A 122651-nucleotide genomic window follows, 5' to 3' on the forward strand; every position below is an offset into this window, starting at 1 on the left:
GAGCTATTAGTATTTAGGCAGGATAAGCATAAAAGTAAACTTAAATGGCATCTAACTTATAGAGGAACACATTGTGCTTTCATTTTCAAATAGAGTTTCTTCCTGATGGATCATTATTTAAGAGTTTCTGAGATTAAAAAGAAAAGATAATCCATAGGAGAAATTAAAATGGAATAAGATGATTTTAACATGCAAAATGGCTATTATTATGGATGGTTATAAACACTCATTTTAGTTCCTTTTCTAGAGGCTTACTGTATATTCTTCTTCCCAGAGAGATCCATTTACTTTGTTCATTTTAATAACACTACTGTTTTCTGAACCGTTTTATGATACTGGGAAGTTGAAGTACAAAATCAATAGAGATATTTATGAAATCCAGACATGGCTACTACCAAAATGGGAGAATAAACAAGCAAACTTAAAACAGTACGATATACACTATTCCCGAAAGGTCCTGAACAGTCAGTGCATTGGGGAGTTAGAAATGGAACCAGACAATAAAAAAAGAAACAAAACAAAATAAAACTATGTGTATAGAATAACTTGGTTAGAAAAATTTTGAAATAGTCATCAGATGAACCATAACAATGCACTACCAATTTCTTAAGTTACTTAAAAATTAAGTTGATGTTCAAGTAAGCTATTACAACAGGGTGTGTGTGTGTGTGTGTGTGTGTGTGTGTGTGACAGAGACAGAGAGAGACAGAGAGAGAGGGAGAGAGAGAGAGAGAAGGGAGAGAGAGATGGTTCTGTTCCATCGTTAGTGAGGCATAAATTTTTGTTTTGTTTTTTCTCAGTCATAGTGTAATTTTGGTCTGGCTAATCCATGTTACCAGACAAATAACCAAAAAATAGGATTTTCAAAAACACGTGATTATTCAATAAGCAGTATTTGTTTCAGCCTACTTTGATATACACATGGCTATACCACTTTTCTTTGGTTAGTGATTCCATCCTTTTACAGTCAACTTTCTATATCTTTATGTTGTAAAAATATCTTTTGGAAACAGGATTTGGCTTTAAAAACACAAAAATCTAGTCTAGTAATATTTGTCTTAGACCTGGAACATTTAATCCATTTACATTTAATATAATTACTGATAAATTTGCAGTTTTTTTAACTTTACATTTTAAAATAATTATACATTCACAAGAAGCTGTGAGGATAGTACAGATAGAATCCCTGTACCCTTCATTCACTTTATATCTTATATAATTATAGTATAATATCCCAGCCAAGAATTTCACATGATTACAATGTGTGTGCACAGTATGTAATTTTATTATGTGTACAGGTTTGTGCAACCACAACTGCAATCACAACAGAACTATTCCATCACCACAAAGTTTTCTCTCACACTACCTCTTTATAGTCACAGCCACCCCTCACCCCACTAGCCCTAGCCCATGGTAACCACTAATCTGTTTTCTATCCTTATAATTTTGTCATGAGAATGTTATATAAATGGAATCATAGAGATGTAACCTGAGACTTTTTTTCCCCAGGAAGCATAATGCCCTTGATCCATGCAAGTTGCTGCATGTATCAATAGTTTCTTGTTTTTTTACTGATGAGCAGTATCTGTGGTATGGATATACCACAGTTTGTTCAACCTATTGAAAGATATTTTGGTTGCTTCCAGTTTGGCATTATTACAAACAAAACTGCTATGACAATCAAGTGTAGATTTTTCTTTCCTTTTTTTTAATGTTTATTTTGAGAGATACAGAGTGTACATGGCAGAGGGGCAGAGAGAAAGACACACACAGAATCTGAAGCAGGCTCCAGGCCCTGAGCCATAAGCACAGAGCCTGACGTGGGGCTCGAACCCATGAGATCATGACCTGAGCCAAAGTGGGATGCCTAACCGACTAGGCCACCCAGGCGCCTCAAATGTAGATTTCTCTGTGGAAATACATTTTCATTTCTCTAGGATAAATGCCCAGCAATGCAACTGGTAACAGGTATGTTATGCATATGTATAATTTTTAAATTGCCAAATGATTATCCAGAGTGACTGTACCATATTACACTCCATGTATGAGAGACTCCATTTCTCTACATACTTGCCAGCAATTCGTAGTGTTATTTTTTATTTTAGCAATTCTTTTTCTTTTAATGTTTATTTATTTTTGAGAGTGAGAGAGACAGAGTGTGGGCTGGGAAATGGGCAGAGAGAGACATAGAATCGAACTCACAAGCCATGAGATCATGACCTGAGCTGAAGTTGGATGCTTAACCACCCAGGTGCTCCTATTTTAGCAATTCTAAATAGGTATGTAGTGGGGCGCCTGGTGGGTGGCTCAGTCGGTTGAGCCTCCGGCTTCGGCTCAGGTCAGATCTCACGTTTGTGGGTTCGAGCCCCACATCGGGCTCTGTGCTGACAGCTAGCTCAGAGCCTGGAGCCTGCTTCCGGTTCTGTGTCTCCTCCTCTCTCTGCCCCTCCCCCTCTCATGCTCTGTCTCTCTCAGTATCAAAAATAAATAAAACAAAAAAAAATTTTTAAATAGGTATGTAGTAAATGCCTAATTTTGATCCCAATTTGAATTTCCCTATGGCTGGTCATGCTGAAATGTTTTCATGTGCTTATTTGCCACTCATATATCCTCTTTGATGAAATGTCTCTTCATATCTTTTACCTGTTTTCTAATTGGAGGGTTTTACTGTTGAGTTTTGAGAGTTCTTCTACATTCTAGATATGAATTCCTCTTCATATGGTTTTCTGCCTAGCAAAATCTTTCACTGCGATAAAGTGATATTTATTTTTTTTCCTTTTTGTTTTTGGTGTCAGCTCTATGAGCTCTTCACCAAGCCCTAGGTCCTCGAGATCTTATTTTGTTATCTTCTATCAGCTTTATAGTTTTATGCTTTACATTTAAATCTATGATCCACTTTTAGACAGCTTTTGCATAAGGTTTACATTGATTTTTTTATGGAGTAGGATATGAATATCCAATTGGCCAGCACCATTTGGCCAATCTTTTACCCATTGAAGTGCTTTTGACCTTTGGCAAAAATCAGCTAGTGGTACTTGTGTGGAGCTATTTTTGGGTTCACAATTCTATTCCATTGATCTAAATTGTGAATTCCTCTGTCAATACCACAGTTATTATTATAGCTATATAACGAGTCTTTAAATCAGATAAAATGATTCCCTCCCGTTATTAGTTTTCAAAATTGTGTTAGCTATTCAACTTTACATTTCCATCTAAAATTGAAATCTACTGTATTATTCTTTATTTTTACTATTTACCCCTCCTATTCTATGTATTTGTTTTGTTTATTTGCTTCTTTATTTTCCTTTGGGACTATTTTCTATTACTTTAACACCTACTCCCTTACCTTGGAAGGTATATGCTTCTTTTACTCATTTTTCAGTTCTCTCCTAAAGACTTATAAAAAATTATATTGATTGTTCTTTTTGTCTCTTCATAGACAATGTAATCATCTTACCTTATTTCATTTTCCCAACTTCTGAACCATTGCTATAATTTATTTTAATTCTCTTTATATATATCAATGATATAAAAGTTTATTATTTTATACAGACAATACCAATTTATGAAGGATATATTTAGCCTTCTTGTTTCTCTTGGAAGCACCTTGGTCTTCCTCATGGAGTCATTTTTCTTCTGCCTAAAGATTGCTAACTAATATTGATTTCATTGATCTGCTCATGAGGAAACAAACATATGGGGTGTTCTTGTGTTTTGTTTTGACTGCAAATGTTTTTATTTTATCTTCATTTTCTAAGCATTTTTCCACAAAGTAATGATTTATTGGTTGGTAGTTTTTTGGGTTTTTTTTTTCCAATCAGACATCATGATTTGTAATGTATCATTCCTCCTGGCTACCACTGTTTCTGTTACAAAGTCCACTCTGAGCCCTATTGCTGATTCTTTACATTTACTTTGTCTTCTCACCAACAGCAGTCCTATCCACAGGTGATTTTTAAAATTTTTCTTTGTCCTGGGGCGCCTGGGTAGCTCAGTTGGCTAAGCGTCCAAATTTGGCTAAGGCCATGATCTAGTGGTCTGTGAGTTTGAGCCCCGCCTTGGGCTCTGTGCTGACAGCTCAGAGCCTGGAGCCTGCTTCAAGTTGTGTGTGTGTGTGTGTGTGTGTGTGTGTGTGTGTGTGTGTGAGAGAGAAAGAGAGAGAGAGAGAGAGAGAGTGTGTGTGTGTGTGTGTGTGTGTGTCTGCTCCTCCCCTATTTTTACTCTGCCCTTCTCTCTCTCAAAAATAAACATTAAAAAGATGCTTTCATTTGCCTTTTTTATTTTAGAATTTTACTTTACATAGATATGCTTTTGAAAAAACTGTATGCTGTATAAGATTTTCAGGCTCTTTTATGTAACTTTCATCAGTTTTCAAAAGTTCTCATCTATTCTCACTTCAAATATTGTTTTTGCCCTGTATTTTCTCTCCTTTTGGGATTTCAATGTGTTCCACTTCCTCACTGTATCTTCTCTTATGCTCTTTTCTATATATTTCATTCCTTTAGTCTCTCCATACTTCATTCGATATATCATCTTCTGACCTGTATTTCATTTTGCTAATTCTTCCTTTAGGTATATCTAATATGCAACTAACCCATCTTATGACTTCTTAATTTGGGTTACTGTAGTATTAAATTTAGAAGTTCAGTATGGTTACATTTAAAGTTTACAGTTTTTTCTACCAGAACTCTCATTTTGTCTCTTTTGCTCTTAGAACAATGGAAAGAATAGTTATTTTAGAGGTTTCTGTCTGAAAACACCAATATCTGAAACCCTGATTATCTATTTCTATTGTCTGGTGTTTCTATTTATTTCTATTCATTTTTATCTTGTCTTTTCATGTGTGTGGATTTTGAAAAATTATGTACCAGGCATTTTATTTGTAATATTGTTTATAGAAATAAATTGAGGATTAGGGTAGGATACTCCATTAGGAAGTATTTTTGTTCATTTCTATCTGGTGCCTATGAGTACCTGCTATCTGGGATAAGCTTAACTCAATTATAGGGATTAAGAGGATCCTAAAATGAGCTGTGTTTTCTGTGAGAAGCTGTTTACTTTCGGTTTATCTTCCTCCTAGGGTGCAGCCCTTTGGGGTTCCAAATCTCAAGAAAGCAAGGTCCAACAGAATTTCCTCCTTGACAGAGATGGGGACTTTGTACTCTTAGTTCTTTAAACCTGTCAGGTATAACTGTTCAGTCTTTCACCTGTCCATCTGAATCAGCAAAAGTGGCCATAAACACTGGTCTCTATTTCTATTTGCTCATGTCCTCTGTTTTTAGCCTTCTTAACCCAGGAGGTTCATCGTCTTGTGTATCTCACTCCTAGAACTTCATTCATACTGACCTCCTTATTTACCAATTATAAGTCACACTCCCTTCTCTCTTTATGCTGTTTATGGATGTTAAAAGGGGGCTCAACTTCTCCTACCTTATATTTCTATGAGGGACTTCCTGCTCTTTCCTTAGCCTTTCTAATTCCTTTCCCGTAATTCCCTAGGGGAGAATAAGTCAATGTGGTGTGAATTTGGGGGAAGCCTCTGGAAGGCTGTGCTCCCTCACACGGAGCGATGGTTGCTTACACAGAAAGGGCACCATGTTCTGCAACAACCATGTGGCCAGTCCCCATTGCTGTAAATGGAATGCTTGCAGTTTTGAGTGCTAGATCAAGTCCATTTGGGAGAGTAAAGAAAGGTATCAGATGTCCATTTGTCCACATATTAAATGATATTATCTGATGAAGCTTTTACTCATAATAAAACTCTTACTTTGGTCTCTCTTTGTTTGGCCTTTGTCTTATCTTTCAATAGGTTATAAGCTCAGGGAAGAAAAAAAGGGTGTTATTTATTGACTCCCTGAAAGTCTCCAAACGGTCAAACACTCTCTCTTATGACTCATTCAAAGGCAACTAAACAACCTGCACATTCTTCCCACAGCTATAATATCAAAGTTTATCTTCTCCAAGCAAAGTAGCCAAATTATTAACTATATTTTACCTTTTCACAGTATGCAGTTTTTTAAAATAAAATATTACAAAGCCACCAACTGACACCTGATTTCATCCAAGCCAAGGGAAATATTTCCCTCACTCTTCTTGGACAAAAGGGCCAGAATAACACAAACAATAGTCAGACCGAGTCCATAAACCCACAAGTATCTTTATATAGACATAACCATAGATAAAGCTTTTTATCTTGTTTCCATAAGCCATGAGCTTTAATTTTCCTTTTCTTCCCCCCTGAGAACTTTTGCTTGTTTGCAATGATTTCTGGGCCACAACAGCACTCCAATAGAGCATTTTGGCAACAACCTCTGTGCGGTCAGCAACTTCTGCAGCTGGGATTTCTTGAAAGAAGTGAGTAGCATTTGCCTTGCAGTGTTCCAGCAAGGAAAGAAGCAAATCATTTGTGGGAATCAGACAGTCACAGAGCTTAGAGAAGTCTCTCTCCTTCCTTCCCGTTCTTCATGTGATCAAGGGGGGGTCAATGCCACTGGCGCCCATTTTAGCAAATATGTCACTCACAGTGGGGCTAATACATGGATCCAATCTTAACCACTAGGCTCTGAAACGGATCGTGGGAAACTTCCTGACTAAAGTGGCTGTGGGACTACTAACCCGGGTGTCACAAGTTGAAGGACTTGTCACAGCTTGAGACCGTGTTCCCCTGCAGTAGACAACATGCCTCAGGCGGGGTGTACTCACGTATGTATGTGTGTTCGGTGCAGAATGGTTCAGCCTCACTATTTTTCCTAAGACGACAAGGCCATGGTTTAAATAAACATAAATATCTGGCTTGGGCTGAACTACAGCCAATAACAGAGAAAAAACAAAAACAACAACAACAAAAAAAAACCTGACAATTTTTCCTGACTAAGAAGTAATTCAGAATAAGAAGCCAGAGGTGATAAGACTTAGAAAGTAAAAGTCACAAGAAATATTTAAAATGTGAGAGGTGTGCCCGGATAATCCAACTTGAACAACGCTGCTATAAGAAATCAACATACATATCTGGAAAATGCTGTGATATTTACCAAAAAATGGATTGTAAAAATGTAGATCATTGACTAAAATTTAACATATTACCCCAAAATGTTGCTATCTTCTACTATTCTTTGAACAAAAAAATAACCAAAGAAATTTGTCTGAGTCACCATAACTTTAAATAAATATCTTGTTGGAATCATAGAGATGGAAACAGCCTGTGAAAAATATCCTGTGGTCCTGCAGACAGCTCTCACTGAAGCCTGAGAAACAAGCCATACGTTTCTTCTTTCTTTTTTTAAAAAAAATACTCATCTTTTATTAATGATGTTTTTATGTGAACCTAAAAAACTTTCTCTCAGTATCAATCCCCTCCTATAAACATCTGCCTTCACTTTGAGGAACCAGCGACATTACCAATCCCAGTGCTCCCTAGGGAGGGTCAAACACTTCCACTTTTGATGACCAATAGTTTTTAAAACCCACATTAGGCAAAGGACATTTTCTCAGAAGGAAAACATGCTGTTAGCTCTGACAAAGGCCTGTTTGTGAGGTCGCCTCCTCTTTGAAATGCCCCATAGCAAGACAGATGCTGGAAAGGGAAGTTCAAGAATCATTCTAATCCTATTCCACTTTTGGTTACTTCCTCTCCTTGCTTCCAACACAGCTGCACAGAATAAAACAAAAAGAGGAAATGGGGACACCCAGACTGAACATTACTGCCTTCAGCAAAAACTTTTAGAAAAGCCTCTCAGGAACCCCTGACATCACAGAGATGTGTCATCTTCCTCACAGAACTTACTTCACCAGCAGGATCTATGCAACTTTGTAATGCAGTGAATGCCAACATAAAGCGAGGGCGCAAAGCAATAACTTAGGAAAAAGGCAATACTCAGGCAAAGTCTTTTTAGAAATTAAAATATTAATTAACTCAACCCACTTTCCTTTAAAGCAACCACATAAATAATGGGATGACATCATGACTTTGGTTCAGAGAAAGAGGCACAGGAAAACTCTGGACAGAATCTCAGGAACTTGGTGTTTTAATTCCACCTCTCTAAAACTTTAGATGATCTTCCTAAATTTACTTCATTACTCTGAATCTTAGCATACTCAAAAAGAAAAGGGAGTTGGACTTGATAATACTTATTGTTTCTAGACATCTGAATCTGATGTCCCCTGAACACGTAAAAGTAATATACCTAGATGTAACACTATTCTACTGACACCCAACTAATACTCCCTCTTTCTCCAGTAAAAACTTCTGTTTAAAATGCCACCAACCGTCCTGTTTCCCTAGCTAGAAATCTGTTGGTCATTCTCTCCTCTTCCATGTTTCATAATACAGTGCTCCCTTAAGTGATTCAACATCTTTTCACTACCTATTTTTTTTTTTTGAAAATGTAGTCCTATCAGACTTTAACAACCGAATCTTTTGCCAAACCATCCATTTTTTTTTATCAATCTTCTCAGACAAGTCCATAGCTCAGATGTGCCCTCTCTTATTCAAACTTTTGCAAGTCTTCCTAGCTGGTCGTTGGGCATTATGTTGCATTGTGTACATTCCCCTACAATCTAACGTTTTCAAAGCCACCTGAGTTTCTTTTTAAATGGTACATACCAAACATCTCTCTCCTACTTAAAATCCTTCAGTCACTGCCCACTTGACACAGAATGAAGTCAAGTTTCTTAGCACATTATGCAGGGTCCTTTAGTGCCATTTCCCACAAACACTCTACCCACCCTGAAAAACTCTCGATTTTCAATATTCTCCTGAATGCTTTGGTCTGTATATAAAGTGTCCCAAAGACCTTGTTGATGTAAATCTATACCTCAAGGCTCAGCCTTCCTTGTTGCTTCTACTGCTACTTTGCTTCTGTTCTGCAGAGTTTGTTCCTGGTATTGGCTTCTAAGGGGAGACAGTTTAGCAATGCAGAGACCTAATGTTAGACACTTCTTTTCTCTCTCCACATGAACAGAATTAAATTCCATTCAAGAAGAAGAGGAAGTAGAAAAAGAACACACGACCCAGAAACAATGTTGACCTGACAGCCACAAATCCTTTAACTTAGGCTTGTTCCAAGGCTTCAGCTCCATGAGCATATACAAAGGTATATTTAGTTTATCTCCTGTTATTAAGAAATATTATAACTTCATAACTAAACATTGCTCTAATATGACAGCACTCAGACAATCATGCATTAGAAACATTAGTATAATTTATAGGTTCTGGGTACTGAGGAAAAGAAAGCACACTGTTGAAACGATGTCCCCGGGGGTGTTACGGTTATGGTTGTTAACTAGTCTCTGGGAGGCAATAAGGAATATTCCCGAGGATCTGGGAACTGTAGGAAGGTTACTTCTAAGAGACAAAAAAAGAATGGAGCATAGATTACTACAAAATCATGAGCAAGCTGCTTATCTTTCCTGGGCCTCAGCTTTCTGACCTCACAATGTGGGGACACAATGAGAGATGGCTTCTCCTCTGGTCTGTAGAGAGATTTGCAGCAGTGGTTCCAAGACCAACTGTGCACGTCTAGAAGATGGAGGTACAGGAAGGGTGGCAAATACTACTAGTTGTCTAGTTTGGGTAGGACACTACTGGGTTATGTATGTTGTCTTAATTATTTTTTTTAAATGCCTCTTTAAAAATTTCAAAATGTCCCAGTTTGGATGATAAGTTTTATCAAAACTGTAGTTTGATTTTTAATTTTTCCCCCTGAAATTCTTTAGGAACTATGTACTCATCTAGCTTTGCTAAATTCGCTGATAATGGAGAAAAGTGAGGCTTTAAGGTCAAATTGCAAACTTTCCCTCTTTTTAAATCCCCTTAAAAACAGGCTTCTTTTATGATTTTCCATCTTATAGTGTAAGTCAAAGATTCATATAGTCTTGTAAAATAGTTTTCAGGTGTTATTTACTTTGGTTTAAGTTTACACATTCCAGCGGGACTCTTTGTTCAGAGTATCATTCTTACTGCACTCTTGACAGCTTCCTTGCTGAGGGAATTCAGCACAATATATACATCGTTTTACCATCTGCAGGGTTGATAGCACTTAACTAGGAAAGCCAGGACATTTTCAAAGCGGCACCTCAGGTAAGAGACCCCTTTCCCTCCTCTACTGTGACTAATAGCTCTGCAATGCGTTTTATGTTCAACTGCATCACAGAATTTCCCCTAGAGAATATGGAATTCAAATCAGATGAACAGATGCTCACAAATTAAGGTACTCTATATACCTACAGCAATCATGAAGTGGTAGGTGGAGACAGGATAAAGGCAAAAATCAAATTTTGAAACCACTTATTTTTTATCTCTTTTTTCCCTTGTCTCTTCTCATCCTCATGGACCTCCTCCCCTCCCCTCTGCTACCCACCACTGCATCATTTCTCCTACAGCCTCCTAGTTGCCATAAACAGAGACTCCGTGAGGGACATGTGTTTGCAAATGCCAAAAATCAATCTCTTTCACCCTTCCCCTCATTATAGTCATGCACTTATTCTGGTATTTTGAGAAAAAGACATTTTAAGGTTATAGTTCAGCTAGCAGAGAAGTTTGCTTTATCCTGAACAGAAGTGTTTCTGTAACAACCCAGTCCTTGGGTCAGGTTCCCAGTTCCTTACCCCTTGCATGTTTTCTCTCCACATCACAGGCTTTGACCCAAGCAAGTTGTGTGAGGATTACTCGGACTCATCTTCATCCAAATTCTAGGTTCCAACCATCTTCTCAGTCTAGAGCCCAGACAAAATGTGGCCCCTCTGCTTCTGTGTCCCGCCAAGCCGCTGATTTTCCCCAGGAAATTCATACTAATGTAACTGATAAGGACATTCTTCTTAGATCTTTTTTAAACCTTATATTAAAAAAAACCCTTCCTTTCATAGGAGCTAGCCCTTCTTAAGAGAGAAATATTGCAAAGATCTCAAGGAGCACTGCCTTGGGGGATTGTCTTTGTCTTTCTATATAATAAAGTAGGTATCAGTGGCTCATGAGAAACAGCCACAGTTCACCAATAAACACTTTAATGAATACTTTTTTGGGCACATTTTATTTCCTTCCATTCTCCTTTCCTGGCTGAATTTTAAAATGTATATTTGCTATTACAAAACAATGATGACTTGTAATCTTTATCGTGAAGCCTACAGAGTAAAAAGCCACGTTTGCCTGTCCCCTATCATCCTTCACATCACATTATTTTACTCGTTAAACACTGCTTTAAAATACCCTAGGTTTATTTTTTCTACTTCGGTTACAGCAGCTCCGTGTTGGTCTCATGAGAGCCATTCTTCATCTGCCTTATCTGTTTTTGAGAACCTCGATCGTACACTTGGCTGTGCGGCCGCATGAGGTAAGGTCAATCACACTCATCTTGTCAAACCTGTCATAATCCTGGGATTTCACATAACAGAGTGTCCCCTCGTGCCTTCTTAGCAATGCCACACAACAGGGGATTTTAGGATTCAATATGCAGTATCGTATTCTCGAACTTGAGGGTTGTTTCAACAAAATTTCCAGCACTGTAAAATTGTGGAACATAAAAATAAACAGAAGAAGAAAATAGTGTGTCACGTCACTTATTCTGTCCCAAGGTGGAAAATTCATAGCAAGAGGAAAGAAAATCTTTTCTTACCTATAGTAGGGAGTTGGGGTCAGGAGGGTGTGAGACAGCATACACTCCACACTTCCTCTAACCATCCAGAAAATATCTTTGTTTACCACTGTACTGTTGCCAAGGCAACACCAGTTACTTATGACATTATGTTGAGATGGCTATCACAAGCATGATAGCCCTGTTGTTGAATGTTCTAGCAAATCTTGTCCCTTCTCTCTTCTTCCTATTCCCTCAGGGAAAGACAAAAGCATCACTCAAAGTAGCCAAAGACTGGCATAAAAGAGGGAAACTAGACTGTAGCCCATAAACAGCTTCATTTGGATCAGTCTCCTTTTATTTTTCGGTCGAGAGTGGCAAATCAATTGTGCTTTTGGGTTAACAGTTGCAGTAATCACACATCTATGCTCTAATGTCCTCACCTGCCATTTATTTCCCAAAAATTTTAATAAGGAAATAATAGATTTTGTTGTCAGTGGAAGAAGAAAAGAAAGCATCCCAAACCTTTTCCTGGATCACCTCAGGTCTTTCGGGAATTCCCTTATACACACCTGTGTTAACATGGACTTGTTTATTTTTTTTACATTTCTATCTGGCCTTGATCCCTTGTGACCAAGAAAACACAAGTATAATAGAATGTCACCCTCCCTATACAACTGTCCTCTCCCACCATCCATACAAATGTTCCTGAGAGAAACTTTCTACCCATGACCCTAAAAATGTAGGACAGACTTAAGGCAGCTTGTCAGAAAGAAGTGCATGGATATAGTAATGCCCAGCAGTGTGTGCATGGGGATGTGAGCAGGAGAATGGGGAGAAAATGTGCAAGCCTCTCCAAAAGGAAGAAGCTAGAAGCTTCCTGCATATATCCTTTAACACTTTTAGATTGTTTTGAAATTTCAAGCAGATTTTTGAGAAGGTAAATGCTTGTGTCCCTTCTTGGCTGTCTGAGGAAATATTAATCTATGTGCTAGAGGGAACGAAGACAGCAGGCCTGAGAACAAGCTGGCACATTGATAAACCATAGTCTGCTCTGGGTGCCTAGAAAGGAGGGAGGAGCAGCACCATGGGCTCCCTGCACGTGCCTGGGACAAACCTCGCATGACGCGTGATGGCAGGGAGACCTTGCAGACTCACGTGGGGACTCAGTACAGGTCCAGGGAAGAGGACTCGGCAGCAAGTGAAGCGGAATGGTTTCTAGAGGGAGAGGAAGCTTTGGGAGGAAAACAAAGTCACCATGACAGGCATTTGAAAGAGAAAGTATTCCTTCTGTGAGACACATGGTGTTTTAGTAAAGAATCAGGCAAAATGGGCAATAAATTTACAATGACGAGGTGCCAATCCATCAGCAGTAGTAGCACTTGACCACATGATTCCTTACAGCACAAAGGGAGCTGGATGTGGGGCTTCTCTTTGCTGTATAAACCCTTCTACAAGTTGTACATACAGCACTTGCTCTTCCTTGGGGCTCCCCTTGCCGGCCTGGACAGACTGGAGGCACCTATCACCCTCCTGTTGCCCACACTATTCACACCATTGTCAGATCCACCCATCATGCCATTCCTGTTTTCAATCTTCACTACCTCTCCTCAAAGACCTACAAGGTCTCAACCCCATGGGACACAGTTCTCTACTCCATAGGGTGAAAAGGAGAACAGTGTAATTATAGACCCATATCTGGAGTAACTATAATAATTTTTACCAAACCTACTCAAAGCACTAAATTAGCATCAAACACACAGCTTTCGTGGCTTCAGAAGAATATACAGGGGATCTCTACTTGGAAGTTATTGACTGAAGGCAAAAGTCTATAAACAGAGCTCCTACCTCCCCACAGGTAGAATAAGACTTTTCAAGTAGTTGGCCATATGTGGTCATAAAAGTGATAACTGTAACTCATATAAATATTTTTTGTTTTATATATTGCAAGTTTCTTTTTTTGAGAGACAGAGCATGAGTGGGGGAGGGGCAGAGGAAGAGGGAGAGACAGAGACCCTTAAGCAGGTTCCATGTCCAGTGTGGAGCCTGACTGATATGGGGCTCACTGTGGGGCTTGATCTCACAAATCATGACCTGAGAGGAAATCAAGAGTCGGGACACTCAACTGAGCCACCCGGGGTGGAGGGGAGGGAGTCCCTATATATTGCAAGTTTTTAAGATGTGACACATTTCCCTTAAATGGAAAATAAGAATGGATAGATTCTTGCTATTTCAAGTTCATGGATTTTGGAAAGGCAGAGAAAGTCAACTTTATATGATAAAAAAGGAAGTCATAATTTTTAAAACAATGAATGTACATTCCTATTTTTGTAAACTATTGCTTTCTACTGAAAGAGAAAAAAATATTATCTTTGAATAAAAGTGCCTCATTAAGAATTATGTTTTTAATGAGGAATAGATTATAAGCTAATAATCATATAAAGTTAAAGATAAACAATTACCACGAGGAGAAATCAGTTACTTACTGACAGCTTTAAGAGAGAAGTTAAAATTTTTACTTTTTCTTTGGGGCACCTGGGTGGCTCAGTCGGTTGAGTGTCTGGCTTAGTCTCAGGTCATGATCTCACAGTTTGTGGGTTCGAGTCCAGCATCAGGCTCTGTGCTGACAGCTCAGAGCCTGGAGCCTGCTTCCAATTCTGTGTCTCCTCTCTCTCTGACCCTCCCCTGATTGTGCGGTCTCTGTCTCTCAAAAATAAATAAAAAACATAAAAAATTATTTTAAATTTTTACTTAATTTTAAGTTTATATTGTCCTTGCTTATTGATTCCAATTTTCATGTAAGCGACTGTGAAATTACTTTGGTATACAAGGAATTCCCAGAATACCCATTACTCAGGTTATACAATTATTTACATTTTGCCCCATTTTATTTATTCTGTAGGTCTATTTGTATATATACATGTAAATGTATATATATACATTTTTTCTGAAACCATTTGAGAATAACTTGACAATGTGTTCCTTTGCCCCTAAAAGTTTTAGGGTATATTGCCCAGGAGTAAGAACATTCTCTCACAGAACCTCTGCATAGCTATCACAGTCACGAACTTAACATTGATACCAGAATGTTATGAACTGAATGTTTGTGTCGACCTACCCCAAATTTGTATGTTGAAGCCCTGACTCCCCAAGGTGATGATATTTGGAGATGAAGCCCTTGGGAGATAATTGGGGTTGGATAAGGTCATGCAAGTAGGGGCCTCACCCAGTGAGTTTAGTGCCCTTTAAGAGACACCTTGTGCACAAGTAAGAGATTATATAAGCACATAGTGAGAAGGCAGCTATCTACAGACAGAAGGAGGGTACTTGCAAGAAACTGACCATGATGGCACCCTAATCTTGGACTTCCAGGCTCTAGAACTGTAGGAAAATAAACTTCTGTTGTTTAAGCTACCAGTCCATCTATGGTATTTGTTATGGCTGCCCAAACAGACTAAGACACCAATCCCCAGTCTATATTCACATTTTGTTAATTGTTCCAATAATGTCTTATATGGCTGTTTTGTTTTCCTCAGTTCAGGATCCAACGTAGGATTATACATTATATTTAGTTGTCATGTTGCTTTAATCTTTATCTGGAATCTTTCCTCTGACTTTCTCTGACTTTTGTGACATTGGCATTTTTGGAGAATACATGTCAATTACTCCGCAGAATGTCTGATGTTTCCTCATCAAGTTAAATTCAAGTTATTTCTCTGGCATAGATGCAATAGCTTGACTTTCTCTGCATTATATCTGCAGGTATTTGAGATTGTTGGTCCCAATACTGGTGTTTACTTTGGTATCCCCCAGGCTTCACCAGTGAAAAGTTGCTATTTGTCTCTCTGTAATTAATACAGAATTTATTTAGAGATAGTTATCTATGTGAATATCCTGTTCTTCAAAATTTTACCCACCACGTTAGCAGCCATTGATGATTTTCTAACTCTACCATTCCTTCTACATTTGTTGGTTATGATTCTATTGTAAAGAAGAGTGGCTTTGTCTTCTTTCTTTGTCTGTTTTTTTAATTTAAATAAGAATAGACTCATGAATTCTTCTTTTGCATAACATAGTTACAATTAGTACTATTGTTATTGTTGTTACTACAGTTTGATGCTCAAATTGTTTCCAAATCTGCCCAGCAGAATTCGGACTGCTCCCATGTCATTTTGACATGCCTCTGTCATTCTTTGGGCACTTTCTTACTTTCTGCTACAATATGATGCTCTAGAGTCAGTCATTTCTCCAAGAAGCCCTAATCCTGGCTCCTAGTGTGCTCTTAGCTTTAGTGTAGCTTTGCTTCAAGGCATCTCAGCAGACAGAGGTACGTACATGCGCGTGCACCCTCCCTCCACACACACACAATTAGCTTCCTTCCCATCATTCAAAAGTTGAGTGTTAATGAACTCTCTTTCTTGATTTTCTTTCCTATCTCCTTTTCTTTTTTTCCTTTTCTCTTCTGGCTACCTTTCTTTATCTTTCTCCCTTTCTTTTTCTTCCTTCTTTATATTTTCCCGGCTTCTCTCTTATAATCAAAGATTATCCAGACACAGAAATCATGTATATCTCTCATTTATTCAGGAAAAAAAAAAAGGAGAGATAGGAGAGGTGCTATAGAATGGAAGTGGCCCAGGATGAGGACAGACCTACTAACTTTCAGCAGCGGGCTGTGCCCTAAAGAATGAAAATGTTGCGGCCACAATTGCCCTTCGCAGCATCTCTTGGTCTGGACATAATTACTACGGAGAGTCAGAGAAAACAGCTCTTAATGTTAAAAGCATTCTGGACCTAAGTCTCCCGACAGTTAAACATAACCTTACTAACAACAACAACAACAACAACAACAACAACAACTTTGCAGTTTGAAGAATTATACATTGTTTTAAGATCCTTAAGTAAAAGCTTCATAGATGAAAAGTACTGCCAAAGAAATATTTACAGATTCATAATTTGACACAAAGTATTCTTCTACTTTTACTCTTTAGTTAAAGATCTAATTTAACAGGGTGACTTGTTTTCTTTTTCATATAATAGTAGACCCTGACTGGGGCGCCTGGGGGGGCTCAGTCGATTAAGTGTTCGACTTCATCTCAGGTCAGGATCTCACAGTTCGTGGGTTCATGCCCTGTGTCGGGCTCTGTGTTGACAGCTCAGAGATTGGAGTCTGCTTTGGATTCTGTGTCTCCCTCTGTCTCTGCCCCTCTCTTGCTCATGCTCTGTCTCTTTCTTTCAAAAATAAATAAACACTGAAAAAAATAGTAGATCCTGACTAACTGGATGTGATCTGGTACAAATGTAGGACTCGCAAATTAGCCTTTTTGGAATAAGCTCAGGGCTCACAAAACTAAACTTTCAAATCTGGTACATTTGTCGGGAATATTACAGACAGTTCACCTAGGTGGATTTGCCTGCCTTACACTTGGCCTTATGGGTTTTGCTAAGTTATAGACTCACAAATTTTAGTCTGATGGATATTTCAAAATTATGCAATCCTACCTTATCATCCTATACCCACTTCTAAATGAATAATTTATTCTGATAATTTTAAAAAGCAGACTAGCATTTTACATACTCTGAATGAAATCCTTTCAGTGCCTATCATAAGGTTATCAGTCAAGTAGCTTTAAAATATTCAGATCAAACATTCTTTTGATTTACTTACTGAATACTGACCATGTGCCAGGAACCATGTAGATGCTGTGGATACAGCACCACAGATGGTCCATGGAGAACAGATAGTAGGGAATCATGGGCAGAAGTAGAGAGACTAGATAGGAGGCTATTACAAGAATAGCTGAAGCAAAAGGTATTTGTGACATGGAGGATAACAGGTAAAGTGGTGAGTTAGTTGGACTCAGCTGTATTTTGCTAGAACTCACAGCCTATGCTAATGGATAGAATGTGGAATGGGAGGAAAGGAAAGAAGTCAAAAATTACTTCAGGATCATATTTGTTTTTTAGCCTGAAAAACTAGAAGAATAAAGTTCTTTCAATTTGGGGAGAATAGATTTGGGGTGGGAAAGAAGTCAAGTGTGTTTTTGGGCATGATCATTTTGAGATGAATATTCTGTTTTTCAAAGCAGAGATGCACAAGTACTTCAAGTGAAAAACATGTGGCGTTCAATGCAGGGATAGGGACCAGAGCAGTCATCAGCCTATAAATAAGATTTGATAGCATCAGACCAGGACCCAAACGTACATTTTTAGCTGGCATTTACTGACGCCTTCCTTTCAGCAATTGCTCTGAGAGCTTTACCTGCCTTGATTCATGTAGCTCACACAGGAATCCAGTTCAACCAGGCAAAAACTACTACTACTACTACTACTACTACTACTACTACTTATCATCATCATCATCATCATTTTTACAAACGAGTAAACCAAGAGCAAAGAGGGACTATATAATGTATCCCAAGTTTCATGGTAAGTAAATGTCAAAGCAGAATTTGAACCACAGCCATCTGAATTCACAGTTTTGCTCTTAACAAACTAAAGGTTGAGTATTCACGTGTCTTGGCATTGACTGTGAGGCAAAGGTGTTTAGAATATGTGCGAACTTCCAAGGTAATAGGTCACAGCAGTAATTAGCTGCTTCATTATGATTAAATTACACACTGGAGAGCTGGAAGAATTTAGCAGGTTCCATAGATATCCAATTTATAGCCATAGATTAGCTTAGTCATGGGTATTATCAAGCTCATAATGGCTAATCATTTAGGTATTGTTCACACCTTGCCCTACTGCCTAAGATTTTTGTAAAATCTCACTGTCATTTAAGTCTTTCATAATCACCCTTCATCAAGTAGCAGTAAAGAACGCTACTAAAAGGTTCATTTCATTAACCCCTTGTCTTCTAGACAGACAGTTATAGTGTATGTTCATTTCATTTTACATAAGAAAGAACTTAGGAACTTCATGAGAATTTCAATGAACTCAACAGATATTTACTGAGCACCAAATTGAGAGTGGTGATGTACCTGGCCTTGTGAAACTGCCTTTGGCCCAAGATTCTGTAAGCTATATACCAAATTGTGTTAATTTCCCTTCTTTGCTGAAGAAGTTCTTCTACTTTTCCTATGCAGAGATGACCACCTAACTTCTAGAAACCTGCTAGTGTTATTTTTGCTGTCAGAGCTGGAAATCTGCATTGTGAGAACAGACTAGAAATGCTTTTCCAACTCAAAGAATCATTTGAATGGAGTAGTATGTATAGTAGAAGTGAATGTCCTGTGTTTTAGGTGAGTTTTCAGTCAACATGGCCCCTGGATCAAATCACCTGCTTTTGTGTAGCTGATGAGCTAAGAATGGTTTTTCCATTTTTGAATGGCTGGAAAAAATAAAAAAAATAATTTCATAACATAAAAAATTATTTGAAACTCACATTTCAGTGTCCATAAATAAAGCTTTATTGGGACATGCTCATCCACTAACATACTACTTATGGTTATTTTTGTATTTTAAAATAGTATTCGTGACAAAAAACATATGCCTTGCAAATGTTGGTCCTTGGCAGAAAACGTTTTCCAAACCCTGCTCTGTATACTTAAAAAGAAAAGAAGTCAAGGGGCATCTGGGTGGCTCAATCGGTTAAGTCTAACTTTAGCTCAGGTCATAATATCAGGGTTCATGAGTTTGAGCCCTGCCTCAGCCTCTCCGCTCTCAGCATGGAGCCTGCTTCGGATCTTCTGTCTCCCCCACCCTCACTCAGTCCCTCCCTTGCTTGCACTCCCTCTCTCTTTCTCAAAAGTAGAGACACAGTAAAAAAAAAAAAAAAAAGAAAGAAAGAAAGAAAGAAAAGAAAAGAAAAAAATGAAATCAGTCATAACAAAATATAAAAGTTATTTATTTTTGTAATTTTGTCCTTGAAAATCATGGCTACATGTAGCAAAGCTTAGTCAAAAGTAAGAGAACCATCTTTATCAATGAGCTAGAAAATAAACAGAATAGCATTGGAGCAAATCAACAAGTTAACATAATTTTAAAACATTTGATAACTGTCCCTACAGAGAACCAAATCTGAGTTACTATTTGGCTGCTTTTTGATGACTTTCCACTCTTCTTTTAAGAGAGCTTATTCCTAAATGTTTTCAATGGTCAGGGCGCCTGGGTGGCTCAGTCAGGTAAGCATCTGACTTCAGCCCAGGTCATGATCCCACACTTCTGGGTTCGAGCCCAGGTCAGGCTCTGTGCTGACAGCTCAGAGCCTGGTGCCTGCTTTGGATTGTGTCTCCCTCTCTCTCTCTCCCTCCCCTGCTTGTGCTCTGTTTCTCAAAAATAAACATTAAAAAAAATTAAATGTTATCAATGGTAAGTTCCAGGGGTTTATATATCTATATCAGTGTTGAACATTTTTTGTAGAAGAATGTGGAGAAGAAGGTTTTATGGTCTAGGGAAAAGCCCTTGGACTTAACATAAGCAAGATGATAGATTTCTAACTAAGGCTTTGGATAATCATAACATCTAAAAATTCAACTATCTCTTGTCATCTTCACAATTTAAGTTAACAAACTAAGTGTATTTAACCTCAGTTTGAAATGAGGAAACTGAAGTCCAGAGCATCATTGCTGTATAAAGAAATAAAACAAACAAACAAAAAAACCGACATTGAGTTTAGGGTCAAAATCTCTGAACTCTTTCCCACTCAAATCTCCAAGTAACACTGTCCCTTATATAAAGATGCAAGTGAGACTTCCTGACCAGTTAATCTCACTGAGTTGCTGTAAGATTAAATAAGGTCTATGTAAGTCTGCTCAGAAAACTCCATAGAAGACTTTATTTAAAATTAAAAAAAAGAGGAGAAAAAAGCAAGTGATTTACTTAGATCAAGTAACTCTTGAATAACCAACCAGTGGGATTCACCTGCCTTCTAGCCTTGTGTTCATCCCATTAGCCAAAGCTAGTGCAGGTGAAAATAAAAATCATTTGCTATGGGAGTCCATGCTTTTGGCCATCAAATATTTTCAGCTTAGTTAGGATGAATTTCACACCAGAGGGCCTGTGATCCACAACTGCATTGCTCTCATCTATTTCCTCTAGCAAGTGGAGGGACAAAAGCTTTTACGCTGACTGTATCAAACGCCATCAAGTCAAGATTTTGTTTTATAGCATAGCTCTCTGTGAAAACCATGAGTGTCAACACAACGGTGCTCCAGATGCCACTCAATGAATGTATTTTTTAATATATTGCAAATTTACTCTAATATGGTTGATAAAATCACCATATCTCTGGACTTCAATGCATTGTTTGTGTGATAGTGTTGTTCTTCATTACATGCCCGAATGAACTCATTAAGCTCAGAGTGAACAATAAGCCTAAGAAAGCACAGACAGTGTGCCTGACTCAGCAGGAAGCCCACATTTCAACCAGCATAGGATCTGGCAGGTCTGCTCTTTGAGGACAATGTTTCAAGCATTGTATCTAAATTTCAGATTTAAGAGGTGGTTTAGCTTTTTGGTTTCCAGTGAGGAATGAGAGCTAAATATTCTCGATTATAAACATAAACCTGAGATAAGATTTTTAAATGGAGAATTTACCTGTTTTCCAAGTTATCAACACTATTTGCCTGCATTGTTTAAAAGCCTCAGTTCATTTTAAAACTCATTTTCACTCAGGTGTGTATACACTTACCTTCAACTAGCAATCACCATGTTCCTGGGAACTTCTGAGCCTCTTTCATTCTTTCCTTGCTGTCTAATAGCAAAGGATATGCCCGGCTAGTCTTACAAGCACTCTGCACAAGGTTTATGCAGCTTCATTCCTATTGGAAACATAGCTTCTGAGCCAGATTTGGCTGAGATAAAGGGATCAAACAAGGGTCCATTTTTTATGGGCACTCAAGGTTAAAACAAAATGTACTCATTAATTCATTTACCAAATATCTATCGAGTACTAAGTATTATGGATTTAGGAGATAAAAAGTCACTAGAATAGACAAAGTTCCTGTTCCCATGGTCCTCACTTTGGTGGGGGTCGGAGAGGAGAGACAAATAATAAACATAGTATTTACCATAATAGTTTTCTTTATAATACCTTATGTATGACATAATATAGTATTATAAAGTACTTGAATGAAGACACAATGTGGCAAGAGAGCAGAAGTGGTAAATGGAGTTAGAAATACTATCTTATATAGAATGCTCTGGTCACCATTAATAATGTTTCCCAGTACTCCTAATGCTCATCTTCTAGGAACACTGGAGGGTTATATTTACTCACATTTTAAAATCATTGACTAATTTTAGCCAATGAAATATAAATAGAAATGACATGTCACTGTCAAGCTGGAGAATTTAGGAGGCACCGTGCAATTCTCTACAGTGTTTCCTCCTGTTCTGGCAAAGCTTTACGTCTCATGTTGAAAAAGTGATCACTTCTGGTTTCTAGTCTGGCATGTCAAAATCTTGGAAGCCTTCACTTTTGTCCACATAATAAAAAAAAAACTGAACAAACTAAAAATCAACAACTCTTCTTAACTTCTACAGAGAATTGAGGCCACAGGACAAAGAACTGCACCCACAATGGAAGACACAGGTAGGTATAGAGAATTGCCACTTACTGGAGCAGAAACCTACAAGTAGAAACCTCCAGAAGAACTGATATCAAAGTAGGAAATCTAAATGGCAATTGACAGAATTACTGGACCATCAATATGGACAAATTAGAGAGTTAAAAAACAAAAGAAAACAAAACAACCCAGGGAGCTTAGTCTTTAGAGAACTCCAGCACTTTAGTGAGTTTTACCTATAGGAACTCTATCAAGTTCTCACAGTGAAGATCAGAGAAAATTTTCTTGGTGTTTTCCTAAAGGGATAAGGAAAAGGAACCAGTTTGAAATATACCCAGAGCAACTCGTTTTTATTCACAAGGCATGCCCTCAAGAGTAACTATTTTACCAGAGTCTAATTGATTTGAGTTTTACCAGGACCTAACTGATCTGGAAGAAGAATACTCAACTCGATCCCCCTCTAGCTTTTCCACATCAACTAACTAACAGGTTGAAGGACTGAGAAGCACTTGTAAAGATCACATCCCAGGGGCACAGCACAGACTCACTAAATGACTGAAACCAAAGTACAGAATTATAGAATGCTTTTCTTCCTCCCACATCTTATCATAGCATCAGGAGGGTTCCAGTATAATATAAGTGGATACTATAGAACAATTTGCATGCCTCAGAACACATTTAGGAAGTCTCTAGGTAAACCTGAAGACAAAGGGGGAGACAAAAACAAGGACACCAAGGAGGAAATCTTAGCCTCTGATACCTATAGCTACGGCAAACAATGATCACCACCTAACTTCTAACCAGATAAATATAAAACCTCACACTAAAGAAAGGTCTCTTACAGGGATACTAAAGGACAAAGAAACAAAGTTTGAAGGGACAAAGTAAGCATCAGAACAGATACAGACATTGTAGAGATGTGAATTTAAAGCAACTATGATTAATATGCTAAGAGTTATACTGGGAAAAATGTACAATATGCAAGAATAGATAGGTAATGTAAGCAGAGATAAAAACTCTAAGAAAGAAACAAAGGAAATGCTAGAAATCCTAACTAACAAAAAGGAAAAATACCTTTGATATGTTCCTCAATGGACTGGATATTTCCAAGGAAAGAATCAGTAAATATGAATAAATGTCAATTAAAAAAATTAAAAAATAATGTCAAAAGAAACTTCCAAAACTGAAATGAAAAGAGAAAAAGTAATAAAAAGATATAACAGAATATCCAAAAACCATGGGACAATTACAAAAGGCATAACATATTCATGATAGGAATACTGGAAAGAGAAGAAAGAAACATAAGAAATATTTCAAGCAATAATGACTGAGAATTTTATAGAATTAATAATAGTCACTAAACCAAAGATCAAGCTCAGAGAATACTAAGCAGAATAAATATATAAATAAAAAATAAATGTCTAACCATATCATATTCATATTGCAGAAAATCAAAGACAAAGAAAAAATATTGAAAGAAGTCAAAGAATAAAACACCTTACCCATAGAGAAGCAAGAATAAAAATTACACCAGACTTCTTCAGAAACCATGCACACAAGAAGACGTTGAAGTGAAATACTTAGCATGTTAAAAAACAAAAAACCCAACCATCAACCTAGATCCAACCTGTATCCAGCAAAAGTTGCCTTCAAAAGTGAAGACATAAGACTTCCTTAAGCAAACAAAAATTGAGGACACTTGTTACCAGTAAAATTGCTTTCCAACATGTGTAAAATAGAAATTCTATAGAAAGGAAGAAAATGAGATGACAGAAACTCAGATCTACATAAAGAAAGAAATAGTATTGGAGAAGGAATAAATGAAGGTAAAACAGTATCTTTTGTTTTTCTTATTCTTAATTGATATAACATATAATAGTTTCTTTCAAAATAACAATAGCAATAATGTATTTGGCAATATAGCTTATGGATAAGTGAAATGACTGACAGAAATATCATAGGATATGGAAGGAACTGAAAATACTCTATTATAAGGTACTTGTACTTGAAATGATATGCAGTTTTTGAAAGTGAATTTGTATTAGTTGTAAATGTATATTGCAAACTTGAGCACAAAAATATTAAAAATAATGCAATTGATATGCTAAAAGAAGAACACATATTAAAACCAGAGAAGGCAGAAAAATATGGAAGACCAAAACCAAAACAAAACAGAATAAAAGAATAAAATGAAGAACAAGGACAGTGAAGAGAAAATAGTAACAAATATGGGAGGTAATGATCCAACTATATCAATAATCACTTCAGCCATCAATGATCTAAATATACCAATTAAAAATTAGAGACTGACATATCAGACAAAAACACCCACAAGACCCAACTATATATTATCTACAAGAAAGTCACTTTAAATGTAAAGACACAAACGTATTAAAAGTAAAGGATTGGGGGGAGCAAAGAATTAGAGTAATACATATTATGCTAATACTAATCAGAAGAAAGCTGAAATAGTGTCGTTACAAAATGTTGGAATCTCCATCTTCCTGGGTCCCTCATGCCCATGATGAGCAAAACTCTTCCTGATCCAAGTTAGACATATAGGAAAATGAAAAGCAACTTTTTTTTTCATTTTAAGTCACTGAATTTGGGGATTGTTTGTTAGCACAGCAAAACCTACCCTATCCTGACTAACCTAGGTAACCAGGAAGGAACTCTCCGATAGGAACCTGAATGATGAGTGACAGGAGATCTGTGGATATGCTGGGGCAGGAACCTCCAAGAAGGAGGAATAAGAACAGAGGTCCTAAGGCAGAAGCATGCTGGAGTGTTCTGGAAACAGTTAAGAGAACAGTGTGGCAGCAGAAAGTGAAGAAGGGACAGAATAGAAGATGAGAATACAGAGTTAGGGCCAAACATCAGCATAAAATCCAAAATCTTTACTCATTCCTTACTCATTTTATATTCTTTTCAATGAGAGATGGAAAGTATATTCACTTCCTATATAACAAATTACTACAAACTTAAAACAACACAAATTCAATATCTTACAATTTCTGTGCGTCAGGAGTCTGGGCATGCCATAGCTGGGTTCTCTGCTCAGAGTCTCCTTAGGATGAAAGGAAGATATTGGCAGGGCTATGATCTAATCTAAGGATTGGGATCCTCTTCCATCTCTTCAGGATGTTGGCAGAATTCATCTCTCTGTGGTTATAGTAGTGAGATCCCTATTTTCTTCCTGCATGTCAGCCAGAAATCACTCAGAGCAATTAGAAACTACCCATAGATCTTGGCCAAATCCTCCCCATTGCTCACCCCAACTCACAACATGGCTGCTTTCTTTCAGCACAGCAGGAAGGCATTGCATTGACATCAAATCTCTTTGACCTCTCAGAAGACCTAGACTCCTCTAAGGGTCTCACACCATGAGGTCAAGCCTATCTAGGATAATCTCCCTTTTGATTAACTCAGGTCAACTGATTTGGTACCTTAATTGCATCTGAAAAAAATACATTTTGCCATATAACATTTTAAGAGTGAAATCCTATCTTTCATATTCAAGGGAATATTCTTCCAAATAATCACAAAGAGTATGTACTTGAAGGGGTGGGAAACTCTGGGGCCATCTTAGAATTCTGTCTACCACAGGGAGCCATCTGATGATTTAGAGCAGCAGAGGGATACAGTTTGTCTTATGTTTTCAAATGAATCACACTGGCTACTGGGTAAGGAATAGTCTGTGTTGGGACATGGTAGAAGCAGAAAGCAATTGCAACTGCCCAGGAAAGAGATGATGGTATCTTGAGTTGAGGGTTAGCATGTAAGATGATAACATGAATTAAAACCAAATGTTATATAGATTATCATTTCTAGTATACACCTACCAAATAATCAGACAGTTTAACAATATACACTCTCATCTTAGTACAATGTCAAATAAGCAACTATATTTTCAAGTACAATTTTTTAATGTTAAAATTTTATCAACAGTTCTTTGCCTATTGGGCTATGACATTTCTATCTAAACAGTAAAGGCTGAGAGGTCAAAACTTAGACATCGTGCACCCCCATGTACCTGGCTCATTTTCACAAGGGCTTAAATCCCAACATATGCTGTCATTCATACAAAATCAGGTCTTCTTTCTTCTTTACAATGGAAATCACAGAAACATTTTTAAACTTCTTACTAATGGACATAGAGGAATTATATTTTCATGTGCTAGCTTCAGAGAAAACAAAAGTATGGTATTACTAATTATACAAATGAATAGACTCTCTCCCCCATGCTCCCTCCTCCCTATCAGTAAACAATCTGACAATTCCTAAAGTAATCTATTCATTTAGCCTATAAGTGCCCAAATATTTGAACACTGATTTTTTTAACTTTACATCTACTAAAATTCCACATATTATGGGAAATACTTTTAAATTATTTGGTTCCATTATATCTCTGGATGAGCATTTTTATTACAAGTGTCATATTTTAGGTACTTATTTAGAGAGTAATAGTTTGGATAGAGCTAAAAACAGCTAGAAAGTTTTCTGGAATTGAGGAATTTAATTCTAAACAATTACAAGAGAACTCAGCTCTTGAAAAAGGAGAAAATTGAGCCCAATAAAGCCAGAAACAGAAACAAATATGCCTCCCCAGAATGAAAGGAAGATTTCCATTGGGAGAATGCTCTCATAACTGGAAATTAGCCTTCTCTTTTTGACAGCTAACTACTGTACTTTAAAATGTTCTCTTCAGAATAACTGGAATAATTATGGCTACTGCAGCCTTCTAATGGACAAATGGCTCATGGAGAGATAAAGATGGAGAGTAAGCAGGCTGAATGGTTCTATCTAATTAAAACCTGTCATGTAATTAAATATATTCTCAGCAATAGATGGGTCTCAGGCTAGTTTTCTGATAGAGAAATGGTAGTCCAAAGCATTAGTCACACAATCGAATGTTCCTGCTGTATTTGGTCACAATTCTCTTTTTATGAAAACAGGACCCAAATTTTTCTTTATGCAAATTAAATAAAACACTAATCTTCATATACAGGATATCTCCTAAAATTATGTTATTCCCTTTACTTGTTCAATATCTTGATGATCTTTTTAATACATAAATACCAAATTATAAATCTAGGCATCAAATATCCATTTTTACGTGCTTTCTCCCCTTTACTATTACAGGAATGACTTTGTCCCATCCTAGGACAATACCATGCAGCCTGAATTTTTAAATTTCTAAGTCCTGAAAATAACTGTGCTTCAATTTTAGCTTGTCTCACTGTGGCAGTCAAATCAAGTTAAAAATGCATGTACATATAAGAAGCTTTGACATCAAGATATCATTTGGCTATTAAACATTCATAGCACTGTGCTTTTTCCAAATATTGCCTGTTTATCCATATACATATCCATATACATATACAAGACACCAAGACTCAAACTCTGTTGAAAATAAACATTTTGAAATAACTAATTATCTTCCACTGGCTTCATTCCCATTATAACCTTCACTTCCCCCAAGGTCAATATGGGCTGCTCCCAAGTGCAGGGCCTGGTGATGATCCTCATGCTCTTATAGAACCATCCTGACAATTTCACTCAGTTATATGGTACCTAGGCCTGGCTCAGCTTGACCAAGTACTTGCTAAGTTTTCTTTGCTGCAGGTGGCACCAGCTACAAAGGTCTATCAGAAAGTACGTAGAGGAACTAAAGTTTTTTTCCAAATTCCAAAGCAATTACTCCCTTTTGGTGACTAAAAGAGAGGCTACTATGTTAGAACTATTTAAGAAAGTAAAACTGAGCCTTTAACCTCCACTCTCTTGGAGGCCTCACTTTGCAACCAGCCTGCTCCCATTGGTGCTCTGTTGCTGGGAGTTAGATTGGGTGATTATATTTGCATGTGTGCAAGAGGAAGAAGGTCCTCAGTGGTGTGGAACGCTGTCACTGTGACTTTCCAGGAAGATGGACCTGGTTCTCTGGCTCCATCACAATCACAGTCTGTAAAATTCTAAATGTCTACACTTGTTAGAGAAAATGCTTACTAGGTCTCTCTGTTTTCTTCTTCTCTAGCAATTAGAAAGGTTCAGAAGAAGCCTTTTGGTTATATCAAAATCCCAATTTTCCTAATTCATTTCTGCAACCATGACTTAAAATCTCCATCAGTACAAAGTGATAAAATTGAACTCTACTAGGTATATTGCATAAGCCCACATCTTCGTATGTGTCTCCATGCTCTTTTATGTTTTTTTTATCATGCAAGATCATGTCTTTCCTTCCTAGAAAGGAAAACCAAGCAAAACTTAGCCTAGAACCTTTAATATAAACAGGATGCTGCTATTCACCGTCTTCTCTTATATGAACAAAGATATTTATCTGAGTGACTCAGAGTTTACTTCAACTTCTTTATCTATTATTTGGCTACAGAGGCAATGATGCTCGCTTGTCTGCTTTTATAGATAAGAATATTGATCAGTTAAGGGATTTACCTAAAATCCCATGACAGAGAAAGAACAAAGCAGGAATGGAAAACAATTTCTCTTACTACAGTTTATTTAAAATTTATATCGCTGATCAATCCTGCTTCAAAGAGTTATTAAAGTACCTACCTTGGGAGCAAGAATCAAAAATGGAAAATTAGCACATTAATTTAGAAAATGGTCATAGTAATTTAGCTATTATTTTGGTGATGAATTCTACTTAATTGCTTTGCAATGTTATAATTTTCTGGCTCTTTGGAGATGAGGTCCCTCCCACAAAGAGATGGTGTGGCCTTCCTGAAAACTGAGGAACTGAGCACAAATTACCTTTCAGACCCAAGATGACTCTCTGGCAATACTAATTTGAACTTTTATGATAGACTGGTTGTTTTGCAACAGTTGACTAAATAGCACCATACATAATAAAGATGAAACCAGTGGGCAAATCATAAGTGACAAAAAGATGTTGAATCATTTTAAAATAAATTTGTGGTGGTTTTTAAGATTTTTCCAGTCACAGTTCTTGGGTTTAATTTCCTGAATTCAAACTCATCATGTTGACAATCTCTCAAACCTTGTTCAAGTAGCAAATAATCCTATTGAACAACAAATATTTTGTTTTTCTGCATTTGATGTTCTCGTTTAATGAACCATGACAGATTATCCAGGTGGTGTCAAATCTGTGAAATACAAGGTGATATTTCTCTATTTAATGGCAAATGATGTGGCATTAGTATGATCCTTTATCTGCAATTTTTTTAAATAAGATTTTACTTGTTTGCTTACTCAGGGGTGGTAGATTGCTTTAAAAAAGATCCTGACATTGATTATATACAACAAAAATTGACCTTCAGTAAGGCATTAGAATAGGCTCTGCTCAGAAGAGACATTAACAAGAGACCCGTTGTGGTGGTTTAGGAAAAATTTCATCAGTTCTTCCCAATTCACTCCATCTATAATTTTTGCCATGTAACTGCAGTACCCTCCTTCCATGAATGTGCTTTTAGCATGTGACTTGCTTTGGCCTGTGCATTGCAAATAGATGCTTTAAATGGGCTTCATATCTGGGCTTGCTCTCTTGTCCTCTTTCCCATGATAAATTTGCCTTGATTAGCCCCAATTCACAGATGCATAGGTCAGCTATTGAACTGCAGACAATAAAGTGGGCCCAGCCAGCAGTGAGCTAACCTCCCAAACACCCAAGCATGTGAGTAAGCCCGGGTAAGCTCAGCAGAGAACCTAGCCTTTTCCTGTTGATTCCAGAAATATAAACACTGTATGTCACTGAAGTTTTGTGGCTCTTCATTATACAGCATAACTGTGGCAGGAGTTGAATGATCCATCTGTGGATCTCTTTGTTCCTCCACATCCCTTGACAATTCATATCCCAGGTCCCACACTCAGACATCTTGCTGTCAAACAAGAAAGAAGAGTGCCATTCAGTAGTGGTCATGTTTCTAGCACTGCGGGGGGAGATACACAAGAAAAACAAAGCATGGCTTATGTCCTCAAGAAATTTATAGTTTCATTGAGAAAGGAAATGCACATACTCCAAGAGATCATTTTTCTGTATCATTGTATCTTAACTAGGAGCTTCTATCAGTTTTACTGAGAAGTTTTAATCAAAATGTGTATGTTTCTGGTGCCAGCCAGGACTTACTGAATCTAAAAACTCTGAAGATTTGAGCTGGGGAATATACATTTTAGAAAAGCTGTCCAGGGATTCCAGTGCTCTCTCCTGGATTAGAACCAAAGGTATGGGATAAATAAAAACATACTGGGGCGCCTGGGTGGCTCAGTCTACTAAGGGTCCAACTTGGGCTCAGATCCTGATCTCACAGTTGGTGGGTTTGAGCCCCATATTGGGCTCTATGCTGACAGCTCGGAGCCTGTAGCCTGCTTCAGATTCTGTATCTCCCTCTCTCTCTGACCCTCCCCAGCTTGTGCTCTGTCTCTCTTTCTCTCTGTCTGTCTGTCTCTCTCTCTCTCTCAGAAATAAACATTAAAAAAATAAATAAATAAAAACATACTGTATTTGCATGTAAGTGCAATAGAGTATAAGAGAAAGATGAAGTCAGTAGATGCAGCAGTTGTTACAAAAGTCTTCTTGGTAAAAGCTGAACAAGTTCTTAGAGAACCACAGGACTTAGATGAATACAAAGAGGGTGGGAATTCAAACAGAGAGAAGATCACAGCTCTAGAGATGGGCACTGATGTCATTCTCACCTCAAGCTGACCAGAGTGGAAGAATTCCTACACTCTCTAGTGAATGGCTATGGGATCAATATTTGACAGAGAACTGCTAAAAGTCTAGAAAAATTTTTCAATGCAAAGAAAGCTATAGAGAAATATTAAAGTTACTGTCCACTTCCTGGAAATTAGATAATAATAATAAAATATATATTAAATAAATTACATATTATATATATAAATATAATAATAGTGATGATTAAGTAAATCAAGTCTCCTGGAGTACATATAGGTTGCAAAAAAGGAAGATGATAAAAAGGTAAGGTGAGAGAATAAAACCATTTTATATATCAACTGTGGTTAGAATTTTGTTTTAAATATAATTCTAGTAAAATAACTTGATTCTAATAAAATAAGATGATTCTTCCTAGAAAATGCATTCATGCTTTATTCCATTTTTGAAGACATGAGAGCAAAATCTTTTCTCTGTAAATGAAAAAGATCTGGGAATTTTGTCTGAATATAACCAAATTCCTAAGCAAGATAATTATCTAAACAGAGAACAGTTGGAGTTGTATGGATCTCCAAAACACCACATTGAATTTGATGGTGATATTCACGCAAAGTTCAACTTAAATCATTTATATTTTGCCAAAACTCTGTAAATCACAAGGCTTTTTAAGACATGTCTTTTCTTGTTACAGTAATAAAAAGTATTTTTTCTCCTTATAAATAAGTATCATTCTAACCTGCTATGCATTCCGGAAATCTCTAGACACCTACTTATTGTTCTGTTACATCATATTAAGAAGGCTGGAAATCTAGACAAGTTTTGTATATATTTTTCTATCTTCCAGAGCACTTCTAAGTCCATAAGTCCAACTGATTGATTTCTATCTGGAAATAAGTATCTAATAATGACAGATTTATAAAGTTAATAGATATCACCTATATATTTATAGTGCTAGAAAAGTCATCTGTAAAGAACCATCATATTCCAAGAAGATTTGTATTTAGACTAACTTAACCTGATATCTTTAACTTTTCTCTAAACATTTTTAGGGAGAAAAGAAGTTAACACAAGTTCTCCCGGTAACCCCTTCTCTGGGTTTTACATTCAGCTAACAAAATGCTACGGTAAAGAGTAGGTGAATGAATATAGCTTGCAGTTTATTTCTTGATAACTGTATACTTTGAACATTTTTTTTGATACTTCAAGAGTTTTGAAAGCTAATCAAAGTATAGAGTGCTAATTTTTTAAATGCTTATTTTTGATATATATAGAGAGACTGGGGGAGGGGCAGAGAGAGAGGGAGACAGAGGATCTGAAACGGTCTCTGCACTGACACCAGCAAGCCCAATGTGGGGCTTGAACTCTTGAACCCGGAGATCACCTGACTGAGTCATCCAGGCACCCCTATCATGCTAATTTTTACATTAGCACTAACCACTCTATTTTCTCTGGAGGAAAATACAAATATAAATAAAAGATTATTGGGATTGATTGATTGACTCAAAACTTCTTTGGCTTGTTGGCTTAGAAATCCAGTCCTCACCCTTTTGCCGTCCTATGTCATGGGGATATTGACCCTGCAACTGTGTTTCCCAGGCCTGTGTCTGCTGGTTTCTGGTCTTGACAAAAGGAGATACTGTCAGGAGACTGGGGGTGAGGAGATGGTGGGAGAAATAAGAGAAAGAGGATATTTTGCGCTCTTTTTTCCAAAGTAGTCATTCTAGTGGCATGAATTGCTGCAGCTTCTACCAGATAGGTACACTAGATGACCTTGGCATCTAAGGTCTGGTAAGCTACCTCCCCTCCGTTCATCCTATTCTTATAAACCCAGGTACGGTAGCTGTTTCCTGCTGCTGCTAATTTTGGGGTTTCCTCCTTTCCCTGTTGGGTTTTTAGCTCTGTTGTTACCTATGTTATTAATTATCTGTAGTAAATGCCCTCTATTTGAAACACTGAGTGGCTTCTGTCTTGCTGACAAAACTCTGACTGTTCGAAACAACAAATAACCTTTTCCCAAAAAGGATTTGAGACAGACAGCTTACAATAGAGATAAAGGACAAACCAGACCAAAAAAAAAAAAATTAAAATCTATCTAAATCAAGAAGTAAATATGTGGTTAAATAGACAGAAGTTTTGAAATGTATTAATTAAAATGTTTTCTGTTTGCAGTGGGATTTTTCTTTCAGCCATTTGCATCATCACGAACAGACAAATTCATCAGCAAAACAAAAAAGGCAACCTACTGAAAGGGAGAAAATATTTGCAAATGATATATCTGATAAGGGGTGAAAAATACAAAAAATATAACTCAACACCAAAAAAAAAAATCTGATTTAAAAATGGACAGAGGACCCGAATAGACATTTTTACAAATGATAGATAGATAGATGGCCAACAGACACATGAAAAGATGCTCAATATCATTAATCATTGGCGGAAGTACAAATTGAAACCAAAATGAGATATCACCTTATACCTGTAAGAATGACTAGACTCATAAAGATAAGAAATAACAAGTGTTGGAAAGAACATGGAGAAAAAGGAACCCCTGCACTGCTGGTTGGAATGTAAATTGGTATGGCCACTGTAGAAAACAGTACAGAACTTGAGAGACTATTGAATGCTGAAAATGAACTGAGGGTTGAAGGGGAAGGGGAAGGGGGGAAAAGAGGTGGTGGTGATGGTGGAGGGCACTTATGGGGAAGAGCACTGGGTGTTGTATGGAAACCAGTTTGACAATAAAATATTATGAAAAAAAAAGAAATAAAAAAAAGAAAACAGTACAGAGGTTTCTCAAAAAATTAAAAATAGAATTACCATATAATCCAGTAATTCCACTACTGGATATTTACCCAAAATAAACAAAAATACTAATCTGAAAAGATATATGCACTTCTACATTTATTGCAGCTTTATTTATAATAGCCAAGGTATGGAAAAAACCCAAATGCCCCTCCATAGATGAATGGATAAAGATGTGAGGTATATATACACAATGGAATATCAGTAATAAACAAGAGTGCGAATTTGCTATTTGCAACAACATGGATGGATCTAGAAAGTATAATACTAAGTGAAATAGGTCAGAGAAATTCAAATAATATATGATTTCACTCATACGTGAGATTTAAGAAACAAAACAAATGAACAAATAAAGAAAAAAGAACAACAAAACACCAGACTCTTAACTACAGAGAATAAACTGATAAGGGGAGGTAGGCAGGGAAATGGGTGAAATAGTTGAAGGGGATTAAAAGTATACTTATCATGATGAACACCAAATAATGTATAGAATTGTTGAATTATTATATTGTATACCTAAAACTAATATAACATTGCGTAATCACTATACTTCAATTTAAAAAAAAAGGAAAAGGAAAAAAAATATTTTCTGTTTGCAATGGGAATTTTTCTATCAGCCACTTTATCTGCTGAGTCTGAATAGTGAATATTCTCTGAAAATTTTTCAAATAAATTTTTCAGAACAATGTGAAACGAGAGCGTATTGGTGGAGGTAGGAGCTATAAGGCAGGCAGAAAAGCAGATTTTCTAGTACTAGTATTCTAGTCCTGCCGGATCTAAAGTCTATCACACATGCTTCTACCAGAAACACAAAACAAATCCAAGTCACATATTCAAACCCCTCCCATGGGCACATCTGGGTTTATAAGCAATTCTATTTCTCTTCTTCTCAAGAAAGTATGTCATAATGTATAATGCATAATAATTAATGGCATTGCTATAAGGCTACTCTTGAATCTTTTCTAATTTATCATAAAAATTAAACCATTCACAACTTTTGATATTTTATTTTTGTAAAATAATTAGTTGTAGCAGAGTTAACAACTTATCAATGACTCATCACTCCATGGAGAATTTCTGGTTTGCACTAACTGCAGAAACAATATAACTGTCAGCGTTGTTACCTCACTTTGAACACATAGGCATGGTCTGTATGTTTGCTAAACATTATGTATGACTAATACATTCCAGGCTTATTAGTAAGATTTTCCACAATTAATGGGTTCAACATCACAGATGGTATGTCCTTTAAAGGAACAAAGTAAATTTTAAAACGGCAACAGATATACCTTTGTATAATCATGAATATCTAGTATATGCTAAATTCTACAAGGCCAGGAAAGAAATTGATTAATACTTGCAATTAATTAGCCTATGTATGAGAACAAATAAGGTCACTGTTATAAATTAACTCATTTTTATTATAATAATTTCCCATTATTTTGCATTAAGGTGAACATTCCATGAAAATGGGCACATGTTTATCTTGCTCAATTTGTATCACAGATATTTTGTGTCTGGCCCTTACAAGGTGCTCAATAAATATTTGTTGCATGAATGAATACCATCCTTACTCTAATTTGAATGTCTCAGGTGTTTGATGTTTACAATAAATTGCTGATTTCTTAAGAATGTCAGCTTAAATTATAGTATATGAATTAAAATCAAGTCCAGTCTCATCAGAGTCCATTAAGAAGGTTGAATACATAAAACCTCTCTCACTACTGGAATGATTTTTCCCACCATTCAGTAGATATAATAGGGACCATTAGACTTTCCAATTGTGGAAAAGAATGTTTTCCATTTGCTGGATCTCAGGATTTAGATCTTTTCAGCCTCCTTCTCAAGATTTTATTCCTTTTACTGTGAAGAACTTACAGATGCCAATATTATAAGAACAAGAGTGACAATTTCCACGGGGGGCATCCCTTTTGGCAAATTACAATAGAGACCAAGAATCCATGTGGTTTGACTAACCAAATTTCCTGGTAATTGACATAATATAAAACTGACCATGTTTCTGCCAGTTCCATTCTTTTCCAAGAAAAATGTCAAAAATAACCCTTAACCGAAGGTACCCCAATGACAACCCCTAACAGTTAATCTAATTCTCTTCCCATAAAAAGTGAAAAAATATGAGACCCATAACATTTAAGAGACTAAACACAGTACCAAAATTGTTTAAACTTAATAATTGTGGAAACATGGCCAAATTCTAAACTTTTGCACTTTTTCCTTCCATCCTAATAGTCACCTGATTCCTATTCAATTATTTGGTAGGAAAATACAACCAAACAAATCACTTGAGTTTTTCTTACTAATTGTTCTAAATAAGCACCAATGTAACAGCTGCAAAATATGTCTACAAACAGCGCTGTTAGACAACAGAGACCACTCGTCAGGGTTCCGAAGCGTTACAGCATGTTTAATCCAAGCATTTGCATGCTATCCACCTTCCATCTGCTGTAAGAATGAATCCTCGGGTTGCAAGCGAGTATAATAGAATAAATATCATTTGAGGCTCTGCCAATAGTGCAATTACCAATTCTATAACTGCTCTTCGTTCTCTTTTCTCTTCTAGGATAAAAGCAACTAAGGCAGCAAAGCTGGACTCGTCCAGCTGGGCTTCCCTGTAAGCACACCTCTCGTTCTATAATCAAACTCAACAGAAACAGGCTCATGCTATTGGGACATCAAACACGAAGAGGCTGCTGCTCTCAGAAAATAAATAAGCAGACATCAAAGGTTTGTAAGAAATTTGATTAAGAAACTTTCTCAATCTTTCCACACAGCAGACACCATACTACTGGCATGTGCTATAGCTAGAATTGGGCATGTGGACTTTTATTTTTGCCTTTGGATCCTATCTTATGTTGACACATAACCACTAAGTTGGACACTCTAATGAAAAATTATATAATGACCCTTGCATGAACCTAGTCTTTGAATCAAAAACCTCATTCATATGTGTCAAAATATTTTTGTCATTCACCACTCAATTCAAGAGTGAGGTTTAAATTTCTTATAGAACTGAGAAATTAATAACGCCAAATCAAAGATTATTTTACTCCTGTGAAATATCAAGGCAAATTGTTTCCTTGCCCAAGGACATCATACAACATATTACCAAAATGAAAAGAGTATCTGAGGGGAAAACCAACAACTTTGCCTTCTTTCTTCCACCATTCATATAAGTCTCAAGATTGTGTCGATGGAAAACCAAACTTGAAAACCGCAGAAGAATGCAAACGCACGACATTAGACCTGTTTGTGTAGATAAACTTCCAATCTAAACCACTTGGGTAAAAATATATTTAAAAAGTTAAAATCATACAGTGTAAAAGAAAAACCTATCTAGAAAATGAGAAACTTGAATAATTTATGTAACTTATTCAAACATCACATTGGTGCTCTAATTTCTCCTTTGCATTGCTGGGACTAACTTTGCCTGCCAGATTCTCTTCTCTCTTTCTGCACGACTGTTCTCTTCACTCGCAAGGCTCTTGACCTCATCTAACATAGCAAGCAGGTCTTTGAAAATAAAGTATACCATGTCTCTAAAAGCTATAAGTAGCCCACGGAATGGTACATTTCAGAGGAGAGACTGTTGAAAAAGGAAAGTCTCCATGCTAAAAACTCTAACTTGATTACCCAATTGTCCTGAAAAAACTATGCTGTGACTTCTCCCCCTAAATTCTTCATTTACAAGTTACAAGTCACCATCCACCTGGTCTTCAGGTCTAATGTAAACTAGAAGAGAAAGCAATTAAGAAAAGGAATCATAGCCCCCAGTCATAATTAACCTACAATGCCATGCTAAAGTCCAGACATTACCTCCAGGATTCTCAACATCCTCTGACTCACATGGGAAGAGGACCTGTGATCTTACCTCACGTGAATGTGGGTATGATTTGTAACAATGTCTGCAAAATTTCAAACTACTCAGTTCAGAGACAATTCATTTTAATAAATGAGAAATCACTTTAAAAGCAAACTAGCTGTTTGAGGGTGTGCAAAGAAAACAAGTTATTTGAATTCTGTGTTTTTCAATCAGTTGTGTCATTATGCAGCCAGCAGTACAGTTTGAGATTAAAAGCCAGGGTCTGAACTCAGAAACCCTTTAACACTTGCTAGCTGTAGAAATCTTGGATTATTTCCTTCCCCTCTAAGAAGTAGTTCTTTCATATGTAATGGAAATCACAATAGTGCCTACCTCATAAAGGTGTTGTGAATGTAAATGAGATATATATATATATAAACAGTTTGGCTGTGCCAAGAGCGTAGTATACTCTCAATAAATGTGAGCTATTATTATTTTTCAACAATATATTGAAAATATATTTAGTATATATTGAAAAATACATGTCTATAATGTACGATAAGTGAATGGAAGTGGGAATAATTTTTAGGCAGTCTATAAACTGTACCTTATACACAGAGGTTACATATTTTCTACAATAAATTCTTTGAGAGTTGATTATTATTTTCACTAAATTTTCTTTCTCTTAATTTAAAGGTGTTTTATTCTGCGATCTTGAGATCTGTCTTGTGGTCTTTATAGATTATGCTTGCATTGCTCAAAAACCAATAACTGACTTGGAATAACTGACTGAGATAAATGAAATTTCAAAGTTTCTTCTCCACATTTCCTGTTTTATCTTGTCTATTGATATTATTCAAGATAAACTGAAGTGACCATTTTGTTTCATTCATAAACTATTTTTTCTATGGTAGTATTTTGCAAACAAGCAATTCTTTCAAAATTTAAGTCAAGATTCTTAGTGAAGATAAAAGCTGTCACCGTCAAAATGCTTTCAATTTCAGTGTGGCAATTTGACAGTTATATAATTTAAAGACCACATTTGTAAGCTCTATTATTAAAAGGACCTGGTGATTACTCTATGATCACTGCATTTAGAAACCTCACTATCTTAGGTGTTAAACAAAAGCCACTACCTGAGTGTCTCATTTTGAGTCACACTATGAGAACTACTCAAGCTATGAAAACTCACTAAAAAATGCCCCTCCACATATTCATGTTAGAGGTGATACTCTTTGATTACACGATCTCTGATAAGGTCTGTGTCAAATGCCGTTGTAAAACAACTTTTTTGCTGAACTTATCTGAGGCTAACCAACACTGTAGATTCAATAACATATCTCTCAAACATAAGAATGTTCCATTCAACTCTCAGCAGGCATGATGGATAACCCTAGGATCGAAAGCATAATGACATTTCTCAGGCACTGACTCAGACATTAACAAAATGAAGAAGCCTGAGCCAGCTGAATCCATTAGGTCTATGTAAAGATCTTCCTATATAGCATGTGAATGCTGATTTTTTCCCCTTGGAAGACTCCTTAGAAACTTCAAAAGATTGAGAGGCTCAAGAGTCCTCCCCCTAGCCAGGGCCTGGTTTTATCTGGTCAGCCAACCTTTTAAGGACACAAGAGTGGTCACCAATAAATCTCAGATTGTAATTATTCACCAGTACTTCACAGGCCCTGGCTACTCCTTTCATACCATCAAACTCTTTGAAGTTTTGTGAGGCTCCATCTTTAATTTAGATGAAAGATTTCACTCTGTAGGTTTCTGAAATACACTCCAGAGAAGGATGAGTTCATTTATTCCTAGAGCCATTCCTCACTCACTTCTTTGTTTTCCACGTGGCATTTAAACAACAGTATTTTGAGCTCTAAAGTCAAGAGCAGGAATGCAATCCCACTTGCCTCTGTGGCATATAATACAGAGTCTGACTCATCTGAGTTCCTACAAACATAGAGTAGTAGGTCCTAGTGTCAGTCAGAGTCAACAACAACAAAATCTATCAAACTAAAAGTTCCCCAAGTATGAACACAAAGCAAAACAACTAGGCTCTGAGCAGAAGACTTTCCATAAAGCAGAACAGCAACCTTAGGACAATATCAATCACACACCAATAAACAAGGGAGATGCTAAGGGACATTTGCAATATTGGTTGAGTGCTAAGCTAGAATCTTTTTTTTTTTTTAACTTCAGACTGGTTAAATTTATTAACAGACCATCTGATTATGAGGAAATGGTGTTCCAACATGCGAACAAATAGTTAACATTGCAAATCAAGAATGCAAGTTAAAACTCTAATATTAATTAGAAAAATTATTTAAATTAAATCAAATTTAAGCAAGATTATTTAGTAAGCACGTGTATGAGTGGAGACCAATAGTATTTTGTTTTGTTTTATTTTATTTTATTTTTTTGAATATAACAGAATCTTTTGTTTCAGTATATATGGTTTCCTAACCCAAGACACTTTTCTGACCCTCAACCCTGAATCTAGAGTTATTTTCTAGAGTCTATCTTAACCTTTGAGTCTCCACTTAAACATCACTTCTTTAATGAAATCTTCCCTGTCCCTCTTAACTAGATTAGAATGTGTGTTATGTATTTCCATAATATTCTTTATTTCTTCATAAAACTCATTACAATTAAAAATAGTCATTTCTGCAATTATCTGCTTAATTATTTGCCCTTCTGCTAGATTTAACATTGCAGGAGGTAGGTAGACAAAATGTCTATTTTGTTTCCAGACATATAGGATATGGCCAATATTTATTTATTAAATCATCAGTATTTGGAGACTGAATATTAAAACCGACATATCTAAGAACCTAGAATGTTAGACCTAGATCATATTTTACATCACCATTGGTATCCTCTCTACCAATGTGGAAATCCTCTCTCAAAGTGTTTAACTAATGATCATCTGGTTGTTCCTTAAACATTTTCAACAAAGGGTCAGTAAGTAATTTGTGAGAATTTGTAATTTGTCTATCATTCACCATTTATTAGACATTACTCTATCAAGTTCTTCCTATAATTTCTGTGTGTCTATCTATCTAATCTTAGAAGCAATTCTCTTGCTCTTGCTCTTCCCCTCCCCCGTCTTCTTTTTCTTCTCCTTCCCCTTCTTTTTCTTCTAATTTAGAAACTGTTTATTTTTTGTGAATCTTATTTCCACTTTGTTTGCCTTTGTTGAAGAGCAGCTTAAGACCACGCAGTGGTTGTTCCTTACCCAGTCGGTGGCCTGAGCAGTGGGAGCTGCCGACAAGTCTGCAGTGGCAGGCTGAGGGCTCCACCCTTCAGTAGGGAACTGCTGAACAGGCACAGAGGACACCTGCCCACCTTCAGACCAGTCTGTAACTTCAGATTGAGTAGCAGTAAACTCAGGAGCTGAAGTAGTCCATTCATCCTGAAATTCCTCCTTGGTCATAGCTTTTGGTAGTGGCCTGCTCTTCCTTTTCAAAGAAGCAGAGATCAAGCATGACACCCCATGGTTGCTCATGAGAAATGGTGCCACACATATGCAGAACTTCCTGGCCCAGGGGGAAACCCTCAAACCTACTGAATGAGATCCCTTGTTGTTGCAAGGGATAGCAATGTACACATAGTGTGTGTTACACAGAACAATGGCAGGCCGGTTCAGATAAGATGCCTCTGTGAGAGGCTGGTGGTCAGCCCTGGGATCAGTAACCACCAGAAGTCTTGGCTCTCAGCAGGCTGCCTGGATTTGGTTAGTGAAGTTTCCAGGAGTCGATGTGGCCAGAAATAGAAGCGACTCCAGTAGCAAAAGGAAACTTTAGCACAGCTCACTGGCCAGTATTCCTGGATGATCTGATACTGACATCAGCCACGTTTTCAATGCAACAATGGCACACGCTGCCAGAAGAAGCTTTTCCTAAGTTCTTTTCAGATTTATGATGCAGATACCATCATTTTTTCCCCTGTTGATTATATATAATATTCCATTTTGAAGTCAAGGTTGATGCCACCTAAGTGGGCTCCTGCTGCAACGAATTTGAGAACATCCTTGTCCTTCATTTTCAGGACATCAGGGGCTCTGAACATTGTGAAAGTTTCCCTTTAAGTTATGATGGAAATGCAGAACAATGTCATATGAACCCCCTCCCCAGGTAGGGCAGAAAGGCTTTTTGTTTTTTAAGTTTGATTCTCTTTATCAACTTTGTTTCCTCCGAGTCCCCCTTTTCTACTTGTTCATTTTGGTCTTTGTCTTCTGCTTTAGAAGTTCCAATGTTTGATGTTCCCTGGCCAATAATTTATACTTAAAAGTGAGTTCCTATCACTCTGGGGGAGGAAAAACTCTGTGGATTGATAGTTCTTACCATGAGCAATAAAGAAGGGACCATGCTATTTCACCTGATATGTCTTACTGATAGTTTTATAAGCCTTTTGTTTTGAGCCAGTCTTTTGAGCACAGGATAGGAACTCTCTAAGCTACTTCTCAATGGTGCTGTCATCAGCGTTCTGAGTCAAAAAGGAAAAAGCGGCTGTTAAACTCCCACTACAGAACACAGATTTCCACTCAGTTTTCTTGTATCGAATTCAGGGCCACACCCTATGCTTAGTTTTGCTTCCTGTCCCTAAATTAAGTCTTTTTAGATCAACTGTGCCAGAAATGGAAACTTCATTTCCTCTGCTTGGGAATTCCTCTGACTTGGGATTTAGCCTGGCCATGATGGTTTAGGGAGGTGATCTGGGAGTCTAGCTACTCCTTAAATTAAACATACTTTCCACTAATCTTTCTGATTTTAGCTTCATCTCCTAAGCCCAATATAGATCTCCAAATGCCTGTCCTTGGGGGTTATGCAGGTAAATGGATTATCTTAGTTTTGAATCCCCCCAATATATTCATCTTTCTCAAATCTAATTAATTAAATATTACTTTATCTACTGACAAATGAATTTATACACAGTTGGAACATATTTACACTAAAAAATTAGTTGTTGTTTACCTAAAATTCAAATTTAAAATTCCAATTTCATCCACTATTTTGTCCAACAACACAAACATGGTGGAAAGCAGAGTAAGGAAGTGTTAAGAAGGCTGAAATTTTCACCTTACAATATCAAAAATGAAGAGAGTGTCTGGATTTGATACAAAAAGAAATATATTTTAATATAATATTTAGATTAGCAAAGGTTCCTAATAAAGTTACTAACCCAGAACATATATTACACAGAGAGGGAATAAAATATGGGGAGTAGTATGAATAAAATCTTTAGCTATCATAGCAAAAAATCATTAACTTTCTGCTAAGGTCTAAATTGAGAAATAAAAAAAAGCAGTATAATATTAAGGCATTCACCAGAAGACCTAAAGAAAGAAAGGATTAAATACTGTTGTCATGGGGTATCAGGAAGCTGCTGACATAATCTGAAGAGGATTATGAATTTTTACTATCAGCCCTATAATGCCTTTTGCTTTTTAATATATGTTTATTGCAAATTAATTTGTTTTCAATTTGTTTTAAGAAATACCTTAAGTAAGTATTTATGCTTCTAATATGGTGTCTATTACTATAAGGTGGCAAAAATATTCTGACTATAAATATCTATAACCTTGACTTTAGAACACTTTCACATACATCTTAAATTCAGAAAAATCATAGAATAGCTAAGTTTCTTCTACTGAAGAAATTAATTTTTGTCTTTTTCTAGTAAAAGAGACTTTTTTCCTAGGGAAAAATATCAAATATGAAAGAAAAATTCCAAGCAGGTGATAATAATCTTGCTTTCATGAAAGAGCAGTCAAGAAAAACACATTCATTTGTCTACTTCCAAAGCTTGCTGCAGTAACTGTGAGATATCTGAGCAATGTTCCCATTTTTAATAATGATTAAATAACTAATTGTTTCATTAGTCTTAATCTTGGGGTTTACTATAATCTAGGTTTCATGAATAAGAATACTAATTTGTCTGATTAATTTCCTTCTAGCAGTAATTTTAGTTAATAAGAGTGATAAAGGCAACATACAGAAAATGTAACATTCCCATAATTACTGACTCAAGTTATGAATATAAAAATATGCAATTTCCAAAATGAATAAGGGTGAAAAATAATAGAAGGGCACAGATATGACAAATCTGCATATTAATATCAAACAAACAATATATATCATGGTAGTCAATGAATCCACGTCAAGTCAAACTGGTTGACCTTACACGTAAAAAAAACTCACGAAATATTGTAGCCTTCATGTTCAGTATCATAGGGTCTCTGATGGAGTTTCTCTGATAAAATAAAATTACTCTATACTCATTATACCCCATGATCTTATAAATAATTAGTACTTTCTAGAGATAAAAATATGTTTTATGATCTAAATTTATGGTGAAAGTCAAGTAATATTGAAACCAATTTCCACAAAGTACACATAAAATCCAACCTAGTTACCTGTTGAAAACTTACTCTTCTCCATTGTACTTACAAAGGTACACCTCAAGGAAAAAAGGTAATGATAGCGGTACTGTAACTTCAACAAACATCAGAATTTACATGAATTACTTATGTTTAAAGGGTTTTTCTTTGTACTTAGGATTCATAATATACTGTGTCTTATTTTACAACAGAAAGAGAAATTATGGTCCAATTTACTAAAATAATTATAATCATAATCACATCTGCTCTTAAAGACTGTCAAATCTCCCCAGAGTGTACTGCATACATTTCCTTTACTAGATTCCCTCTTTTATGAGTTAATTAAACAATTTCACAGCATTATTGTACAACTATTTTGTGTGGCATATTGTTTGTGCAGAACATTCCCTTTAATAGCTCTATTCTTCACACAGATGTTCATTTAAATCTTTTCAGAGATTTTATTTGAGGAACAATTAGTGCAGTTATCCTACTATGTTGTCACCTTTCTATGAATTTCAAAGCAGCTCTATCTCTATCTTGTAGAAAGCCTAATATGGTCAACAATTCTAAAGGGAGGGGGAAAAAGCACTCTTTAGCAAATAGGTCAGTACACAAGGATATCAGAGCAAATTAGCCCCAAATGATGGCTACTCAAAGTTACCTGGGTATTAGAGTACAAAATCACTAAGAACTTTTTCCAAAGACATAAAAAAACTAAAAGTACATGATACCACATTTCCCCATTCTACTGGTTCTGTTTTTATGAACTTTTACTTACACATTCAAACAGACTGGGCTCATTATAAACCAGAGTAAAGTGACAGATTGAAGGAAAAGAAATTGATGCAAGACTGCTTAAAGTTTATTTATCAAAAAACAACTGAATCAGTCATTCTCCAAGACATATTTTCCTGGGAAGGTGACACTATATATTATTATGAACTGGTTTATCTTATCTAAACATTTTAAAGGAAGGAAATGCCATCTACCATGTGTTTTGAAAAGGAAACTTCCCTCCTCACTTGACTCAAGTCAAGTTTTACAGAATTTGAGTCTCTGCTTTGTGCAACTTGAGGTCTGCTTTGTGCAACTCTCTCAGTGAACTTATCTCCTCTTATTCTCTCTGTCCTCCAGAGCTATGGTAAGGAGTCAGTGTCTTCAGCAGTGGAGATGGTGTATCTCATGTGAAGAAGGGTAATTTTGCTTACCTTTTGTGAATAATCTCCCTGCAATGAGGTCAGAATCGCATTCTCTTACTCTTCTTTAAATATATGGTGACACAGAAATACATCTGTTCTTGCTTTTGAACTACAGATTAATGAATTATGAACATCTATTCACCACTTTGAAAGTATAATCTGCATTCATTTAGATGGAAATACAGTGTCAAGAAAAATGAGGAACCAGTATGTTTTCAGAGCCATTCTTATATTTTTCTTTTCTTCATTTTCTTTTAACCAGAATTTGGTTCTGTTGGAATTAGAAAACCTGAAAAGCTGAGGCATTAGTAGGAATTTAAAGTATGTTCACAAAATGTGCATTTCACTTTCAGGTTAGAAATGTGCAAAATGTAAATTATTGCAAAGTTTTGGAACAATCGCTCCCTAACCTCCTATCCTTCTCAATGAATACAGCAGAGTTTAAGGTAATAAGTTTTGAATTGTTCCTTTACCTAGACTACCTAAGATCTCTAAACAGGAGTGTCTCAAGGAACATTATTTTAAAATACGTTTCCCATTTGGGGAAAGAATAGTTCGGGATGATTAAGATTCTTGCATGTACTGAGACGGCCGTTCTCTCTGCCATGTGAATTGTGTGCACCTGGCGGTGAACAGTGGCGAGATGGAATGTATATGACGAATTGCCAGGAGCAGAGCCCTCCAGTCATTGTAGAGAGAGCCCATCTAGGCACTATTTAGATTGGCAGTAATTTGAAAACCATCTAAAATATTCAGATGAAGATGATTTTTAAGTGGACTTTAATATATCTATGTAGTAAAATGCTTTTTGGATATTAAAAATGATAATAAATATTTTTGTTTACTAGCAGTAAAGAATGATTACAGTGTAAAGCTTAAGAGAAAAAATAAGAAAAAAAAGCAATTTGCATATTGTGGACACATGTATTTATACATTTATAAGAGCACCTGCTGTCCAGATGAAGCAACTTAGTTCTTATTTCATTTACTTAATTTTCCCCCTTATATGAAATATGATTCGTTAGACACTATAATGGTCACAATGGAAATTTGCAGCTACATACCATGGACACAAATCCTAGGCTTTGCAGACCAAATAGTAGGCTACATTATTACATTTGTGTGTGCACATGTGTGCGTGCGTGTGTGTGTGTGCACTTCATCTGAACTTCTTTTGGAAGTACTATAAACATTCATTTAGGTGCACTAATCATAATTGAATATGTTAATGGTTTTTCACTATTGAACACATCCAAGTAACAGTCACCCACATCAAGAAAAAAACAATTTCCAACCTTATCCCTGCATCCACCCAGTCACTACTACCTCCATCCAAGCAAACCACTATCTGATTTATAATCCTTTGCCTGGCTTCTTTTGCTCAATACTACCTTTGGATATTCTTCTATGTTTTTGCATTTAGTTATAGTTCATTAATTCTCCTAGCTGTATAGTATTTCATTTTATAAACATACGACAATTTATATACCTATTCTGTTAAAGGACATTTGGGTTGTTTCCAGTATATGACTTTAAAAATAGTGCTGCTATAAACATAATTATGACTTTGATCTCATTATTAACTCACCCCATTAAAAATGAGGTTTCTATATATAAGTCATGGGGATTTATATATTATTATATAATATATTTCCTAATTTTTAAAGATTATTCACATCTATGTTTGGTTTTTAATCTTCCTTTATTTGTAGTGTCTTGGTCCAATTTTAGTATCAAGGTTACACTGACTTCATAAAATGTATTAAGAAGTGCTCCTCTTCTGAACTCTGGAACGGTTTTTGTAAGCTCACTCATTGTAAATATTAAGAAGCATTCATAAGGAAGCCATTTGGTCTTAGAGTTTTCTTGTGGGAAGTTTTTGTAATAATATTTTCAATTTCCTCAAAAAACAGATGATTAAACTATCACTTTTTGTCAACTATTTTTTAAAAAATTTTAAAATTTCACCTACTTGGTAGATGTCGAACAATTTCTCAATATTGCTTTTTAAACTGTTTTTAATATCCATATTAATAACCACTTTTTAACTTGATCACATTGGTAATGTTTTATTTTCTCTCTTCTCTCTTATTAAAGATTTATGAATTTTATTAGTAATGTCACGTTTGGTTTGTTGATTTTCTCAGTTTCATATTTGTTTTGTATTTCACTAATTCTTGATCTTATTTTTAGGATTTCCTTCTTTCTACTTTCTTTGGCTTTGATTTGCTTTTTACCTGTGTTCTTGGGTGGAAAGTCTAGATAATTCATTTTCAGACTTACTTTCAAATACAAATACAAACACTGCTTTTGTTTTTATGTTGGACTTTAGCTAGTAAATTTTAACTACAAAAAATAACAATCATATCAATATTAGGTGCCTTAAGAGCTGACACTTCAGTGAGTTATACGACAAGTGTTTACCGAATGTCTGCCACGTGCCAGGAGCTGGTGACACAGTGTTGAAAAGAGACATATATGTCATCCTCATGGAGTTTATATTAGTGGAGGACTACAGATGTAGTCACATAAACACCTTTTATTTGCTAACCATTGCTAAACGTCTGTGACTTTTGTTTTAAAATCAAGAAGGACCAGGATGAACACGAGGATGACAAAAGAAAAAGACATATTGAATATTGACAACTAGGCTAGGATGCAATTATCTGCATTTTACAAAGAAGACAAGACCCGTAAAGACCAAGTAAGCAAGTGTATAACCAACAGATGGATGGAGTCTCCAAATAGCATCTTCTTTCCACTCTATCAATACTTCAGTCAGAGAGCTGTGCAGGGAATCCGCCTCCCACCCTCTTTTACAGGCACATATTCTATGACTCAAAGGCAGGTATAAACAGCAGACAAGAGCAGATATTTCCAATGAAGGATTTGAAAATTTTGGTGGTGAGATTAACATTTGAGGTTTGATTTGCAGAATCAAAATGCTAGAATGTAATAACTGGAGGATGTTCAGCGATGATTTTATTTGTTCCTATTATTTATAGATTGGTAAGATTGGGGGGAGGGGGGACAAATGTGTAAAGGATTAGTATAGAGCTACAAAGGAAAACAAAGGAAATACAAAGCACATGCTTAGAGAACTTCAGAGAAAATTCACATTATCTAAATGAGCATTTCTCACAAAATTGAAAAGGCAGTTGTCAAACATCCCTTCTCCTTTCCTAAATGGTTACTTGTTCCCCGTTCCTTTTTATGCAGTCCCTGAGAAAAGCCTCACAAATAAACAAAAGCCCTTGAATGGGCTCCATCTACAAACAAGCTCCTAGCAGGAATCTCAACTGCTCTGTTGTCTGTTTCCTTTTGCTTCACTGCTCCGGGGACTGACCGCAGACAGTCAGCCCCGTTACGCCTTCAGCAGAAGAGACCGAACAAAGAAATCCCTGGGCCCAAACTGTTCAAAAGATCTTCTGCAAATACTTCAGGGCCAGTGAATTTTCAAAACCCGTGACTTTCACCTTAAAATGAAGAAGGGCCAGGATAAAGAGAAGACTGGTGGCTGGAGGGTTTGGGAGAGAATGACAGTGACTGAGGAGAGACAGCTTCCTGCGAGGTTTTGAAATGGAGGGAAAAGAGGCTGCAGCTCTGGGGAATATTTGTGCCAGGAAAGAACAGAGTTGGTGCTTCCTTGGCGTACACACACTCTCCTACGTCACAGTTCCATCCCAGAGGTAACTTACCTCCTCTGACAAATCACGCTGGTGGCCAAAACCCAAATTCTGCTTTGCCCATTTTAGTCTGTGCGGTGAATGTTGTTTAGAACCATCAACCTGACAGAAGAACTGTGCCTAATTAACGCTCTCCTAATATCCGAGCAAATAACAAACCTGCTGTGGGGGAAAAATGCATTCACACTTCCTTATCAAATTAAGGCCAAAAAAATGCTCCTAATTAGCTAAAATCAATTAATGTGACAGTAAAATGAATGTATTTATACTGTCAGATGAAGGTACAGTCAAAGAAGTGTCTAATATAAAACAAAGCTGCTGGAGTTTCTTAACGCAGTTACTAAGGGGTTAGGGCTGAGGGGAGTTCACCAGTGATCTGCAGAATCTGATGGCTTTGCCTCTGAAGCAGTGGCCATCCTAGGGTGTTACAGGACCTACGTGATGCCTGACTCTGATTAGTAATGAAAACTGAGGGGGAAATATGTGGTTAATCAATAATGGGCAATCAGATCTTGTTGCTTATTTGCAATCACATATATAAATGCATGTACACTTGAACATTAAAGAGGAGCTTTACACTGCTCTGGAGTAAGTTAGTTGTATTTTCTGTAAAGTTCTCATGGCTACTATTTCACAAACTTTGCCTTTAAAATTGTGTTCAGTTCACAACTTGAAACAGAAAACTAAAACTTGCCAAAATAACTCAGATTGGGGTCCACAAATTATCTTGCTTCCATCCTCTCCAATTACAGTGTTTTGAGTCTAAGAACACTGGGCAAGTTAGGTGGCTTGAGAGAATGGCCATATTGACATAATCAACTGTTAACAGAGAAACGCCCACATTGTAATAATTAGTTAAATGTGATCTAAAATAACAATAATTACATGTGCTATGACTTTCTATTCTAGACCAAGCATTTTTTTAACGGGCATTTGAGCAGGTTATACAACAAAATTTAGCACCTCTTCTAATCAGTGTTGACTCCCACGGAAACTACCTTCATCAAAGATTCCATTTGATTCCACTCCATGTCCGAGAACACAATAGGTATCATCCGTTTCCCTGTGTGTGGATGGCGTGTTTGTTTACTTAATGAAGTGTCTGGAGGCCTCTACTGGTGTTGAGGAAAATATCAACTGAGCTAGAACAATAATTGTAAAAGCGTTTTAAGCAGATAAAGCTCCTTTATATGTGATATATCCAAAACTTCATTTCTATATTTTTAGCACTCTTTCATTACTGTTAACACTGGTTCACTGATGATTTTCATTCCTCGATGCCATCTTTTCTAAGTGAACTGTGTGGCCCCAGAATACCCTGTGTTCCCTTCTCTAGTATGCAATCCTTTCCTGTCCATTCTAGCTGCACTAACTTATCCGCCTGAAGATTATTTTTTTACCCTCTGTCAGCTTATGTCACATCTGAACTCCTCATTCTCTAGGGATTAGGGCAGATTTTCCATCAAACCAGCTGTTTGCTTTTTTTTCTTTTCTCAGTAATAGCAAAACAGCTTTGTTATAAATGAATGCTGTCCACATCAGATGTGGGTAAAAATCAGCTTCTGTTTCATATCTGTTATATTTCCAATCATGTAAAACCGACAAATACATACAACACACAGAGAGAAGCTTCCAGCAGGAGAAATGGGTGGGACACAATAAAATCTGGAACAGACAGAAGAGCAATTATAAAATTATTTCTAAAAGCATACAGGAAGAAAGGAGGTGATTACCACTGACTGTGACATTGCTATGTGTCATACTCTTAGTAATTTCCTTAAAAGTACCAATAATATCAGCATTTTCTTTCCATATTCAACAGCTTATGAAATTCTTTCTAATGTTTATAATACATAACCTTAGTATTCTTCCAACAATGGAGTACATAGAGAAAAGGTAAAATAGAATCAAGTAACACAGCCAGCAATCTTCATGGCTCCATAGGCATCTATTTAGTTCAAAAGTAAACTCAGGCACTCTTGAAATATAGGCAAGAAAGATAATTTCTGATAAATTGGCACATGTCTTAAGTCTAGCTCTTTAATAGCAGATTCTGAGAATAGAATCTATTTTTTAAGAGAGTGCTCTCAGGAGAGAGGAGAAGTGTAAGAAGCAAGTTGAAAAGTCAAAGAAGGTAAGCAAGGAATTGATTTCTGGTATACCTAGCATAAGTCTGACTCTAGGATTTTACCAGGTTGCTATCTTCCATGTGGAGGCAAGACAGTGACTGTTTGGTACTTCTACCAGTCAAAAATGACCTTGGGACTCTCAGACCCCCCTGGATGAGGTAGCTCCAATTGCCCAATGGATTTCAAGTGTGAGTCAGTCACTATCAGTAGCAATTAGCCCTCCAAAGCGCTCTCTCAGATTCTAAGAGAGATGTCCACAGAATCTGCCACATTATATAATACTTTTATGGCATTTGTTGAGAATCAACCAATGTTCAATCAAATATCAAACAGAGTTTTGCAATTGCCTAGTACACTTAAAGGCTAATGAGATCCAGGGCGCCTGGGTGGCTCAGTCGGTTAAGCCTCCAGCTTCAACTCAGTCAGATCTCACGTTCGTGGGTTTGAGCCCCAGAGCCTGACGACCAGCTCAGAGCCTGGAGCCTGCTTCCGGTTCTGTGTCTCCTTCTCTCTCTGCCCCTCCCCCTCTCATGCTCTGTCTCTCTCTGTATCAAAAATAAATAAAACAGTAAAATAAATAAATAAATAAGGCTAATGAGATCCTTTAGGCAATGAAGACATGCATAGAGATAAAAAAATAAATTGTAATTTTCTTAACTATTCCCCCAATCGTATCTACAATCCCATTTTTCTACAAGACAATGGGTAACAAAATCAATCTTTTAATTGGTTAAAAACTAAAGGTTTTCTTTTAATAAAGAATATAAAATAAAATCTTCTTTAATAAAAGAAATATAAAATTCTATCCATCAGTATTAGCCATACGTGCATACTTTTGGCTAAGAAAAGGGTCTGTAAGTGGTAGGTGCTATCTGGGGGAGCTCCTAATCTCACCCAAAGACTTCCGGATTCTCATTCCATTCTACTTTTACTGTCTTTTACTTTACAATTTTTACAAATCAAAATATTGGCTCCCATGAAAGTTTGGGATTTATGGAATTGACGGGTGGAAGAAGAAAGATGGGATTTTACTTACATCTCTGAAATTTTGCTAAGCAGATCGGCTAACTCCTAGAAATAGCAAAATGATGCTCGTTCATTTTATAGTCACTTGTGTACCTGCAGCAGTTGAGCATTTAGGATTTTAGATAACATTGCAAAGAGTTTTAGAATAAGCCTTCATGGTGTCTTAAATACTGTATCATTCTCCACCTCTGCTGGGCATTCTTCTAAATGGATACTAAGCCATTCTGACTAGTTCAAGACAAAATCATGCATTGTAGGTTTATGTATGCCTAGGACTTAGTATGTGCTCTACTAAGTATGTGCTGTGTGATCTTGAATATGTCACTTTGTCGCTCTAAGCTGGAGCCTCATCCTCTGCTTATCATTAAAAAAAAGGTACATATAATACTACCTACCAACCAAAGTTATTGTAAATATTATATAAAGTATATATCTGATAAAGATAGCATATATAATACCTCATCTTCTGCTCAAATACCATAGAAAGGGAGAAAATACATATTTTAAAACTCCAAAAATAATTAGAAACAGAGTTTAATTGGTAAATTCAAAATTTTGAGCCACTCCTGAAAAACCAAAAGCTTTCAGGAATCAATTATCTTGAAAATCTCGACTGAGGGAATACCAAGGGTTCCCTCACTCCGAGTTAGTGGATAGAAGACATAAAGAAAGTCCTGACAAGCCCCTCTCCCCTGCTGCACTGTGAAATACTTGAGGGTGATAAAGTGCCAAGTTTCAGTAGCAGCTTACTTTTGATAATGCTCTCATTCAAGTTACACCGTACAGTCACATAACCTCGCACTAGAGCATTTTAGATCCCATTAAATCTGACACATTTCAAGCACAGAATGGAAATGGAAAACACAGTTATTGAGAGATGGAAACATTTAAAATAAGGTTATATCAGAAAAGAGTAGTTCTACAAGCATTAATGCTATTAAAACTACATGAAAATTTGGAGATTTGCATTAAGCTTTTTATGAGCAAAGAAAAACAATTTAAAACTTTAAAACATATGGAAGATTCATGTTCTATTTGTCAGATAATCTTTAATTATTTTTAATTAAATTTAATTTTAAATAAAAATTTTGAATTAAATTTAATTTTTAATAAAAATTGAGTGTTTAATGATCACCTGATTAAAATATCAAATTTAAGGAATTATCATAATTAAAGATGGAGGGAATTTCACCTTGTAGAACTAGTGCAAGGAAGAGGACCAGCAGACTCTACTAGTGGTCCCAGAACTAGGGTCCCAAAGTCCCTATTTGCAATCTTTTGTTCTGCAAGCCTCATATTTCTTCCAGTAATAGAGATTTATTTTTTTCTTCCATCCTCCTTAGAGATACAAAACATTTAATAACCATCCTTTGTAAAAAGCTTTCACTTGTCTAAAGATGCAAATTAATTATCACCAATTTGCATAATTGGTTCACAATAGTTTAGTAAAGTTCAACGGAAGGGGAAAAATAGGAACAAGTTTAAGTATGTTCTGTATTTGTATATTTTTATGGCCACCAAAGTATTTCATAAGGAAAAACAACTAAAAAATTTGATGCAAAAATGTAGAAGAATTCCAGGAAAAAGTTTAGGTTTTTTATTTCAGGCTTTTTATTTAAATGAACTACTTGAATATTCATCCTTAAAGATTTGATCATAGTTTAATGCTGTAACATTTAATTACCTTCATTTTTGGGCCACTATAAATCAAAAGATTGTAATTCAAATGTATACTAATTTATTCTTGACCTTGAAGTTAATTACTAACCATCAGAGGCTTTAATTATTGTGGCAAGGTGGGAATATATCATAAGAAGACCTGCTGTAACTAGAAATAGAAATGAGGTTTATGGGCACTGAGAAGGTCTAAAAAGTATGACCAAGAAATATCTAAGGAAAACCCAGATACCAAAACCTGACAAAGAAATAATAATAAAAAATAAACTATGAACCAAATCCCTAATGAAGATGAATGAAAAATTTGTAAACAAAATTTTAAATCCCACAAACCTAAAAAGTATAACACATCACAACTAAGTGGGGTTTGTGCCAGAAATACAAAGCTAGTTTAACATTCAAAAATGAATCAGACTACTTCAGCAGATTAACAAACTAAGAAAAAAACATAATCATCACAAGAGATGTAGAAAAACATGTGACAAAATTTAACATACATGACTAATAAAAAAAAAAAAACACCTCCCAACAGATTAGGAGTAGAAAGGTATTTCCTTAATCTGATACAGATTGAAAAAACAATATGAAAAAACAATATAAAAAAACAATAGCCAACATTTTATTTAATGGTGGCATCTGATCCATTAAAAAAATTATAACTTGGATCTCATAAAGTGTAAAAACTTAGGCTCTTTAAAAGATACTGTTGGTAAAATAAAAAAAGAAAAGATAAGAAAAAAGAAAAGGAAAAAGTATAGTGTTGGTGACTTCCAGTTCTGACCAAGATAAATTAGCCCTTTTCTCCCAGATCATCCCTCTAACCATTCATATAACAGAAAACAATCAGAGATGGTCTCTGAAAAGTAGAAAGAAGAGGTCCTACTGTGTAGGGACCCTGAGACTTGAGGTGAGTTCTATGTTTCTTTATTGCCTCCTAAAGATCTAGACAGGGACCTGCAGAAGCCTCCAACCCAGAACTTCAACAGGTGTAGATCTCCAAAAATGTCTCCAAGGAAAACCTATTCCTCCCAGCCAACATATCGGGGAAGGAGTTGCCTAACAGAAAATACTTTTGGCAACATCTACCCTACTCAAACCAAGCACCAATGGAAAATCCACCCCCTTACAAACACTCGCACAGTTTCAAATGGGCCAAGAAGAGAGCTGATCCTTAACCTCCATCTCCCCCACCACGTCTGCTCCCTCACCCCCTGCACTGGGACATCAAACAGTGGTGCTTTAATCTCCCCCACCCAATGGTGCTAACAGGGCCAAGCAGAGAGGGATTCTTCTACCTGTCTCTCCACTTCCTGGCTAGAGCAGACAAGATTCTGGTTTCCCTGCCACGTTAGTATCAGCATGGCTGAGTGGAATATTGATCTTCCATTTCCTGTCCAGAAAAGCAGGGGGTGCTTTGACTGCCCTGCCCAGCTGGTAGTAGTAGGTCCAGAAATATGTTAAGCCTCCACTTCCACCTGGCAGCAGAGATTTAATAAGCCAATGAGAAGTGGGGCTCATCACCACTCTGCTTCACACCCCCACTGCAGTGTCAATGGGGCCAAACAGAGAGCTGGCATCAAGAGATAAAAGGAGGGGATAAGAAGAAAGTGGCACTAGCTTTCCTCCTCCCCTCCCCTGGCATCAGCTGAGCTCACTCAGAGCAAAGAGTCAGTCTCAGCCAATGCCCCACTTGTACTGGCAAGGTGTCTGGGGGACCAAGAGAGGAAATGAACAGCAGCGCCACCCATATGCCACAAAGCAGTATAAATTAGTGGCCCACATTTGCATAGTGGGGAGTGCAATATACATATCCACCCAGCCTTCATGCTACACCTCAACAATGGGAATGTATGCTCAAAAGTATTAAACAGAATCCAGAGGTTCATTACATAATATCTAAAATGTCTTAGATAACCAAATATCACTCATTATACTCAAGAATCAGAAAAATCACAACTAGGATGAGAAAAGACAATGAACAAATGCCAAGATGAGATGAATCAGACAATGGAATCATGTGACAAGAATTTTAAAGCCCCATCATAAAAATACCTCAGAAAGCATTTACGGGTTCTTCAGAAACAAATGAAGAACTAGAAAATCTCAACAAGTTATTTAAAAATGAAAATTATAGAATGATAAAATATAATAACTAAAAAAACATTTTTTAACTTGTTAAATGGGCTCAGTAGTAGAGGGCAGATGACAAAGGATAGAATCAGTGAACTTGAGGACAGATCAACAGAATTTATCCAACGTGAACAACAGTGAGCAAATAAACTGAGAAAAATTAACAAAGTCTCAGTGATAATAACAAAGAAGCTAACATTCATATTATCAGAGTCACAGAAAGGGGAAAAAGAATGGAACTCAGAAAAAGTATTTAGGTAAAATAATGACTGAAAACTCCCCCAATTGAGAAAAGATATAAAATCACATACCCAAGAGGCTGAGAAAACCTCCAGTAAGAGATACCCAAAGAAATTAATTCCAGGGGCGCCTGGATGGCTCAGTCAATTAAGCATCCAACTCTGGCTCAGGTCATGATCTCAAGATCCATGAGTTCGAGCCCCACATCAAGCTTTGTGCTGACAGCTTGAAGCCTGGAGCCTGCTTTGGATTCAGTGTTTCCCCCTCTCTCTGCCCTTCCCCAGTTCACACACTATCTTTCTCTCTCTTCCTCAAAAATAAAAATAAACATTAAAAAAAATTTTTAAAGAAATTAATTCCAAGACAGATCACAACTAAACTTCTGAAAACTAAAGACAAAGAAAAAAAATCCTTACAAAATGACACAATACTTATAACAGAATTCCAATTTGAATGATTTCCCATCTGAAACCAACAGGCCGGAACAAAGCAGCACAGTATTTTTTTCAGGAACTGTCAATCATGAATTTTATATCTGGCAAATACATTCTTCCAGGATGAAAGAGAACTAAAGGCATTCTTATGTAAAGGAAAACTAAGATAATTTGACACTAGTAAATCTATCCTCGAAGAATGGCTAATGGAGTTTCTTTTTTTTTTAATTTCTTTTAATGTTTATTTATTTTTGATAGAGAGAGAGAGTGCAAGCAGGGGAGACAGAGTACAAGCAGAGGAGGGACAGAGAGAGAGGGAGACACAGAATCTGAAGCAGGGTCCAGGCTCTGAGCTGTCAGCACAGAGCCCAATGCGGGGCTTGAACTCACAAGCCATGAGATCATGACCTGAGCCAAAGTCAGACACTTAAACAATTGAGCCACCTAGGCACCCCAAATGGAGTTTCTATAAACACAAACCAAATGGTAAAAGAAGACTTGGAACTTCAAAAAAGGAAGAAAATCTTTGGAATATGTAAAAACAGGAGTATAAATATAATAGCAAATATAATAGATTATCCTTCTCATGAGTTTCTTAAATCACATTTGATGACTAAACCAAAAATTATAACCCCATTTGATAGATGTTCAATATACCCAGAGAAAATTCTTTAAAAAATTGTTTAAAAAGTGGGGAGGCAAAGGGAATTAAATGAAAGTAACATTTCCACACTTGACTGATGTCTATTGACTAAGATAAGTTAGACATGTATATTATATTATAGCAACTGCTAAGAAAACTACACAAGGTGATATATTTGAAAACACTATAAATGAAGCGAGAATCCAATAAATGTTCATGGAACTCCCAGAAAGGCAATAAGAGAGAAACAGAAAACAAAAGACAGAAGAAACAAACAGAAACCAAATGATAAAATTATGCATTTAAGTCCTGACATATCTATAATTATATATACATTAAAGTAAGTCAGTTTCACTATATATAAATTTTAAATAATTTGATTAAAAAGTGAATAGGCACCAGACTTAGAGAAGATATCCGCAGCATACTGTTGTGTGTTTATTTAAAAAGATTCATATTGATCATGTTTAGACTGCACAAGAGAGTCCTACAATCCGATTTTAAAAACAATAAAAGGCAATGGAAAGCAATATGAAATGCATTAGGGTGGGCAAAAGATTTTAACAGACACTTCATAAATAAAGATATACAATAGTTAAAAAGCACATAAACAAGCACTTAATTTCATTACTCATTAGAGAAAGGAAAACTAAAATCCCAATAACACAACTCCCAAATACTGGCTAAAATTCAAAAGACTGACAGCACCCCAGTAGTAACAAGCACACCTGCACCCACATCTTGGTTTCTAATACTGTTCTCCACTAAAAGGAACTTGGTCTCCTTAGAGCAATGGCTGATTTCAGGACTTGAATAGGAAATATACAAAATGAGACTGAAGCATCTTGCAGTGTCAGAAAATAAGGAACAGCTCAAAACAAAAATTAAACCAAAAACCAAAAACCCCACAATTATGGTAATGTCAAAGGGACACAGGTGCTGACTGAATGAGCTCCCAATGGCCAAAGCCAGAAAATTTTGAGCAATAAAATAAAGTAATATTGGATAATACCTCAAAGTATAAAATAAATATCTATGAGTCAATAGTGGTATAAACAAATGACTGAATAAACAAATAACTGGGCGGAAGAGACGAATCTTCCATGTGTAAAAATTTCCAAATAATTTATGTAGATACTTCATTCTTAAAGAGGTGAAGCACAACTCCCTCTCCCTTAAATACGGCTGCAAATAATGACTTCCTTCCAAAGAGTAAGTATGGAAAAGGGGCGGGATGGTTAATGAGTCACTTCACAGTAGAAGAATATGACAAACACCACCTCAGGAGATCGAGGTTAACATCAATAGTGGTAAGTCAGGCTGACAATATGTGCCCTAAATATAATGTAAAAAAAAAAAAAGACATTTTACCCCTGTTGTCTTCCACCCCAAAATCCATAACCTCACTCCTATATGAGAAAAACAGCCGTTGAACCCCAATAGAAGGGTATTCATATGTTTGCACTCATAGGTCTAACAGGACAAACCTAACAGAGGACCATAGGGAGGGGAAGGGGGAAAGAGAGCTGGGGAGAGTGAGGGACACAGATCATGAGAGACTATTGAATACTGAAAATGAACCGTGGACAGAAGGGCAAAAGGGAGGGAGGGTAGGGGGTGATGGTCATGGTGGGGGGCACTTGTGGGGAGAGCACTGGGTGTTATCTGGAAACCAATTTGACAATAAACTATTATTAAAAAAGAAATCACATGTCACTTTGCAGAGCAGTGGATGAATTCGAGATGTGCACATGCAAATAAAGTTAATCAAATATGTAAAAAAAATAGAAGGGTATTTAGCAAAATAAGCAGTATTCTTCAAAACCAACAAGGTTCTCAAAAATAAGGTAGATATAGAAACTGTTACTGCCAAGAAAAGCCTGACAGTTAAATGTAATATGAAATCCTGGATGAATTCCTGAAACAGAAAAAGGACACTGGGTAAAAACTAATGGAATCTGAATAAATGCAGACTTCAGTTAATAATAATGTATCAGTATTGGTTCATTAATTATAACAAATTTGTAATTTTTATGTAAATCTAAACTGTACTAAAAATACCTTTTATTTCCAAAAAATGAACTGACAGCACCAAATGTTAGCAAAAACATGAAGCAACTTGAACTGTCAAATACTAATAGAGTTCTGGTTCCAGTGTGGAAACTGACCCACTGTCCTAACAAAGCTGAACACGCTGATTACCAGTTCATATAGAATTGTAAGTGCGGTGAGCACATTGGGCAAACCACTGTTGCCATGATGGGAGAGACAGGCAAATATATAGGGGACAGTGTCTTACTAAAGCAGAGACTCAAGAGAAACCACCCTAGGAATCTGAACTGTGATTGACAAATTGCTGGAGGCTCAGTGTGGACAAATCTGATCATTAAAAACTTCGAGAGAATCCAGTCATCAAAGGCCACCACATTTTTGTGAGCTTCATTTCCAGGACTAAATATTGGGGCAGAGGAGGAAATCCCCATGTGCTTCCAGCAGAGGACAGGTAAAAGAATCATTTTGAAATACAGCAGGGCATGCTGCTCCTCTTAACAAGGTCTGCCTTCAAGGGCACTGGCCAAGCAGAGCCCAATCTCCTTGGGTATTATTAAAGCCTAACTGAACTTGGGGGAAATAAAATAGCCAATTCTGGCCCACTCCAGTCACCCTCTTCCACCTAAAAGGGGGAAGGAAAACAACAACTGAGGAACACTTGTGAAGTTACCAACCCAGAGGCAAAGCTCACCGAAGAATGGAGCCTCCTCATAAGGCTACAAAGTGCTTCATGTCACCTAACATCTCACGCCCGTACTATTAAAGGCCTATTTACAGCTAGCTATTCCTTGTACCAGTAGATCACGTCTGGCTATCATGAAAAAATACAAGGCATACCAACAGGCAAAAACACAATTTGAAGGGACAGAGCAAGCATCAGAACCAAACATGACAGGGATGTTGGAATTACCAAACATTAGTGACTAGAGTGTAAATTGGTTCAATCAGTTTGGAAAACTCTTTGGCAATATCTACTAGACCTAAACATAAGTCCATTTATGACCGAGAAATGTCATTTCTACCTACCTATATTCCCAAAAGAAAGGATTATATGTGTTAGCCAAGAACTATTACTGTACTGTTCAAAGTAGCTTTATTCATAGTAACCAAAAATGGGAAACAAACTAGTATCAATCAAAAGAAAAATGAATAAATAAATATTTACTTAGTCATATACTAGAATACCACAAGAGAACTAAAAGGAAAAAAAAACTACTGATATATACAAATGTGAACAAAACTTGAAGACATGTTGAGAGAAAGAAGCTAGCTATAAAAATATACATACTCTATGATTGAACTTATATGAAACTCAAGAATAAGGAAAACTAAACCATGATAAGAGAAATCATAATATTTCTTACCTTTGTGAGAAGAGCATTCTATGAATTAGAAAGGGCTAAGAGGAACCTTTCTCGGGTAAATAGAATATTCCATATATTGATCTGGGTACAGTCACACGTGTGTGTGTGTGTGTGTGTGTGTGGGTGTGTCTTTGTGTTGTTTAAATTCATTAGGTTAAACACTTGAGATACATATAACTCATGTAGGTTATAACAGAGTAAAAATATTAAGAAATTAAAACTTAAAATGAAATACTTGCCATAGTTTATATCTAATCAAGAGGTAGAAAACCCAAAGTAATCTAAACAAGGCAGTTTAATATGAAGAACTGTTACAATATGATCAGAGAGTAGCTATAGGAAATAAGAAAACTTTATATGATACACTAGGTTTGAGGGACATTACTCAAAGAAAGGCAACCTTGGAAGGGGTTGCCTCCAATGCTGGGGTTCTCTCCAAGGCTGGGTTTTGATGACATCATTGGAGAAAGTATAGTTGAGCCCATTGGATCCAAAGAAGTTGAAATGATTTGCCAGGTTAAGCTGGTCTACAGTCATGAGCAAGAAGGAAACAACCTTCTGGAACCCAGGAAGGTATGTGAGCTACAGCTAGCTGGTGGCCAGCATGTGGGCATGAGGCAAGAATGGACCACCAGTGGGGGTTGGCTTAAAGCATAAAGTATCCCTGCTGGGAAGACTGCAAGAAACACACCGAAGGGTGGTGAGTGTGGAGAGAGGATCAGGGCACCAGGGTAGGCAAGAGGACTGAGGAGCAGAATGATCATATTGAAAAGACCACAAGAAGGTGATTACCAGCAACAGTGGTGCTGTGAGACCACCAAGGGACTATACAAACTCTGATCATAAGAATGGGCAAAAGACCACCAGAACACCACACACCCACACCACCAACTCACCATTCCACAGCTGGAAACCTAGGAGATACCTTCCCCTTGTAATGCCCTCTAGTGACCCCTGCTAAGAATACTTAACTTTATGCTCTCTTAAAAAAGAATTGCTTAAAGAAGTTCCATCCATTATCACAGAGTAGGTAGTAAAGAATCCAATTGGGAGTAGAGAGGCAATAAATTAATTAACTGACACAGTATCATAAAAATTATAAAAATTAATGAATAAAAAATTAATGAATAAAAAAGTAAATGAGATAATGCATGTAAAGCACTTGGCACAAGACTAAGCATATTGTAAATACTGCATAAACTGTTATTGTTATTGCTGTCGTGATGATTATAATTATGACAATTTAATTTCAGATACATGTCCCTTTTGGGGAATAGAATAGAAAAAGTAGACCAGCAGCAAAAAGCTTCTTTCATCCTCTTTATTTTGTTTCATTAATTGTTAAAGTCACAATACCCATTGTCAAAATTTGAAATGAGGTATTCAGTGAAACACATGAAATCTTTTCTTTCCCACCATTAATCCCACTTCCCTTCCCAGAGGTAACCACAGCTATCAGGCTTTCATCTCTGTATTTAAGTTATATTAATTATTAATAATATGAAATATTTTATAATACCAATATGTTATTAGGCACTGCTCTAAGTTCCTTACAAATAGAATTTTATTTAATCCTCACAACATCTCTATATTGTTGGTTTCATTATTGTCCTCATTTAATAGATAAAGAAACTGAGTCATGGATATTTGAAGAAAGACCTATGGACAAGAGGCAAGAGAAGTGCAAGAACACTTCGAAACAGTAGGAAGAGCAGGTACAAAGGCCACGAGAAGGCGGGAACTGAAAAAAGAACTGAGAAGATGATGGGTTTAGCCAGGTGGGTGATTAGGAAAGAGTGCTGCAGGCAGAGGGAACAGTGACAACAAAGGCCCAAGCAGAGAGCACACATGTGATGTCTGGGGAGAGCAGCTAGAGCTGAAAGAGGAAGAGAGATCCTGGGGCAGGTGCCAGTCCATAAACTGGTTCGCAAAAACCTTAGAGCAGACGCTGGGAGCTAGCTAGAAACATCTACAATGGTTTGGAGGGAAATTTTAGGTCTGCTAAATCAAATAATACAAAGGTAGGGCTTGCAATTTTATATCTGTTTTTCATATTTTTAACTGTATGTTTGGTAATACAATTTTTAAGAGTTATTACATTTTACAAAGGGTTTGGTCCATGATGGATTCAAAGGTTTTTGTTTGTTGTTTGTTTTTGATTTGTTAGATGGATGGTTGGTTGGTTGGTTGGTTGGTTGGTTGGGTAGGTGTTTTCTCAGAAAAAATAGGCAGTAATTTCTCTGACACTGGCCATAGCAACATTTTTCTACATATGTCTCCTTAGGCAATTGGGAAACAGAACCAAAAATAAACTATTGAGACTACATCAAAATAAAAAGCTTTTTCACAGCAAAGGAAATTATCAACAAATCAAAAAGACAACCCACTGAATGGGAGAAGATATTAGCAAATGGTATATCCAGTAAGAGGTTAATACCCAAAATATATAAAGAACTTATACAACTCAACACCATAAAAACCAATGCCAGTTAAAAATAGGCAGAGGACCTGAATAAACATTTTTCCAAAGAAGACATACAGATGACCAACAGACAGCAGAAAAGATGCTTATTATCACTAATCTTGGGGAAGTAAAAATTGAAAGCAAAATGAAATACCACCTGTAAGAATGGTATATTGTCATAAAGACAAGAAATAGCAAGTGTCGGTGAGGATGTAGAAAGAAAGGAATTCTTGCGCATTGCTGATGGGAATGTGAATTGGTCCAGCTAGTGTGGAAAATAGGATGGAGTTTCCTCAAAAAAAATTAAAGATAGAATTACATATGATCCAGTAATTCCACCTCTGGGTATTTCATTCAAAGAAAATGAAAACACTAATTCAAAGACATAGTGCCCCTATATTTACTTCAGCATTATTTACAAAACCCAAAATATAGAAGCAACCCATGTGTTCATCTATAGATGAAGAGATAAAGAAGATGTGGTATACATACATACATACACACACACATATACATGCAATGGAATATTACTGTACCATAAAAAATTATGAGATCTTGCCATTTGCCATAATATGGATATACCTAGAGAGTATTATGATAAGTGAAATGAGTCATACAGAGAAAAAAAAATACCATTAAATTTCCCTTACATATGGGACCTGAAAACCAAAATAAACTAAACAAACAAAAATCAGAAACAGACCTATAAATACAGAGAACAGACTAATGACCTTTTACCACAGGCAGTCTTATAGTATCTGGGGATCCTGTTAAAATGCAGATTGGTTTAGAGTAGGGTCTTAATGAACTCTCAGGTTCTGCTGATGCTTTTAATGCAGGAAGTAGAAGGCTTAAGAATCACTCCAGAGGTGCCTGGGTGGCTCAGGGGGTTTAACATCTGACTCTTGATTTCGGATCAGGTCATGATCTCGAGATACATGAAAAGAAATCTTTTTCCAGGTAAACATTTTAAAGCTTCTTTTTGAAGTCACTCACCTATTTAAAAAAATCTGTGGCTTCCCATTAAATAAATTAATAATAAATTTATTCCCATTAAATAAATTTTTAAGGTCCACAATAACCCAGCTCCAGCCTGCTGTTGGCTTTTCCAGCACCATTTCCCCACATGAACTCTGAAGTTCAACGAATGTGGATCACTCATTATTCTTCTAACATGCCTAGTGCGTCCTTTATTTAGTAACTGGTTTTGTTTATCTTTGGTAATAAAATGCCTTCTGTCTAGGGGTGCCTGAGTGGTTCAGTGAGTTAAGTGTCCTACGCTCAGGTCATGATCTCACGGTTCATGAGATTGAACCCCGTGCCAGCCTCTGCATTGACAGCGTGGAACCTGATTGGGATTCTCTGTCTCCCTCTCTCTCTGCCCCTCCCCTGCTTGCATTCTCTATTACTCAAAATAAATAAACAAACGTTAAAAAAAAAGAATCACTCCAGATCTGGGTTAAGAATAGACAGTCTGAGGGTTAAGGGAGAAGCAGGGAGACTAGGTAGACAGCTAGCGTAGAAATTCAGCCAAGAGATGATGGTGCTCAGATTAAAATGGCAAGAATGGTAGTGGTGATAAGTGGTCAAATGGTAGGTTTATATATGAAAAGTAGAGATAAAGGGAGAGCCAGATGTACAGGGTGTGGAGTGAGAGAAGAGACAAGTCAAGGATGAGTCAAAGGTTTTGGGCATAAGCAAGGGAAAGAATTGGGTCCTGCAGCCAGAAGGCACTCTTTAGAAGTGGTCCATACTGTTGGAAAATATCCCAAACACAGATTTACCTTTTGGATCTATCTCTCCAGAAAAACAAACACAATGAGATATGATACATACAACTATCTACTCTAATTCCCCCAAATCAACAGCAATGGCAGCAGCAACAAGAAGGTTCAAAAATCACTAAAACCAAAGATAGAAGGACAAAACAAATGCCACAATTGAATAAGATACTGTGACCTGTTAACACATCTGTTGGGTCACAAAAACAGATAATCCCAGCCTGAACTATCTGACAATCTCTCAGGAGATGTTCTCATCAGAACTCACCAGTTTTCTCCATGAGACAGATGGTTAATTTGATTTTACAGTAAAACATGGAATGTATCAAAACTGTGCTGACGCCTTACTAATAAATAATGAGGCCAGAATGAATATGTTGTCCAGGTGTGTGTGTGTGTGTGTGTGTGTGTGTGTGTGTCTGTGTGTGTCTGTGTGTGTGGTTCATGAGTTGCTAGGAAAAATAATTCCTGAAATGTTACATTCCACACTGTTAAGGGTGGCCCCTGGGGAAGGGAGTAAGCTGACAGACAGAAAAGGAAGGAGAAGAAAGATAAGGTGACATCTTCTTTCCAAGATATACCTCTGATTTATTTGAATTATTTTATAACATATTTCTTTTGTAAATTTCTGGGAAGTAATAATGAAAAGGAAAACACTGTAAGTCTTTCTACCTTCGTATTTCAACTTAAGAAAAATATAACACGACCTTCTCAATAAATCTACAATTTTCCTAAAACATTTCACTTATATATATGCTACAGGAACTTCCTTGAGATGTACCCTTCTCTACAGATTAAACAACCAAAACCATAAAAATAAATACAATTCTTCCCTCTCACTTTATCTTCAGCAAACACCAACTCCTGAAGTAATGGATATAAAAAGACAGGTGGAACTCCAGCTGGTTAAAATAGCACCAAAATTTCTTCATACAGTAAAAAATAGTATATGCTCAATAAGGAAGCTGAATGTATTCATGAACAACCAGGAAGTAATCCTGTTGTGATGTTTTTACCTAAGTCAGACTATACTTTTAATGTAATAAAGCTTTGTGCGATATCACCAAATATTCTCTTTACAGATCTCGTTTTAAAATGTTCACTAATATCATCTCTCTCATTTCCCTCCAGGGAGCATGCCTCACAATCTGCTCCATGGATTCAGGAATGATCTTTCCCTTGCAAGATCAAAGCACTATGAACTAAGTAGTTTTATCTTTATATGTATCTGGCTGCAAACTGTGTATACAATCCTGTGCTTTATAAATATAATGGTCTTATAATAGACCTGCTGAGCATAAGTGGGCAGCTTAATGCACACAGCCTATGAATCTTGATATTAATTACTTTTGCTCCCAAACTGTGTGTAGTGGAAATAACTGGATGGAGGTTAGAGTCTAAGCTTTGCAGCTTACTGGGAGGACTTCAACAGTCACTTAACCTATCTGTCAGTTTTCTTATCTATAAAGTGAGGATTAAAATATTTACTTCTTAAGTTGTCTTTGAGGCTTGGTGGGGTAAAAAGAAATTGTGAAACTTCTTTCTCAGTGCCAAAACCATAAATCCACAATAAGTGCTGGTTAATTTTAAAATGTGATCTACAAAAAAAAAAAAAAATCCATAAGAGACAAACCATATTCTAGAGACTGCAAAGAAGACTAAGACAGATCTTCCATGTAGAAAGAGTAAAGTTAGCAGCTATTTCGGTAAAGTGGGATGCAAAAAAGATTTTATCTTGGCTCTTGGCTTCCTTAAGAAATGCCCCCTTTTGTTTGGTTCAGTCACTGTGTCCCCTGGTAAAGGTAATCTATTAATTAGGTAATATACAAACAGAAGCTGGGTTTTTCTCCATAATGAATCCACACTCATTTTTTTACAACGTAACTGAATGAACTAAAAACTGTGGTAGTCAAGTGGCAGGAGAATGCACTGGACACTGAAGGAGGGGGTAGAAAGCATGCTAAAGCTGGGGACAGAGAACCGAAGAACAAAATATGGGCTCACTTATTAGTCTCATTCAAAGACCCATAATGTAATCGTAATGTCTATCTTGTAATGCCCATAAGTTTGCATATAGGTAATTCTATAAGCAATGAGATCTGTTCTGGGTTTGATGGCATCCCAGTTCTGGCTCTCAGCACTGCGAAGTTTGAGAAAGTGCACTTGGCAAAGTAGTTCAGGGTGAAGGTACGGGCAGGTGCACTGTGCTTAGATGCTGTCCTGGAAACTGGACTAGGTTTGCCAAACTCATCAGTTTGTTAGTTGGAACTGCTTGGCCTTGTATGACCTTGATTTAAAATGATGATTAATTGGCCTGTTATCTGCAGTGAAAAGGAAAAGAATGTTGAGAATAGAATAAAGTATGTCTTAGAAGAAAGATTAACTCTTTCCTAGAACTAGCTTTCCTGCAAGACAGTAGCAGGGAATAGTTCATTGGGACCCGAATAGTGCAGCATGAATGCATGCCAAATTTCTACCATATGATTTGTCACCTCAGATTCTCCTTGAGATAAGGATGATGTCAGATATACATTCACTTTTACGATATTGAAAATCAAGGTACGGGAAGGCTTACTCATAGCTGTTTATCTAGCACTAGCTAGATATCAAGAATTGAAGTAATAACTACTGCATTTGAACATTTATGATCTGTTTGGAAATGCGGCATGAATATCAGTGAAAAAAAGTAAGGATAATGCTGTCCATCAATGGGGGTGCCATGAAATTTCCATAGATAATGAATGTAAAAGCTCCCGGTATAGGCCGGGACAGCAGGTGTTGAATAAACATTTGCTTTCTTTCTAAAACACGTTTTGTTACTTTTGTTTGCTTTATGATAGCATCTGGACTGATGTAATAGTTTAGATGGATCATGTGGTTCACTGAGGATCAAATGAAGCTCAAGTTTTGTGTATTCACCAAATAGTAACAGGTGAATATTTTGGAGGAGATTTGAGAAGAAAGGAATGGGAATATCTTCTCTTAATATAAAAAATGCTCAATTGTATGTAGACCTCAGTACCCACAAAGTACTATGAATTCATTTAGAATACTTGCCATTAATAGGTGGACAGATGATTCCCAATTACTGTAACATGACATATATTAGATAGATTTCATGTGTAGAAAACAAGAAAGTGTGCAATCAAGTTAAACACATTTGACATCTTTTTCCAGGCAAACTGGAATAACAGGGACTGGCTTTATGTGCCAGCCTGAAATAAACAGTTAAGATTTGCTTTTTAAAATAAAGCAAACAACAAAAGAAACAACAAAATATATAAAGAATGGTTTTTAGACACTGGACGTCAGGCTGCACAAAATCACTATCCTTGAGAGAGGGGAGACACGAGAAGTGAGTGCTACAATTACCCTAACTTACTGCCTGGAAAGACTTTTCCAGGCTGCAGTGGAGACAGGGGAGACCCACATAGTCTCCCTTAGTGAAGATGACAGAGCTGGGAGTCCACAGAGACCTAGCAACTATAATTTACAGTATGGAGAAGAATATTGGAAAAGGAAAAGCTACACAGAGTGAGTTTCAGTGCATGCACGTAAGACAACTATCACAGCCCGGGAAGGAGCCACCCAAAAGGAGAAGGGGGTGGGGGGAATCACTGAAGCTCTCCCGGTGTTGGGGCTTATTTGTATCATAGTTTGTATTCCCACCAGTCAGAGTAGGGAAACATCATTGTCCATGGAAGGGTCCTCAGAAGAGTTCGGCTTCAGTAGATGCAGGCTACTTTGGTCTCGTCTAACAAAGCTTCAAAGCAAGGCTTGAAAAGACCAAATGCCTTCCGGCAACTTATCTGTGTCCCAGAACAAAGCTTAAGATTATTTATAAGAGTATAAAAATATCTAGTTCCCCAAAAGGAAACATTTGCAATGTCTGATGGACAGTAAAAAAAATGACCAGGCATGCAAAGAAGCAGGCAAATAGCACCCGTAATGAGGAGAAAAATCAACCGATTGAAACGGGTGAAGCACTGACACAGATGATGGAACCAGTAGTTAAGGACATTAAAACATTTATTATAACTGTATCTCTTCAGCTTATAGACTTGTAAGATATTTTTAGAAACAGACCCAAATTGAGATTTGTCTATTTATAAAGATAAAAATACATACATATTTTTAAAATATTGTACATTTGGGGCACTTGAGGGCTCAGTCAGTTAAGCATCCAACTTTGGCTCAGGTCATGATCTCGCAGTTTGTGGGTTTGAGCCCCCCCTCGGGCTCTGTGGTGACAGCTCAGAGCCTGGAGCCTGTCTTTGGATTCTGTGTCTCCCTCTCTCTCTGCTCCTCCCCCACTTATGCTCAATCTCTCTCTGTCTCTCAAAAACAAATAAATGTTAAAAAATAAAAAAATAAATAAAAATATTGTACATTTAGGCAACAGGGCATAAATAGCGAACTGAAGGAAAAGTATTACCGTTGCTTTCTGACTCACGTTGAGTGTGGATTTGTCTCTTCCATTTCCCATAAACTTCTCAGATCCCACCTTGTGTTGCAGAATGCGCTGAGAAAATCACTTAACTTTTTCTGAGCCTCACTTTCTACACTTATGAAATGGTGATAACACTGACCCAAAGGCACCTTGTGAGAATTAGAAATATGTATGTAAGCTGTGGACCAGTAGTCCTAACGAAGATGTCTATGTCAACCTTTGCTTTACATTAAAATTACAAGCAACAAACAAAACAACTTTTTCAAAAGCACAAACAAAAAAACCCCCATGAAAACCATAAGGAAACAAAAATTTTCCTTTGCATGTTTTGAGATACACCTGAAACTCTTTTTCAGTACAATACTTTAAATACTTTATTGTGAATTATAATGCATATGCAGAAAATTACACAAAAACAAATGTACCACTCAGTAAATTTTCATAAGGTACACATTAATGTCAACATCAACCTGGCCATTGGAATGGGAAATTGTAAGCACCACATAAAAGTTATCTTCATGGCCTCACATCAATCTTTATTTGTCCTCCTTCCTCAAAAGTAATCAATATCCTGAATTCTAACATTATAATTCAATTTTGCTTGTATTTGAGTTTAACTGGAACCATCTAGTACATATTCCTTCATAACTGGTATTTTTCCATCAACACTGTGTTTAGGAAATTTATGCATGCTACTGTATGTAGCTATAGTTCACTTATTTTCATTGTTGCATAATATTCCCTTGTATTAAGATTTGATAGTTTATTGATCTATTCTACTGTTGATTGATATTTTAGTTATTTGGAGGTTTTAAGAGTAATGCTAACTATGAACCCTCTTGCACTCTTGTTATTATTGTGTACTGATCCAATAATCAAACTGATGGGTCATAGTGCATAGTAGATAATATCAAACAGTAGTTATCTAAGTGGCTGTACCAATTATACTCCCACTCCCAAAGAGTTCCAGTAGCTCCACATCCTTGCCAACATTTGGTAGCGTTGATAACCTGATTTTTATTCACTGTAACATATATGTAGTGGTATGTCATTTGGTGTTAATTCACAGTTTTAAGACTAATAAGGTTTAAAAAATATTTTTTTAATGTTTATTTACTTTTGAGAATGAGACAGACAGACAAGAATGTGAGCGGGCGAGGGGAAGAGAGAGGGAGACATAGAACCTGAAACAGGTTCCAGTCTCTGAGTTGACAGCACAGAGCCCGAGGTGGGGTTCGAACTTTTTTGTGAATTATGTGAATTATAAGATCATGACCTGAGCTGAAGTTGGATGCTTACCGACTGAACCACCCAGTGTTTGTTTTGTTTTGTTTTTATACTTAATGGACCTTTCTTAAGCTTACCGGCCATTTGTTCTCATGTTTTGTAAAAATACCTGTGCAAGTCTGTCCAGTGTTCTCATCATTATCCATATGTGGCTAGCCAATTTGTACTATTTCTTTATACGGTCAGGATACAAAAGTCCCTTATCAGTTACATGTGCAGCAAATGTGCAGCAAATGTCTTCTTTAGTTTGCCTTTACATTCTATATTTTGGTGAACACTTTTAATATTGTGAAATGCATAAATCTTTCCTTTGTGGTTATCTTTTTCTGTCAGAGAATTAATACTTTCTCCTCTCTTCTAGAAGCTTATTTATGTTGCTTTGTAAATTTAAATTTACAAACCCTGTGGAACTGATGTTTGTGTATGGTGTATGGTAGAGATCAAATTTATCTTTTCTATATCATATTCATTTTACTCAGCACCACTGATAGAAAAACTTCTCTGTAGTGCTATGCGCTGGAGAACTTATCGTGGATTAAGTAAGTATCCTTAGGTGTTGTGGTCAGTCCATTTCCAAGCTCTCTATTTTCTTCCATAAGTCAATTTGAATTGACAACACATTAACCTAATTTGTAAACCTGTTTATTAATTTTTGATATTCTATTGGGAGAATACTTCCATCCTGTTATTCTTTATAAGTGTGTAAGTTAATCTTAGGTCTATGTGTTTCCAGTTACATTTAGACTCAGCATGTCAGGGGCCATATACATACATGCATATACACATATACAATTTCTTATGGTATTTCATGATAATGCATAGAAACTATAGATAATTTTTAGAAGAAATGGCATTTTTACAATAGCAAGTCCTTAGAATGGTGTATTACTAGGTTTATTTAGGTCTTCTTTCATTTCAACAAATGATGTTTTATGGTTTTCTTTATAGTGACACTGCACATCTTTAATTAAATTTATCTCAGTAGACAGTATTTTTAATTTTATCATAAATGATATCCTTCTTAAAATGTATTTTCTAATTGTCCATTAATGATACTGAGAAATGCAATTAAATTTTTATATTTAACTTGCATTTGGCATGTAACTAAACTCATTAATTTTAATAACTTGTTTGTAGAATTTTTAATTTCTATGTAATCACGTCACCTGAAAATAATAATAGCTTTATTTCTAATTTTCTAATCTTTATGTATTTTACTCTTTGCTCATTTATTCATTGAATAGGATTTCAACATGATTGAATATCAAAGGCGATGGTAATCATCTTTATGTAACTCCTGATAACAATGGGAAAGCTTAACTACACCATTCAATATCATATTTGCAGTAGATTTTATGTGGACACCACTTGCCAAATTAAAGATGAGTTCTTCTGATCCCAACTTGCTAAACTTTTTATCAGGAATTTTATCAGAAACTTTTTTGTATGATTTATGTGCTCACATTATTTTTCTTTCTTATTAATGTGGTGATCTATATTGGTTAATTTTGAAACGTTAAAAACCTCAACTTGATGGGGCCCCTGGGTAGCTCAGTTGGTTAAGCTTCCAACTTCGGCTCAGATCATGATCTTGCAGTTTTTGAGTTTGAGCCCCACATCAGGCTCTCTGCTCTCCGCTCAGAGCCTGCTTCAGAGCCTCTGTCCCCACCCCTCTCACCTGTCTCTCTCTCTCAAAAATCAACATTAAGGAAAAACTCAACTTGGTGAATTCTCTCTTTTCATAGTTTGTTATATGTTATTTGCTAATGTTAGGATTTTTTTTTATCTGTGTTCAGAAGTGAGAATGATCTGTAATTTTTCTTCTTCATTGTACCATTTCCAGATGTTGCTGTCACAGTGAAGCTGACTTCATAATGTTTCTTTTTCATTATTCTTGAAGATGTTTGTATTAGCTACCTTAGTTTCTTATTTAAAATATTTGGTAGAAGTGGTGAGACTTCTTGGTCTAGGATTTTACGTGTGGAAAGATTTTTATTTAAAGAGCCAATGTATTTAATATTTATAGCATTTACACACATTTATGTATGTTTTCTCTATCTTTTGTATCAGTTGCAGTGAGTTATGATTTTCCAAGAATATGTATATTGCATCCTTATTTCTAAATAGGTTGGCATCTAATTGTTCTTAAGTTTCTTATTTAATTTTTATATATACAGAATATGTGGTAATGTCCATTTTTCATTCCTGGTATTGGCTATTTCTGCATATTATTTTTCTATAATTTGGGGGCCTTTTCTCTTTTTTCCTATGCTTTTTCCATACATATGATTTTAATCAGTGTTATTAATTTTATTAATCTTCTCAAGGAGCTAAATTTTCTCATTGTAAATTCTCTCTAATGTGTGTTTGTTTCTGTTAACAAATTTCTGCCCTTTGTTATTTTTCCTTCACATTTTTTTAGATTTAATTTGTTAGTCATTTACTAACTTTTAGAAATAGATGCTTAGCTCATTGATTTGCATGATTTTTTATATCCATTTGAGGCTACAGATTTCTCTTTAAATGTGCTATATCTGCATATCACAATATTTAGATTAGTTCTACTATTTTTACAATTCAAAAGATTCATAATTCCCATTTGGAATATTTTCTTGATCCATGAGTAATTTAAACAACATACTGATTTTTATCTACTTGATTTATTAATTGTTGAGAGAAGTATCTTAAAATATAGCCCTATGAGTGTACATTTGGACAAACCTCTCTTTAATTCTGTCAGCATTTATTTTATATATTTAAGGCTATATTTTTAAATGTACAGCTGACCTCTGAACAGCACAGGTTTGAACTTTGCAGGTCCACTTAAAAAATACAGTACTGTAAAGGTATTTTCTCTTCCTTATGATATTCTTAATAACATTTTCTCTTCCCTAGCTTACTTACTTGAAAAATATAGTATATAATACATACATATAACATAGAAAATATGAATTAATTGACTGTTCATGTTGTCAGTAAGGCTTTGGGTCACAGCAGACAATTAGTAGGTATATTTTGGGGAAGTCAAAAATGATACATGAATTTATTTTTAAATTTGAGAGAGAGAAAGATCACAAGTGTGAGTTGGGGAGAGGGGCAGAGGGAGAGAGAAAGACAGAGAACCTTAAGCAGGCTCTATCCTCAGTGTGGAGCCCGATGTGGGGCTCAATCACACAACCCTGGAATCATGACCTAAACTGAAATCAAGCATCAGATGTTCAAGCAACTGAGCCACCAAGGTGCCTCAACATACATGGATTTTTGATTGGTGGTTGAGTGGAGGTCAGTGTCCCAACCCCCTTCTGGTTCAAGGATTAACTGTATACTATAATCGTTCCATCTTTTGGTGAGGTCAATCTTTTATCACCATTTATCATGACATTCTTTCTCTCTGAAAATACTCTTAATGTGTATGGTCTGGTGATGATGTAATGATACTAGTTTTTGTTTGTTTAATGTTTTTTACAGTTATTTGTCAATAGTTTTAATTTATTTATATGCTTGTATTTGAGAGGCATTTCTTACAAACAGCTTACAGTTGAAGGTGCTTTTGTTTCATACAACTAACAATCTTTGTGTTTTAATTGTAACATTGAGCCCATTTATATACAGTATAACCACAAATAGTTTAATTCTACTGTAATTTACAGAGATTGCTTTCTACCAGGTTTTGTAATATTTTATTCTCATTTCTTTACTTCATTTAGATTGATTTTTTATTATTCCTTCCTTCTCCCCAACAAAAAAATGGCTTAATTTTAATATTTTTTAGTAGTAACTCAAGAGATTATAATATACATACATTACTTAATTTGGTATAATATTATTGCCCTATTCCTGGACAATGAAAAATCAGTAGAAAACTTTGCTATCATTTACACTCCTCTCAATAATCTGTTTTAATTTTATATAGCATTTTTGCCCACACCCCAAACTTCTATCTGGGATCATTTTTATCCTACCTGAAAAAAATAACTCTTAATATCTTTTAATGTGCATCTGCCACTGATGAATTCTCTTACTGTTGTTTTTATCATTTCACCTTCTCCATAAAAGACATATATATATGTTTTTTTTTACTACGCATAAAAGTCTAGGTTGTTCTATATTTCTTCTCTTCAATGTAAAGATACGCCACTGTATTTCTGGCTTCCATTGTTTTTTGTTGGGTAAAAATGTGGGTCATCTGAAGATAATCTATTTTCATTTCTTTATGATCTTTTCCTGGTTTCCATAAGTTATACTATGATGTATCTTTCTTTTAATTTATACTTCTTGTGATTTATAGAATTCCTCTGCCAGGTTCAACAAAGTAGACATAGATGCTATGACATGGATTAAAGTGCCATTACCTTACAAAGTGCAAATCCAGGGTGATATGGATATGCGAGAAGGAAAATAAGGCAAATACATCTACAAATCCTGTAATAAAATGTGACACTGGCTATCATATCAAGCTGCCAAGAGATTGACAGGCTGCTCAGTAGCTGAGTTTACTTTCTGGCATTATAACTTCATTATAAAAGTTGCAAGAATGAACCATACCAGAGTATTCAATGGAAGAAAAAAAATAAAGGGGTAATCTGTCTTCCCAGATATTTCTCATTTCTAACTGTTTTCAGTTCCATTCATGAGCATTGATTCTCTAGCACTAGCAAACTGTATTATTTGGCCCTTTGATGGGCATTCAGGAAAACAGGTAATGCCTAGGGTTACAATGTTACAGCTTAAAACTAAGGATTAGTGTCCTAATTAGTGTTGGAAAAATCTCAGGCATTACTTCAAATGTTGCTTCTGTACATTTATTTTCTAGGATTCCAATTACATGCACGTAAGACCTTTTTGCTTTATAGTTTAGATCTTTTCCCTCTCCTCTATTTTCCACACTCTCTTGCTTCTCTGAGTTTCATTCTAGATATTTTATGCTGGTCTATCCTCCTATTACTATTTTTTTCCTTTAGCTTTATCTAATCCACATGTTTTCTCAATATCAGATATTGTATTTTCCAATTCTATAATCTCTTTTGGAATTTTAAGAGTTTTAAGCCTCTACCAAAATCCCCAGTCGGGTCTTCTAACTCTATAAATACATTAAGAATAGTTATTTTAAATGTTATATCTGATTGCTCCATTTTTTCGGAGGCCAAATGGATCTCGTTCTGTTGTCTGATATTTTAAAAAGCTTTTCTTTCTTATTGGTTATTCTTTCATATGACTTGTAGTTTTAATTGAAGTCTGTGCATTACAGATTAAAAAAAATTTTAAACATAGTAGACCTGTCAGGAATTTACCTTTTCACAAAAATAAACAAAAACTTGCCTCTAACAGGTACCTAGGGGCACATTCAATCTGAAAGCAACAATTTTCAAAGAAAAGGCTAGAAAATAGTCCTCTAAAATATAAAATGTCAAAGTAAACTTTTTTGAGAATTTACTCCATACCTGGTTCTTTGCATACATTATTTCTTTTAATTATATGACATCCCTCTAAGTGAATTATTCTTGTCTTCTCTTTCAAAATAAGAAAGTAGAGAATCAAAATGCTAACAATTCTACGAAAAACACACCACCAGATACAGCAGAGATGGAATTAAAATCCTGTTCTGTGATGCCAAATACTCTATATGTTCTGCTTCCTATTAAGACCTCCTGTAACCCTCTCTTAACATAACTGGAAGGGATCTAGCTCCAGCGGCAAAAGTCATCAGGATTGCCTAATAGGTAAAAATCCTTCTAAATTGCCAATATGTAACAAAAAGCAACATATGAGTAAAATAAAACCTGGAGAGCAAATTAGAAGAAAGAACTTACCAAGCCAACACTTTCTGTCATAAGGGAAACAAAACCACATGCTGACTGAATGAACATTTATCATGGGACTGATTTGTTTAATGTATCAAGTCCCTCCATTCACTACACACCAGTAGGAACTCTTGGAAGCCCACCCTCTTCTATGCTTTGGGCAGCTTAGTGCCAGCTTGCACTCTTTAACTAGATATTCTCCTCCACATCTAGGTCCCATGGTTAAAATTACAGGGGAATTTATAGCACTACATTCCTCCTCTCATGTGGTGGGAGGAAAAGGGAAATAGTTTCACCATCTTTTTTTAAAAGATGATTTAAATTCTTTCAAGACTTCAAGCTTTTTATTGGACAACTTATGGAAAATTTTGAAGAGGTTCAATGAATTCCATTAAATGAAACTTAAATTCAAAGGAATTCCTTTACCCTAAAGGAGTTCCGTAATATTTATTTGATTCTCACATCAATTAGGCTATGAGTCACTATTTTTAAGAGGCAGTTTGGTTAGGTATCTTATTTGGCCTTAATTTAATATCCTAACAATAGGCTGTTGAGCTCAGTAATTACTACTTTGAGTAATATGCTTCTCCTTTCAAAGCTCTGAATCTTTCCCAAGCAGAGCTGAAGGTCACGATGCTGCTATATTTGCTGGTCTTTGATTCTCTGGGTTTATATTATTGAAGATTTGAGGATTTGCCTAGCTTCCAAGAATGCTGCTGCATTTGAGGCTTTGATTCCGAAGTATGAAGGCATTTCATGATATTCATGATATCATATTATTCATGATAATCAGAACCCAAATATATTAATTTGGGTGACTGTAAAAACATAAAGCAACCAAATGAAAGGAAGCTCCAAATTTGAGAAGAAGTTGGAATTTCCCTGTGATCTAGAGAACAAGTACATCATTGACCCTGATTCTTGGAATTAAGCCATTTCTCATGTGGACTACAGGCTTATCTCACATATTGCATGGGTTAAGGTAAAAGCAAGGAAGGTTTGAAACATGTGACTACTGTTAGAGCTGGTTCTTCTTGGCTCTTTTCCCGGTAGCTTCAGTGCTGAGGTTAATGGCTAGGGAAACACCTGGGGGTCGGTGAATAAGGGCTTGTAAAAAGAACTAAAGCTGAATACAGAACAGGGGAAGAAGAGAAAATCTCTCAGCAAGAAATACTACAGTCTGGTCTTCAGGGAAGTACTGAATACATTCCACACTCTTACCTCCTCTCGGGGGTGACATTACCAACCATGTCACAGAGCACGGAGAAGTGTAAAACTAAAGCAGAAACAAACACTAAAAATAGTCACTCCCATGTGTCCTGGGTGACTAACAACATAGTAACCACCAAACAAATCCCACACTGCCACATTCCTGATACCCAAAGGCCAACATCACCCATCTTTAGAAATGGAGAACAAAAATTTTTAATAACAAAAGCAAGGCAGGATATATATGTAACTATATACTGTGTATATCCTCTCATATTTCTATGGAGTACTTCATACATATATAAAATTTACATAAATATCAGTGCGGGGGGGAATGCAATAGCAAAAGGACTTATAAACAAATGTTCATTGTAGCTTTATTCATAATATCCCCAAACTGAAACTAACCCATATGTCTTTCATTGTTTTTGAATTTTTTTAAATGTCTTTTATTTATTTTTAAGAGACTGAGACAGACAGTGCCAGCAGGGGAGGGTCAGAAAGAGAGGGAGACACAGAATCTGAAGCAGGCTCCAGGCTCTGAGCTAGCTGTCAGCACAGACCCTGACACGGGGCTCGAACCCACGAAATGTGAGATCATGACCTGAGCCGAAGCCAGCGCTTAACCGACTGAGCCACCTAGGCTCCCCACCCATATGTCCTTCAACAGGCAAAATGGATAAACACATTACAGTCCATTCAAATAATGACTACATGGCAAGAAAGAGAGACATCCAACTACTGTTAACTGATATATGCAATGACAAGAATGAATCTTAAAATCGATATACTGAATGAAAAGAGCCAAACACAAAAGAGTGATATCACACAAATGAGATACGATTTACATGAAATTTTAAAAAAAGAAAAAAAACAAATTTATCATGAGAAAAAGATATCAGTGGCTTCCTGGGGCTAAGGTTTAGGGGGAAGGGGTGGTCATTAATTATAAAGGGACTTGAGGGAATATGGGGGGCTGATAGAAAGGTAATTTATATTGATTGTGGTGGTAGTTATAAAAATATATATTTGTCAAAACTCATTGAAGATTTCACATTTCAAAGATATATATTTATTTGTAGGAAAATTATACCACCATAAACTGTTTTGTTTTGTTTTAATGCAATATATTCAACTCAGAAAAAAAAACAAGCCTAAAACTTAGGTATTCTCTTTAGAGTCTATTCACATACTAGTAAAAATAAGTAAAAAATACAGATGCACTCAAATTATGGGTTGTGTAAAACTATTGGAATATTGTGTTAAGTGGATTGTTTTTATCCAAAAGTAAAGGAAAAAACCCTTTTTCCTTGCTAGGCTCTATAGAGATGAATAGCGCTTTTGTAAGGCAAGGAATGAAAGATCCAGTTATCACTTATTATCACTTTATTATCACAAAGATATTATTAAATGATAACCAGATATTATACACATTAGTCTCTCAGCCTTCCCCTGGGGAGTCTTCTTTCCTCAAACTATTGAAAATATTGGGCAGCACTGAATACCAGCCTCACTTCCCATCGTAGAAAGGTGAACCACTCCATTCATCCTTAGTCAACTCTGCACTCTCATCCTCACTCTCCCCATAAAGTCACTGCTTCTTTTGTTAACAAAAACAAAACAATTAACAATAATGACATTTAGTTGTAAAATTTTTCTTTATAAATTGGGACATTGGAGAAACAGGTTTCTCAAATTCACTAAAAAAAGATTACAAAGTAGTAGGCATACAAAAATGTATCTTCACATAGTACAAAATATAAAGACTAGAAAACCTCATTCTTTCATCTCTTTCCTAGTTAAAACTTAAAATAAATTATCTGATAGGAATGAAACAGACAAGGCCTTGCTATACTGTGCTAGTCCATGTGGATCAGAGTTAAATAGTAATTCATATTAATGAAATGCTTACTTCGTACCAGGCAATGTTCTATGCACTTCACAGCCACTAATATTTTTATATGCACAACAACCATAGAAAATAGATTATCTTACTATCACTATTTTACATATGATAAAGCGGGATACAGAGAGGTGAAGTAAAATAACTGAAGCTTATAGCTGGCTATTGGTAGAGGAATTCAAACTTAGGTAATCTGTCTCCAGTTTCCACATTTTTAACTGCCACGCTATATGGCATTGTCATTTGTCAAATGGGCAAGGCTTCGAGCTGACATTCAAGGCCTACATTCCTGCTATCTTTCTATTTTTTTTTTTTTTTTGTCTTTGCAGAGTCAGGTGCTAACCCAACTCAAAGTCCATAGTGCTCAGAGGCATAGTGCTAACATCCGAGTTTCCTAACATAGTGAGCTCAGTATCAGTAAAAATCTCCAGACACACTAGGAAGGGGTCATTTTTCTTTTATCTGACATTTAAGAAGTTCCAGAAAAAGTGATATAGTTGTTTCTCTTTCTTTCCTTATAATCATAAACCAAAAGATAAAGTGTATAGATCACATAGTATGTTAAGGGTAACACTTTCATACTCTAATTATTATATCCAATTAAGTTATTATTTGAACACCTATTGCCCATTTTAGCTGAAGAAACGGGTTTTGAAATGCTAAATAAGTTGTTGAAGTCAAGCATCTAGAAAGTGGCAGAACTCAGAATTAAAACAAGTTCTGTCTGATTCCAAAGCCCACACTTCTAATCACTAATCTGTAAATACTTAACAAGATATGGTCATTCACTTTACAGCCAACTATGCCCCTATACGTGGAGATCCCTAGGAGATTCTGGGGAGAGAGAAGGGAACTTGATGGCTGACTCTGGCATCCACATCTTTTCTTCCTACTTCAAAGAGCAACAATCCCTGAGGTAATTATGAACTGTCTCTTGTTTGAACGAATCCTGGATGGTGGTTATTTAGAAAATGTTAAGATTAGGTACTTTAATCCAGAAACTTTCCTACCTGAAAATCAAGTACAAACAAATACCTGAAAAATGGGCAATCCATACTTGAGAATATTTTGCCAAAAGGATATCCACTCAGCTGACGTGGGGTGAATGCCATTATCTTTCTACCCTCATATGCTCTCCACTTTCACCCACAGGATATTGGACTGCTTTGTAAATATTAAATGAAAGAAAGAATATATTTTATCCAGCTCTAAACACTGAATCCATGAAGATTTTTGTCTTCAGGTTGCTTTATTTCCCTTGTGATTTCTGATGCATATCAAGAAAATTATTATTATGCTTTATATAGTATTACATGCTAATGACAAAAAGTATTAAGCAAACAAATATTTGATTTGAATACATACTAATTATTCATGGATTTAAAAGAAAAGATATTTTATCCATTATGAACATAAGATAGAAACATCTGATCCTAGTAAAATTCTGTCTTTGAGGTAGCTAAGGGTTCACAATTTTGAAAATATTTGTCCTGGCCTTACATGATGACATGTGTATAAAGCTTTTTATTTTTGATTTCTGGCAATCTATGTTGCAAACATTTAAGATGTGAATGGCGGGAGGTGGGGGGTGGGGGGGGATCAAACAACCTAAGGAAGCATCACAGAACACCAGAGGGTACAAGCAACAAAGTCTCAAGGAAACTGCTTTCTAACCAAATGACCAGGAAAAGGACAGCGTAGCAATACAGAAAACTTCATACAAGAATCACCCTACTCAAAGCAAACACCACAGAAAACTGATCCCAACCCTATCTCTACCAATACAGGCCAATTGGGAGACTGCACTTTCACTTTCATAGCTGTAATTAGGTGCGCCATGGATTCCCACCATGGTGATGTCTGAGGAGACCAAACGGTAAACATGACTTTCATTTCCTCCAGTAACAAGCCTCCTTCCAGTTGTGGGGTTAGTAGAAATTATGGGGGAAGGGAAGATCCTGTAATTTCATCCCCTCGCCGCCGCCACCAATCAGTAATGAGGTATCCTCCCCACTGGAGAAGTGTCAGAGGAGACTTACTGGAGAATCGGAAGTACTACCACCTCCCAGATGTAATGAGGCCAATCCTTCCTGGTCTCAATTCCTCCCACCACAGTGTCAGTGTCAGTGGAAGCCAATGGGAAGCAGTACCAAAACACCTCTGCCCTTTCCAGCCAGCATGATACCACAGAAGCCTAGTGGAGAGCCAGAACTTCCAGAACTTCCACCCCTCCCTAGCAATAATGAGGACTCCCTCCCCTGCTGGAGTGTTAAAAGAGGTTGAATGCAGAACTGGACTTCTACCCCTACCTAGCAGTAATGAAGTGGCACCTTCCTTTCCCCACCAGCGTAGCTTTAAAAGAGGACACCTAAAACACAAGATTCGACTAAGATCCAGAGTCTCAGAACATAATATCCAAAATGGGCAGGTATACTTAAAAATCACTTGGCATGACAAGACTCAGAAACACCTCTGTTTGAATGAGAAATAGCAATCAATAGGCACTAACCTCAATATGGCACAGATACTGGAATTATCTGACCAGGATTTACTTTTACTTATTATTTATTTATTTTGAGAGAAGAGAGAGAGAGCACACACTTGCAAGCAAGGGAGGGCCATAGAGAGAATAGGAGAGAGAGAGAATCCCAAGCAGGCTCATTCTTCAGTGCAGAGCCCAACATGGGGCTTGATCTTCCAAACAGAGATCATAACCTGAGTGGAAATCAGGAGTGGGACACTTCACCAACTAAGGCACTCAGGCACCCCGACCAGGATTTTAAAGCAAGCATTATAAAAATGCTTTGGTATGTAATTACAAACATACTTAAAACAAATGAATAAATACACCTTCTTGGCAAAGAGATAGAAAGTCTCTGAAAAGAAACAGAAGACATAAAGAACCAATAACCAACCAACCAAACTAAAAAACTAATTGAATAAGCTCAAAAGCAGAATGGAAAGAACAGAGGGGAAAAAATCAGTGAACTTGCAAATAAAACAACAGAAATTACCTAATCTGAACAACAGAAAGAAACAGACTAACAGATCAAGAAGTGATCAGAGCCTCAGAAACCCATAGAAACAAAATATCCAATATATGTGTCATAGCCTAGGAGTAGAGGAGAAAAAGAGTATGACTAAAATATTTTTGAAGAAATAAAGGATATCTTTTGGCAAAATCATGAACTTTAAACCATGCCTTTACACAAAAATTAACTTAAATGGGTCATGGATTTAAATGGAAAATGTAAGATTATAAAAATTTTAGAACATAGTATAGGAGAAAATCTTTAGGACCTTTTGTGAGGATTTCTTAGATATGACATCAAAAACACTGTTTATAAAGAAAAAATTGGTAAATTATACTCTTGCAAAACTCAAAAATTTGCTCCAGAAAGACTCTGTTAAGAGTATGAAATGGCAGAGGTGCCAGGATAGCTCAGTTGGTTAAGCATCTGCCTTTGGCTCAAGTCATGATCTCATGGCTCGTGGGTTCGAGCCCTGTGTTGGGCTCTGTGCTGACAGCTCACAGCCTGGAACCTGTTTCAGATTCTGTGTCTCCTTTCCTCTCTGCACCCCCCTCTCAAAAATAAACATTAAAAAAAATTAGAAAGAGTATGAAATGGCAAACTAAAGACTAGGGAAAAATATGTGCAAACAACATCTCACAAAGAATTATACCTAGAACATTTAAAGAACTATTGAAAACTTTATGGCAAACAACAACAAAGAAGCAAAATCAAAATTAGAAAATGGGAAAAGATATAATGAAGTATTTCACCAAAGAGGATGTACAAATGGCAAATAAGCACATGAAAATATGTCCAATATCACTCGCCTTTAGGGGAATGCAAATAAGACCACAATGAGCCATCACTACACATCTCTAAGAATAGCTGAAATCTTTTTTAAGTGACAATACTAAATTATGTGGAGGTACTGGAACTCTCCGACATTGCTAATTGTAATGTAAGATGTACACTACCCTGAAAAACAGTCCAATCATCTCTTTAAAACTAACCATCATTTACCATCTGATGTGGCAATTGCACAGCTGGGCATTTATCCCAGAGAAATAAAAACTAATATCTACACAAAATCCTGTACACAAATATTTGCACCAGTTATATTTTTGATAGCCAAAACCTGGCAACATCCAAAATGGCCCTTGATGGGTGAATGCCTAAAGAAACTATGGTGTATCCATAGGCTCAGCAATAAAAAGAAAACTACTTGAAGACATAATGCTGAGAGAAGTCAGTCACATAAAGGCAAGCACTGCATGGTTCCACTTAAATGAGGTACTAAAGTAGTCAGATTCATAAAAACAGAAAGTAGAATGGTAGTTACCAGGGGCTGTGGGGAGGGAGAAAAGGGAATTGAGGCTTAATGGGTATAGAGTTTCAGATTTGCGAGATGAAAAAGTTTAATAAGTCTACTTCACAACAATGAGAATATATTTCACACTACTGAAATGGACACTTAAAAAACAGTTATGATGGTTATGTTTATGTTTTGTGTTTTATATCAGAAGAAAAGAAAAATACAGACACATGCAGCGACTTACATGGCTCTCAAGTCACCCTGTGATTCCATTTATATAACATTTTCAAATTTTCAAAAATTATAGAGCTGAAGAAGAGATTAGTAGTTTCCAGGGATTAGGAATGTAAGGCAGAAAGAAAGTGTGACTATAAAAGGGTAACATCAGGGAGATCTCTGTAATGATGATAGTTCTGTATCTTTATTGCATTGGTGGTTCTTCAAATTTCCATATGTTAAAATGACATAGAACTATAAACATATACTGTACCAATATCAATTTCCTAATTTGATATTATATGATGGATATTTTTTACAGTTTTTATTGTTTCAGGAACAAATTCTATAAATTTAGTGACCTAAAACAATACAAACTTATTATCTCACAGTTGTCCTGTAGGTCAGAGCACAGTATGACTTGGCTAATTCTCTGCTCTTGGTTTCACAGAGTTAATATGACACTGTTGGCAGGGCTGAACTCCTTTCTAGAGGTTCTGGCTTAAATCTATTGTCAAGCTCCTTGAGGTTATTGACAGAATTTGGTTCCGTGTGGTAGTAGGATGGGGATGTTTCCCTGCTGGCTATTGACTGCAGTCACTGTTAGCTTCCAGAAGCTGCCTGCACTTCCTGGCTAAAGGACTCCTTTCTTCATCTTCAAAGAAGCAGTGGCGGACCAAGTCCTTCTCATTCTCAATCTTTTGACCTCTGCATTTTCTTCATTTCTCCTGTGTTCTTCTTCCACCACATCTCTCTTGACTGCAAATGGAGAAACTTCTCTGCTTTTAAGGGCTCAAGTGGTTAGATTATATCCAGTTAGACAGTCCAGGATAATGTCTCTGTTCTAAGATCCATAAATTTTATGACACCTGCATAATTCTTTCACAGCACTATCTCAATTAGTGTTTTAATAATTAGAGGATGGGAATCTTGGGGAGATGGCTTTAAAATTCTATCACAATTATTCATAATGCAACCATTAGAAGAAACTACATAAAGGTTATGTGGGAACTCTCTATGCCAGTTTTGAAATGTCTTGAAAATTCATAATTATGGTAAAATTAAAAAGTTTAAAAATGCACAGAATAAAAAAATAAGGGCAAAATAAATATATTTTCTATCAAAAAATAATCTCCATTGCCAGAAGACCTACACTCAAAGAAATACTAAGAAAATTCCTTCAAATAGAAGAAAAATTATTTCAGTTGGAGATATGCAATTGTAGGAAATGAAGAACACTGAAAAGGGTATATATGTAAGGACAATCTAAGTTGCTATTGACTTTATAATATAATAAAAATGGTATGTTAGAATTAAAATATAGACAGAATTGAAATGCACATCAAGAATAGCATAAAAAGATGGAAGAACTTAAATGGAGTTCAAGTGTTTTAATATCCTTGCACTGTAAGTAAGTTTAAAAGTACTAAGTTACAGATGACACTAAAAGAATAAGACGCATAAAGAAAAGTGATAAAGGGAGACATTTTGTGATGAAAGTGCCAACCTTCCCAGAAGATATAAGAATTCTTAACACGTATGCACTAATAGCATAACATTAAAATATAGTAAGTAAAAACTGGCAGAATAAACAGGAGAGGTTGACAAATTTACAAGTAGAGTAGGATATTTTAGTAAGCATTTCTCAGCAATTGATAAAACAGACTAAAATAAATCAGGAAGGATTATTTGTGTTGAATAACGCAACAAATTTGATCTAGCTGACACATGTGTAAGACTATACACATTTAAGAATATGTGTTTTAATGCCCACAGAACATTTACAAAAGTTGTAAATTTTTGTGTTTAGATCATGCAGTTAGTCTTAACAAATTGCAAAGGACTGAAATCATACAGAGAATGTTCTCTTATTAGAGCTGAAATCAATAGTAAATTTTTTTAAAAGGTTAACTAGAAAGTAGCCACATTGCTTGAAAAGCAATACATTTGTAAAGAACACATAGTCAAAGAAAGAAATTCCAATGAAAGTTGGAAAATGTTCTGAAGTTAAAATAACTAAAATATGGCATATCAAAATTCACAGGGTACATCAAAAGCTTGTGCTTTAAGGAAAATATATAGTTTTATATGTATACATTAGGAAAAACTATAGCACTAAGGATCCAATTATATTTTGCAAGAAGTTAGTAATTGAGTAATGTTATCTTGGCCTTTTGTGTTTGTAAATGTTTCAAACCCTTTAGTTTTCAAACCAGAATTCCATAAATCCATGTATTCTCCAAACAGACATCGTTGTTGTTGGCTTTAGAATGACAGTGCCTCTTGGAGGAATTCAACATCAGTCAATTTCATGGGTTGAATCAAAAACACATTCTATATTTGAAATTGTTGCTGCTGTATTGGGAACCTGTTAACAGCCTAAAAGGAGCTTTAATGTGGATATATTTTTGTAGTTTGGAATGCTATTGTAAGCATTAATACATGTTTTTAAAGCTCTTAAATATCTGTCAATGAAAATAGCAATATAAATGCAAAGATTTGGTTTTTCAAACCATTTAGATGTTCAGAATAAGAGAGAAAGTGAAATGTGAACTGAACCACAAAATTGGAGTGTTTACTTTTCTCTGTTCATTTTTAAAACAAGCAAGACTCAGAGGAATGAAAGATAAGGGTGGGTGTAGAATTGGTTTCACAACTCATAAACAGCAGTTCTAGAAATAACTAACTGGCTGAAGACAGACATAGGAGGCTCTTAAATAAAAACAAGCAACTAATATTCCTCAAATAAATGTGATAATAAAGAGAAAGTAGACATCAAATTTGAACCAAACTCTCATGAGTCAATTAATTTTTCCCTCACCAATCCATTCATTCAACTATCCATCAATCCAGGAGATCCTTGTTAACTCTGCCAGGCACCGGGCTACATGCAGGAGAAACGATGGAGACCAAACTGACATTTTCTTTCCTCTTAGTATTTACAGTACAGCAGAAGAGGGTAGCATAAAAACAGGTAAATAAATAAACTGGTAAGCACAAATTGAGATTCTGTCTTATGAGACAGAGGCACAGGGTATTTTATGAACATACAACATGGTATGTATTCTAGGAAGTTAGGGAAAGCATCCCCTAGAAAATTTTATGTGAGTTGCACTGTGTAAGATAGAGACTGGCTAACTAAGTAAAAGAGATAAGTGGAGGGGGAAAGCCTTGTGGTTAGAAGAAGTAGCATAGGCAAAGGCTCCCGAAGGGGTGGAAGGGATCACAAAAGAGCTGAATCAAGGCCAGAATGTATGAACAAAGAGCCTGAGGGAAGAATGTGAAAGAGGGAGAGTTGAAGACGATGTGAAGGAGGTGGATGAAGCCAGGAGGTCAGCAAACATAAAAACATGTAGGTCGTGTTAAAGGTTTTACCTTTCTCCCAAAAGCAAAGGGAAGCTAGGAAAGGCTTTCAGCAGGGAGGTGATACAGTCTGGTGTTTTTTTAAAAATGTCACTTCACCAAACATAAGCAGTACAGATTGGATTCCAAGAGACAAGCTAGGATCCTGCCGCATCAATAGAAGTGAAAACACGGTAGCTTGAAATAATGCTTGGAGGGCACTGCCTCCCCTTGACAGCCAAAGCCCCACCCAGCAAGAGTCCACTTCCCTTTCCCAAATCTACCTTCAGTGATGCCCACCCGTCCCAGGCCACTATGCTGGCTGTCACATACACAAATCTTTCCTATTCTTTCTTCCACCTTTGCCCATGCTGTTTCTTTCTTCATGAATATCACCTTAAGCTTTCACCTGAATCACAACCATCTTACACACCCACACTCACATTCTATTTCCCTGTTCCTTAGAACATTCCCACTCTCAGCCATTTCCTTCTTCCTTCGCATTAAACACATGCTAGTTCCTTCTTTTCCTCCTCCTGGTGAAATTATAAGTTTCTTAGGAAGGAAATGTGGCTTGCATTTCTCTGGATTCTTCTTTAAGACCAAGCACAGTTTGGGATTAAGGGCAAAACACCCTTTACACTTAATTGAATTACCCTGCAATGAGAAATATTCCCAAGTATATGAATGACAATTTGCAGAAATATCATGTTCCAAATTTCACTTAAGGCCAAAAGGAGGTATTTTGTGAATATAAAGGGTATTATAGAAGAATGTTTTATAATAGGTCAAAATCCAAGCCATCTGGAGCAGCACCAAACTTGTTGATTACTCTTACCAGTTTGCCTTTTGTAGCTAAGCATGTCCTTTCTGACTTCTTTATATTTCTGCACCCACCAAAATGTAGCGGCAGCATCCATGAACCTGACTTTCAGAAGGACTCCCGCTAGAGCTTCTGCCAGGGCAGGAGGAAAGTGGGTCTTATCACGCACATGCCAAGGTACATTTCCAGCATGACCTACTGTCTCTGTGCTTGCCACCCGGCAGTCTTACAAGACCCTGACAGCAAAGTAATAAAGGATCAGAGAAACAGGTCTTATTAGGACAACTTGTCAAGAATTCAACTATTTATTAATTCTACATATTAGTTTCACAAATCTTCAATACAGCAATATTATGTTCTGTGTACTTGAATTTTGTGAAGAGTCTAACTTTTGTGAGATGTGAAAAGGGTCAGCCTACATGCATAAGACATATTTCCTGGCTTTAATAATGCTTTAATAACAGCTAACATACATTGAACATGCCAAGCCAAAGGCAAAGTTCTTTAAACACATTGGTTTGGGGCGCCTGGGAGACTCAGTCGGCTAGGCGTCCGACTTTGGCTCAGGTCATGATCTCATAGTCCATGGGTTCCAGCCCCCCATCAGGCTCTGTGCTGACAGCTCAGGGTTCTTCGGGTTCTGTATCTCTCTCTCTCTCTGCCCCTCCCCTGCTCATTCTCTGTCTCTCTCTCTCTCAAAATAAAATAAAGACATAAAAAAATAAACGCATTGGTTTTACTAATGCTCACAACAACCTCGTGAAATAATTTATATTGTTACAAATAAGCCTGAAATTCAAAGAATGGAGATAACTCACCTCACTCAAAATCTCAGAAACTGTAATGATGGGGCCAGGACTCTGACTGAGGTTTGTCTATGGAATCAGAATCTAAATTTCAATTTTTACTCCCCAAATAGTGGCCACACCTGGACTACATATACACTGGTGGCGTCTCAGTAGGGCCCTGAATGACTAGATATCCTCTGATTTTCCAGACCATGGCTTTGCTCACAGCATTTACACTCTTCTTTCTTGTTAGAGTCACCAACCAACTTGAGGCATCCCCTCTGTTCTTCAGTTGTCTCAGGAACTTCCACAGCTACTCAGTGCTCCTCCAGGTAGACAGAAACTCTGCAGACTGGCATTCAATAACCACATAATACCAGCGACAGGAGTACTGGCTTTCTAAATAGTTTCTGCATCTCTGAGTACTACAATTGAATTCTGCTTTCTCCAATAGACCAATGTGTGATCTTGAGCAACTTAATCTCTCTGTACTTCTGGGTTACAACAGTACCTACCTTATAGGGGTTTTCTGATTATTATAATAAAATGTGTGAAAGTGCTTTACATAATTCCTGGAACAGATTAAAAAGCCAAAAACTTGACTGCTTTCACTATTATTTACCTCTGTTCCCTTTAAACAAGCTGGATGGTTTCTGGTTTTTTCACTTGCCTTGTACTTGTCTGCTGTTTTAGGGTGAATGCCTCAGAAGCACAATCTGTTACAGGGCTTTGGGTGCAAGTAATTAATCTGGAAAGTGATCCCAGGAAGCACCCAACAGGAGAGTGGAAAAGTGAGGGAGGAAAGGGAGGAAAGTCAACGTAGGGCAAGTTAATGAGTATCAAACACTCTGGGTAACTGAGAGCAGTCCTCCTGCTGTCGCTAGGAGATGATATAGTAATACACCAGGAGTTGTCCCACCTAACAAGCAAGAAAGCCCCTATTTGTCACTGAAGAGGGCTGTTCCTAAGGGCATCAACTGCCTGGTTCTTCCAGCCTGCTCTGCACCCTCCCTAAGCATGCCTCATGCCCAAAGAAAGCTCTCAGGAGAGTTGAAGACTTGGCTGTGGGAAGCCACCAGTGGCCTCTGGAAAGGTATGTGCCCACAGGACACCCTTTTATCACAGGGCCCAACACAGTACTCTGCCCATAGTCAAGAGTTCAATAAACATTTTTTGGATTAAATTGTATTTTATATTGAAAACAGTTGAACACAAAATGTACTTATCTTCTCTACTGTGTAAGTAGAGAAGATACTTCGGCCTCCTGGGAAATGTTTGCTGGAATATCTCGCCTTCTTTAAGGAATTTTGATCTTACATTACATTTAAATGCCTTGGAGTTCCAAAAGACAAATATATCCTCATGTAATTTAAATGACAATCAGCAGGCTATTTTTTCCTTATTAATATACAGAAAGCTGGTGGTCACAGCAGGTAACTGATGAAGCTAATCTGTCAATGTCCTGATAATTCTCTGCCTGACTGCTCTCAGTCCAGAAGGCTACATAATCATAAAAACACCAAGCAATTTGATCAGGTCCAGAATAGATCATCGATTGTCCTCAAGTGAGCTAGGTGTTGTCATTGGATGAGGTTAGCATGATATCTCAAGGGAGCCCCTCTGAAAGAAAACAAGATTGAGACTTCAAAATATTGTAGAAGAGAGCTACAGGGAGCTTCTACGAGATGCAATCCTAGGGGTAATGTTGTGGCAGAAAGAGAATTGATGTGATTAGTCATCTACTCTCTTAATTGGAACTCAGCCAAAAATATTCAGAAAGGTTTGAGGATCCTAATAGATGACTCAGCCATTAGACTGCTTTGGTTTCCACATTTCTCTACAGTTTTCTAAATAGTCTGAACTCTTTATTAACCAAATGTTCATAAAAGTATTCTCCAAACCAAAGGAATTAATTATTTCCATTGTGGCATGAAGAAATGAATAAGTGGCAAGGGCTTACCAGAGATGAAAGAACACTTAACATTTTTTACAATGTCTTTTAACAAATAAAAATTTTACATACATGATGAAACTTTATCCTTTATTTTGATAGCACTTTTAGATAAATAATTTATAAGATTACGTCATTTTACTTTGTGGCTTGAGTATTTCCAAAGTTAGGCATACAAGCCTTTTTTGCTCCAAGCTATTGCCTTCCTTGTTTGGTTATTTGGAATCATTATTGCTTTTATTTGTTTTTACTTTTTATAATAAAACAGAGTGGGGAAGAGGGGCAGAGAGAGAGAGAGAGAGAATCTCAAGCAGACTCCACACTCAATGCAGAGCCTGATGCAGGGGTCCATCCAACAACACTGGAATCATGACCTGAGCTGAAATTAAGAGTTGGGTGCTCAAGCAACTGAGCCACCCAGGTGTTCCTCATTATTGCTTTTAATTTAAAACTTTTCAATAACCAGGTTTCAACAGCCAAGTTTTTCTTCCTTATACATTTTGTTAACCAATTCATGACATCTAGGGAAGGAGCAGGAGAATACAAGGAAAGCAAAGGGGCACAGGAAAGTTCATGTTTGATTGGTACTTTTGTGTGGACCTACCATCTGAGATTTTTGAGCCTGGTAAGAATTGAAACCGATGGGGCACCCAGGTGGCTCAGTTGGTTAAGCATTTGACTTTGGCTCAGGTTATGACCTCATAGTTTGTGGGTCTAAGCCCATCAGGCTCTATGCTGACAGCTCAGAGCCTGGAACCTGCTTTGAATTCTGTGTCTTCCTCTCTCTCTCTGGCCCTCCCCCACTCACACTCTGTCTCCTTCTCTCTCAAAAATAAATAAACATACAAAAAGATTTTCTTTGATTCTTAAAAAAAAGAATTAAAAACTAATTCATTCTCTTATGAAGTTCAGTTATGAGTTCTTTGTAGATCCCAAACTCTGAGGATCTCTTACCTGATATTCCTTTGCTAAAGAGATACATATTTTTGCCCTTCTGACTCAGCCTCTTAAGACTGAGCAGCAGTAGCAGCTTCTCTGCCAAAGTCCACTCATTCTTCCAGATGCTCCTCTTAGCTAAGATCTCTTTTACAAGAAGGCCAGAGGAAACTCCCACATTCTCTACCTCAACCAGCTTTGTAAGTACAGGTATTTTTTTTAAACAGTAGCTCATTCTTTCACTGACACAGGCCACTTCAAGCCAGCCTCTCACTTCACGTATTTCTCACACAGAAAGGAGACCCCTGTCTGCTGTGTCTCTTCAAAAAATGCACTAAGCTCTTCTAGAAATATCTTTGATGAAGGGCTTACAATTGCTCATTACAACTGCTCGTAACTGGTTTCACCAAACTTTAGTCAGACTTCTGTCCTCTCCACAAACTCCTAAACTCAGGCTTGCCCCTAAGTCTGAGCAAGCACTAAAGCACCAACATGCAAAACACCCCTTCATGCCTCATTCTATGAATCGGCTGATTCCCTAGAGAAACAGACCGTTAAACTTCCCTGATCCTCCTGCCCACTGCCACCTCCCACTTGTCCTCCCCACAGAGTTCCTGTTAGTTCTGTTTACTCTTGCATTTAAAAGAAAATCCTTTTTCCATTTAATTTTCAGACCCTTGCAAATGCTGAGGTCAGAACACACTCTCCACGGAAAATTTCTAATTGAAGTCTCCCCTTACTTAAATCTGACTTTGTTTTTGACACCTTCTAATCTCCCTTGAATGAAGGCAAAGCTGGAAATATTCATGTAGCCCCCCCCCCACTCTACCTCTTTTAGCAAAGGGAAAAGACCCAAACCCATCAACACCTCTACCTCCCTCAAAACCCACCAGTTATGCCTTCTCTGTGGGCAGCAGGTTAAGTTTTTGTGACACCGCTTTGTTAATTGCGACTATAGTCTAGCATGTCCTTTGGATATGGTATTTAATGTCCCTTGGTTTAATGAAAAAAACCCTGCTACAAGAATAAACGTATTTGTCAGGGAGGAAAAACTTTTCCTCTACCCTTACAGGTTATGGTTGGTGGCCTGCATATTAAACAAACAAAAGACAGATTAACAGGAAAAAAGGTACACAATTTTTATCAATATTCACATGCAGAGAGTCACAGAAAAAAGTGAAACTCAAAGAAGCAGTTAGAAGAAATCTAACAAAGAAGCAGTCAGGGGTTTGGGTTCCTTTTAACAAAGGAAAGGAGGTTTGGGCTTCAAGGGATGATAAATTGTGGGGAAGTAACTAGGAAATATATGGGGAAACTAGGAAGATAAGGTCTGTTTATACAAACTCATCTTGCTATGGACTCCTCGAGTTCAATGATTAAACACTGCTCTTCCCTCTAGATATGGGGGCGTGGGGGTGCAGGGGGGAGTCGTTTTCAGGCAGACAAGAGGAGAGCAGGAACCCTTCCTGCAGCTGTTGATTCTCAATTGCCTTTCAGCTCAAGATCCTTCTGCCAAAGGACTATTTTGGGGTAGCGTATTCTGATCTCCTTCCCAATCAATATAGACTTTGTCCAGGTTACTCTAGAAGGCATTTCAAATATAGTGTGTGCGTTACTGCTTTTCAAGAAAGGATGTACTATGATGTATTTTTGGCTTGTACCCTGAAACCAAGCTGTAATATAACAACTTAATATTACAGTTGTGGGGCAGTGTACAGGGGCACACATTAGAATTAAATAATTATCTGAGGGGGAAGAATGAGTGATTTTTAAATTAAATCTTCAAACGCTATTGACCATGTAAATGTAAATTTCCCCATCATGTGTGGTAGTGCAGAATATTATATTAAGGAAGAGATTTTCAGCCGAGTAATGTATACTCGTTGGGTAATATCCTTTTGAAGACTACAATGTTCCACCTAGTTAGGCAAAGGGCAGGTCACACAGGACCCTGACCAGCAGGGTGGGGAGTCTGCACTCTATTCTAAATAAGATGAAAAGCTTTGGATGATTCCCAACAGGGAAGCCTCACAATCTGATTTATACTTGGAAACACTCCCTCTTAGCTGTTAGGTGGGGGAAAGATGAGAGAAGGACAAAAGTGGCCGTTAGAATTCAGTCTAGATAAAAGATGACGGCTACTTGCACACAGTTGCTGCCACGGCAACCCGAGAATACAGCCCGGAGGGACAAGGCTGAAGACACCTTAAAGACATGAAACACTTTCCCATCTAAAATCCGTGTACCACCAGTTAGGTGCCTGTTTACTGGTGTTCCCTCACTGTCCATGATCTTTGCCTTCACAGCTCACATCCATACCCATCGTGTCCACATAGCACTCTTTATTCCCTCCCTATCTGGGGTCACTCTAGTCTCTCTTTTCAGCAATATTAATTCTGGCAACCCAAAAGACATTAACTTTGGGTACAAAGTCAGCAAAAACATTGGGTATAAAATGCCAATGACCCTTTTAATCCATGAGAAATTTAGGCTAATAAAACTATTGCTTAGTGGTCACTGCAATATTTGGTACCAACTCTCTCTGGGTTCAAATTCTAGGTCCACTACTTATTAACTATGATCTTTGCCAAATTGCTGAAATCCTTGGGGCACCTGGGTGGCTCAGTCGGTTAAGCCTCCAACTTCAGCTCAGGTCAGATTTCACATTCGTGGGTTCAAGCCCCGCGTCAGGCTCTGTGCTGACAGCTAGCTCAGAGCCTGGAGCCTGCTTCCAGTTCTGTGTCTCCTTCTCTCTCTGCCCCTCCCCCTTTCATGCTCTGTCTCTCTCTATATCAAAAATAAATAAAACATTAAAAAAATTGCTGAAATCCCCTATGCCTCAATTTCTTTACATGTAAAACAGGAATACTAAAGGTACTTATCCCAAATGATTTTTACAAAGATTGGATGAGTTAACATTTACAAAGGGCTTATACCTCTGCCTAACACATAATAAATGCTATTTAGATGTCTGCTATTATCATCATGACCTACCTTTTAGAGCTGTATCAGGAGCAGATAAATAACACCTATAAAGCACTCATCACCTGGGCTCAACATATACAGTAAGTGTCCAATTTATGCTCAGCTATTATTACTTGGCTCAAGTATGACACAAATCTCAGCAATGATCCTGTGTTTATTTTTGCCTTTCTTGCTGTTTCTAATTTCTTTTTCAGCCCCTATGAGGTCACCTATGTCTGTGCCTGTGTCTGTGATGAGTATATTTAACCTCGGGGCCAAGAGAAAGATATTGCAAGAAAGGCAGAAGCCATTGGCTCATTTCCCAGTTTTTCTGCTTCTATTAAAAAAATAAAAGTGTTTCTCCTAAGAACTAGGTACCACATTTTTGAGACTCCAGCTGAGGTAAATTAGTTCAATAGTTCATTAATTTTGGCACTCTTATATGAAATGAAAGCAGTTTTGGAAAGTGTGCCTTTGTCTGGGTTAATTAGTAAGTGAGAACATTGGGACTTTAGTACATTTTTTGCTTCAGCAATTCTTATAATTTTTAAAACATGTTTTAATGTTTGTTTATTTCTAAGAGAGAGAGAGAGAGAGAGACAGACAGACAGACAGACAGACAGAACCCTAAGCAGGTTCCAGTCTCTGAGCTGTCAGCTCAGGGCCAGACACAGGGCTCAAATCCATGAACCATGAGATCATGACCTGAGCTGAAGTCAGACGCTTAGCTGACTGAAACATCCAGGTGCCCCTCTTGTAATTATATTTTTTAGGTTCATGTTCTACATAAACTTATAAAGACAGGTCTTAATATCCATTCTGTGATATGGGGATATTAATAGAGATCTAAGGGCCATTTAAGTGGGGAGGGGATACGGGATACGTTGCTACAAGATGAGAAAGAAGCCAAAGAGATGAGGGTTAGGGGAAAGAAAATGGAGCTGTCTAAATGATAAAGTCTGGGTGAAAGAAAGAGCAACAGCAAAAACACCTTTAACAGCGTGTTCCCTTTTCATGTCTGACTACATGAATCCCCACTTCATTTTTATCCTCTTCATGCTTATATGGTTGCTGGCATTCCTGACTTCTGTAACTTCTGCACGCCTCTTAAGAAATCTCTCCAATTATTTAAAATTTTCACAGATATTTGGAAGTCTTTGGCAACAACATTATCTTCACATGACAGCAAACAAATGTTTACTCATGCAGTGAGGAGTCTGAACACTGGTGCTGCCTGAAGCACAAATTGGTTCAGTGGAAATTTTTTTTTCCCTTCCTCTTTGTTTCCACCAACTTGTTAGGACAAAACTGGCATGTGATGCCCAGATTGACACGAACACCATACCCTTTCTTTGGCTCTGCTCCTGCCTACATCCCCATACATTTGATGCTCCCGCTTCAACTGCAGTGTGATGTGTACTCAACCCAGATGAGGGTAAGATTTATTCTTCTACATTGTCTAGCGCTGGCTGTGCAAAACCATGAGAGGGTCAAGAGGAAGGCTGCAAAGTCCCTGAAGGACACAAACTTCTATAAAACTATAGAAGGCCATTTAGTCCAAAGTCGTTTCCTTACTCTGGGTAATTATCTGGACTATCTGGTCCATTAGGGCATTAGTGTTTATTGAGTCGTGAAATGTGTATCAGATACTTTACACAATTATTTTATCCATTCTTTGCTACAGCATTGTAAATTGTCAATAGCCCTGTTTAACAGGAAAACTGAGGTACAGAGAAATAAACCAGCCAAAGGGGATGCTGCATGTTGGTGTATTTATAAAATTAAATACTGTTTGGCGGGCTTGAGTCTAAGCTCTCTAAGATTATCTCCCATACCCATCTTTTTATGTAAGTGTGATCAGCAAAGTGATTCTTGGTCCCAAGCATAGGCTGCAGGGAGCTACAACATATGTTTTTAGGTAGTATTATTCAGGCCAGTGGAATGTTACCACAAAGAAAATGACATCACAGATGTTCATATGTGTCACACACTCTAGTTATTTAAGGGTTTGTAAAAGAATCCTACTCCAACAGGATTTTAGATCCATATGGCAAAGCAAATCTAATCTTGGCTGGGCCGCAGAACACCCTGTCAGTTGAGGATGAAGTTGTTCTCTCCCATTGGGCCCTAGTAAGGGACACCCTGCCCTGTCTCAGCATTCCTTGAGGACCTCGAAGCAGGTGTTGCTCTTGACCCAATAAGTCTCCAAATCCTCCTAAGTCTGACCACCCCTGGAGGTAAAAGAACATTCTCTAGCCAATCTCTCTCTCTCACATAGGCACATACATACATACATCATTCTTTCAAATCTCTCTTAAGAGTTCTTTCTTTCCTAATAGATTCCAAGAAACTCCAAGGAAGTTGGGACTGCTTCACATTCATAGAAATGTAGACATTTTTGTTTGTCCCAATGACTGATGGGCACTTCTGGCATTCACTAGCATTTACTTGTGGCATTCAGGATCAGACATGCTAAGTGTCTTCCAGCATGCAGGGCAGTCTGCACCAACATAAATCTTCCCTCCCAGAGGTCGACAGTCCCCATGGAGAAGCACTGTACCAGAGTCTCCTAACCTTCCTTTCTTTCTACTCCTTTCCCAATACCCTCCCCCAACTCCCACCCAACAGCTGACTCCAGGAAGTGCCTTGTGGGAGAAGAGGGGAAATAGATTAACATAGTACCCCAAAAAGATAGCAAACCATTCTTGGTTCTGACATCTCTGACCCAGGTTTCCCTAATTTCTTGGTTTGATTGGAAGTCTGTTTTTTGTCCAACCTGGTGAACACTCCTTACTGGCAGCTACTCACAAGGCCACTGCTTGAATATTTCAGCCCTTGGGGTTCATTTTTGCTGCCAAAAACAGCAGTTGTTGAAGTTGGCTACATATTGCTGGGTCATCCATAAGAGTTCTTCCTTTTTTCCAATATGGAAAACATTTGTTCTGCCAAAGCCATGCCTACCCCCAGCATGGGAGTTGACAGGATTCCATTTGCTTCCAGCAGGGGGAGAACCCACCCCTATCAATTACATTCTTCAATAATGACTTGGCCCAGGGTAATCTGGCATTACCCCAAAGTTCTCTCTCTCCACTCTTGATCTTAGCCAAAAGTCCGAGAAGAAATAAATCTTTCTCTCTCCAGCCTCACAGATGCTAGATGAGGAGAAGGAAAAAGAGCAATTAGGAACAACTTCCCAGGTTTTGACCTGAGTACCTGTATGGATGTGATGTTCCTTATTAAGATGTGAAAAAGTCTGAAGAAAGGAACCTCAAGGGTTCAGCTTTTGTTTTCAGTTTGAGAAGTCTCTTGGGCATCTAAATGAAAATGTTAAGATGGCAATGTGAACATGAGTTAAGATTCCAGGAAGTGGCCATAGTTAGAGATATACATTTGGGACAGATATACAATTCAAAGTCTGGGGACCGGTCAAGATATCCTAAAGAACATATGTATGGCTTGGGCAAGGGGGAGAAGAAAGGCCGTCTCGGGATTTGAGGACTCCAACATTAAGTACCTCTGAATGTGAGATCATTAACAGATTCTGCATCTGGTACATATTACTAATAGGCAAACCGTCTAGTTATAATGCTGAAATTAGTGGCTGGAGTATCAATTTTACTTATCCCATTTTTCCCCCAACCATGAAATATGGTATGCGATGTGTGTGGCAGTGAGATAATTATTTTAAATTTCTTCCTTGTCCTTTTCCATATTGTTCAAATTCTTTACAATGAACATATGACAGTTCTCTAATGATAAAATGCAATAAATATTTTAAATAGTAATAGACTATATATTGTGCACACTGCCTTTCAACCAGTGATCCTAAACCTATGCACACTACACCACATTATGATGTGAAAGGGAGTTGTAAAGTTGGACACTTATCCTATGGTATTCAAAGAATGATGCCTATAAATATTTAAGTTTTTCAAAAACCAAGAATAATGATGTGTCAGTAAAAGTGATAAGATCAAGGTGTCACATGGCACCATGGACATAATAGAAGCATATTTATTGAATACACAAAAGATCACAGCTAAAAATCGCCCTACAAAAGCTTATTAGTTAGCTTGAGAAGTAGTTTACAAGCATGTTCCTTATGTCTCTGTATGTTTTCCAACTCTCCAAATGCAGAGGGATAGCAAAAATGTAATCAGGGAAATAATTCTTGGCCACAACTCACATTCCAAAGGAAAAAAATAACAACAAAATACCCAAGCAAAACCATCAAACCACATCCTGGCAAAAACCTTTAATGTGCTGCTGGGGCATCATCTGGTCTCCATCATTACCAGCTGTGACTTGTATACCCGGGAAGGCCAGACTTCAGCAACAGAAACTAAAGTACAAGGCCATGACAAGGCTTTGAAATTGAATGTGGTTAGCAGCATTTGTGAATAAGGTGGAGACTAGAGAATTTAAAGAAGGGACAGACAAGGTCACAGAAGTCTTATATAGGTCCTATTGTAAAATTCTGAGGGATATTTTCAAATCTAGATAGGAATGGCAACGTTCACGTCTGCCACAATAAGCACCCATTTTCATTTGGCAGATGTGAATAAAAACCCACTTTGAACAGATGACATGTGCATGCTAGGGGATATGGACAAGAAAACTGAAGAACTTTCTATCATATGGGGGGAGAATGACTAAGTACTCTAAAAATGATAGCAGCAAACTTGATCCAAATATCACAACTGTAGTATAGTTGGTTCCTAGAGCCCATTCCAAAGAACAGTTTCTAGGGATGTAAATACGAGATCAAGTAAGTTAATCAAGATAAGCTGCTTATAGCAAAACTTTCAAGACATGCTGTTAGTCTCTCAGAGGGATAGAATAACAGCAACATATCCCTCCATTTGTTGTTTATGAAACCCTTTTACCCAAAGCATCACAGAAGAGTTATGCTCTAGAAAATACACTTGCTACATCCTTCTCAATAGAGATTAGGGTCACATAGGATGATTTGGGAATAATGTTGTAAAAGTTGGAGCAGAGTTTCTACACAGTGAGATAAATAACTTGATGGAGAAGGAAGAGGAAGGCCAGTACGATGGCTCAGATGCTGAGCTTGTTGGCCCAGGGAAAGAACAATCTCTATGCATGGAAGAAACATCAATTCTAAACTAAGTTTGGTTGAGTGAGCTTTCTCTATGAACACTATAGAAGTCCTAGCAAATCAGGTAATTGAAAAAGTCAACCAACACTTTGAATTATAATTATTATAAGATCAATGAGAGGATGGTTGGTAAAGCCTAACGAATCTACTAATCTTATAGACAATATATCACAGATATGTTACTCCTAAGTTGGTTTTTTAAATTATTGTTCTAAATAATTCAAAAGTTGACACAAAATTTTAATGACCTGAATATTTAAAAGCTAGTACACGTTTAATTAATTTTTATTAATTTGTCTCTTCTCTAAGCTTTACCTGTCTCTTGTAAGGCTGTATGCTTTATGAGACAAATTAACAGTACTATTTAATGTATTTGTTCTTTCTAGAATTTAGACTTCTCAACCTTAAGGCAGAAATACTGCCTTGTATAATCCTCCCCTTACAAAACATCATCGAAACGCTGATTCATACTGACTAAAGAGGCTGCATATTAATTACTCATTTCAATGTCAGCATGTTCATTATACATTGCTCTTTCCAAGGGAGAGAAAGATAAAGAGATGCTGATGCTTCTAGGCCTTTTCATTAAAATGCACAATGAAGCAAAAATAAGTTACTTTTGCCCTTTAAATAAATTATGTAGAACAAACTTCTGAAAATTATAATGGAACTGAAGTCTTCATCATTTGAAGCCAAAAGAATATTTTCAGCTTTCTTTGTTAAATGCTTTTGTTAGTTCAGATCTATACACATTATACTACAGTTTCTTCAGTCTGGACCTCTTTGGTCTATGCCTCTAGTTCCTGGCCACACAACTTCTCTCACTAATATGTCAGATCTTGGTAATAATCTGGGGTGATAAAGAGAACCTGACATGGCAGAAATTAATCTTGGGCTTGGGCTATGTTCCTTTGCTTCAGTCATGCCTGAGCAAGTCTTATGTAAGAAATTACATCATGCACTATTTAATTAAATGCATCCAGCTGATAAGAAACACTTAAATGGTAGCTATTATGATGATGATGATTATAATTATGACAAGGATGAAGATCAGAATGAGGTTGATGCTGTTCCTTTCTAGTGAACTGAAGAGACAGTACTCACCAAAGTTTCTCAGCTTGATGCCAAATCCCTTGGAACCAGAACTCAAGTAACACTTTCTTCTGGTGCTTAGGCATACCCGGGTCTACCTTGATAACATGATGGCCCAAAGGTTTTTGGATGGAGGTTGGAAGTCTACTTATAGGGAACTTATCCTAAGGGAAGAACTAAAGACGATGAGCTGAGTTTGTGACAAAGGCTTAGTTAGCAGAAAGGAGCAGGGCATAGCTTTACAGAACTGTCCCTATCCCATCCTCATAGATACATGTACAAACCTCAAGAGAGGGAGACAGAGTTATCAATTAAAACATTTCTACCAAATTGTATCATATATCTGATGTGATCCTATGCTGCCAGAAGATTAGGCACAGGGAGGAGAATCTGTCTCCTCCCTCACCTCTGACTCCTCCTCAGCCCCTTGACATAGACCCCAGGCAGATTCGGCAGGATGGAACTCAGGTCTTCCTCGGTGAGTCTGTCCAGGTGCTAACTATGCCGACTAGAGACACAGGAGGGACTGAAATGGCCAGGGAAGGAGAATGGAGAAGGAGGACCCCAAGGCCATGAGAGGGTATGTGGAGCTGTGTCAGGGAGATTCTGTGCACAGAAGAGAAACAGGAGGGCCAAACTGCCTAGTGTTGCTGGAATTTGAATAGGCTGAAACTGCCTCTGAGCATATTTAATTCCTTAGAAAGTTCCAGAAATACCAGTGGGTGGGCTGGCAGGGGGGTGCTCAAAGTCCTTTGCCAACAAGTAAGGAAAGCCAGCAACACTAGTGGACTTTGAGCTACTACTACTAATGTAACCTCATATGTTGTTCTGGTTGATGAGTCCTAGGAGAAGTGTGTGGCATATATAAATCTGGGAAGAGGTCCCCTTGCCCGTTTCCTGTTAGAGAAGAGAAATTTGCAAACCACCATTCTAGGAGAATAAATCTGAGGTCTCAGAGTAGCTGATGAAATATATAAAGTTTCTCTCTTTCCTTCATTTTTCAAACTTAGGAGTAAAACATGTAAATTTGAGGGATCATGTTTGGACCAAAAGGAAGAGGGGAGAAGAGATGCTACACTATGCATCAGAGTATAGTGAATATTTTGTAGTATACAAAAAGTACTTGAAAAAATTTTTAAATGAATAAAAAGTGAATAGGTATGAAGGATACACTTCATAGAATAAGAAATATTTGGGTAACAAAAGGAAAGGGAGATGACTTTAATTTTAGAAAGAAGTTGGAAGGCATTGGAGGCCAACCATATGTCACCTTTAGCTGCAGATGCTGTCTGTGATCTCAGTATCCCTTCCAGAAGGAGCCCCTGGCACTCTCAAAGTGATCTGGTTTACATGATAAATCTTATAATTATCTTAATTATACAGAAAATGTTTAAATTTTTCAATTTCTCCATCTCACCCTATCTCTCTTCCTTTTTCTTTCTACCCCTGACTTAAAATATGTATCTACTTCTCTCTCTCTCTACCTGTCTGTCTTCATGAGGAGCTCTGTTACCTGTATATGAGATCCTCCTGGCTATGACACTTCTACATCATGATCTTCCTTCCATGCAAAATTAATCTCTCCCTCTCCTTAAGTGTCTTCATTCCCTGCCTATAAACATATCTAGGTCTTGAAAAATCTAAAATAAAAAAAAAAAACATTTGAGACCAATCTCTCTTTGAATTTCTTTCCCCCTTTTATTTTATTCTGGAAAGTCTTTAAAAGGAAGCTCATACCTGCTATATTTCTTTCCTTCTCCACCTAGGCTACTATTGAAACTGCTTTTAAAGATTCCTGGTGGCAGCACCATTTCATAGATGCTAATCTCTATATTCCTCTACGAATGTTAGTGGGAGCTTAATTAGATGCTTGAACAAGGATCGCACCCCTTTAGCCAAAGAATGGTCCTCCTCTATATAGGAACATCGGAAAAGGTGAAGGGAGGAAGCTGCCACCTGCCTGCTCAGTCAGGTGGAATGAACTGGTGACCGTCATCTGGGCATCTCACACAAAGCCATTTTCTTAGTGCCCCTCTCTCTGCATCTGTACCTGAATATTTGAAATGATTGACCAGATTTCACTAACTTAAAGTTTCTATTATTTTGGTATATTCCAGGACATTACATGGTGTTGTGTAAATACTACAGAATTTAGAGTCAGGAAGATCTGCATGTGAATTCTGGTTCTTTCTGTCCCACCATATTGCTCAGTGATCTCACCCAAGTTATTAGCCTCTCTGAACCGGATTTCACTGTTTATCAAATGGAATTGATGGCACCTCACTCATAGGCTGATTATCACCAAGAGTTACAAAAGACTATGTTCATGTGGGTACTGGTTTATGCCTGTTTTTTATTATAAACTCTTCAACTGCTTTAAATGGCACAACTCATTGAGCTGACTGTGCTTTAATCCACATTAACTTGCAATAGAATCAAAAGTTCTGAAGAGTCACTTTTGATGCAGTGTTTACTCTCCACATATTTGAGTCTAGAGTCTTCAGGACAATGACACCTTCTGTTTCTGAGAGAACATGAGAAATAAGTGTTCTAAGAAACTTTCTGGACTGTGCCCAAGATCTGATTTATTTTCCTAGAGTTTATGCTGAGTATTTTCTTCTAATTCCATTTTATAATATGTAAATAATAAGAAAAAACGTATGAAAGAAAGTAACAGAAAAATAAAATTTGGAACTATTGCTAAATGCCTGAGAAGAAGCAAGAGTTCAGCCTAAGGAAAGGTACACTTAACCCGTATCCTTCTTCAGAAAGTTACAGGCAAGAGACATTCGGTGGATGGTGGCAGGGGCAGGAGTCCCTACAGTGCCTGCACAGGACCCATATGAACCAGAGTCACTTTAGTCCACGGCACACTGACAGCCATCATGGGAGTTTGCACTGGTAAAAGCAATGGTCCCTCCTCCTCATCTTCCCCCACATTCTAGACTCTGTAGGAATATGGAGGGGGAAGATGAGAACTGCCAGTGTAGAAAAGTAGAGGAATTCCTCAGTGGAAATTCCCACCTGCAATATGCCACGATCCCCAACTAGAGAGAGAAGAGATGCCTCAACTTAAAATCAAGGTGGGAGTTTTGATAATTATGAGACTGGATATTATACTTATCTGAGGATGTGTTTTATGTCTGGTCACTAAGAGTGACCATCAAAGGATTGCCTATGTTTTCACCCAGGGGCAGGATTGTTTCAGAATAAAAAATCTGAGGCCACAGGATGCAGGAATAAAACTGTGTAACCGGTTCAATGACCTCAGTTCCACCCTAGCACAGTCCTTTGCTCTGCTATCCCAGGTCCCTTCGGGCATCTCTCTGCTCATTGAGACACTTGTCTTGGGCTATTCCCCAAGCTGCAGGTGCACATTCAAATCCAAATCTGATACAACATAGCTTTATGTTTAAGAGGCTTATTATCAGAGACACACAGAATGGGAAGGATGCATTGTGTGGGGGCTCCAAGAGCAGGATGCTGAATTTTCGTTTTGATGGTCAACACTGTAAGCCAAGGCATGAAAGAGGAATTATGGTCTGCCATGTTGACTGCAATTTGAGAAGATGTACCAGAGGAAGAATTATGGGAAGTGGGGTTAGGACAGGGATTCCAGGAGAAGGAGCAAAGACAAAGGGTGTTACAGTTGGCTTGCTTTCCAACACCCTTCAGCGCATAATCCAAACCTGTCCTGCCATTGCCAAGCACACATTTGTAGATATGAAGCACTGAAATTAGCTAGAGAGAGAAGAGAAAACTTTCTTAAGTTATGGCCTGAAAAGTTAAAAGTTTATCTCAACTTGGCTCTTCAGAAAGCAGGAGTGAATGTTACTGGAAAGTTTTCATTCTCCCATAAAAGGTGAGGCAACTGTAGACATGAAGTTAGGCTCCATCTCAGAGAGCGACTGGACACAGTGACTTATGGGCAGGATTCCTCAGGAGGGGGAAGGGAACAGCCCCAGGGCTGTAGACCAGAGGAAACAATGCTTTATAATCTGCTAAACAAATGATAAGTCAAATTACAGAAAACACAGAATAGTAGAGATAAAAGCACATTCCCTGGGGCCAGGAAATTGTAGAGCATTTATCCAGGAAGTTTAAAATGAGAGAATTTCCTTGAGCCCACTCCTTATATTTATCTCCTTTATTCTTATTGTTCTGTCTTCATTTCTCATTTCCTGTATCTTATGGACATTTTTTAACAATCAGTCCATACGGAGGTAAGTCATATGCATATAAATTAGTTTAAATATGTAAAAGTTGAATTTGTCTATAAATAGTGATACAGATTCAACACTTTCCATCTGAAACAAAACAAAACAAAACAAAAAACCCTTAATCCCTAAAGCTGTAATTAACCAAAATTCAGAGAGCCTGTCATGACAAAAATTCTAATGTTGTACCTAAGAATAAATCATTCTGATTTTAACATTTCTTTCTGAGAAACTTACACTTCCCACACTTTATTTTTTTTATAAAATGGAAAGCACTATTTTCCTCCTCATTAAATTTATGTAGCTTTCAATGAAATGAATAATGGTCACTTTGTTTTAAAATTTCAATGTATATCAATCAATACCTGCTTCTTTAAGCCACCTCCCTACATTCATTTTGCAAGTTTTCGTATTTACAACATAGCTATTAAGAAATATTTATGCAACGATTTCTTAGTTTTTAAGATTAGAATCTACTAGGGATATAAGACCACTTAGCCTACCCTAAACAGTCCCCCTTAAACACTATGGTTATTATTTGTTAAATGTTGACTAAAAAAAAAATTCTTTGATTTTTAAAATTCAGTCTAGTTTGGTGATTTTCATAGCTGATTATATTTTAAAAGTCACCTCAAGTTGTTTTTGAGCATATTTGCTAGATGGTGCACTACTTTAAATGCAATAGCAATCAGATGGGTCCATCTGTATCTTGAATGATCTGAGAACCACCCAGAAAGATCCTCAGCATCCACCATGTCACACATTCCCATGGAAAGGAAGGGCTAAAATGTGAAGTGGTGGGTGGTCCTGGGCGGGGTTGGGGGGTGGGGGGGGCTGCAGCTGCCCCTATAGAGATGCCCAGAAGCTCCTCACAGCCTGCTTCTGAAGGGCAGGCTGTGTGGTCAGAGCAGCTATGACACCCCCTAGAAAGTCCCCCTGTTCAGCCACAGAAGCCCTAAGTAACCACTAACTTCCTTGCTACAAATACCCCTCTTGTCCTCCCTGCTGTTAAAGCAAACACTAGTGTTTCTATGCCCTCGTGTTTTTTTCCCTTCATATCCTAGTATCCCAGAGTTCATTCAAGTTGACTTCTTTTACAGTTGGTCATTCCACAACACTTAATTAGAGAGAAAAATTCCTCAGCTTAAATAAAGCGTGCTTAATGCAGTAAGCATGACCCCTTAGAAATATGTAAAGACTTAGCTTTATTTCATTAACAAAGCTCTTGTGCGTTGAATTATGTACCCACTCCCCAAAACAATATGTTAAAGTCCTAACTCCCAGTATGTCAGATGTGACTTTATTTAGAAAGAGGGTCTTTATAGAGGAAACCAAGTTAATGCTAGGTCGTTAGGATGGGTCTTGATCCAATATGGCTGGGGTTCTCATAAAAAATAGAAAATTTGGACACAAAGACAGAGGAAAGATGGTGTGCAGTCACAGAGAGGGCCATACGAAGATGAAGGATTGGAGGGATGCATCCATAAGCCACTGGATGCCACAGATTGCTGGCAAACCACCGGAGGCTAGGAAGAGGCCAGAAGGAATTCTCCTACAGGTTTCAGAGAGAGTGTGACCCTGGGACACCTTGATGTCAGGCTTCTAGCTTCCAGAACTGTGAGACAATTAAGTTTCTGTTGTTTTTAAGTTACCCAGCTTGGGTTACTTTGTTACAGCAGCCCTAGGAAACTAATACATTAAGCAAAACTCTTCCCAGTTTCCTTTTTTGCTCCCCATCATTATTTTGTTGAGTTTGACTAACAGGAGCTGAAGGGCTGTTGTGATTTTCACTATTAGTACACTATCTTTTCTTGGCCTCAGAGAAGGAATTTAATCTTAATTCCATTGCTGCTGCAAATAAAGCTGTAAAAAGAGTTCCACTATTAAAAGAGATCCTCACTTCACGTTGCAGGACTTAAGGAAGTTAAGTGATAAGATCCACAGACTCTAGCTTCTACAATGCTGTGCTGGGTTTTGTAGCCTTAGCACAAAAGGTAATTCTCCCTCCCCCACCCTCCAAATGAACTAGAGTTTAAATGACAAAAGACTTATCATTATTTGCTTGACAAATCAGCCTCTTCCAGTACCATCTTGCATCTGCAGATCTGCTTGTCATTACATCCAGAGGAGGGCTAAGGATATCTCTGGATTTCAGGGATGCTTCCGGCACCAGTAAAATTCATCTCCACATTATAAGCCACGTGCCTGTAGGCATGTCAGCATTCCCAGCTACACACAAATCTAAGTGAATTAAAGATACAGAGCCCTGTTTCCATCCTTTCTAATAATACTGATGAAAACATAATAGCAAATGAAACCAGTCTTATAGCCTCTAATTATAGTGAGTTTTTTTTTTAATTTCTGATCATTTAAATATCTTTTTCTAGGTCAAAATATTTATTGTAAGACCTCTCCTCATAAAATGCTATCAAACCATTCATTTATTCACCTATTTATTCAACAAGCAGATATTAATACATAAAATAAACAATAACCACTAAGAGCCTACAATGTACCAGGCACGGTGGTGAGTGCCTTCATAACAACCACATTAGGTATACACTATTACTACCCCATTAACGGAGAAGAAGACTAAGTGACGTTCACCTGCCCAAAGGTCCATACCCAAACTGACAGTCAGTACTTGAAACCAAATCTCTGACTTCAGAGCCTATACTCAACTTTTCAGCCATTTTACTCCTAGTGAATGCACTGTAGGAATCAACTATTGTGCTGAGAACAAGGGAGAACAAGATTTTTCACCCCCATAGCTATATATATTCTTTGCAGTCAAGGAATTTACAGTTTAGGGAGAAAAAATGATAAACAAGCATCACGTTAATATTGAGTCTGATAATCCCAGAAATGTAGTTGCTTATGCTGCTATAGCTCATATCAAAATCTTTAATTCATGAAGCCAAGGATTCTCCTCTCTATAGGATTTATTTAAAACACGGAGCTTCAGAAAAAAATATTCTAAATGAATCTTAAGAAATAAGAAAATTAAAATATGTACATATGCTGACTTGGAACTCAAACTGAAATAATCCAGAAGGCCAACCTACCTACGATGCCTTGGCAAACCTAGGGAGCAGTTATAAAGGCATAAAGATAGTATGGCAAGAGCAGCCATTCCTTTTCTTTCCTGGCCAAAGCCTCCTGGAAGAAGGCTTGGAATTTTTCCTCTCTTGCCTTCCTGTCTTTCAGACACCTTCCAAATCCCCATCAGGAGTCCCCTTGCTGCCATCAGAGAAGAAAGCATCTGTTGTAACCCAGAAAAGCATGCATTCCCAGTGTTCAAGCTTAATTCAAATCTTTGCTTGTCTTTGGCCTGATTTCTTCAAGCTCCCTAAGGGTGAGGGGTACTGCTAAATGCTGTCTTATCCAATTATCAACCAATGCAACCTTGTGGCATTTTGCAGCTGAAACAGACCTTAGAGATCATTCCCCTGAACCTGCTCATTACTGTGTCACCCCCTTGGCATTTATGCAATTAGTTTGCTCTGTTTAACTTGTATTTATACAGTTGGTGCTTTAGTAGTATACTTAAGAATTTTTCCTCTATGCATTTTTCTCAACTACATTACAAGATCCTCAAATATAGGGAGTGTATGAGTATGAAGTATATTTGTATTTATATGACGCTCTGCAATGGTTTTCATACAGTGGGTGTTCAGTAAAGTTGTTGAATAGACCATCTAAAAATTTAAAAGTATAATAAATAGTCAGAAAGTACATTTGGAAGTCCTTTTTCTTCAGTTAATTGAGCACCCCACCTGTTCTCCAAAGCTTTTCTAAACTAATTAGCATAGAATTCAAAACTGAGTTTGGAATTGCGTTATTTTATCTTACATCCTATGATATCAATTCACATTAAACATTTATCCCTGTTACTTTGGACTTTTTGGTTGTCAATAACAGAAACCCACTTATAATTAAGAAAAATGAAATGAAAAATACCAGGAGGCTACAAGGACTGGAAATAAACTGAGCTTTAGGACAGGGCCTCTGACACCATCAGAAAGACCTCTCATCTTTCATCTCTGCTCTCCTTTACATATATCCTTTATTCTACTCCAGCTCCGTATTTCTCTGTATTTCTCTCTCTTTCAGATAACCATATGAAGGAAAGCAAGGTGGCCAGCAGGTACTGAGATTACATGCCACAGGTGTACCCAATGGATTGTTTTGGTCTGATTCCAAGTTTCCTAAGGAAGGGAACCTGACAGGCCCAACTTGAGTCTTTTGTCAACCCCTGGACTATGACCAGAAAAAAGGATCATGCAAAATCTTGATTATGTCCATTCTAAAGAGGGGAGAAGTTGATAAGAGAAATTGCCCAGGAAAAATAAAGAAAATTAGACCTAGACAGAAAAAAACAAATCAGTGGGAATCTACTCCAATTTCTACACCCATATAACCAGTTAGTCAAGTTCTCTAAATCCTAACTCAGAGAATAAAGTCCCAACAACTTAACTCTTACACATAGATGTGCTCACATGTTAGCAACATTATTATTTAGAAGTAACTTCTTAGTAAATGTATACAGGTGATGACCGCCAAATGAATGATTGTTATGTTTTTTTTATCTTTGACTCATATCTCAACATTTTATTCATTTACTTTATGTCTCATCATTTTTATTTAATTAATTTATTGAAATGTCTCTAAATCCCACTTCTAGTTCAATTTCCTTTTTTTCCTTTTGAAATTAGTTGATTGCTTAAGGGATAATTTAATTCTCTTGTAGAACTATTAAGTCTAATCCTGGGAGAATAACTAAATTCTCTAGAGAATTGGATAACTGTAGTGGTGTAGATGCATCCAGAGAGCAAGATTCATAGACTGCTATCATGGTATAACATAGAAACAACAACTGTGATATTTTCAAGGCCCCATGAGCTAAAAGTTGTATAAGAGCTCCATGAAACTACCCCAACAATCAAGTCCAGGCAAATTCCAGGAATTTTTCATCAACCACTTATTTAACATAACAAATTCCATGAGTAACCTGGCGACAAAATGACAAGCACACAAGACCCAATGTTCATTGAGTGTAGAAAATTCTAGAATGAAAAATAAACTATTTTTGGTGAAACCATGATAATATACACATGCAGGAACCAGCGAAATGTAACTGGACGAGTATTCTGAAGAAGACACTCACTGTGAATAGTGTGACCAAAATCTCAGGGTTCCAAATCTTCCTTCCCTACAGAGATTTGTATTTGCCCATTCATTATTTGGAGCAGAGATGACTGACTGTGGGACTCTCAAATCATGCATAATATAAAGAGACTTATTTCCCTCAGGCTTCCAGATAGTCAGGCAAGGCCATCCATGATGGCATTAAAATCCAAACAGTCACTGAACAACAAAACTCATTACAATTTGATCCAGTCCTGGCCAGTCAAGGTTTCATTATACAGGCCCTCAGGGCTGAGAAGAGGCCAGAGAACTAGGATGGAAATGTACGTTGCCATGGAGTCCCTGCTGCATCCCCTGGTTCCACAGGAGTGGAACTGAGTCTCTTTGAACCAATTTGGTGGTACCATCTTCACAGAACTCAGATCAACAGTGAATGATTCTGTATCCCACACTGATCATCATAAACTCCTATTCTTCAGGTTTCCTAAGTGATCTTTTTCCAGTCCTGGAATGGAGTTGCTCATTGTAGCTGAGAAAGAAAAGCATTTTTACTAGGAGGTTTGTGCAGTTTTTGACATATGGGATTATTAAGAGAGAGAAGGGAGCATAATCTGGAGCAGAGTCACACATGGGGTAATAAGATCAGGGTTCTCATCCTAGCTCCATAACCAAAACACAGGATAGCCTGCAGAAAATCCCTACATTAGCTGAGCCCTCACTTTCTTCATCTTATCTAAGATATTACTGATTTAAAGAAGCAAAAGCATTTTATGGCCAAGAAAGAAAAACCACAACCATTTATAACTATAATATGCCATTAATGAAAAATGCATCCTGATTGCAGAGATGTTAAAATATGAAAAAAAAAAATTTTAGAATCAGTGATAAATGGTGTAATTGAGGGTGGAGGTTTCGTAAACGTTACTTCTGAAAGTGGTCTGCTCTGGTTGCTCGTTCTTTTTAAGAAATGACTGTGTGAATCGTTGTCTTCTCTTCCCTCTGCAGCTGCACATAAACTATTGAAAGTAGCTGCAGAAAAGAGAGGAGCAGGGCTTTTAAGGCAAATGCACTTCTGTTCGGCAGTTGTAGTGTCTCTGAATCAATTAGCCGTTGGAAAGTGAAACTCTTTGCCCGTTGTAAACAAAACCCAAAGTCAGGGATTTGCCAAAGGTCACCCTCACGCCTTGCTGACCACCCAGCTTTCAAAGCACTTGTCCTCATCACACCAGCGTGCCTCCCTTCCACCGTCCCGAATAGTTACCTCTTCCTTCTCCTGCTCCCTCTCTCCCTTCCCTTTTTCTTTCTTTCTCCTTCCTTTTCTCCTCCACTAGTATTTATGAAGCACCTACGCTGTGTTTAATAACTTACATATGAATAAATAACAGGCACAACTGAACCATCTTCAGTAAACACACCCTTCTTGAGTGAGAGGGAGTATGGGAAATGCACTGGAAATGCAGCATAGCAGGAGTACACACACATGACCCAGACTTGGAAGATCAGAGAAGGCTTTTCCAGGAGGTGACAGGCAAACTGAGGCCTGAAGCATTATCAAGAGCATGCCAATTTATACAAGAAATCCTCTCATGGCCCAAAGAACTGAGTGATCTGGCTAGCTGAATTCTGGTTAACTAAAATAACTTAAGAACATCTGACCTACACATTTTCTGTTTTCATTCATAATCTAACCTAGTTTTTAACTCCTGTCCAGATAACCTTTTGAATTAGCTAATCAGTAGCCTTTTTCTACCCCGTCAATGTTGTTTCCTTATGCCCCACACCTTGGCTCAGCTCTTCCAGTTGCCTAAACTGCCTTCTCTCTACACTCTTCCCCTCGATTCCATCTTTGACTAAAAAGCTACCTATTATGCATCTCAGCACAGTTTTGGCAGGAGAAAACTGAGATGCAGAGTGGTTTAGTCTGAGGTCACACAGCCTGTAAGCAGCACCAGAATTCAAACCAGGACAAACTATCCCCAAAGTCCCTTCTCTCCCCACTATACCATATTGGCCAGTGTCGCCAGAGCCCTCCTGTTTTTTTCAAGGCCACCCTCAAGTCATAGCACTCCCCTGAAGTTTCCCTCTAAGAGTTGGAGCCTGTACAGGTCTTACTTTTCCTAGTCTTTTGGTGCATATTTCCTTATTTTGGTATAGACTGGCATTGCTTTTAAATGTGCATACATATTCTTTCAACAAAATTGTAGACAACTTGTGGGCAGAAGTTACGCTCTTGTATCTCTTTGGGTTTTGAGATTTTTTTCAATGCATGACAGGCTTTTCTTTTTTGTACACGTAGGTTGGAAGATCAGGATATTCGCTATCTGAAGGAACCCTGAGCTGCGTTCCAGGAAAGGAACACTGCTGGTGACACCAGGCTACAGAAGCTCTCCGAGGCACCAGCCAGGTCAGTTTTGCTCTTAGTTCAGTTCTCCTTTCAGGGAGTGCCATGAATTTAGTAAGCATTCACTGGCAATGGGAAATGAACCAAAATTAAGGATGTAAAAGGTTTCCTGATCTTTGAACTCCCTCCTAGAGCAACCAGACCAGAAAAGTATCCCTCTTTGAATGCAAATCAAAAGCCATTTTGGATGAGAAATTACATTTTTCCATTGAAATTTCTCAGGACGTGCATTCTCAAGTGGATCACAGCTGACATGTATTATTGGTTTTTATTCATACTACGTCTCTCCCAGGGTGTTCACAAGGCACTTAGAGAAGTGCATTCACCCCACCAGGCTGCCAATTGATCATTTAGTACATTATTACATAACTTATTGCCAGTAAGTGGCAAAAACACAGAGCAGAATTTGATTCCTTATCATTATTTTCGTGACATATATAGCACTTTTCTCCAGGCTCCCGTGCAGAGAATATTTAACAAGCCACATTAACTTCCAAGCATCTTGAATTATACAGCTGAAAACAAAGGAAGCAGAAGAAAGAGCAGAAAAGGTAAAGGATTGAGATAAGAGATAATCTGACACAGAAAAAAACAAAAGCAGATAAAAGCAAAATCAAGTCCTAAAGAGAATGAAACAGTATGTTCTAGTTACGTGGCACTGACCACAAAACCAACAAAACTACCTAAAGAGTTCCACTTGTCCCATGTCCTTTCAGGCATAGGTCTATGTGTTGACATGAATAAGGAACTATTTGGCCTAGGAAATCAGAGCAAAAGTATTTCCACTTTGTCATGAATCTGTTAAAAGTTGAAGACAATGAGCATAAGGAAAATTGTATGTGGACCCCAAGTACAGAGTCTATTATCCAGTTATGTGGATATAAGCCATCTAGAGTAGAGAGTACAAATCCCTGAAACTTTCTTATTCTAAGAGTAAGAATCACCCAGAATGACTGACCATATCCTCAGTCATCCAGGATTTTTACTTTAAATATATCAGCCTTTGTCAGTTTTTACCAGGATTAGGTTTTTCTCTAGAATGTTCCTTATTTTTAGCATTTTAATTGCCCTTTTATACATACACACACACACACACACACACACACACACACACACACAGGGTGGGGGGGTAGGGGTCTAGTGAATGAAAAACAAAGGATTATATCTTTCAGGGTTATCATTTCCAGGTGACTGGCTGCACACACATACATACCACATGACTTTGCACTGGCTGTGTAGACCTACTTTAGAGGTTGGATAGTTTTCATTGATTGTATTTTAATATATATTCTGGATGTGTCTCAAAGACTATGTCAACTTCCAGTACACCCCAACCCCCTTAATTGAGGCCATGTAAGGCCTGCATCAGTTCATAAAGGTCTTTTTAATCACATGCAATTCTCATTACCAGGATTTAATCTTTCCAAGAAAATGCCAAGAGAGAAGAGACAACTTGAAGAGATTTGGCAAAACTTCTCTGGTCATTTGCAAGAGATAAACGCTTCCTTTACCTCATTAATTCCCTTTTTTTTTGGCACACATAATGCACATTATCCTTGTAGCTATCACCAGCCTCAAAAAAAAAAAAACCCTGAAAATTTTGTGAAAAAGCTTAGTGGCTCATGCTATAAATGGCAAAATTCCCCCAGCTGGCATCTAACCTGCTAGAGTCATTCATGGGATATTGCTTTCGAGACGAAAATTAAGCTAGGAGATAAAATGGGAAAAGCATGACAAAGTGCCTTGTAATCATCAGATATATTTGGGAGCAGCTTAATTTCCATTTGTCTAGGCTTTCTAATGTTTACCACAGAGTTTTCATTTGGGAATGGGAAACCAGGCTTGCATGATAAATAACAGATATGTTGTTTGAAAGGATAGTATGTATGACATTTATTCTTTAACTATCCACATAACCTTTCAACAAATACATGTGGAATATGTATTGTATGCTCTTCATATTTTGGAAGATATAAGGAAGATTAAGTTATATGCTGTCCACAAGGAGTTTGTAGTCTTTATGGGAGAAGACATATATAGGAAAAAAAATCTAGATATGATCAAAGGCAAATAACTTACAACATCACCTTTTATCTTAACTATGTTGAGAGACAGTTTAGGGATAGATATCATCTCTGAGTTCATGATTTCAAATCATAAGCATGAAACCACTGGTAGCCATTTAAAAAATAAACTATTACTTTTCATTTTTGTATATCAGCTTGTTGAAATGAAGAAGAGAATGTATAAAGCATACTCCTGGAAACTTGAGTTGCCAATCTTATCTGTAGCATAGGGAATTTGTAGAGTGTTTTAGAAGAATAAACCTGAAAAGATATGATATTTCCACATTATAGAGTGTCTTTAAAGCACGGTTCTGGCTAGGTTAACTTCAGTAGGTAATAGCTGCTACAGAAAGTTTTTAAATAGGACCGAAGTTCAAAAACTAATCTCATTAAAAATGTATTCACATATGTATGGATTATGAGCTGAGGACCTGGGAGTTAGAGCAACCAGTTAGGAAGGTACTGTATTCTTGAAAAACAGTGATAAAAGTATGGACTAAAGTAGCAACAAAGAGAAAAATAGTGAGTTCAGTTTCCATCACATTGAGTTAGAGACTGAGTCAATGGGTCATCTTGCAGGTGAAAATATGTAGCAAACAACTAGAGAGCAGGCCTGAGAAAGGTCATTGCTGTGACAGAAAGTTTGGAGGTATTTTTTAAGTACATTTTCATTCATGTAAGTAACTTGATCACTTTGAGAAAGACTATAGTAAGAGAGAGAAACGAGAAAGATCAGAACAAAGAGCATACTCATTTAGGAAGAAGGAAGAGGACCATAGGGCAGATCTTAATAGTAGTATTGGAAAGTCAAAGGAACATAGGAACATGCAGCATCACTGAAATTTTAAGATGTATATCTTACTGTGTTTGGGTTGCTATCACCAAATGCCATAACAACAAACATTTAATTCTCATAGACCTAGAGTCTGGAAGTCTAGGTCAAGTGCCTGTATGATTGTGGTCTTGGTGAGGAGTCTTTCTGGTTTGCAGATGGCTACCTTCTTGCTATATTCTCACATGGGGGAAGGAGCCATCACCTCTCTCATGTCTCTTCTCTTCAGGGCACTAATCCTATTCAGGAGGGCTCCACCCTCATGATCTATTTACCTCCAAAGGCCCCTCCTCCAAATATCATCACATTGGGGAATAGGGGTTCAATATTTGAATGGGGGGGCACAAACATTTAGTTTATAGCAATGTGAATGGCCAAGGTGCCTCACAGTGCAGACATAGTAGGAAGGTTAAGAACTCAGAGGAAATAATTTGAGTTACAGACTGATAGATGCATGTATATGTGATCAAAAAGAGGCCATTTTGAGCAGAATACTGAGTTTGGAAGCCAGATCTCAAGGCATTTGTGAGTGTTAAAGGGGTGAAGATTGCAGGTGCAGACTAAGAGTCATGTTAGCAAAAGCAAAGTGAAGAGGTGGTCTCAGAGTCAAAGAGCCCAGGGGATTTTGTTATTTTGACTACCTGTTGTTCAGTTTGTGCGTTTGTTTGTTTTTGGGTAATAGCAACTTGAGAACGTTTGTCAAATGGAGGGAAATGTCTCATAGCTCTGGAGAACATATTGAAATAAAATTTAAAGGGAATAACCATCAGAGCAAGATCTCAGCAGAAGTAGGAGACAATGAGATTGAGATTTAGTGATAAAGCAGAACAATGCCTCTTTCCCAGGGGTTAGAAGACAAGAGTGGAAAATGGTGGAAGATGTTGAGAATATTCAAGACGAAGTTCTCTCACTCACAACAGTAAAGTAGGCTCAAGATAACTCTACAGTCAGAGCATGATGGCCAGGCTCACAGAGCATACAAAAAGCAAGGCAGTTTGGAACCAGGACTCAGAAGCATTGAGAGGGAACTAAAAAGAGAAAGCAAATGCACTGCATGGAAGGCTCCACTGTGGTAGCTAAACACATTTCATTGAAAGCTCTGGGATTAGTTTTGTGACATACTCTGTAGGTTGCCAGCAGCCCATGAACAAGAAGAAAAAAAAAACCAAAGTGACAAGGCAGAACTATTAGCTGTGTGTGCTGCTATTTCCCAGTGTCCTTTGTAGCTGGTAGGAATAGCTGAAGGTCTGAGGGTCAGGGAGATCAAGAGTGAAGACAAGTGAATGCTGATATTCTTAGCACTGAGGTCTACACTCGATAGGAAGGTCAATGAGACAGATAATGATCTGAATGGTAATGGGAGAGGTAAGTGCACACAAGGTCAAGTCCTAGTACTTCATCCTTCCTAGAAATATGGGTAACAGGCATGGGAAAATTTCTCATTCCTTCTGAGGTAGACCAGCCCTTGGTATCCAAATTAACCCCAGCAACACTGCCCCATCCTCCTATATAGCTCAGGAGGATATACCTAGGTGGCTGTGAAGTTGTCCTGGCAGAACCTTCCACACTAAACACTGACCTTTGCCTCACTAAAACAGCTCAGGCATAGACAATAACTGTGTGGTTACTGTGAGGCAAAACTCCAGTCACCGGGAACAGCAGAAAACAGTAGTGAGTAGCTCTTTGTGAAGCATCTAGATATACAACGTGAATAGGATTTTTGGCCCCAGAGGACCTTCCCATGCTCTCTCTCCACACGTGATTTTCTACAATACTCCTTTAAGTCTGAGGGCACATACTCCAATTAGATAAAGCTTTCACCAATAAAGAAATACCTTGTTTCATTAGTTTGGAGTTCATTCAGTTGCCAATAACATTTTGATTTTCAGCTGAATAAACAATAAATCTAAGGGGCTATTTATTTGTATGGTGCACTTGAAAGAAGCTTTTTAGGACACAAAAGCCAAAGCTGTTTACTCTAACATTAAAAAGATAATGTAGCTGAGCTGAATTAACCCATTTAGGGATGCATTTCTTCCCAAGGGAAACTACAAAGTTATTCTTCACAAGCAGACACTGCTGCCCCCACACAATTAGACATCAGGGATCAGATAACATGTTACTGTACTTATCACTCTGAACTACAAAGCCTTCAAATAAATCCAATTGCCCACTTAGATAACGAAAGAAATGTGCTTTTCAGGGCAAATAACCTGTTTCATAGAAAAAGTTATCCCATGTAAAGAATGCTATATGAAAGAATGAAATTAGAGCAAGTCTCTCTCTCTGCCCCTCCTCCCTACTGTATAGAATCTGGGACTGGCTGCTGGCTGAGCTCTTTCTCAGGGGCCAAGAGGATGGCTGTCTTCCAAAGGCAGCCCTTAGGGCATGGCATGGATCAGAGGCTATAGCAGAAATTGTGCAAACAACACAAGAGTCAGTGGGATCCATTCTTCTGTGCTGCAAGCATGAATTTTGACTGATCCTGAGGTCAGAGGAGGTAGCTCTAGCCCAGAACCTGCTGATGGAACTTTTCTGGTTATAAAAATTTTGAAGAAGGAAAATTGCTTTAAAATACTTCAAAAAATAAACCAACAGGATCTCACTGTGTCTGAAGGGGAAATAAAGACTTCCATAGTCTGACGGGGCAATCATTGGTTGCCAATAAGCACTGTTCAGCTCAGCGTCCCACCTTGATCCATGCTGTTCTGTTCAGGGGCTCTTCCCCTTCCCTTGTGCTCTCCTTCACCCCTACCCTGAGTCACTGCAATACTCAGCACAGCACAACACTTCCAAAGTGCCTCCCTGGACAACAGCTCTCAGACTGCTCCTCCTCTCTGAAACTTCATATCACCTATTGGTTGCCACTCACATGTCCCATATTTATTTCACAAGGCACCGTAATGTCAGTTTTTGTATGTATATCTTGACTGTTTAACTGCATTGTGCTTGTTTGGTATCATAGACTTTGGCTCCACCTCCAGAAATGCTACATTTAAAGTCACTGAGAAATGAAACCCTTTTGAGTTATAAAGCACACTTACGTAAATTCTCACAATCCCAAGAGTACCCTCTTTGGTACATGGATGAATCAATCCAACCTCCAATCCAGTGCAATACAAAATAAAGGACAGCAGAAGAGCACTGTCCTTCCTTAAATGTTTGAATTAGGATGTTCTAGATAAACAAATCAAACTCATCTCTGAACACAGTAGGACTTAGCAGGACAGGTGTTTGCTAGAAGCTTCCATGAAGTCAGACATAGAAACCTGGGGATCTCTGGGGTCATCTCTGAATAAAATTCACACTTGCCAAAGGTCTGCTCTGTCTTGACCTTACTATCATGGTGCTGCCATGACAAAAAAAAAAAAAGCATGGAGAATTGGCTTTGCCACAGAGGTGATGTAACCAAACCTGTTGCTAAACTGATGACTCTGTAAGAAACAGAATACAGAAGTGTGGGCCAGCAAGAGTTTTCTTACTTGACACTGGGTAGATTCTTTTTTTTAACTGTTTGTTTGTTTGTTTGTTTGTTTAGAGAGTGAGCACACAAAGGAAAGAGAGAGAGAGAAAGAGAGAGAGAATCCCAAACAGCCTCTACACTGTCAGCCCAAGTTCAACACTGGGAGATCACAACTTGAGCCAAACTCAAAAGTCGGATGCTTAACCGACTGAGGAAACTGGGTAGATTCTTAAGAGCAAATGTATAAACTGCAGTTAATCCTTGGTTCTGGACTTTTCTCCCATGCAAGATTTCTCTGCATTGACCACTGAATCCTGGTAACTCTTCATGAGCAACTAAAGGCATTGTCCACTCATGTCCTCATTCACACACATATTGCTCATGTGCTTTAATCCACAGCAAACAGAACCAAAAGTAACCTCAGTCAAGTCCTGGTCATCAGCTACTACAGTCTATGAAACTGGATTCATGGTTTTCATTCACCAAAAGTGGACATGCCCCCAATCTTGAGACCAAGGAATTTCATTTTTTCTGACCCTCCATGGCCTTTAGCCTTGATTCTGGAAATTTGATGGCCTCGTTTTCAATTGCTAAGTGCTGCCCAATAACCAGATACTCAAGTCTAGAGAAGATAAAACACCAGTCTGGACAGAACTACATTGTATTCTAAGACCCTAAGTCTATCACAAGTGACCCTTCTCTGAGCTACCTGACCATGTGTTTGGAGAGCACCTAAAATTGTAACATAATGAAACCACCAGAAATCTTATAAAACAGAAATCTTCTAAAAACTGGGTGAAACATTTGTTTTATCTCAGTTTGCTAAGAAAAACAAAAACAAAAACAAAAAACTTCAAACACACAAACACAAGTCAGTATTATTCTCTTAGGTATTTCTTCTTAGATTTTACTTTTAATGAAACATTTGGCATCAAAATATACTTAAAAAGTGTTATACCATGTATCGGCAATTTTAAGAGGCAAAACTTTTCCCCTCAAAAACATGAAAGCTTCAGACTCGCATGGCATTACCCAGCTTTTCAAAGTTTACTAAAATAAATCTCAAGAGCTTTGTATGTACTGTTTGGAACTCTCGGTTGACTTGGAAACAGCAGAGCAGTTTTGCCCTCCTCGTATCTCCTGAGAACTGCTTCTCAAGGGCAGGGAGCTCTCCTTCAGCAAAAATGGAAAACAGAGAAACAGTACTCCACGCCTCACAGACTTTATAAGTGAACCTGTTTCTTAGCCAGTGGGATTTCTTAGGTCTTTCTCATTCAACTTCTCAAATAAAGCCTCACCTCGCTGCCAGACAAGGCTACCTGTGACCTATGCTCCGGGAGGCCCCATTTTGGCCCTCCTCCAGCTATATCTCTCTCGCAGAGCAAAAGAAGTGCCAGGGTTCCCCTTACACCAACTCCACACTTCTAGATATCCCAAGCACCTAGGGATCCAGCATTCCCTGCCCAAATATTTCAAACCTGTTTCTGTGGCCATATGATATAGCCCTGTCTTAAGAATTTCCCCATGTGGGGAGAGAGAGGGATGCAAAACTTGAGAGACTATTGAATGCTGAAAATGAACTGAGGGTTGAAGGGGAAGGGGGAGGGGGGAAAGGGGGTGGTGGTGATGGAGGAGGGCACTTAAGGGGAAGAGCACTGGGTGTTGTATGGAAAACAATTTGACAATAAAATACTTTAAAAAATAAAAATAAAATAAAGAATCTCCCCATGATAGGCACCAATAAAATCAAAGTATGCTAGTAATTTTGAGGATGTAAGATTTATTTAAAAATCATCTTTGCTCATCATCAAAGTCAGTGAAATTCTAAGAGTATTCAGACATTTAAAAATTGACTTCATTCTCTCATTTTATGGTCTAGCACTGTGAGTAAGAGCAGGGAGGGGCCTGACCTTGATGGGAACCTTAGTTCCAACTATTAGAGATCTATAATATCTTTTCTCAAACCCTTGTGGCAAGATGTGTTTAGAGATTCAGAATTCAGGGCCTGTTACAAAGGTGACAGAGTACATATTACATAACACATCATATTCCTCGTAGAATCTAAGATAGCAGTTCACAATCAAACACAATAATATTTCTGTAAGAAACACACCAATATTCACACTGTAGTGGACTAAATCAGGTCTCTAATACCCCCATCACATGTTGAAATTGTAATACCCAGTAGCACAGAATGTAACTGTCATTGGAGACAACCTTTAGAGAGGAAATTCAGTTAAAATGAGGTCATTAGGGTGGGCCTAATCCAAAACAACCAGTGTCCTTATAAGAAGAAAAAATTAGGACACAGTCACAGAGGGAAAAACACGCAAAAGACAGGAAAGAGAAGACCATCTATAAGCCAAGAACAGGTCTTAGAAGAAATCAGCCTGACACTTTGACCTCAGACTTTCAGCCTCTAGAATTGGAAGGAAAAAAATTTCTGTTGTTAAAGCCTGTGGTACTTTGTTATGGCAGCCTAATCAAACTAACACACACCAAGTAAGATTATGAATAACCTTAGGTCAGTTCAAGTCAGATTCTACTCAAAAATAAGTTATGAAAAAACTTCCTCTTTTCAGAATTTTCTTGGCTGTCAGGAGAACACAGTGTGAGCTTGTCCACGGACAAGTTGCCTAACCCAGCCGAGAGCCTTTCCAAGAGCACAGAGAGCAATCTGTGCTCTTGGAAGGCCATGCCATGGAAGTGCCCTTACCGCCCGGCTGCCCATGTGTCCAGGCTGCCTTATGAACAGGCTTCAGATGAACCTGAACCCAGACAATGAAACAGCTCCTATTACACAAGGTCCCTGTGCAAGGAAATCCTAAATCAGCCTTTCACCAGGTCCTCCTAAATTGACTGAATGCTTCAGATTCTTTAAATTCTAGAGTCTTTTTACTCCTTACATTCTGGCATCATATGAGTAACTGGCATTCTATTTTTCTCTCTCTACTAACACTTAGGGTTGGTTTCTGTACTGAATCAAAACTCGGAGGATCACCTCAGAGTTTAGGCCAAGTAACACGCACATATGTGTGTACACTAAAAAAAAAAAAAAAAGGCACTTGCAAATAGTTTTATTTAACAATTTAACAAGTGTCCTTCCCTCACTTCTCCAAATCTTTGATTAGGACAAGCAGCCTGTTATAAAATTTGACAGTTTATTATGTAGCAATGGAAAATAAGCTCAGTTACTAAACTCTTTAAAGAAATAGTTAAGTATCATTTTTATTCCAGAATTCCTTCTATAGCACCTGATGGCTTGGTTTCTTGGTTTTTCCTAAACTGATTCAACAGTCATTAAAATTCTACCTTGCATGTCCCTCACCAAGTCATAGATGATCTTACTTTCAAAGAGAAGCCTATTGGATACTCTTTCCTGCTTTGTCAAAAATTAATTAACCGTACATTTGTGGGCCCAGCTCTGGATTCTCTATTCTATTCCATTGTCTGTTTTTGTGCCAATACCATACTGTCTTGATGATGACAGCTTTGTAGTAGAGGCTAAAGTCTGGGATTGTGATGCCTCCCGTTTTGGTTTTCTTCTTCAATATAACTTTGGCTAAACAGGGTCTTTTGTGGTTCCATATGAATTTGAGGATAGTTTGTTCTAGTTTTGAGGAGAATATTGGTGCAATTTTGATGGGGATTGCATTGAATGTGTAGATTGCTTTGGGTAGTAATGACATTTTCACAATGTTTATTCTTCCGATCCATGAACAGGGAATATTTTTCCATTTCTTGGTGTCTTCTTCCATCTCTTTCATAA

The 122651-nt window shown here is 37.3% G+C and overlaps 3 long non-coding RNA genes across 3 annotated transcripts; all 3 read left to right on the forward strand.

The window, feature by feature from the left end:
* The first annotated feature begins 9984 nt into the window (after positions 1–9984).
* LOC115287824 lies at positions 9985–44987 on the forward strand. Its single transcript, XR_003906673.1, has 4 exons — positions 9985–10078; positions 11235–11327; positions 36100–36263; positions 44855–44987. It is a non-coding gene; the product is annotated as an uncharacterized LOC115287824 (long non-coding RNA).
* On the forward strand, positions 17906–23883 carry LOC115287825. The gene is made up of 3 exons (XR_003906674.1): positions 17906–17993; positions 22053–22101; positions 23523–23883. It is a non-coding gene; the product is annotated as an uncharacterized LOC115287825 (long non-coding RNA).
* Positions 44988–61963: 16976 nt separating the features above from the next.
* Positions 61964–112452, forward strand: LOC115287827. The gene is made up of 3 exons (XR_003906677.1): positions 61964–62015; positions 79992–80111; positions 112417–112452. It is a non-coding gene; the product is annotated as an uncharacterized LOC115287827 (long non-coding RNA).
* The last annotated feature ends 10199 nt before the right edge of the window (positions 112453–122651 follow it).

The sequence above is a fragment of the Suricata suricatta genome, chromosome 3 (genome assembly GCF_006229205.1).
Source record: "Suricata suricatta isolate VVHF042 chromosome 3, meerkat_22Aug2017_6uvM2_HiC, whole genome shotgun sequence".
Lineage (NCBI taxonomy): Eukaryota > Metazoa > Chordata > Mammalia > Carnivora > Herpestidae > Suricata > Suricata suricatta.